The 144,179-nt window shown below is 46.4% G+C and overlaps 2 protein-coding genes across 11 annotated transcripts; one reads left to right on the forward strand and one right to left on the reverse strand.

Moving 5' to 3' along the window:
• The first annotated feature begins 26,921 nt into the window (after positions 1–26,921).
• Positions 26,922–51,211, forward strand: TUB (TUB bipartite transcription factor). Of its 5 annotated transcripts, none has more exons than XM_061201405.1 (12): positions 26,922–27,058; positions 36,100–36,151; positions 36,637–36,799; positions 39,620–39,769; positions 40,944–41,111; positions 42,075–42,196; positions 42,638–42,835; positions 43,107–43,219; positions 44,094–44,211; positions 45,713–45,811; positions 46,035–46,206; positions 47,449–51,211. In XM_061201405.1, exons 1-12 carry the CDS (start codon positions 27,021–27,023, stop codon positions 47,742–47,744), a joined length of 1,689 nt encoding a protein of 562 aa, XP_061057388.1. In that variant the 5' UTR covers positions 26,922–27,020; the 3' UTR covers positions 47,745–51,211. The 5 variants fall into 5 exon arrangements, with proteins under 5 accessions (XP_061057388.1, XP_061057391.1, XP_061057390.1 ...); XM_061201408.1 differs by having other exon boundaries at positions 46,666–47,542; XM_061201406.1 differs by lacking the exon at positions 26,922–27,058 and adding an exon at positions 35,291–35,377.
• A 3,063-nt stretch (positions 51,212–54,274) lies between these two features.
• On the reverse strand, positions 54,275–100,405 carry RIC3 (RIC3 acetylcholine receptor chaperone). Of its 6 annotated transcripts, XM_061201412.1 has the most exons (7): positions 100,259–100,405; positions 73,820–74,046; positions 72,738–72,813; positions 70,722–70,815; positions 61,893–62,041; positions 58,290–58,354; positions 56,306–56,338 (listed from the first exon to the last, which is right to left on the reverse strand). In XM_061201412.1, exons 1-6 carry the CDS (start codon positions 100,380–100,382, stop codon positions 58,314–58,316), a joined length of 711 nt encoding a protein of 236 aa, XP_061057395.1. In that variant the 5' UTR covers positions 100,383–100,405; the 3' UTR covers positions 56,306–56,338; positions 58,290–58,313. The 6 variants fall into 6 exon arrangements, with proteins under 6 accessions (XP_061057394.1, XP_061057393.1, XP_061057396.1 ...); XM_061201411.1 differs by lacking the exon at positions 58,290–58,354 and having other exon boundaries at positions 54,275–56,338; positions 61,893–62,038; XM_061201410.1 differs by lacking the exon at positions 58,290–58,354 and having other exon boundaries at positions 54,275–56,338.
• Between the last annotated feature and the right edge of the window lie 43,774 nt (positions 100,406–144,179).

Genomic DNA, 144,179 nt, shown 5'->3' on the forward strand with positions numbered 1-144,179 from the left:
ATTGCACGTTTGCCAACTTTGCACTCACTTCAATTACAGTGTCTACTGCCATATAGAAGACTGTCGTTTTGAACCTAATAAAATCTGTAGCCTTCTGGATTCAGGAACATGCTTAGAAAAGCTCCCCTACTCCCTATGCATGATTAGAACAGTATTGTCTAATATTTTCTCCTTGTAGAAATGTTTTCTTTTTTACAATAAATCTTAATCCATCTGTTACTTGTTTTTGTGTCTGATATGAAGTAGGGATATAACTTTTTTCCGCCAAATGGATAGCAAGTTGATCTGTAAACCATTTCGTAAATAGTACAACATTTCTTCAGTCTTTTGAAAGGCCATCTTTATCATAAGCCAATTTCCTCTATAGACATGAGTCGCTTTCCACACTACATTGGTCTGTTTGGGCATTCTCGAGCCAGTTGCACTGTTTTGGTTATTTCAGTCTTAGTACAGTTTGAGAGCTGATGTGGCAAGTGCCTCCTTATTCTTTCTCTTTTATAAAATTTTCTTGGCTGTCTTGGAAAATTGGCTTATTTTTCCAGATGAATTTTGGAATAAATTTATCCAGTTAAAAAAATCCTACTGCACTTTTGATTAGAATGGCATCAAATCTATAAATTCATTTGTAGAAATGAATACCAAAATTATAATACCAGACAGGAACAGAGGATGCATCTCCTTAAATCAGGGGTGTTTGTATAGGTAAGATTTCTTGGTTTTTTTTTAGAATTTTAGTATGTTTTCATGTATGTCTGAGACATTTCTTGTAAAGTTTTTCGGGATATGTTATTTCTTCTATTGCTTTTGTGAAAAGGATAGGATCTCTTGTTTTATATTTTTAACTAGATATTTCTGATATGTAAGAAAATTATTAATTGTAGTGTCACCAGCTCATCCTCACTGAGCCCCTGGGACACTGAGGCCTGAGGGTTAGGGACTTGCCTCTGGCCACAAGGTGAGTCTGGAGCCCAGGCCTAGATGCCCAGCCTGGGTCCCCTGGAAGCCTCCTAAGTTAGGCAGAGAGAAGGGCTTGTTGTAACTCAGTAGTCAGGGAGCCCAACTACTGTTTCCATGGAAACCTGTAGGCAGCATCTTCTGGGAAGACCAGGATGTGGAGTCCAGAGAGAACAGGCTACACTAGGGTAGGGCCAGTCTAGGGTGTATGTGTGTGTGAGAGAGACAGATGGGGGCGGGGGAGGGAGGGAGAGAGAGAGACAGGGAAACAGTTTCTAAAGAGAGAGATGGGTACCTCACCATCGTCCACTAAGGCCTGGTGCAATATTCTGGATTGATGCTGGGTGGTGGCTGTAAGGAGGGGTGATGTGCCATTGAGATGACTTTCCTGTGTCCATCAGACCCAGTCCGAGGCTGCTCTTAAGAGTGAGCTCGAGGTGCTCTAGGCAGAAGTGCTGGCCTCTGCCCATCATGGGACCTGGAGCCCAGCTGGTATCTGCTGGACACTGGTTCCTCCTCCTTCAAGGCCCAGGAGGGAGGCCCTCACCCAGGCCACACAAATGCTGGGGTGAAGGAAGCAGAGATAGTCCTCTCACCCGAGGACCCACCTCCGCCCATAATGGGCCGGGTGGCCAGGACAGTAAAGGAGTGCAGGGTGGTGGTCGGGGGGACTGGGCAGGGCCTGGCCTTTAGGTGGGTCTGAGGGTCGGGACCGCCAAGGACAGGGTGTGCCTCTGCCACAGCCTCAGTCTGGCAAGACAGGAAGGGGACGCCCCCTGCGTCCTGCGAGCATCTGTGGAGCTTGTAGCTGGGGGCCCTGACTTCCCTGCTCACCTTCCCGCCAGCCCAGGAGAGCCTGAGCTCAGCGCTCACTGCGCCTGAGCGAGGCCCGCAGGCCCCAGGGAGACCTGCTCTGGCCAGGCGTGGGAGGAGCTTCTGGAAGCAGGTGGGGCATCTTTGTTTGGGGGGTGGGGTGCTGGGGAGGGCAGGAAGGAGGTGGGCTGCTGGAGCCACCCAAGGTGCCTGAGGCTGGGTCTGAAGGACACAAAGGTATCGAGCCAGCAGTGTTTGTCCCATCCCTTGTCCCGTCCTGTGTCATCCTCCCTGGGCCTCATGCCGGGGCCTGACCTCCAGGAATCGAGCTGTGACCCCAGGGAAGCTCACTCCAGCTTTCTCACCTCTTGCTGCCAGGATCCCCCTCACATTCCTTGATCCAGGAGGTGGGCTTAGAGTTCTGGTAGAGGGGTGGGCAGAGTCTTCCGCCTTGGAATGGGGGGGGTGATATGAAGATGCCTGGAGCGTGAGCTCGCGTGTGGGGTGGCACGTGTGAACGCCTGTGCTAGGTGAGCGTGGAGAGGTGAGGCGGGTGATGGTATACATGCATGCACGGTGTGTGTGCGTACGTGCTGGAGGTGTGTGTGGTACGTCTGGAGTGGGGCAGGTGCGTGGTGGGCAGGGTACGGCACCCGTTGATGTGTGAGATGCCTTGAGTCGGGGGTAACAGGTATTTGGTGGGGGAGATGCGCATAAGTATGTGAAGGTGTTTCGGGTACATGTGCGTGTGTGTGTATATTGTGGTGTGGGGTATGTGGATAGTGGTGAGTATAAGATATAGCTGCAGGAAGAATATATTCGTGACGCATCTGAGGTGATGTCCGGGAGGCAGCTGTACACGTGCTTGCTCGTCTGCACCTGGAGGAGGGGCTGGCACGTTACTGTATGTGGTGTGGCCTGGGAGGGGGAGGGCTACATGAAGTTACATGCATGGTGTGTCCAAGGTCATGTGTGCGCACGCGCATGTGTGTGTGTGTGTGTGTTGGGGGAGGGATGGAAATGAACTAGCACGTGAGTGTGCAGAGTGTGTTTGGAGAAGGGACAGGCATTGGTGGCCGTAGTCTTTCCTCTCCAAGTTGAGGAACCTGAGGCTCATGTGGGGAAACGAGCGCGATCCCACCCCTGGCAGCTCACAACCTAGACTCTTGAGGGTTGGGGAGAGGACCGGCCCCTCTGGTGGCCTGGTGGGTTACAGCCGGTCATGTTCAGTCCTTTAGGATTACTGTCCTGGAGCTGGCTCCCATCTCCCCACGAGGATCAATTGTACAATAAAGGAAAAGTTTTGTAAGCCAGTTGCTAAATATAGCTGTTATTAATACTTAAACTATATAAATGTAAAATTAAATAATGTTAAAAACAAAGGTGATAAATACTCAGACTCCCCACTTGTTAATTTTTTCACTACATTGGACCGCATCTGTGCTCTTGAGGTGATGTGTGTCCCTTGTATCTGTGTGGCGGCTGGTCTGTTGTGAGGCACTCCTGTGCATCTATTCCCGACTCCGCATTCAGTCACGTCTCAAAATCGAAGTATTTCTTCCCTGGAAGTCAGCAGATGCTACAAGTTAAGACTTGATTTATTCTTTTGTTGATGGTCTAGACTTAAGAAAGGGATGGAAAACAATTTTAGGAGTGCAGATTAAACTTTCAAGTTTGTCATGTCTGTGGCTGCTTTTTTGTGAGTAGCACAAACTATTGAAGAATTATTTTTCCAGGGTTCAAAAACCGTTAACCGATTCAGCAAAGAAGTCACTCAAATCACTGATGAATGAGTGATGTTTTGACACATCTTTGTTGTTTCACCTTCATCTTACTTGTTAAATGAAAATATCAACCAACACGCAAGTTGGAACTACGTCCATTCGTCACTGCAGCCATAGGTTGGCTCCAGCTAGAGCATAAAGCAAAAATCAATGAACGCATTGATTTGGGGGACAATCAACTGGCTATATGGAATTTTTATTTGTAAATTATGTGCTATACATCCTTTACATCAGCAAAATTTGTAATAAACTTATGTATGTATGCATGCAAACGTTGTTTGGAGACCTGGGTATTAAGCATCGCTGTGTGAAGCTCTCAGTAGGTCCTAGTTACCTACCCCCCACCACACGTCTCCTTTATTGTGCATGGGGTGAGGGGAAGGGGGCAGGTGCAACCTCAGAGACACTGGGAGCCGCTTCTCAGATTTCCAGACAAGCGGCAGCGGGTCACCAGCTCAGCTGGGACCTCCTCCCGCTCCTGGGCTTTGGGGCTCACCTGGAGGCCCCATTCATTCAGCACTAGCTACCTAAGCCCCTTCTCTGTGCCAGGTGCTGGGGATTCCCAAGTAGGAGGAAGACATGGTCCCTGCCTGCATGGAGCTCACAGCCCAGAGGAGGAAGCACCCAGTCCCAGCCAGCCACTCCCTTGAGGGTGTGGGGCAGAAAGGAGACCCCCTCGCCCAGCTGGAGAAGGAGGGAGGCCAGGACAAGGGCAGCTGGCCTGATACAGTTGCTTCTCAGCACTGGGTGCGCAGCACCCATGGGCTCTCTGTTAAACACGCAGAGACTCTCTTTCGGTCGGTCTGGGCGGTGCGTTGCCCAGGAGTCTGCAGTGTGCTTGGGGATAGCGAAGCGGGCGACCCTCAGGCCACCCTTGGAGAAACCGTGATCTGGGGAGAGAAGAGGGTGTGTGCAGAGGCAGAGAGATGAGAAAGATGAAGTCGCTTGGGGAGATCTGGAAGGAGACTTGAAGGGGGACTGGAGCAAAGCAGAGGTGGGCCAGCCTGGAGGGGAGGGCAGGGAGAAGCCGGAGACAGAGGGCGGCAGCTCGCACAGCCTCACAAGGGGTTTGGATTCTGTCCTGTGGAATGAGCGGCTGTCGAAAAATCCTTGTTAGCAGAAAGGTGATGTGCTCAGATGGACTTTGGAAAGTGTGACGCTCTTGGAGCAGGCAGAACTGGAGGTCAGGAGACAGGAAGGAGGCTGGAGACACGTGAGGCCTAAACCCAGAGAGGGCCATGGGGGACAGAGGAGAGGGACTGATAGGAGGGCGCTGAAGGTCGAACCCACAGGGCGAGGTGAAGGACAGAGGAGTTAGGGTGGCATCTGGGTTTCTGGGGTGACTGGGTAGATGTTGCCAGAAAACACAGGAGGAAGAGCAGGTCTGCAGTGAGATGAGTTCAGTTTCGGACCTGGGGAGTCGGGGTTCTTCTGGAGGGACTCAGGCATTTGGAGCTCAGGGGAGCCATCAGGAAGTAGAGTTGGGAGTCCCAGCAGGTTGGCAGGGGGTTGGGGGGTGGGAGTGGAGAGGTTCCCCGGGAGAAAAGAATGAGAAGGTTTTCAGAACAGGTGTCCAGATCCAGTCCTGAAGGGCCAGGAACTCAGGTGCCTGACTTGGCCTCATTTCTGGAAGAGGTGGCCCAGATGCCAGGTCCCCGCATTCGCGAGAGCCAGATAGTGGGCGGGAGAAGGCTGGAGGAGTTCAGAACCATGGGCCGGGTGGCTGGCTGCCTTCGGTAGGAGCTGGAGGTCACAATGCTTAGGAGTCTTGGGGCCTCAGTTCTAGCTCCAGTCCTGGCTTTGCTACCAACTTGCTGTGTGACCTTTGGCAAATCACTACCCACTCTGGGCCTCAGCTTCTTTTTTTGAAAATGGGAAGGTTGGACCAGACCAGTGACTTTCCAATGACATTTGGAGCCCCAGGGTCACCCAGAACTAACTCCAGGGAATCATTGGAGGTGGAGGGAGAAGCTGAGGGTGTGGTACTCCAGTCCCCGCCCTCCCCCAGCTTCATCCAGAGCCACTTGCTTTTATGTTTTCTATGTTGGTTGCCAACTAGAACCACTGGGTCAGAGAATCCCAAGGCTGTGAAGCCTTGCCCACAAAGACACTATGGAGACTGAAGGGTAATAAAACACGATGAGAAAACTGAATATCCTCAGGCAGATACTGTGTGAGCCTCGATGCCCATTTCCCATGTAGCACAGTCACGGTCATGCCCTTGGTTACCCAGGATTTGGCTCTGCCTAGTTGTGGGCAATTTCAGCAGTTGATGCAGCTCAACTTGCTCCCTCCTCCTGGCTGGTGGGTCACCAGCCTCAGCCATCAGTGCACCCTCATGGGGGTCTGTGTGACACCGGCCCTTCCCCACGGCTCCCAGGGACAGCACAGTGTGAGGCTGGCTGTGAAGCAGCAAGGGGCCTCCCTGTCCCTTGATGTTCTCTGTCCACTGTTGCTGTAAAAGCAGAACAAAGATTCTCTGAACAGGATGCAAAACACTTGAGTTCTTCCTAAAGTCTGGCCTCTGTGACGACGCGCACCGAGTGCTGAGGCCTCAGTCGGTAACCCTGGCTTCCTCCTGCCCCACCGAGCTGCCCCCAAACACCCCTCATAGTTGGGCACTATCAGCAAACCGGAGGGAGCCTGGGCATAGACCAGGGTGCAGGAGGGTGATGAGAGGGGGGCCCAAGATGGGAGCGGAAATGTCCTTCCAGTGCCCCCAGGGAAAACTTGGACCCTTCAAGTCTGTATGACCTCACATCCCCGAGAAGCCCAGGCCTGGCTTCCCTCTGTCAGGGCAGGGCCCCTGAGCTAGGGAGGGGTGCTGCCCGCACCCTCGCTCCGGGATCCTGCCGTGAGGCGGTCAGCTCAGTGGGGCCAGCCATCATACCTGTTTGTCCCGCGCTCCTTCAGCCCAAGCTCATTCCCAGCGTGTACAGCCCTGCCATTGCTGGGAAGGTGGTGCTGCCCCTGCCCCTACCCCCGAAGGCATCCAGATCCCCCCAAGTCAGGCCACACAGGCTTGAGGACTGTGCCTTTGGGGAGCTCCGGGGTCCCCAGGTCTCTTGCTCCCTCGGGAACAGTTTGGAAGAAGATCTCAGCAGAAGTGGCCTCCTCCCTGTCACTCCTCAACATCCTAGATAGGGCTCAGAAACTTGCTCCAGCACCCCTGGGATGAGCCCCCCAATCCAGAGTCCCTCCCCATCCTTCCCCTTGCTCTCTCAGTTCCCCAGGACCACAGAGGCCACTGCAGCGGTTGTCAATTGGCAGGGTGGTTGGATGGGGGCAGGGGTGACGACTCTCGGTGTTTCCTGACAACAGGCTGGGGGACTCAAGCACCAATGTGAAGCTGAAGAGAGTCCTGGAGACAGGGGGCGGTGAGACCGAGTCTGCCCAGGCCACGCCCGTGGCTGGGGTGTGGCCCTGGGCCTGGGGAGGGTCGCTGTTTGAGAGGAGGACGCAGCTTTATAAGATGACTCCGTAAGTATGGCCTGGGCGGGAGGGGCCGCAGGCCCCGATGCCCCCCCTGGGATGTGGGCGTACACTAGGAGCAGCTGCAGCTGGTGACCCTGCAGCAGGCAGTGGGGCAACCGGACATCTGGGAGGCTGCCTGTGTCAGGGACACACAATGCTGGGGCCAAGGCAGGGGCTGGGAAGCTAGGTCTCTGGGGACCTAAGGAGGCTGGTTCCCATTTCAGGGGCCTGTGGAGGACCTTCCCCGATGTTCTAGGCTACTGGGCTGGGGCCTTCCCTTGAGGGTTATGTGTGTGTCTGCATGTGTGTGTGTGTGTGTGTGTGTGTGTGTGTGAGGGGCTATGGTCTCTGCCATGACTGCTGACTGCAAGCTGGCCTTTGGTCCAGATAAGAGCCCTCTAAACCCAGGAACCCAGGAAGACAGACCCATGGCTTCTTTCTTAGGCAAGAGAGGCTCTAGGACAGTGATTTGCCTCGTGCAAACCTCTGAAGATTTGAAGAATACATCTTCCCAGGCCCTACCCCCAAAGAGTTTAGGATGGGGCCCAATAATCTCTACTTTGCAAGCCGCTCAGGTGATTCCGATGGAGCGCTGTAGCTGGGAGAGGACTCATACCCCGGGCTAGTCCTACTGTAGGCATGTGGAAGCCCAGGCCTCTGCCTGCAATGCCACCAATAGACGCTCATGCTTTGACTCTTGGAGATGCTCTAGTCCCCCAGAATCTCATGTGAGGGGAAGGCCTCTTCAATAACCTCTTCCTGAGACACAGAGGAGAAAGAATGGTGCCCAGCGTGGTCCCTTGAGGGAGAAAGACTCAGGAAGAGAAGGACGAAGCCTGAAAGGGTGGGGTTCTTGCACCACCACAGTGTCTGGGGCCTCACGCACAGGCCTGCGGTCCTCACAGCCATCTCAGCTCCCAGGGCCCCCAGGTCCACACCAGCCCCTGCACCGCCCCCATCTGGTCCCGCGGGTGAGCCTGGCTCCTTCTGCACAGACACAAGAGAACAGAGGTTCAAGAGGGGACACCTTGGAAGGCAAGCGTGCCCAAGGATCCTTACGGAATTTTGTCGATGGAGTTCCTTTTTTTTTAACATTTTTAATGTCTTTTGAAAAACGACCTTTAAAGCTCTCCTAATTCACACGAAGTTTACTGACTTAACTGAATCAACATGAAGGTAACGTGAAGTAACTGACTGAACGTTTACACGGTGGAGCTGGAGTCTGTGGGGCTCTGAGCCGGGTCACTTCCTGTCTGGCCTGCCAGGGACGCATGTTCACTCCCCCGACCCTGCGCGCATCCACACCTCCTGGCTGCAGAGCATCTGAGGTGCTCACTCGACCCAGTTTGCTGAGTCAGTCCCCAAGTGCTGAACCTTTGGGCCCTTTCCAATTTCTTACCATTATAAATATCACTGCTATGAATATCTCTGTACAAATTACTTTCTTAACATTTTACTGGGAAGCAATCCCCGAGTGGAATCACTAGGTCAAAGGATGTGCACAGTTTTATATTGTCACATATTACTAGATAGTTCTCTGGAAATATTGAACCCATTTACCGTGGCACCAATTATGTATGGCCAGTCCACACAGCCCTCCAATAGTAAGGTTCATCGTTTTTATTTGTTTGGAACTGTTTTATTTTATTTTATTTAAAAAAATTATTTTATTGAAGTATAGTTGATTTACAATGTTGTGTTAATTTCTGCTATACAGCAAAGTGATTCAGTTTTATATATATATATATATATATATATGTTCTTTTTCTTATTCTTTTCCATTATGGTTGACTGCAGGATATTGAATATGGTTCCCTGTGCTCTACAGTAGGACCTTGTTGTTTATCCATCCTATATATAATAGTTTGCATCTGCTAATCCCAAACTCCCAAACCATCCCTCCCCCATCTCCCCCATCCCCATCCCCCTCCTCCTAAGCAACCACAAGTCCGTTTTATTTTGTTTTGATTTTTTTCCTGTCTTGCCATATTGGTCAGGAGCGGTGCTGTGAAGCTGTTTCAATATGGATTCCCATAATGACTGGTGGAGTTGGGCATTCTCTGAAGGACCCCGAGAACCTGATGGTCAGGGATTATGATGGGACCAGTCCTGAGTCAAAGGGCTAGACCAGGGCTGAGAAGGAAAATGTTGGTTTTCTAGACTTAGTCCTTCCGCCCCCAGCAGCAGGGCAGCGTGCACACCAGAACCGCAGTTCCACTTGCTCTGAGGCTGAGCCATGAGTGACTCACAGCCTCCTGTACCAGCTGTGGCCTCCTGGGTGCATATATTACCATGTTGTGCTTGTGGCTGTTGTCATGGGGATAAACCCTGTTTGGGCTTTGTAGTCTACCTGCCTGTTGTTTGATCCTGACCACCACTGGGGAGCTACACCAAGAGTCTGTCTACTGCCTGTCAAGCCAGGGCTTGGACGGTGGCCAGAGAGGCCATCTGGGTAAGGCCAGGAACATTTGTAAGGTCTGGGCTCTCATGTCTTGGCTGAGGTCCAAGCTTGAAGAGTCTGGGACAAGGAGGGCCTTAGGGAACATTGACCCACATCAGGGTCTAGAACAGTGGCCTGCAGATAATGAAGGGAGGGCTCACCAGTGATATGAGGGACTCAAGACAGAGACAGTGAGGTTCGGGGGCATGAAACCCGGTGATGGAAACTGGGTGCCTTGGTCATTGCAGGCAGGGCCACGGGGCACCCTGGGATCTCAGAGCGGACAGGCCATATGAAGGAGGAGAGTAAGTCCAGGCAGACATGGTTGGTGGGTAGAGGGAACTAAGGTGTGAGGTTGACAGTCACAGTTTCAAAGCAGTCAGAAAATTTGAAAACAAAGAGTCAGACATGGACATTCAAGGGTATTCTGGGTAGGATGGAGCCATAGAGCAGTATGTGAGCCAAAGGGGTCTGGGAGTCCCCATACCAAGGGCCTGTCCATGATGAAGCAGGACACTGGGGGAGGGGAGGACACAGGGCCAGTGTGTGATACAGAAAACAGGGAGCAGCCTCTTGGAGGGGAACTGACAGAAGCTGGCCGGGGATCGGCATTCCAGCCCAGCACCTGGATTTGGGTCTGCGGAGGGCAGGCCCAGATCATGGACATGGGGCTGAGGGGGCAGCCGGGAGCTGTCCTGAGCTCCAAGGTCCTCCAGCCTTTGGGCAGGAAGCGAATTCCCTTTCTCTCTCATCCCTGGCCTGCTGCTCATGGACCCAGGGCTTGGGTGGGGCGGGGGCAGGTGGTCATGGACAGAGGAGACGTGGCAGGTACGCCAGGACCCTCAAATGGCAGCTAGACAGAGCTGAGAAGTGGTTTGGTGCAGCAGAAGCGTGGATTTAGATTCAGATAACCTGGTCTAATCCTGGCACTGTACGTTACTGTGTGACCTCAGTTTACCATCTCCGAGCCTCCGCTTCCTCTTCTGTAAAATGGGGATATTCACTATAGGGTGGTTGAAGAGATTAAATTAGAAAAGAATATATGAAAGTGCTCAGGTTGTTGCTCAACAGATGCCAGTTTCCCTTCTTTTACCTCTTTTAGCTCCTAGAGCAGGGTCGCGTGTGTCTCAGGTGGGCTTCTGGGGAGTGGGAAGGCGGGTGGGGGGAGAGGTGGGTAGGGGTAGCATATGTGTTGGTAAAGGCCAGGAGCAGAGCTGGAATAGAACCTCAGCTTCTGGGTTAATCTGACTTGCACTTCATGGTGAATTTAGCCCAGTGGGTGCACAACGTGGGAAGTAGCAAGTGGGAGGGTTAAATCCCGGCAAGTTTCTGAGCCTCTGTTTCCTTGTCTGAAAAACGGGTTTATTAACACCTTACGTCCGGAGTTGTGTGAGGAGTAGCGATAATGCATGGAGAGCATCGCACCACTTGTGCACATAGTAGGTCCATTCATATACGACAGTATGGTTGCAGTGGCCGCTGACACCTCTTCTGACCTCAGAATCATATCACCGTAAGGGGTTTCTCTCTGTGACCCTGGGGTCACAGAGAGAACGGGGAATATGCATGGTAGTTAGTGCTCCAGCATCCTAGGGTTGGCTGAGGAGGGAGGACGCAGGGGGAAGCTGCCCTGAGGCCCCGGGACACTGCCAGGGGCAGAACAGGCACTCAGCAGTTCTCTCCCACACGTAGGGTGTTCCCAGGCAGGGGCCAGCCGGTTTGCTCAGGACTGGGCTGAGGTCTTGCTTGGCATGGGGTGGGCGGCCTTTTCCCTGCAGGAGCATTGCCAGAGGCAGGCAGCACAGAGGTGGAGGGAGTCAGGAGGGGCCCAGCATGGATCAGGAGTTGGGGGTGATGGGGTGCCAAGCAGCTCTGTGTAGTCCAGAGGGAGCTGGCCCTGGGTTCGGTCCTTGGACAGGTCAGCTGCCTGTGCCCTGGCCCTGATCCCACGCCTGGTCCATTACTGTGCACAGGGGACCAGGTGATGGACTGCACTCTTCTCTGGAGACAGGAGGACCATTCCGAGGATCCAGACATCTGGAGAGAGTCAGGCTGAAGCTGCTTCAGACTTGCCCCAGGGCCACCTTGCTCTGGGTACCACAGCTCTGGGGCAAGAGGATTCCAGAGTTCTGAATCCCAGTCTGTCACCTGCAAGCTAGAGACCTGGGGCAAGTCTAGCCTATCTGACTCTTTGTGTCCCTTTCTGGAAAATGCCCTCCTGCGTCAGGCCCCATGCAGCAGGGGGCAGAATCAGACCTGGTCCCTGGGCCTGGTGCTCTTGGTCTAGGAACTAGACTGTTTATTACTGCTGGTGTTTGGGGCCTTCGGCAGTGGTTACAAAAGCGCTCTGAAGGGGTGTGAAGCCACCACACAAGCTCCGCCCCTGTCAGGTGTGCAGCCCCTGTATTTGGCAAATGGCCCCCAGTCCCCTTCCCCCGGGACACCCCTGGATCTGTCTGGACCTGCCAGGATCCTCTGGGCAACCTGTATAGCCCACCACCTCTCTGCAACGCACACAACATACACACACACACACACACACACACACACACACACACACACAGCCATCGCCGTGTAAAGATGGGTCCCTGCCCTCTCTCTGTTTCTTCCCCCCATCCTGAACCTCTCACTCCAGTGGCTCCACTCCTGCTTCCTGATCTGCTCTCCGTCCCCCACTGCCCCCCAGCATCTGGCTGCAAGAGATGTTGGTTTGTCAATGGCCTTACCCCATCAGTCTCACACTAACTAGGTCCTGCATCTCCAGATCATACTTCTACCTCCCCTTCCAGCAAAAAGATCTAGGAAATGTCACTCACTGTGTATTGGGCACTTGGGAGCTAGCACAATGGGCTGGTTGATGGGCTGTTTTTTCCCAGTTTCCCATCCTGTTCAGCCAGTGTCAAGGAGTCATACAACCCTGGGTTTGGACCCTGGCTCTGCTCCTTCCTAGCTGTGTGAACTCAGGTGAGTTGCTTTACCTTTGAAACCTGTTTCCTCGTCTGTAAAATGGGAACACTAATAGTACCTTCTGTGTAGGGCTGTCATAAATATTCAGTGAGACACTGTAGATGCAGCTTTTAGCACAGTGCCTAGCACGTAGTAGGTGCTTACTAAATGTTAGCTTCTGTTTTTTCGTGCCTAAGAAGATATTTGGAGTAGTCAGGAAGGATTATCTTCATTTATATACCCACCAAATAAATATTGATCTCCTTTGTTCCAGGCACTGCCCTAGGTACTGGGGATACAGCAGGGAGCAAAGCAGAGGAAATCCCTGCCCTGAGGAGTTTATATTCTGTTTGTTTCCACCCCGACAAACTCACCCTCTGCTGTCAGCCCACCTTTCCTCTCTGCATCCTCCCCTGAGGCAGTCTCTCCACCTTTTCTCCCCCAGCCTCAGCCTCCTCCCTCCGGACTCCCTGAATCTCATCTCCTGGCCCATCCTCTCGCTAAGCTCTGTATATGCTCCTCGTTTACCTGGAATGTGTCCTCTAGACATGCAAACCTAGCATATCCGAACTGGAACTCACACATCCAACCCCCCTCTCAAACCTCTTCTCCCACTGTGTTTCCTGAGGGGGGGGGGTCCCCGTCCCACCTCTAGCTATTCCTCCATCATCGTCATCTTCATCGTCATCATCACCTCTTATGGAGCACTTACTATGTCAGGCACTATTCCAAAGGCTTTTATTTATTAAATCATTTAATCTCTTGAAATCCCTAAGAAGTAGTTCTGATTGTTTGCAGATGAGAAGACTGAGGCCAGAGTGGTTAAATGAAGAGACCAAGGTCCCACAACTCATAAATGGCAGAGCCAGGATTATTAGCAAAAAATAAACAACCTAAAACATAAAATCTCAAGGCAGCCTGGCCTCAGAAGCTGTCTCCAAAGGCTGTGCTTTTCCTAAGGCTGTGCACCCTGCCCCGGGCCCTGTGGCCTCACCTCAGCCGTGCCACTCACCCGGGTCCCCTTCTCGTCCACAGGCCAAGCCCCTCTGGTCTGGGCTGTTGAAGAGCCCACTCATCTGTATCTCTGCTTCCCTCTCGCTTCACCCCAGACTCTGTTCCAAGGGCTGCCTGTGATCTTCTCCCTCACAAGGCGGGACCATGCATTTCCCCAATTTCCTGTTGTTGCTAAGAGATTCAAGACCAAACACCAAACCATTCGGAGCCTGGCCCTGAATAACCTCCCCACTGATTCCGTATTCCACTCCACCCACCCCAACGCTCTCCTGTCTCCCGTGTCTCCCTCACCCCCTCTTCATTAAATCTTCATCCAGCCTCGAGTGCTGCCTCTACTGCAAAGCCCTGCCTGACTCTCAGCCAGACTCCACTGCTCTCCCCTGTGCTCTCACAGCGCTGGACCCCACTGGTCCAGACCATCGCTGGCTGACTTCACTCTGCTTGGGACTATCGTTTGCTGTTTGTGTCCACCCATGTCCTCCACTGACCTGTGACCCTCACAGGCCGGCACCATGTCGTACTCCTCTCTGGGTCTCAGGGACTAACAGGGCCAGGTGCAGAGGAAACCTCAATGCTGAGATGAACAGAGCTGGCTTACACTGTCACTCGGTGATTCAGGGCAGGAAAGGTCCAAGTGTCTTTCTGTTTTCCCATCAAGTCCTGCTGTAGAAACCAGAAATGGGGGATGATTTCCCGATTGTCAAATCCCAGAAGGATGGCTGAGCTGGATGGGCCAGTAGAGGTCATCTGTGTTAATCCTTTATCTTTGAATTGTTGGACTGAGGCCTGAAAGGGGAAGACCTAGCCCAAGATCACTCAGCAGGGAGAAGTTGTGACTAGAATTCAGATGCCAGCATACTTTCTGCTTTGCTGAACTGTTCAATCTTTTCTTTGCTCTTTCTGTACATAAACTGCCTACTATAGTAATCCCAATTACTTCCACTGAAAATCAGCCCAAATCTCAAGGCTCTGGAACGTTCCCCTCTCCCCTTCCAGATAACCACATGAACGCTTCATTTTACACTGTTGTCATCACAATTTTGCATTCCCATTTTCTTTCTTTTTTTTTTTTTAATAAATTTATTTATTTATTTATTTTTGGCTGTGTTGGGTCTTTGTTTCTGTGCGAGGGCTTTCTCCAGCTGTGGCCAGCGGGAGCCACTCTTCATCGCGGTGTGCGGACCTCTCACTATCGTGGCCTCTCTTGTTGCGGAGCACAGGCTCCAGACGCGCAGGCTCAGTAGTTGTGGCTCACAGGCTTAGTTGCTCCGCGGCATGTGGGATCTTCCCAGACCAGGGCTCGAACCCGTGTCCTCTGCATTGGCAGGCAGATTCTTAACCACTGCGCCACCAGGGAAGCCCCCATTTTCTTATTTGGTACTTTTTTGTAATACTTAAGTTCTTATAGAGAATGGGGTATATTTCTGGGTTGTTTATTTTTTTCCATTGAAGTTTCACGTGAGATTCATATCCATCAACACACCGTTTTAGTTGTTGTCGCTTTATATTTTAATATCTAGTGGGACTAGTCCTCCTCTCATTAGCCATCATTATCAGAATTTTCTTTGCTTTTCTTAGTTTTCTTTTCCTCCAGATAATTTTTACCTGGGTTATCTAGAGGAATCAAGGGCAGGGAAATAGTTTATCCCAGGCTGCCCTAATCTTGGGCATCGATACAGGTCAATTGAATTGGGTACTCTTAACTCGTGGTTCTGAAAATGGAAAAGTGGCCCACTGATTGGGTGAAACAGGAGAAGGAAGTGGTGGCCCCAACTCCCTGACCACGCCCTGCCTTGCCACTGCGCCCTAACCTGCCATCCCGGGAGGCAGGGCAGGATGACTGCACAGTGGTAGGCGTGCTCCCTCGGGATGGATGTCGTTGGTGCTGGTGATCACTCAGTGACTGTGAGTTTGCCTGAAACTGGGAGCCTCTCTGCAGCTGCCTATGTGGGGTGGGGAGCCTGGGGAGCAGGCCTGGCCCACGCATCCTTTGACATGCACCACCAGCCCTGTAGCCTTCCCACCTCCCCGGCAAGGGCGCAAGCTTCCCGCAGAGTCTGTCTCCACCCTTAGGTCTTTTTGCTTTGGTGCAAGAGTTTGCCTCTCACTGCCCACTCTCCCAAAGTTGTTACCTCAAAAACAACACCTCACCTCTTATTAGCCCATTTACCCCTAAAAACACTCACCTGAGGTACAGAATGGACACCTAATTATATCAGTAACCCAACTGCTTTGTGAGACAAAATTTAGGAACACTCTTTTTTTTTTTTTTTATGTTGGAGTATAGTTGATTTACAATGTTGTGTTAATTTCAGATGTACAGCAAAGTGATTCAGTTATACATATACATATATCTATTCTTTTTCAGATTCTCTTCCCATATAGCTTATTACAGAGTACTGAGTAGAGTTCCCTGTGCTGTACCGTAGGTCCTTGTTGATTATCTATTTTTAGGAACACTGCTGATTGACACTAGTCAGCAAGGCAAAGCGAACACTTTGCCTTTCTTGTCATAGAACCCTGGTCCACAAACCATCTTGGCCTATGCCCTCCTGTCCTCGGGTCATCACCTAAGGGATCCTTAAGAAATCCCTGTACATTATCAAGTTTCAGAATCCCCTTCAAATTTTTCTTTGAACTAAGTGAAGTCTAATTTAGGAAAAATTACTATCTTTAAAATAGTCTTCTTATCATGTAGGAATATATTAGGAATCTCCATTCAAGTTCTTTTTATAAATCTCAATGATATTTTATAATTTTCTTCATGTGGATCACAAATAAGTTTCACTAATATTATTTTAAAACATTTCACACATGATCTTGCCATTGTAAATGAGATCTTTTTTTTCAATCTGTAAACGATGATTATTTTATAATAATAATAGAAGTGTTATTGACTATTTTCTTTTTCTCTTTTTATCTGGTGACTTTATTGAGCTTTCTGATTCTAGAGGTTTTCTCATTGATCCACTTAAGTTTTCTCAGGATCCCAGTACAGTGTGCCTTTTGCAATAATATAAATTATGACTCCGCTTCCTAATACAGTAGACTAATGAGTGTGCATCAATGTCACCCTCAGGAACTTTTAAAAAATTGGGGTAGTTTGTTTGGCTCCATCCCCACTGAACCGCCACCCTGGGGCTCAGCAGTGGGGCCTGGGACTGGAAGGGGTGAGGGTGGGAGGTAAATTCCAGACCAAGGAGACAGCCTCTGCTGAGGTTGGGAGAACATGAGCCTGACTTGTCTGAAAGCAGACCAGTATGGCTGGAGAATGGAAATTTGATCGGTTTCGTGGATACTTAAAATTTTTTTTGGTCTGTGAGCAAGGGAAGTCAGTGAAGGATTTAAAGCAGCAGGTGCAATGGTAGATTTGCATTATGAAAAGATCACTCTCACTGCCATGTGAGAATAGACTGCAGGGGAGCCGGAGGGAAAGCGGGTGCAGCTCATTATGTAACAGCAGTTCATACATCTCCTTACGATGTGTCAGGCGCTGTTTGAAGTGGTTTCTGTATATTAACTCTTAAGTCTCCAGGTGCACAGGGAGTTTGTGGCAGAGCTTACTTGAAGCCAGCAGGTCTGGCTCCAGAGTGGACACCTGAAGCACACAGGTGATCCCACAGATGAAGTAGTATGGACGAGGGTGGTGGCATTGGAAATGGTGAGAAGATTGTAGAAGGGGACCAACTGAAGAGATATTTAGGGTTTAATATAAGCAGGACCTGGTGATGGGTTGGATATGGGGTGGTAGGGGGAGGAAATATCAAGGTACCAGTTTTTCCACATATTTGTGACCATTTGGAGTTTTTCTAGGACTTGTCTATTTACTTTTCCATTGGGTTGTTCTTGTGTGCTTATCACCTCTACTCTTTTTCCTGGGGAAGGAAGGAATTCAGACCCGTTGCCAGGGTGTGTTCTGCATCTCCCATGTGTCTTCTGGGTGTATGGCTGGGTGAGGGATGGTCTCTGCTCACCATACTTTCGCTTAGGGGTATGAGAGCAAGGTGGGCCTAGTCTGAGTGTTCCCTACTCAGCTCTCCCAGGGCCTCTGGAGTGGGAGGTGGGAAATGTGCGTCCTTTTAATGTAAATTGTCAGATGGGACCCTGGATACTGGAACTCTAGTGATATTGGAGGCCTTAGACACTATCTAATCCAACCCCATCATCTTATAGATGGGTACACCAAGGCCAAGAGAACTGGGAAGAGATTTGTCGATGGTCATGTAGGAGGCCAGGGACTTAGTCAGACCTGGAATTTAGGTCTCCCAACATCCAAGACACTAAAGGCATGTTTGGACATGTTAGGACATTGGCCAACAGTATTAGCAAGTGTCTGGTCACCTGCCCTGGTCGGGGTCCAGGGACAGTGTATCAGAGCCAATAGGTGGGATGAGGCAAAGTAAAAAATAGGTTGGGTTGAGCCAGAGAAATGGGTTCTAATCACTCCTGAAAGCCAGATGGGCTGAGGTGTGAGTATGGGGAGCTGGGACCTAGCAGAGGGACGTGGGGAATTTTGGAGCAGATGTTTAGGAGGCTGGGGCAGAGCGGAGGGTGACATGAGCTAGAGGGACACACAGCACCTCCCAGGGCCCCGCCTGATGGGGAGGGGAGACCTTTGAAGTCCATTCTGAGGGCCAGCCCAGCCTGCCCACCTCCAGGGAGACCGCAGAAGTCTTGACGAGTGTGAGGGCCCGGACAGGGCCAAATGGCCTAAGAGGTTCCAGCCAAAATCCAGGGCCTCATCCCACTGAGCAGAGCCCTTCACTCCTGCCACCTGCCCCATGCCAGCCGCAGGGTGGTGGGATCAGGAAGGGGCAGGATCTGCGGCAGCAGGGAGGGTGGTGCCTGCAGGGGAAACGTGAGACAGGGTGGGCTGTGATGAGGACCAGGAATCAGGGAGAGAGATGCAGAAAGAGGTCCGAAGCAGCCTGGAGTTGGAGAAAGGCAGAGGTGGGTACCGCCCCACCCAGCCCCACCAGCCCTGGGCACTGTCTCACCTGAGGAAGTCTAGAAGGGGCTGCCCAGAGCTCAGAGATGCTGAGGCGGAGGGGCCCTCTCCTCGCCCCCAGAGCCCAGGTAGGGCAGCAGCCGCTGGCACTGCCTGTTCTCATCCTCCTCTGAGATGGGCCCAGGCCCTGAAGCACAGGCTTTGGCCAAGGCAGAGTAAATCCTTGCTGTTGTGACCACCCACAGCGCCTATGCTTCCTTTCGTATAATAGCTCCTCAGGGCTGCTGTGCGCAATCAGTGAGATGATACAGGTACCACTCAGCACAGTGCTGGCTCCACACCAGGGCTCAATAAGTGGAAGCTCTAATTACTACATGTTGTTACATCCCCGTGGTGCTTTGGACTTTCGACACAGCGATCACAGGTTCACGTTCCTTCTCTGCGTTCAGCCTCACACACCCTATGCAGTAGGCAAGATGTGCATTGTCCCCACTTAATAGATGAGGAAACTGAGGCGAGCCCAGGCAAGTGGTTCCCTGGCCACCCAATGAGTTAGCGGCACAGAGAGGACAAGAATTCAGTTCTAAGTCTAGTGTATTTTCACTGCTGTGTGTTTCTTCTATAAAATGCAAGACTTTCATCCTTATTTCAGAGTTGAGCAGACTCTAATCACCTTCCTTTGTCTCCTAACAGCCCTGCTGTAAAGAGTTAAAATATTAGAGAAATGTAGTGCTGGAAGGTAGCCTTCGAGAACATCCCACCCCCTGAATTTCATGAGGCACAGAGAGGCCACATACTCACTCAAGGTCATATAGCATAGCAGCAACAAAGCCAGGACTGGAATCTGGGTCTGGTGTTCTTTCATCTATACCTGCTGCCTCTGTAGGTCTTAGCGACTTTTCTCCCCATTTCAGAGATGAGAAAATCCAATCTAATCCCCTAGCTCTACCTTAGAGGACATCGCTTCTTCAGTGACCTTAGAATGGCTGGTGGCTTTAGAATCTGATTAGAATCTTATATTTATGAACCATTAGCAGCAAAAGGGAAGGGCCACGGAGCGAAAAGATGATGTGTTAGGGGTAATAAACTTTGCAAATAGTTTAAATTGCATTTCAGGGTCTGATTCCTCTTGCTAGAGAGATGGGTTTGCGAGTTCAGAGTAGGGTTGTTTAAAATGTATTTCACATTTTAAATAACCATGGTTTTCTTAGATGAGGGGGAAAAAAACTGGTCAAAACCGCAAACTCATAGGCTTTTCTGAAAGGTTACAAAATAAAATGTTCTTTGCTGGAGGATATAAAGGCAGTGGCTCTCTGTTTGACAAAGGAGAGGGCTCTGCTAGATAAATCTTGCATTATGAACAAATGAGAACTCCCTCCCTCCCTTCCTGATCAGCTTAATTCATTGTTGCTTATCTGCAAATCCAATAACGCTGGTAAAACAAACCCTTCCTGCAGGCTGAGGACAGGGGCCTGGGCACTTCTCCTCAGAAACCTTTTCCTATTTATAACCTCAGTGCCTGCTCCTTGGAAAGCTGGGCTTAGATGCCCTGGGGGGAAGCAGGCAGGGATGCTGTGCTTCAGCTCCGGGTCTCCCAGCCACACCCCACCCCGGTCTGGGTCCTCTGAGCAGAAGAAGCTCAGCAGATCCTCAAAGTGGAGCTGGTAAACTGGGCAAAGAGCAGGTATTAAGTATACTTCCCGCACTTCCCCATCCCCCTCCAAGATACTGATAAATTTCCCGGCTCAAAATTGCCGACGTTTTTAATGCCTGCGTGCATTGGAGTGTGGCCACCTGGGTGCCACCTCGGTAATATATCATACTACATGAGGTGACTAAGGATATTTCAATTGCACAGCTTTTAAAATATTATTTATTAATTTACCAAACCCCTTGTGCACTGAGTGTTTGTCTACTGTCTGTCTCCCCCTGGCCACGGTGGCAGGGCGTTGTCTGTGCTGTCGAGGGGTCCCCAGTAGGTCTAAGGAGCGGAAAGCTGGAGTTAAGAGGAAGCCAGCACCTGGAAGGAGGGACCACCTGAAAAGGAGGATGTGGTCCTAGGGTGGCCTCACTGATGGACTGGACTGCGTCTTTCTCACCCTGGGCAACTTTTCCTGAGACCATTTGTGCATGTGCCAGTGTATGGAGCTTCTTTATAGGACATTAGACTTTCCTACAGTATTGTATCTCGTAAACCTGTTCCTCTGTTATTAAATTCCTCGTAAAGGATGCTCAGTGGTCCATCCTGTGAATGTAGAATTATTTACTTAACCAAGTCCCAACTGATAGACGCTTTGTAAACCCCAGCTCCTGCCAATTTCCCCCATTAGAAATAAAGCTGGTACTTATTCTTCTTAAGTGATAGTCCCTTTTAGAAACTGACTATGGACTCATTTTACCTTTCTCTGATTAAAAAAAAAAAAAGCCAAAAAAAAAAAAAAAAGAAATAAAGCTGGGATGACTATCTCTGTACATAAACTTTTGACTCCAGTGCATGTTTCCCTTGGCTAGATTTCTAGGACAGGAATTAATGAGTCGAAGGTCTAAGGCCATCATCGTTGGGTTTTCTCTAGAGGATAGCCATTGTGCTGTGGGCTCTAGAATTCTCAGCTGCCTGAGTTTGATTTGAACTCTTTCACTTATTTCCTGTGGGACTTTGAGCAGGTTATGTAACCTCCTGTTTCTTCAGCTGCAAAATGGGGATAGTAACAGTACCTACCTCATAGTGTTGTTGTGAGGATTAGATGAGAGAAGCCATGTGTAGCTGTTGGGTTGAATAGGCATGACTCATGAGATGGAATCATAAAGTCAACCTTATTTTTGTGTCCTGTGGTCTCTTTAATTTTATTCTTTGAGGCTGTTTTTTCCCCCTAAGCCTAGATGAAAGTGAGGGTAAGTCCCATGACTTTTCTGGCCGTTTCCAGGTAACCAAAGGTTGTCCTGTCAGTAATTAATATGTCCTGTCTATTGTGATAAAAAAACAAACAAACTTTAAACTTCAGAGTTATACCAACTTCTCTTGCCCATCCCAGTCTACTGCAGGCCAGCTGCTTGTGGGAGAGGGTCCATCCTGCAGTTCTGACCCTCTCCAGGGTCCAAGGTGAAGGCACAAAGCAGGAGAGGAGAGGAGGGGCAGGAAAGTTCTTCCCTGACTGATACTCTGATGAGCTGGTGTCACACTCTCTGGGCCGTCTCTATTGTCGGGGTGTTTTGTGGGTTCTTAGGAACCATTCCACCGCTGGGATGTCTCCCCAAGCGAAGCTCCCTTGATGCGGGTGATGCTTTCTCACCATGGCTCATCCTATGGACCCATTCTCAGGCCCTGGGAAAGCTGAACTCATCCCCTCCCGCACTGTGACCTCCCCTGACAAGGGGGCCCTCTGGGCTGGGATCTAAGACAGTCACACCTGTTCTTCATGCTGGGGCCCACACTGGTCCACAGGAAATACTCCTGTATCCATCACCCCACAAACCTGAGAGCACAGGCTGACCCTGAAGCAGCAGCACCTTCTCAGCCATCAGGACGGGCGGGACTCAGATGCCCCAGCACTGTGGTCCCAAGACTACTGTGGCCACATACTGAGCTCTCCTCAAGCCCTCTCTCCGGATTGGAGGTGAAAGCCATAACCCCTCCACCCCTCCCACTCAGGGCTCACTGGACCCTGGTGGCTTTCTCTAAAACTCCTTTTCAACCTCCAACAACCCTTTTCTCAGCCTCCTATATTTTGTATGTACCAGAAATGTGCCAGCTAATGGTACGGCCTCTTCTCCATGTCACATTTGGTGGTATCCCACCTCACTCTGGAACGTGATACCTATTGCCTCGGAGCCTCAGTGAAGTTCCATTTCATCACCCTATTGCCCATATTGCTTTCATGAAACATGTAGAGGGTGCCCAGCATAGAGTATGTTCTCCACAAATGATGGTCACATCTGATCCAATCTCATAGGCTCTCCATTTACACTGACTTCATCACCATTACATTTGGTTTTCTTCCTATTACTTTGTTTTATGCTTTCTGAGTCTTATGTTTCCTTTAGACTATGATCATTTTTTTTCTTTTTTCCTTTTTTTTTTCTGGCTGCGCGCTGTGGCGTGTGAGATCCTAGTTCCCCGACCAGGGATCGAACCCGCATCCCCTGCATTGGCAGCATGGAGTCTCAACCACTGGACTGCCAGGGAAGTCCCTAGACTAGGGTCACTTTTGTTGTTGTTGTGGAGACTTTTATTTGCTATTCTCTTAGGCAGTGAGACAAAATAGACATATTGTTTTTAATTCTGCTAGTGGTTACCCTACATTTTCCCACAGATATCAGTAAGCCTATTTATCTCACTTTAATCATGTGTAATGGGGCATTGGTCTTTGTATATTCTGCGGTTTGAAGGGGAATCTCAGAGGGTGCTCTCTGGCTGTGCATGCATGAGCCACCATCTTGCCATGACATCTGCCCAACAGCTTTGCAAGGCACTGGGCTCTGGTGTAGGGGGTTTCATCTCTGCCCTGGACTTTCCCATTCACCATCTAACAGTTTTCAATACCTCTGGTCTTGTCTCCCTTTATCCTCCATTTTGCTCCCAATTCTCTCTTTCTAAAAGGTACATCTGGACAGGTTACCCTTGGCTTAAAACCCTTTAGTCGTTCCCCACTGGCTGCAGGATAAAATCCAAGCCCCCCAGCTGGGTGCTCAGGGGACCATGTGACCTGACCCTTGTGCCACACTGAACCGCCCACCTACATGCCACCACATTAGGTGATTTGTACCTAGGTTTTCACGTGCATTGGTCACAGACTCTCACATCCGCTGCCTTCGTTCATGTCATCCTCTTTGTCTAGAATGCCCTTTGGTAAAAGAGCCCAGGACCACGCCTGGCCAGCTGTAGAATCTCAGGAACTGTTAAACTTCCCCCCCACTTCCTTTCTTATGTGTCTATCAAAACCCTCCTCGGGACTTCCCTGGCGGTCCAGTGGTTAAGACTCTGTGCTTCCACTGTAGCGGGGGTGTGGGTTCGATCCCTGGTCAGGGAACTAAGATCCCGCATGCCTTGCAGTGCGGCCAAAAAACAAAACAAACCCTCCTCATCCTTCAAGGTCCAATTCAACTGGCATCCTTTCTTATTCTCAGGAAACGCTTGTCCTAACCTGACTCCCCTTCCTTCAGTACCATTGGCTGCTCCCAACACTTTGTACACCTGGATTGTGACTCCAGAACCTTGGTGCTTTCTGTCTCTCCTGCCAAACTGAAAGCTCCCTGAGAGCAGGGTTGAGCCTGACGCCTGCCAAAGTGCTGCATGGACCCTTGAGCCCGGTCGGGTTGAGCTGCTGTTTGGTTGATTGCATTGCCTTCCTCAGAATGCGAGGGTACGACGCCAAGCTACGAGGCAGGACACCTTGGGACCTGGTACCCAATCTGAATAGATATTCTTTTATTATTTATATCCTTTTGCTTCCAAAATTGATGAGAGGTGGCCCACACTCAATAAAACAGTTAAATTAGAAATAGAAAATTTACTACTTCCACATGGAAGTAGCAAGGTGCCAAAATGCTAACCTTCTTCCTTGGATGAACGAGCCTTGCTGAGGGGAGCTTGCACTGGGGTCCTCTCCCGCTGGGATGGCAGATGTGAGGGTCTCCTTCGGGTTGTTTCTGTTCCCATGCATTCTTTCACTCCACTCACAAACCATGCCTATGTTTGAAAATGCCTAAGATGCAACGAGGAGAATTTAAATTCACAGCAAATACCTCATCCTTGAGGAACTGGACAGGTGGTGAGGAGGCCGTGTGGGTTTGCTATGTTTCAGTAGAGATAACCTTGTTCCTGGGCTAAATTTAGAAAGCTTAGGTACTTCTTCAAGGGTCAGTGTACAGCTCAGCTGTATTTTAACCACAGCTTAGTATTCTTCACATTGCTTTCTGGAGTGGCTTTTTGGTAGAAGCCAAGGGCCTAGGCTTAAAATGTCAACCAGGGAAGTCATCTAAGCAGCAAAACCCACCACCAGTTCTGAGTTGAGTGTGAACACTCACACATCGCCGTAGAACTCACAGAAGCGCCCGCTTAGATCCTCCCCATGCACACACATCAACATACCAACTAACAAATGTTCCTGTGCAGACCCATTCTGACTGCAGGGACACCTTACACACACACACACACACACACACACACTCACACACACACGCATACATGGCACACAGCCCCACTGGCTCCCCCATATCCCGTGTGCACACACAGCCTCAGCAGGAAGAGACGCGGAGAGCCGTGTTATTTCTGCACCTCACTCTGACTCCAGATTTTGCTCCCTTAGGACAGAACTTAAAGTGTCTATTTAATAGATTCAATTACTCCAGGCTCCTGAGACCTTCCAACTTGATTCTGATTGCTTTAAGGTGTCAGATAATTTGGGAATAAAGGGGAAAAGCAGCCTCAGGTTCTTGAAGAGGAAGTCGTCTAAGCTCATCTCTGAAGTGGTAGCTGCTGATGGTCTGGAGGGTGGGGCTGACCTCTTGCTTCCGTGCAGGGTTCTGTCCATAGGTCCTGACAGACAGAGGCCCTCAGGTAGTGATTTGCTATGCTGCCTTGGTCTCCAAGGCAGGGACCAGTCCCTTTCTGCTGCCCCTCCTGGGAGCCCGACAGGGGTGAAAACGGAGGCCCAGGCCAAGTGTCCCAGCAGGCAAGGAAACAGCCCTACTTTTTGCCCCCCTGCATCCTACTCTGGGGTGAATTTTTTTGTCTGCTCTCTGTCCGCATTGACAGTGATAGCTCTTGGAGGTTGATAAATAATCAGAGGTCACAGCCTTTGGCAAGCATCGATGCTGTGCCAGACGGAGATGGATATGACCTGTCCACTCCAGAAGCCTGAAGAGGGAGGCTGGCTGTGTGTGCGTGCGTGCATGTGCCCTGCAAGAACTGTGATAGGCAGGAGGAAGCTAAGGACAAGGGCTGTGTGTGAATCCTGGCCTCACCATTGACCAGCTGTGTGACTTTGGGCAAGATCTTTGCCTTCTCTGTGCCTTAGTTTCTTCTGCTATAAAATGGGTATGATAATAGCACCTACCTCCTAGAGTGGTTGTGAGGATTACATGAGTTATAGTATATAGCTAGCACCTGATGCTCAGCAAATGCTCCAAATGTCCTGGTTATTGTTTTTATAGCAAATGGGTCAGGCTGCAAGGCTGGCAAAGTCCTGGGGTGGGGAGTCCCGGCTGTGGACCCAGGGCAGCAGGATGGGGCCCTCCCTCAGCCCATCTGGCTGTCCTTACACTCTCTCCCCACCAGTAAGGCAGTCAAAGGATCCCACATGGACACTCTTCTGGCATGGTTGGGGGGATGGCACTGCTGAATCCAGGGTAGACATGAGGACACCCACCTGCAGTGTGGAGACGGTGCCCCTCAGCAGACCCCTCCCAGATCACCTGGTCTCTCCTCCCTGCTTCTGCCAGCCCTGCTGTGGACTTGCTGTCCTTCACCTCAACATGCCACAGTTTGCTTTAAAGTTGGTGCTTGTCACAGCCAGGACCTCCTCAGTGCTCAGAGACTTTAAGATTATCTTTGTTGAGAGGTTTTTGGCTCCGTTTAAGTGTGGCCCTTAGAAAGGGCTTTGGAGGGCAGAGGCCCTGGTTCCTTTTCAGCTCCATGGCTGTCAAGCTTTATGTCCTTGGGCATCTTAGCCTTCCTGAGGCTTTATTCTCTGGGAAACAGGAACAACTACTTGCCTCTCAAGGCTGTTGTGGAGATTAAGTAATATAAATTTACAAGGGCTGGGGACGCAATAGACGGTAAATGTATCCTTGTCTTGACTCCTATAGCTTAGAGGGGAAGGACTCCTCCGGAATGAGGAAACACCTCCTTTACTAAAACCAAAGAAAGAAGGTTCCCCGGGCGGCATGTGAGAACTGGAGGCGGCAGGGAGCGGGGAAGGTCAGCCTCCATGCTTTGGACCTGAACGTTCCCCAGGACCTCTTTCGGTCTTTTTTGGCATCATTCCCTTCCTATACAACTGGGTCCCACCCCCTACTTCTCCCCTCCCCCTCCATTTGAGCATAGGTTTCCCATCCCTTAGTGGAGATAGGTAGGCCAGGTAGGCAGGTGTTAGAATTATCCCCGTTTCACAGAAGGAGAAACTCAGGCTTGAGGTCGGAGACCCGCCCAGTAACAGCGCCTGTTCACCCAAAGTGGGCTCAGGTGCGGTCACGTGTGCGGAGCCTGGGGACCCGGGCTTTCGGTGAGGGGGATGGGGGCGTTTGGGACGCCGGAGCCGGCCTGGGGGTGGGGTCTCCGCCGGGGGCGGGGCGAGGGAGGAGGGGCGGGCCGCCGCCGCCACCACGCAGAGCTCGGGCCCTGGGCGCGGAACCCAGCCCCTCTGGCGGCGTCGGGCGGTGCGGACGGCCTCTCCCGCCTTCACGCGCGCGCACGCCCGCCCGCGGCGGCCCCGCGCACTCCGCCGCTTCGCCCATCGCGCCGCGCAGGCAGTCGCTCGCCGAGCCCGCGGCCGGGGCCCTGGCGTGCAGCGCGGGCCTCGGCGGGGCCCAGCGCCCCGGCCCGGGAGGATGAGGCCCTGGGCGGCCCGGGAGCTGAGCAGGGACCCCGCGCCGGCCCCCGCGGGCCCCGGCCTCCGGAGCCGCAGCTGCCGCCCCGCCCCCGAGAGACATGACTTCCAAGCCGCATTCCGACTGGATTCCCTACAGGTACGCGGGCGCCGGCCCCCACCTTCTCTTCGACTTGGGGGCTCGGGCCTGGCCCACCACCCTCCAACGCTGAGGGCTTGGGGCAGGGTCGAGGGAGCCGGGCCAAGGTGCCCACCACCCCGAACTCGGAGCGCAGGGCTGGCTGGGGACACTGGACTGGGGCGCAGGGCAGCTGTACCCTCCTCATCTGGCCGAGCCCCGGGGGCGCGGGTTGGAGGCTCTGGGCCTTCCTGCCCCAACTTTGGGGGCCCCAGTGGACTGAACTAGCCTGCTCCGCTCCCCCACTTATCCGCCGGGGTTGCTGGAAGAGGCCAGTGCTCTGGGCCTGTGTGGGCCTTGTTGGGGCAGTCAGTGCCATGTGGCCGCCTGGGGAGGGAGTGAACGGTGCTGAGCCCCTTCCTAGGCCTAGCACACCGGTCTTACGCCAGTATAGCAGCGTACACACACCCATACATCTGCAGGCATGCATCCACAGGACCAAAGACTCTCCTGCTGGTCGGTTCACACACTCAGGGCATGAATTCCTGGAGACAGTCAATCCGAACCTAAAGCACACACACACACACACACTGATTCTCGGGCTCACACAGGTGTACTCCTGCCTATCCGTGCACATACACATCCTATATTTGGGGAATACCTGCCTCCCACTACCCACACACAAGACTACTCATATCTTTCAGAGAGTCAGAAATCCACTTGCTAACTGGTTTATACCTGGACACACACCAACTCACAATACATGAGAACTGCCTTCACGTGCACAAGAGCACCTAGGAACCCAGGCACACTCAGGGAAGTATGGCCACCTGATGTTCCCTGATGCTGTGGTCTGTCCCAAGGACAGCTGGGCTTTCCTGCCTGTGTGGAGGTCGGGGTGGGGGAGGGGTCCCTAGGGCTTGCACAGGTGCAGGCCTTTCTACATCCACTCTACTCCATTCTCTTCATTACCACTGGAAAAGAGCTCATTGCCATGGCAGCACCAGATCCTTGGCCACCCATTGGCTCCTTGGTTGCCATGGGCTACGGGGCTATCTCCAGGCCTCCCCTGAGAGGCATGTGTGTAAAAGGGGTGCCCGCTGCTAAGGTCCACTATGTTCTTGCTGGCCCAGGTGCACATGCTTGTGGCTGGTAGGCACAGACTCTCCAGACCTGCCTTGTAACGCAGCCTACCCTCAAAGGGAACTGATTCCAGTCACTGATAGAAAATAATTCTGACAGAGCTCTTCTATGAGTCTGTCCAGACAGCATCCAAAATGGAAACCAGCTGAAACCGCCTGAGGCTTGTTAAAAGCAGATCCTTCTACAAACAAGCACCTGTCACTGGCCTGGGGATTCAGAGTTTCTCTTGAGAATTGTTGTTGTCTCTAATCTCAGCACCTTTGGGGGTTTCAGGGCTTCCCAAATTAGAATTTGTGGGTGCCCCTCCCACCAACACACACACGTGTGTGCACACACACAGGTCAACCCAGGGTTTCCGGCAGATGTATACAATCACACCTCAGAGTCTCACATAGACCAGGAGATTCTCCCATCAGGGGACCGGGGCTGTGCTGACTCAGGAGGGCTGTCACCCTGCACAGGGCATCCCGGCTGGGGGCACAAGTCGTTTCCGGAGCGTCCTGGCCTTCTTGACACATGTGGGCTAAGGACCTTCTAGAAGACAGTGCCGCCACACAGAATATCATTAACCTTTTCTAATCACCCAGCAGAGGTGCCTGGACAGTGCCTGTGGACTCAGAGGCCTCTAGTGCTGTGGAAGTACCTGAACGGGGGTGCCGATGGCAAGGTGGTGGCCACAGACTAACTCAGGAGGCAGGGAGGACAGGGGAAGCACATGGGGCTGGGATATGACGGCGTGTTTAGGATATGGCAAGCTGGGGGCCAGGCCAGATCGTGGTTCAAGAAAGCCTCTCCCAGGAGCCAAGGACCAAAGCAACTTGTAGAGTGAGTACACAGGTCTTAGAGAAAGTCTGCCTCAAACTGGGGAGGCTTAAGCCTGCCTCTGGGAAAGAGGGCCCTAGGGAGGTCGGGTCGTCTCTGGAAAATGGCTCTGTCCTCTGGCGGCGAGTGCCCAGGCACTGGCATCCTGCAGAGAGTGATTTGGCACTTGCCCCAACCTAGGCCTAGCAATCCCATCCCCTCATTCCTTTCTTGAGCCTACACACTCCATCTGGAGCACAGAATCCTGCCACCCCGAAGCCCAGCCCCAACGAGCAGCTTGGCACCCTTGTGGCCCTGCCCTGTGCACTGTCCCAGGGCTCTGCCACCCTGCCTTCTTGCTCTGTGGCAGGGAGGGTAGGTGTCTAGCTGGGGGCGGGCTGTAGTCAGAAGTTGCCAGACTCTCTCCTGCCTTGCTGGGGTCTTTCTGAGCCTGCACTGTGCCTGGGAAAGCACTGGACTTGGGTGTAGACTTCCAGAATGGGCAGATCTGGCTGAGAGGAGATGCAAATTGCCTTTTGCACTAGCAGGGCTGCTGATTGCAGTCAAAGCCACATGCCTGCCTGATTACAGAGAAAACTGGGACAGAAGGCGGCAAGGCAGTGCACTTGCAGATGAGGGGGATGGGTACTTGTGCACGTGTTTTCGTGTGGGGTTTCCCTCATGTCAGAACTGGAATGTGCCATTTGGCTTGGGGACCAGAGGTCGGTCGATATCTCGTTAGCTCTCCTGGTGAGGGTTCTGCTGTCTCTGTGGTGGTTGCAGCTGCATCCCCTGGGCCCGGCTCCTTTTCTTTGAAGCAGTGACAGCTGGTGATAATCATCTTAAGGGTAATTGTGACTCAGTTTATAATGATCACGGATTAATCTCACATTCTGACTTAGAAGGGAGCCATTTAGTTTATAAAGTGTAACAATTGGAATAACTTTTTGCCTTTTTTTCTATTACTACTACTGGTTTCTATTTCTGCCATTGTCTTCACCTGTGTTCTTGAGGAGCATTAACTGTCCCTGGTTCATGATTTTACAACTTTTTATGGGTTGTAGGTGGAGCGCTGAGAGTCAGGAAAGCCTGCTGCCCACAGGTGTATTGGAGGGTGGGAGTGATGGCCAGCCCTGTCCTCAGTGCTCTGTCTGCACGGTCCTGCAGCCGTTGCCCGGTGTCTCCCTCACTGGGCCGTGAACTCCTGGAGACCAGGGACTGCACCTGGAGAGCAACCTGTTTGCCTGGCATGACCCAGCATGGACATGATGCCCACTACTTTGAATCAAAGTGGCATCCCCAGGTAGATTTTAGGACTTCCTGGCTTTCCTGGCGCCACACCTGTGTTCTCAGCACACCTGAGGGCTGCAGTACTCTCCCCTCACAGTGGGGCTTTCTCAGTGCTGCTGGAAAAGCACAGCTCTAGGTCAGAGAATGAGAACCTCAGGCAGGAGTGGCCCTCACAGGCTGTCCAGTCCTCTGTGTGAATGCTCCCTGTAGCATCCCTGCGAACAACCTCCATTCAGGTGGACGAGAACATTAGAAAATTCTATGTTGCGGTGGTGAGCCTAAGCCCGTCTCTGGGTTTCCCCTCCTCTTGGTCCTCGTTAAGATCCTCCTGGTACGTCTCACTCTGCTTACTGGGGAATGGAATGACTACCCATTAAACAAGACTCTGAGTCTTTCAGTTCTCCCTCTGGGAGGAGCCTCAGAGGTGCCCGGACTCTGGCCCACTGCTTCACTTCTGGCAACAGGAAGGAAGAGCAGAATCTCTGCTCCTAGTTCCACAGGGAGTCTCTCTCCTCTCCCACCCTGAGCGTCTTTGGGAAGTCTTCTTGCTGCTGCCTGGGGTGGAAGGAGCAGGACGCACAAGGTTGACAGATGATTCAGGGAGCAGCGATCCTGCAGATGCCCTCAGATTGGTCTCTGCCCTCCTCCAGCACGGATCCTGGAGCCGCAGGCAGGGTCCTGGGTGTGGCCTGTCCAGCTGTCCAGCACCGAGCAGAGTGAGGCTTTTATTTCCTCTCTCTGGACCCCTGCTCCTGTCGCTGCCCTCCAGGCCTCACCACCCCATGGGTTGGCTTTGATACTGATCCATCACCTCAAGGCCTCTGTAAACAAAACCGCAAAGTCTTTCATCAGGCTGATGTCAAGCCCTGTCTCCTCCATTCTGCCTGCGTGGGAAGACCTGGGTTTGGGGGCCCACCTGTAAGACTTGACCACTTCCTGTTAGGTTTCCAGGGTCTTCTGAATTCATACTCTCTTAGTGAACAGTTAGTATCTCTTCTACTTTGTGTCACCTGTAAGTCTGCTGAGAGGGCTGCGTTGTGTCAGGTCATCGATAAACTCGCTAACCAAGAGAAACATGATGCTAGAAACCTCCTTTGATGATGGCGTGACCCATTGTTGCCAGAACCTTTGTCCGTCTGACTGGCCTAGCACACCGCTTACATGGCTTTGTCTCGCCCGCATGGTATCGCTGCCGGTCCCTGCAGCTCCACGCGGAAGCTTGGCTGTACTGTCCTGTCTTTTCCGATAGGTCCGCGGACGTGTGCCCTGCCTTGCTGGCACACTTGGCCTTGCTCCTAATCCTAATGGTCATGTCCCTTGTAGCTATTCAGTCGACCCCTTCCACAGTCTTACCTGGGGCCACACTGATCTGCACACTATAATTTCTTCCCCCCTCTGAACAGAAGGCTGTGTTTGCATGCTTCCAGCCTTAGAGCAGCTCCGCAGTTTCTTTTTTGTTCTTTAGAGATCCCCAGCTCTGGCTCCTGGTCTCTATTTGCATGGCTGAGCATTAGAATCACCTGAGTCACTTGCTTTAAAAAAGGAAGTGTAAGGTGGAGGATTCATTCTGGGGCATCTTCCCCAGCAGGTCTGAATTATCAAGTGAGGCTGAGTGACCCCAGCAGTTTGGATTCACCTGGTAAGGTTGGGAGCCAGTGGCTGGAATGGAGACGCCTCATCCTGGGAGGCTGGAACTCTTGTGAGCAGCGTGGTCCTCTCCCTTCTGGAGCTGCCCCACCCCCATTCAGCCCCCACCGTGTGTCTTTCCTGCGATGTTCCAGTTAGCCACTCGGCAACAGAAGCCACAGATCTAGACATGCTGGGTGGGCGGATGGGGTCTGGCATTCGCCACAGACTTTGCAGCCAGGCACATTGGGTGGTCTTTCCTCCCCTGACAGCCCACTTCCCTGATTGCCTGAATCCAGCAGGGGCAGGTTCCACTGTGACTGAGGGGAAGGAGGGAGGGCAGAGGGCGGGGAGTGGGCATGGAGAGTGGGTCTGCCCTGAGGTTGGCCTGGCCGCCAGGCCTCTGGTCAGCTCTGGTGGATTAGCTGCAGCATGGAGGTGGGGTCTAAGAGAGGGGGCACCCGGCTTCCTAATTATGTTGGCCAAGTCTGGCTTTTCCAGCCATGGGAGAAATGTCCCTGACTCTTTTGTTGTCACACATGGTTCACTCTTCGGACACCTGTCTGGCGCCTCAGAAGAAGCAAGGGGATGTGGAGGGGCTGTCTCCTGGGAGGTGAGGGGGCCACTTGGTTGGCCTTGGGCAGAGCAAATGGACGGGTGGACACAGCAGACCAGGTTTCTCTGGCCTTCATGAGCCAGTGACCAGTGTTTCCCTGGGCCTCCCTGGTCCGCCCCTCAGCAAGAGGTGACCGTCGTGAAGGAGCCGCCAGGGTCAGCTGGGAGACCCATCCATCAGTGCCCTGTCTCCTGTCTGAGCCTCCTGGCGGGGCTGCAGCTGGCAGCCTGGGCTTGGCAGTGGTTCCATAATCGGAGGCCGAGTCATTAAAAAGCCTTTACTGTCTGCTCTCGGGGTTATCGTTTAGTGCTGTCTAGAACAGTGCCGTCAGAAAGAGGCAGGCCTGGGTGTGTCCTGAGGAAGGAAGATGCCTAGGAGAGATTCCGTCATAGGAGATGGGAAGGCAGGGACATCTGGTGCACGGGGAGGGGAGGGGGACTGGGCCTGCTGCGGAGGAGAGAGGAGCTTCGGTTCTGCTCTCCCTGGAGACGGCCATCATTGTTGTCGTTGTTCAGCTGTGTGCAGGGGATTCTTTGTCATTCATCAGGGACAGATGTTGTGCGCTCCGGATACATTGTTTCGGGCAGAAACACCACCCGGTACAAGCTTGCCTATGCTGGGTGAGTGTGGTCCACCTGGTGCCTTTGCGGCTCTCCTGGAAACGCCGTGCTGTACCAGGAGCCTGCTGTCCTGCACGTGGTGCTGCCCACTCTCGGAGCCGCCTCATTTAGCTGGGTTGTCGGCCCTCCTGGATGGGTCTTGCTCAGCCAGGCGTGTTCTTATTCACCAAGCACGTGTTGCTTCTCCCCAGCCCTGCATCCTCCACTCCTGCAGCGTGCCTGGTGGTGAGGGAAGAGGTGGGCGGCTCTCCAGGCACTTCTGGGGTATCTGAGTTTTTGGAATCTCTTCCGAAGCCTCACCCTTGTGTTCATCCATCTTTCTTTGAAGGCCAGTGACTAAGTCCATTCTACCTATAATCGTACCTGCTGACCAGTGTTACTAAAGCCTAAGGCTCTTTGTCATTCTCCCCCATCAGGGAATGGGGTGGGGACAGAGGAAGAGGAAGTGATGCTTTCATGGAACTGCGTGGCAAGTCCATGGCAGTGGGACAGTGGCCTGTGGTAGGAAGACGTCCTCCCCACATGGGTGAGGACATGAGGGGAGCACTGGCTGGAACCACCTTTTGTCAGTCGAGCAGCCACTGTGACCAGCAGTTTGGAGGTGGCATTGCTAATGTGAGCTTACCTCTCAGCGGGATGTCGCCCCTTCATATTAGGGGTCAGTGCCTTTCATGGTGTCGGCACCATGGAAATAATCGTCTGTGTCCTGCTCAGCCAAGCCCAGGGCTAGGGACGACCCAGATAACTGCCCCCGGCCCTGCCCTGTGAGAGTGCAGTGGCTCGTGTCATCCCAGTGAGCCAGGAAATGGCCTCTCCTGCTGGCAGGAAGGGGAGGAGCCAGCACTGCCTTGTGGAGGTGACATGGGCTCCTGTGGCCCAACCACCAGGACGTGCCTGAGATGGCAGGCCGCCCCGTGTGGGCCAGGCACAGAGCTTGGCAAGCAGGGCGCCGTTGGATTTCAGGCCCCATTGCTCCTCTCGGCCAGGTGGCACACAGAGCCAGACTGTAGTTGTCACCCATATCCTGGAAGCCACAGACCACAGTGCACAGTGGTGTTTGCACACTCACCCTTTGAAGATGTTTTGCCCGTGCATTCTCCAGTCAGGCCATCGACTGGAGGTGGAGAGACAGGAGGAGGAGTTGTAGCCTCTCGGACCTGACAGGGCTCCCAGGCATCCTGCTCACCCTGGTGCCCCCCTCCAGCCTGCGGTGCGGCCTTCTGTGATGGGATACTCACCACCCCAGCCAGCTGGGATTTTTCAGAGCTATTCCTGTCCTCTGGGCCTGGCATTGCCCTCAGGGAGGCCATGTGCCGCTGTGCGCTCTTAGGCAGGTGGGCTACTTTAAGTAGACTGAGGCCTTGACTAGAAGCATGTCTGTTGACTAGTGTGTTCTCCTGTGCTCTGGCAGCTGAGGGTTTGGCGAATGGGGCTGTTCTGTGCAGGGCCCCAGATCACAACTGGGGCTCCTCTTGCGTGTAGAGCAGCCCATGGGCATCAGGAAAGTCCTTCCCAGATGTCAAGTAGGTAGGACAGCTGCTAGTTCAAAGTATGCCGTCTTCACAGGTTGTGGCCAGGGAGGTGGTGAAGCCAGAGGTGGGTGGTGGGCTGTCTGCAATCCATGGACTTGCTGCCACCCTTTGGCTGGCTTCCCCAGCACAAGTAGTTTGCCTGAGCTGAGACGACGTTTCAGGTCGATTGTTCCAGTTGGAAAGGGCTACTGCTGTCAGAAGTAGGTGGAAATGCTTCACCTTGTCTTCAGGGTGATGTGACCTCATCTTTCCCCCTTACGTGTGTACTGTACTCAGCTACACAGAAGCACACCCACCTCTTAAACGGGCATCTGCATGCATATATGTTCAGGTATGTGCTTACACATGTAGATGCCCTCACACATTTGGACATCTCCCAGTGCACACGCATGAGATATTCCTACAGCCTCACAAACCCAACAACACACTTGGACATACCTGTGCAGGCATCCACACAAGGTCTGATTCAGGGGCAGGCTCTGGAATAACTGGGCCAGGGCAGGCTGGGGTTCCCAGAGCTCAGATCCTCAGGCTCCAACCCCACCCCATGCAGCTGTCCTGACCTTGGTGTTATAGGTTTGGGCCTAGGTCTCATGCATGTGTCTTAGACTAGAAACAAAGTTAAGTGGTTGGGGATCCCTACTTGTGCTCTGTCTTACTTGGCGGCAGAGCTGGTCTGTGTGAGATGACGCTGCCCGTCCCAACACCATAGGTAAGGACTCAAGGATTTGATGCCCTGCAGCCGCCCACACTGTGTCTGTGGCCAGGGAAAGGGCCTGGTGGCCGGCTGCTGGGCTGTGCGTTGTTGTGCTGTGTCTGCCCTGCGCACATCTGCACCCAGCCCTAGCCATGTCCCGAGGGACTGGTTGGTATCATAGTTTCACTCTCCCAAATGAGGGGACCTTCAGTCCTCTTTAAGTGGGGTGGGGGGGGGTTGGGCAGTGTCAGCATTTCCACTTTACCACCTGGAGAGCCAGGAGTTGGCCTTAAACAGGTGGGGAGAGAGTCTGCTTCAGAAGACCCAACCTCCACCAGAAAGGACGGAAAGATGGAGCTGGAGGGACAGGCCCTTGGGTCTGAAGCCCAGCCTCAGGCCTGGCTTGTGCCTGATGCCTCTGGATCTCAGTCAGGCCTGGCCCTGCTCATGGGCCCAAGGGGAATGTCTCCTCTATATTTACTGGGGCAGGGCGGACTGGGAAGTCCTTGGGGAGCAGGCATCCCAGCAGGAGATAAGTCCCCAAAGCGGCAGAAAGATGGCTCATGGCTTCATGTCTCAAGCTGGTTCCCAGATAGTAGCTTCACCCTTCCTCCCTCTCCCATGCCCAGCAGCCATGACGGGAGGGGTTTAAAGAGACCAGACGTTGCTGGGGGTGGCCTCTGGGCTGTCCTGGCTCCTTGTGGGCAGGCCCTGAATACTCGTCTCTCCGTCCGCAGTGTCTTAGATGATGAGGGCAGCAACCTGAGGCAGCAGAAGCTTGACCGGCAGGTGAGTGAGGCTGGAGCCGGGCGGAAGGGTGGTGAGCACTGGCTGTCCCGGACAGAGTCTGGGCTGGGGTCTCCGAGGGCCGGGGGGAGGGCTGTCCTCCTTCCTGGGGTGATCCTGTCTGGTGGGGAGAGGGGCCCCTCCCAGGAGAAGAGAGGCGAGCTCTCTCCTTTACCAGCTCGGCATTAGCACTGCCCCGGTATCTGGGGCTTCTGCCGGCAGGCAGCTTGGGTGACCGCAGTTGGACGTCTGTGCTGTGATCCTGCCAGGGCAGCTGCCTGGGCTGACACTTGGCGGCTTCCGCCGGACCCCACGTCTTGGGGCACCAAGAACATGAGGCCAGAATGGGCTGTGGACCGCACTGTGACCTCTAGAACTGAGCCGAGCGAGCAGGTCCTCTCCACTCCCAGTCTGGGCGCCTTCCCTTGGGTGAGGCGGTCGCCCTCTCAGGGCCCGCCAACCCCGGTGCTTGTCCGCTGCCTCTGTAGCGGGCCCTGCTGGAGCAGAAGCAGAGGAAGAAGCGCCAGGAGCCCCTGATGGTGCAGGCCAACGCCGACGGGCGGCCCCGGAGCCGGCGGGCCCGGCAGTCGGAGGAGCAGGCCCCCCTGGTGGAGTCCTACCTCAGCAGCAGCGGCAGCGCCAGCTACCAAGGTACCCCCACCCTCGGGACAGCCTGGGGAGGCCCCTGCGCTGCAGCTTTAGGCCCCAGCACTGCTTTGGGGAGCCCCTCCGGGACTTCCTGCTGACCTGGGTAGGTGGGGGGCTCATCCTGTCAGAGGTGCCCAGGCCGAGCATGGCTCCCGGCCCAGGTGGGCAGCTGAGCGGGGCAGGCGGAGGGAGGCTGGGACCTGGAGCCTTGGGCTCCTGAGTCAGGTGCTGGGGCCAGAAGGTACAGCTTTATGGACCTGGGAGTTCAAGAGTCCAGGTTTCTGACATTTCCCTGAGAGCAGGAGGCAGCTCCCAGGAGCAGAACGGTCTGCTCCCGCCAGCATTCTGCCTCCTGAGAGGAGTCCATCTCAGCTTCCTGCCTGCCCAGTGCCTCTTGTGACAGACACCTGTTGCCTCCCTGCCCTGGGCTCCCCACACCCTCAGTGCCCTGGCTTCTGGCCTGCAGGTGCCTGCGCGGAGCCGTGGTAGCCAGCAGCCTCCCATCTTTGTACACTCTGGTTCTCAGCAGAGTGCCCTGGGCAGGGGACTCTCTGCAGCTCATCCTGGGCGTGGGGACGGGGTGGCTCCATTGCATCCCAGTGCTCAGCACCCTCCGTCCTGCTCAGGACCCCAGGCTGAGCGGAGGGTTGGTCTCTCTGAGCCTGAAAGGAAGACTCAGACTCAGTCCCCACTGCCCCTGCTGGTGCCAGCAACCACGGTGGCTTCTCCATCAGCTAGTGACTCTAAGAAGGTTGCAGGCATCTGGCTTTTGCAGCTGGAAGGAGCCACGGAGTTCCCCTCCTTCTGCGGCTTCCTCAGGGCGTGCTGCCTCCAGCCACTTCAGTCAACTGGTCGTTGCCTCGCCTCGGGGCCCCTTCACAGCAACGCCCCTGTGTGCTTCAGTTCAGCAGCTGGGGCCACAGCTGGTGTGTCTGTGCTCCACCTGAGAGGCCCTTCAGTGGAGGGGCCAGTCTCTGGGAGGCAGTCCCAGCTCTGCTCCACATGGAACTGGCCTCCGGCCCCACCCTAACCTGGCAGCCTTCTCCGCATGCTTCGTCTGTGGGTGCCGCCCCAAGGGTGGCGGAAGCGCCTTGCAGAGAAGGCCCCCGCTGTTCTGCATCCAGTGGAGCCTGGCATCACTGCCCCGGCCCTGCCAAGCCTGGCACCTGGCCATCCAAGGCTACCCGTGGGAGGGGAGCCTGCTCCTGGGACTTTGGGCCCTGCCAGTTTGCGCCAGAGCCAACGTCTTGAGGCTTTGAGAGAGTCTGGCAGGTCACAGCTGTGTGGTCACTTTGGCAGGTGTTTCTTGAGCACCGACTGTGTGCTGCGTAGGGCCAGCCCCGCAGAAAGACTGCAGCCCCTCTGAGACAGAGCGAACGGTCCAGGTCAGAAGACAGCTTGCTCGCTTGTCATCTGCTCGCTGGTCCCCATGAGCGAGTCACTTACCTTCTCTGGGTCTGTTTCCTGCCCTGTAAAGTGAGGAAAATTGTGTCTCAGGGCTTTGAAAGTTGAAGCAGCCATGGTGTGTTCCAAGAGCCAGTCAGCTGAATGCTGTCCCCCGCTGAGACTCCAGACCGGGCTGGGTCTTCTCCACGGGACCGGGCTTCCCCAGCTTGCGGAGGCTGCTCACCCAGCTGGCTGACCTGGGATTCCGGTTTCCAGGAGCCCCGCCCGCCCTGCCCCCTGTGGCCTCCGCTGCCTCCTGCTCTGCCCTCTGCTGGCTCTTGGTGTTATATACAAGGGGATCATTCTCAGAGGAAGATGAGGGAGTTTGACATAAATCAGAACTGACAGTTTATCCCAGTGATGAGTTTCTGACCTACTGGCCATGCTCATTCATGTTGTATATTTACCCGTTGCTTAAATATTTATTGAGGGTCTATTCGTGTCGGGCTCTGGATTAGAGGCTGGGGGTCCAGGGTGAGCACACACGGACGTGGTCTCTGTTCTCTTATGGACCTTAAGGTCTAGGAGGAGAGAGAGAATGAAATAGATTGTTATAGGTGTGCTTTGCAGAAAGAAGCCGGGCCCAGTGAGTGAATGGCAGAGAGCCTGCTCCCAGGCTAGCGGCCAGAGAAGGGCTTCCCCGAGGAGATGATGTCTGAGCTGGAATCTGCGGGATGAATGGGAGTTAGTGGGAGCATGGGCGGCAGCAATGAGGGCGGTTCAGGCAGTGAGACAGCAAGAGCAAGGCCCCGTGGCAGGAGGGAGTCCAGGACGTACAAGGCATTGGAAGAGCCTGGCGTGCCTGGGACTTGGGGTGCCCGGGAGCTGAGGAGTGCGCAGTTAGGCCGAGGGGAAGGCCAGACTTGCAGGAGGATGTTGGTGGTCATCGTAAGAGCACTAAGAAACCACCCAAGGACCTTGAGCAGATTGGGGTTCTGATGTGTGGAGACACCCAGCAGTGGCCCTTCCGAGACCCCTCTGTTGGCGTGCGGCTCCTGGTGTCCGTTATTGCCCTGCCTCGGGCTCATCCCATGAGGCCAGTGCAGCTCCCTGGGGTGCTGGCCCTCGCTGTGGTCTCTCCCAGCGGCTGCAGCTTTTCTGTCTTTCACCCACCGTTTTCAATGGCCCACATTCTCCCAGACGCTCTCCCTCCCCCTCCCAGACTGCTCTGCTTCTGGGTTGGCCGTGGTGTTCACTTATCACCCTGCAGGGGTTGGGGTGGTGCCGCCTCCTTCCCGCTTGGCCTGCCTGGCAGAGACAGCGTGTGGAGGCCCTGGCAGGGCTTGGCCAGTGGTGGGGGAGCTGGGAAGTGTTGCGCTGGAGCTCTGGTCTCACCTTGCGTCCGTCTCTCTCTCTCTCTTGCTCTCTCCTGAGCAGTTCAGGAGGCCGACTCGCTTGCCAGTGTGCCACTGGGAGCTGCCTACCCCACAGCACCAGCCTCAGCCTCAGCCAAGAGAACCAAGGCAGCTGCCGCAGCGGGGGGCCAGGGCGCGGCCTCTGGGAAGGAGAAGAAGGGGAGGCACAAAGGTTGGCTTGCCCTCACTACCGGGCTCCTCAGGAGGCCCAGCCCCCTCTGTGGGGTTGGCGGGAGACTTATCCTCCAGACTAAGGGGTGAGGGACCGGGTGGGAGGCCTTGGCGAGGGCCCTACGTGGCACTCAGGGCTCCATTCCCCAGCTGGCTCACAGGCCTCCTCTCGCTCCTGCGGCACCGGGCTGGCCTGTGGGTGTGGGCAGGCCTCACGTGCTACCAGGAAGTGAAGTCCAGCTCCCCACCCGGGGGCCTGAGCGCCTCTACCTCCGCCCTGACCAGGACACTCCCTCCGGGGGGCTCACCGTCTCCCGGCAGCCCGTCCCCACCTTGGGCAGTGCTCAGGCATCTCATGGGCTTCCTCGACTCTTCACTACTCCCAGTTCCACCCTCTGGGCCCCACAGACCAGTCTGTTCCCTCTGCGCCTGCCTCTCCAGAGAAGATCCCTGGAGATCAAGGACAGTTACAGGGGCCCCTGCCCCGAGCCCTGTCTCTGCTGGCTAGACACCCTGCTCCTCAAGCCTTGTACACGGAGTGGCTTCCGGGCCTCTGGGTCGTGGTTGGACAGCGGTGTGTCGGGGTCCGTGGGCTTGTGGAGCTGACCGCAGCATTCTGGGTAGAGCCTTGCTTCTGGTCCTGAAGCTGTGGCAACTTGGGCAGGAAGGTTGACAGGGGATGGGAGCCCCTCCATTCGGGAAAGCAAGTGTATGCCGACCTGTCTTTTTTGAGGGGCCCTGTGTGTTTTAACAACGTACGTGAGTCTGCGTGTGTGAGATCAGCATTGACAACGTGGAGCTGGCCGCGTCCGTTCCTAGTGGTGGCCTTGCTGTGTCGGATCCAGCCTCGTTCTCCGTCTTGTCCTTTTCACCGTGCAGTTGGTTTTGGAGCTGGCTGCTGTCTGCCTGGGATGTGAGGCATTTCAGTCCTACCCTCAGCCACAGATGTGGGGGAACGGCAGAAGAAACGGAGCCCATGCCCCTTCCTAGCTCACTGATCATTAAGAGGCTGACAGAGAGCTGTCATTCATTTTTAAAAAATTGGTTTTGCCAATGAAGTTTTCAGAGGGTCCCCGCATTCTTCCCTCACCCTCTTCCTGGACATCTGAGAATCCAGGCTCTCCCCCTGCCCTCCCCACCCCTGGATGGGACTCAGGAGTGTCCATGGCCTGCAGGCACCGGCGGGCCAGCAGCACTGGCAGAAGACAAGTCCGAAGCCCGAGGCCCCATGCGGATCCTGACTGTGGGCCAGTCAGACCACGCCCGGGACGAGGAGGAGACAGCCGCTGGTGGGGGCACACGGCCCAGCGGGCAGGACATCCGTGCCACGATGCAGAGGAAGGGTGAGCCCCGTGGGGGTCCAGTGACGCCCCCAAGCCCAGCCCCAGATTCTCAGATGCACCCTTCTTGGGGAGCGTGACTCTCTTGTGTCTGTTCCAGCCCCTCCAGGCCCTGGTGTGGGGCACACTTGGAGAGCAATGAGAAACTTGGGCAGGGAGGGGCCCCTGATAAGGCTGAGTTAAGGGAAGAAGTGTGAACTAAGGTAACAGACCAGCCCACAGCCCAGCCCTGTCTCTCCCCATCCCCATCTGCCCCCAGGGAGGCCCAGGTTTGGGGACAGGTTTCCTTTCCCTTTGGTTCCTTTGAAAAAGCTCCTGCTTGTGAAACGTGCCCCCTCTCTGTCTGCTGAGCTAGGGGGAGCAGGGCCAGGAGGCTGAGAGCCAAGGCAGATCCTCTCAGGAAGCCTGCCCACATCGTTTCCCCACCATGGGATAGCTTCCTGGAGAAAGGGCTGTTGAGGCACCTTGAGGCTGGAGATGGCATCCCAGGTGTGGAGAAGCACGTAGCCAGGGGGCCCAGGCAGGCTTTGGAGAGGAGTTGCTGGGCCCCATGCATCAGGCTGAGTAAGGAGTCGGGCCTTTCCCGAGATTTCACGGCCTATGCTAGCCAAGGCCTCTAGTAGGCCTGAGGCCAGAAGTGGAGGCTCCCAGTGCAGGGTCAGCTCAACTCAGGCCTTGCTACACAGAGACAGGGCACCCTGACCGCTAGAGAGGGAGGGTCTGATGGCTGAAGCTGGGAGGGGGGCTGCACCTGGGGATAGGGACCAGCCCCAGCTCTCGTACGCACCAGAGAAAGTGTCCTTGTGTGCATCTGGATGTATGTGTGGGAGTGTGTGGATGCACGTGTGTACACGCAGCTCTGCATGTGTATGTCCGTGTGTGTATGGGTGACTCAGAGCCTGGGAACCGGTGACCGGGTGTGCCTGTGTGACCACCCGTCCCTTCCCGCCCCTCTGCCTGGCCCAGGCGTCTCCAGCAGCGTGAGCTTCGAAGAGGAAGAGGAGGATGAGGACGAGGACAGCTCCAGCTCCTCCCAGCTGAACAGCAGCCCCCGCCCCAGCTCTGCGACGAGCAGGAAGTCCCTCAGGGTGAGTGAGGAGGGCCCTGCTCAGCAGAGGGCAGACGGCAGTGTCTCCCAGGTGGGAGGAACATGAATGTGAAGGGACGGAGGGCTGGCTTTTCTGGGCCAGGGGCTGGGCCCAGGGGCCTATCAGGAGCTTCTCCGGCCTGGGCTCTTCTGTCCTCCCGGTCTCTTCAGCCCGGCTGGGGGGTGGGGGGAGCTGGCGTTGGACAGGATGGCCCCTGAGAAGCTGCCCATTTTCTCCTTCCCCACCCCCAGGGCTGCTGAGGTGAGGGAAGGGCTAGGAAGCTAGCTGCTGGTCCCAGGGCCAGGATAGCTGGGTCCACATCCCAGGGGGCCTGCCCTGTCTCCCACCACTACCACGTTGGGGGCAGCTTTGGATCTCAGACCACCAGTTTCAGCCGCTCAGGGTCCCTGGGGCTCAGGCTTACTCCTCTCTCCTCTGTAGGAGGCAGCCTCAGCCCCCAGCCCCCCAGCCCCCGAGCCGTCGGTGGATGTTGAGGTCCAGGATCTTGAGGAGTTCGCCCTGAGGCCGGCCCCGCAGGGGATCACCATCAAGTGCCGCATCACACGGGATAAGAAGGGCATGGACCGGGGCATGTACCCCACCTACTTTCTGCACCTGGACCGCGAGGATGGGAAGAAGGTGAGGTTGGCGTGGACACACAGTTTCACCCTGTGGGCTTGAAGTCCTGGGGGCTGGAATGGGACTGAAGCCTCAGCTCCGGCACTGACCTGCCAGTTCCCCCAAAGAGACAGAAGCCTCGGTGCCTGGTCAGTGTATCTGTGTGTGCGCACACATATGTTCAAGAGCTGAAGCAAGGGAGTCACTCGTGAGTGCAGGTGTGTGAGTGGCACCCGTGATTGTGTGTGGACCGGAGGCTGGGCCTGGAACATGACCCTGCTCCGCTCCCAAGGTGTTCCTCCTGGCGGGAAGGAAGAGAAAGAAGAGTAAAACTTCCAATTACCTCATCTCTGTGGACCCAACAGACTTGTCTCGAGGAGGGGACAGCTACATCGGGAAACTGCGGTACGAGCACTCCCCCAGGAGGCCGGCGGGGGTGGGGCAGGCAGGGGCAGGCTCTGTAGAGGGCATCTCCTGTCCCCGAGGGAGATCCAGGCCAGGGGTCGGATCCTCTCCCAAAGTCGTCTCTATCAGATCAACCATAGGCCCAGGCCTGTGCCAGCCTAGAGCCGATTTGAAGATGGGCCTCACACGCCCTACCCTAAGCTGCTCCCAGGCAGAGGGGACGCAGGCCCGCTAAGAGGGTTGGATCAAACCCTAGGATGTCAGTGATGACGTAGGCCACCGTGGAAGAGCCGCCTTAGCCCCATGGTCAGTGCCAAGGGGCATGGCTGAGAGTGAGCCCTTGAGGGAAGAGAAAGCAGCCTTAGGGTGGGGGAAAAGGCTCTGAGCTAGGCCTCAGGTGAGGGAAGGTGTGCTGAGGAAGAGTGCCCGATTTGGGAGCATAAATCAAGCTTAGCAGTCAGGAGCTAAAGCTGGAGATGGGGCTGGACCAAAGCTCACAGGCTGAATGGGACAGAGCAGAACATCTCCACCCTCCACGGGGTGCTGAGTCCCCTCTGCAGTCTTGTCAGATGCCACTCTGGTGGCTCACCTCCCGTGTGGGGAGCCACTCCCGTTCTTCCAGGGAGACTTTCTGTGGAACTCAGATTTCCCTGAACTGAACCGAGATGCTCTTTGATTAAACTCGGAGCAAGTCGAGGCCTTCTGTCCAAGAAGCGCCTTCAAAGATGGGGATTCCGTGAGCAGTGTGCCCCCAGGTCCACTCCTGGCCCAGCCCAGAATACTTTGCAGGCTCCTCACAGGACAGCCTCTGAACTGCTCCATGCTTTGGGGCACAGGGTGCATGACCCTGTACTGATGCGTGCCTGTCCTTCAGGTCCAACCTCATGGGCACAAAGTTCACCGTTTATGACAATGGAGTCAACCCTCAGAAGGCATCATCCTCTACTTTGGAAAGTGGAACCTTACGTCAGGAGCTGGCTGCTGTATGCTACGTGAGTCATGGGCTCCCGGGTCTCTGGTCTCCAAGTTAGACGTGACACTCAGGACTTGCTACCTGTCTGTGGCCTATCCCATCTACCTTTATGGGCAGACAAGGAGGCGCAGTGGAGTGGCCCCTGCCTGGGACAGGACACAGCTGGCCATCTGCCTGGCGAGTTCTGGGGACTAGGCCTGGCTCTCTGAAGCCCAGCCTGGATGCCTGCTGGAAAGGAGGAGGCAGAAGGCCTGGGTTCCTGTTGGTGCAACCTTCCAATCCTCCGTCCGGTGTTCAGGTCCTGAATGGACTGTAAGGCCCTTCGCATAATCATCTCACTGAATATTCAACCTAAGAACTCCATCCTATCTTCTTGATTGTATAGATGAGGAAACCGAAGATCAGAGGTTGAGTCACTTGCCAATGTCACACAGCTCATAGATGACCAAACTGGAATATAAACACAAAGGATTTCTCCATCTCATTTCAGAATGAGGGACTGGTACCATCAGCCTGGGAATGCATAGCTGTTTTGTATGGTCCAGTGGTGCCACCTGCTGGTCGGCTTTGGGGAGGCAGTCTGACTCTCTTCAGATACTGAGCCCCAGGTGCTGTTGGAGGCCCTGAAGAGATAGTAGTGAACAAAGAGACAAATATAGACCCTTATGGGATGTGAACCCCTAGTGGGGAGATAAGCTATAAATCAGTCATATAAGCAAAATAAATACATTCTGATAAATAGTAAGAAGGAAAAAATAAAGCAGGGAAGAGGGCTATGAACGTCCTTTTAGGAAGGATGGCAGGGAGGGCCCCACCAAGGTAGTGCTTAGGTAAAGGCCAGAAGGAAGTGAGAGCCAGCTGTGCAGGTGTCGGGGCGAACACAGCGAGTGCAAAAATCCTGGATGTCTGGCATGCAGGGGGAATGGCAAGGAGGGCAGAGAATGCAGGGGAGTGAAGAGAGGGGGTAATGGGGCCGTATCATGTGAGGCCTTGCAGGTCGAGGTAAGACCGTCAGCTTTTACTGAGTGAACTGAAGAGGAAAATGATCTGACTTACCAGGACCACTCACCGCTGTGTGGAGAACAGATGACGGGGAGGAGGGCGGGGCGGGTGAGGAAACAAGGAGTCCAGCTAAAGGCCAGTACTGTGATCTTGGTGAGAGATGGTGGTGGTGAAAAGTGGTTGAATTCTGAATATAATTTGAAGGAAGAGCTGACAGCATTTGCTGATGGATTAGAAGTGGGGTGTGAGGGAGAGGGGGGAGTCAAGTATGACTGCAAGTAGTTTGAGCAGATGGAAGAATTGAGATGCTCCTAACTGGAGCGAGGACTGTAAGAGCAGCTCACTTGGGCAGAGTGGAGATTCAGGAGCCCACTTCCGGACATGGTAAGTTTAGAGATGCCTATTAGACATGTGAGTGGTGAAAGCTAGCTCATCTTTATTCCCTCCCCCCAGTCTCTCCAGTAGGTAAGTTGAGTCCTCAGATGGCCAGTGTTGAGTTCTCTGTCTCTATTTCCTAGGAAACAAATGTTTTAGGTTTCAAGGGGCCGCGGAAGATGAGTGTGGTTGTCCCAGGCATGACCATGGTTCACGAGAGAGTCTCTATCCGGCCCCGCAACGTGAGTCTCTACCCCATCCCACCCGCCTTCCCCATTATCCCAGCGTCTGCATGAGCGTCTAAGGGCAGAACTCCAGCTGGTGTGTATGCGTGGCAGAGACACAGTGTGAGAAGCCCTGGAGGTCTAGGGAAATCTAAGGACTCCCACCCCTGGGGCAGATCCCTCTTTGGGGTGGTCACGGTGCCAAGGCCTGGGCCTGGCTCAGCTGAGGCTGCCCTCCCAGGAGCACGAGACGCTGCTAGCACGCTGGCAGAATAAGAACACGGAGAGTATCATTGAGCTGCAGAACAAGACGCCTGTCTGGAATGACGACACACAGTCCTACGTACTCAACTTCCACGGGCGCGTCACTCAGGCCTCCGTGAAGAACTTCCAGATCATCCACGGCAATGACCGTGAGTGTTTCTGCCCTGACTTATTACTGTCCACGTGATACCCGGGGCCCTCAGCTCACCTAGCCCTGCCCGTAGAGGTCAGAGTTTAAGGACATGGATTATACGGCTTAGATTAGATGTAAAGAACTTTCTAACCATAATGACTGGGAGGCCCTGGAGGAACCTTCTTTGGAGCCCTGACCCTAGATTCTGTGCACTCAGCAGAGTCTCAGGCGTGGGAACACCCTCTGAATGGACTTCCTCTCTTCTTCCCTGTCTCCTGGTGTTTGTATGTATCTTTCTCCTTTGCTACCTGTTCCATCCTCCCAATTGGTCTGTGTTTTACCTCCTTTGGGATTCTCTTGGCTTCTCTGCTTCTCGCTTTCTCTTCCCTCTTGTGATCTGGGTGTCTGTCCTTCCCCATCTCTGCCATCCCTGCTCTGCCCTTCTGTCTCTGTCCACGCTTGTGCCTGGCTCCAGCGGACTACATTGTGATGCAGTTTGGCCGTGTAGCGGAGGACGTGTTCACCATGGATTACAACTACCCACTGTGTGCGCTGCAGGCCTTTGCCATTGCCCTGTCCAGCTTCGACAGCAAGCTGGCCTGCGAGTAGAGGCCGCCTCGTGCCCTCTGGGGTTGCCCAGCCTGGAGTGGAGCTGCCTGCCTGCGGAGACAGCCCTGCCGACCCCCTGTACATAGGCCTCGTGCCAGATGACCCTTTGGCTCTCAGTGGGCTCCTGGGCCCAGCCATCCAGGAACTGGCTCCTGCGCCTCCACTGCTGAGGCAGAGGAGTGGGGGATATGAAGGGACCAGTGTGAATTCTTTCTGTGCCCCAAGATCAACACACACCCTCCCCACCCTTGGGTTAGTATCCTGCTGCAGTCATGTTTGCCAAGCTGAGCAGCCTCTTCAGCCGGGGAGGCAGGAAGAGGTGTAGAGGGAGAGGAAGCACAGTGCAGGGCTGCTGGGGCCCAGCCATGCACTCAGCCCAACTGTGAGGGGCACAGCGAGTGTGGTGTGTTAGTGTAAGTGTCAGGGCACACCTACTTTACAGAGCAGAGGGCTGGGTAGCCGAGCCTGGCCCTTACAACTACAGAAAGTCCTCCAGCTTCAGAAGGCCTCAGCTGGGCCTGGGAAGAGTTATGGACATGGGGAAAGGTGAGTGGCAGGACCTTGCCAGGGTTGCAGGGGCCCGGCTGTGGCTGTGGGAATTGGCTGGTGGCCTAGGGTTTGAGCTCATTTGATTTCTCTGTGTGCACAGAGGCGGCAGGCGGCCAGCCCGCAAGGTCAGATCTCTTAGAGGATGGGGCCTGCAGGACGCAGGCTCAGCATACAGGCGGCGCATGGGACAGGGCTGTCCTGGAGCTCCGTCAGCTGCCCCGGGAGCTCCCTGCTGAGCAGTCCCTGCACAAACCCCAGGACACCAGCCCCAGACTGCACACAGGTAGGCGTGCCTGGAGCTCCTGCCTGTGCTTCAGCTCCCACTGCAGTCAGCCTAGGCTGTGGTCGCTGAGGGCTTGTATGTGGTTCTTCTTAGCTGGGAATGGGACAGGGTAAGGAGAGCAGGAAATGTTTTAGAACCACAAGAGATCAGAGGTGGCAGGACCCTGAGAGATCATCTAGAAAATAGCACTTGCCCTGGGTCACCTGGCTGGTTAGGGGCGGAGTTCGGAATTTCAGCTCCCTTGATTTCCTTGTTTCCACCATCCCCCAAGAAACTGCTCTCTCTGACCTTCCTAGGGCATAGTCCGCATGCCCGTGCACCTGATTCCAGAGACTTAGAAATGTCAAGAGGTGGTGAAATTGAAACCATTTCAGTGGGAAATTGGGCAGTTCCCTGCTGAAAGCTGTCTGGATTTTTGCATGTCCGTCTGATAGGGACTGGCCTATGCCTGGCTCCTCCCCAAGGGCAGGCCTTAGCAAGGCTGCTGCCCATTTTGCTATCTAGGTGTGACAGGTGGGTTGTGAGTGTTCCAGGGCTGCGCCTGATCTCTCCCTCTACCGCCCTCCTCCTCGGATGGCACCATCTACTGTGAAGACTTAGAAAGTCTTGCATATTTGTCATTTACCCTGACAGAGGCTTCTCACCCAGATGGAGATCAGAAATCAGTGGGAAGCAAGCAAGAGTTGTTCCCCACTTCAGAGTAGATAGATCTGCTTGGAAAGACTACATAGAAGTTGGTTTTTTAAAAAGTAAAAATCATACTTTTAACATGTTAGCAAGGCTCTGAGGTAAAGTTGTTTTGACTTCAGTGGGAGTAGTATGCTCTCATTTCCTGGTAATCTGGGTTTTCCTACGTTGAGTGCTTAAAGCAAGGCATTCTTGTTCTAGCAGGGATCTGCCCACACCTGGGGCATATGTCTCTGTGAGAGGCCCCTCCAATGATCCAGGTTTTGTTAACATGGTCTAGTTTCTAGACAGCTCTTGACTTGAGGCCATCTTTAGGGCACTAGAACTTTCTATACTGGAGCTGTTCCACTTGCCAATGAAATACTGTCGTGCCGTCCACCTTTCCATAGTCCCAGTTTGGCTCTTCCTTTCTTGACTTCGAAAAGAGAGACCTGCTGACATTTAGAATGATGGAAAGTAGATGATCTCTGAAGTCTAGTCAAGCTGTTTCTCTGGGTCAATGATTTTAAGGTAGAACAGGTTGATTCTGGATCCTCATGAGAGAGGGGATCCTGGTGGCAGAGTGGAAAATTCATCAGAAGCACAATGGAAAACTAGTCCCCTGCTTTCTCCTCTAGTACACAGGGGAGGGGGTTGACAGATGTTTTGGTAGGGTCAGGAATGTGGCCTGAGAGTTCCAGCCTGGGTATGGAAAAGGGTAGTTCAGCAACAAAACCCTCTGTTGGCATTGAGTGACAAGCAAGAGCACTCGAGTCACCTGCTTAAGACCCCAGCCTCGCAAGGTCTGTTCTTAAGACCCCATCCTTGGTGATGCTGGTTTTCCTTGACCACTGGCCTCATAGCCATGGGCCCAAAGACTCATAAAGCTGCCAGTGCCCCTGGAGACCACTTGGGCTCAGCCTCTCCCACAGTAAGCGTTCTTGCCCTTCATACCCTCTAACCAGATGGTCCTTGGTTGGGCAGGGAACTTGGTGATGGAATGAGCAGTCCCTAAGGGTGTTGGGTAGCTGGGACCTTAGGCAGCTCCTCTGTAACTGCTCCTAGCTCTAACTCCTCCTGGGGCCACACCCCCAAGCTCTATGCCCTCTGCCCCCAAACAGTTCTACAGAGCAGTGAAGTTCACTTCCCTAACTCTTCCCCAATTCTGGCTTTTCTTTCCTTCTGGCTCCAAGGTGCTCTGTGTCTGTCTGTGTGTCTGTGTGTCTCTGTGTGTATTTGGGGCAAAGGGCAATCTGTGAACAATCAATTGAGGTTTCCTATTACAATCATATTTCTACAGATGAATAGGAAAGGAATAAGGATGTAGTTATGATCACCGGTGGATTTTGTTCATTGCATGCTCTTTGATCAGAAAGTATACTTGGGAAAGTACCAACTCTTTCTCCCAAGGTTCTGATTGGGAAGACACCATCCCAAAAAGTTTAGTTCTTCAGTTACCACTTTGCATTACCTGAAGAAATTGGTGTGTTGCATGTGTGCTTTTGGATGAATTTGAACTTATTCTAGTTGAATGTGCCTTAAAAATCATGACACTAATTCAGAACGAGCATGTAAGGTCCAGACCCCTGCTGAGGACAGGTGTTAAAAGCCAGGGAGTGTGATAATCACGGGCTAGAAGACAACATTTGGGGCCCACCTCCTTCAGTGACAAGGGCAACAAAATTGTAGAAGCAGACATCTTTCTTTGCTCTGGAAATAGTGGGGCATTTACGAATTTACCATATATTTAGAGGCAGTTCTGAATTTAACATGCCACAGCGATGACTTCAAACTAAGATGCTTGTGCCTTCCTTACAGTGAGGGGAGAGGCTGGGCTGGCTGTGTCCACGGCTTTGTTTTGCAAGCACAAATTCCATCTCCTAGATGGAGTCCCTGGCTTTGCCTTCCTGCGGTAACACTGGCCTGTCCCTCTCTACAATTCTTCACCCCAGCTGAGATACCCCTGTGACCTCAGGATGCCAGGTGGCCCTCAGAGCACATTTTTCCAGATAGCTGAATGAGTCTGCTTTCTTCTGGTGCCCAGCACTGAGGGGGGCCTGACTCCACTGCACTCAGGGCCCGGCGTTGGGACCCTACACTGCCCTGGGCCCTGGCTTGTAGAACTGTAGCAGCCCTGGGAACAGGCCAGAGGATGGGCTCTTGTTTGAGTTTAGTGGTCACCTGTCCTTCCATACCTCCTGTTTGTAATTTTCTGTCATCTCAGGATATGGGGGGAAAGGTACAGCAGAAGTATTTGGGACAGGTTTGGTTTTTGAATTTTCCAACCAAGTTGAGAGGCAAGTTGGTCTTACAGAATGCACTACTGCACTTAGTAACCATGTGATTTTGAGCAAACCACGTGATTTTTCTAGGTCTGTTTTCTCACCTACAAAATAAGGAGGTTGGACTGTCACAGCTTGCAGTAGGATTCAGGGTGAATGAAAGTTGATCCTTGCTTTCATCACTTTCTAGCTCATCACCGTGCCTTTTTTCTTTCCTAAGAAAGACGTCACACCCCTTTCCTCTTCTCTTCTGTTGTCCCTCCCTCCTTCCCTATCAAGGTCCAGGCAGAGCTGGAGATTAGGCCGAGATCCAGAATTTCCTAGAGAGTAACAGAGTGGCTTAGAAAGGGAAGCCCGACTCTGGCCTCTTTAATCCTGCATTTGGTGACTAAGGGGACTTAGGATGGTGACACTTCTCTTGTTGGGAGCATACATTTAGCCAGTTTTCATAATGCCTAGAATGTGTATGTCTATTTGCACAAGATTGTCTCTTCCTATTTTGGAGTGGTCAGACATTTTATTTTTGTTCAAAATCATCAAGTTTTAGACAAACTTGCAAAACTGTGCTTTTATTAAGTGACTTTTTGAATAAACTCTTTGGTATTCTGGAGCAAATGTATTTATTTATTGGTATGTGCAATGACAAAGTTGGTATTTTCCCATGTTGACATTATGTATGTTGTAGAACTTAGTGTTTGTCTAAGTACAGACCACAAACCATATATCAACAAATTAAACTTGAACTGTTTCAACACTGCTGTGCACTTTTTTCCCCCCTATAAAAGAAAAAACATGTTTCTTACCTAAAAGTTTTTTTCTACATCATTCATTCCTTCTGTCCTAAGAGCCTCAGGGGTGGGCAGGAGGGTGGTGGTAACAAGGGGATCATAGCTTGTTTAGAAACCATCACATATGGGTGGAAACTGTCTTCCCTCTGGCCGTGCTCGTCAAGTTTAAGGATGGTCAGAACCACACACGCAGAGGCTGGAGGGGCTAGAAGAAGGGTAAGGACAGAAGGTACTTAAGTTAGAGCATCCTCTGCAGGGGCAGCTGTGCCAGCTGGAAGAATGGGCTGCTGCTTCCTAATTACTTAGGCCCCTGTGGGCCTGGCCCGTACGAACAAAAACACGGCCACAGAGCTGAAAAAAGGTGAGAAAGGCCCAAGTGGTAGAAATAACATGAAGACCCAGCCACTGGGTTCCTGTAGCCCTATGCAGAGCAGCCTAACCTGTTTAAACAGGACTTGGACATACTACACACTTGGGAATTTTCTTTTCGGCCTGTGGCAGATCTGAAGCCAACAGCAAGGGAGGCTGCAGTTGTGGCTGGAAGCAGACATGAAGGCTATGGGTCTGATCCTGAGGGAGGAGGTCAAAACTGAAGTCACCCAGAGACTGCAGGACCTGTGCTCTGGGCCATTCCCAGCAGTCAAGGTAGCCTTGAAGGGTGTCAAGGGCGACAGCCCAGCAGCACAGGACTTGATGACAGAGTGTGATGCTGTTGGTGGCACTGGCATGAGCACCTAGCACAGGCGACACCCTGAACAGACACTGCGCACAGCATTGCGAGGGGGGTACTATTCCCGGTGCGTAAATGAGGAAATTGGTGCTTAGAAGAGTTAAGGAGTAATCAAGAAAAAGGAGAAATTTGGCCTATTTACTTTGTATAAGAAAATGGGAAAGGAAAACCATAAGGTTAGGTACATTTTAGACACGCTTGTGTGAAAATGGTCAAGGCAAAGTCTGTGATACTTCATGTTTTTCTCATTGCTGGGTAGCTGAAGTATTAGATTTTCCTTTGGTATATAAATAGTCTGGGTTGAGGGAATCTAAGAGTGTGGTAATAAGTAGGGTTTGTTTATTTATTACCCCAGATTTGGAGTTTTTAATGTGGTCAACAGCATTTCCTACCTGAACTGTGGCCTCTCTCCTTGGCTCTGCCTCTGGGAAATAACATTTGCAGGGCACTACTAAAAAGGAAAGAGATTTTTGTTGTTTAGTGGTCAGGTTAAAGACAAATCTCGTCAATAGCCCTGGACAGGGTCCATGGAGAGTCCTAGTTTACAGCTATTATCCTGGCATAATTAAAGCTCCCTTTTCCCAAGTCCTAGTTTACAGCTATTATCCTGGCATAATTAAAGCTCCCTTTTCCCAAAGTGTCCCAGACTGGACCATAAGTCATTGGATCATCCAGGCCATAGAGGGGGCAGAGAGTGGGGTCCTCATAAGCCATCTCTTCTAGAGGCCAAACGTGCCTGCACTCCTCTATGCAGCTCTCTGGGCCTGGCTCCTGAGCTCCCATAGCACTAGTCCTGGAACTAAGGAGGTACTCTCCTTGTGCTCTTATTCTGACCAGGAAAAGGGATCTCCTGGCCGGATCACCCACCTGATTTACCAAGCATGGTCCCAGGTGATGCAGTTGTTTCCTGGGCCAACTATCTGCCCCCAGAGGTATGAGTGTGCTCTGCCACGGTGCCTAAAAGTCACTGCAGACCTAGTGCCAGGGGACTCAGCCCAGATCAGTTCTGGAGAAATGAAGACCAGGAGGAAAGAGACAGCAGGCATGACAACAAAAACCAGTCCCATGCTTTTGGTCATCCTGGATTGTATATACAAATATAATTGTCATCCCTGAAGAATAACATAATTCTGAAAAATCCAAAAAGGATTGCCTACTCTGAAATTATTGAAAAGTACATTAAAAATTTTGAAATATAAATACATAAATATATTCCTGCTATATAAACCCACCAAGAACCAGGGCAGCAAGAGCTATCATGAAGTCTTAGTACTTCCAGCAGGAACTATTTCCATAAGCCAATTTCCCCCAAAGATTAACATTCCAAAAAAGAGTTGGTTATGTGACACCTTACATACCAGCCTCATCAAAATACCTGAACATCACCCTTTTACTTTCACACCCCACTGCTCTACCACCACTCTTTCTGCCAAGAATGTCTTCTCTTCCTTGCACAGCTGAGAAGTTCTTAGCATCCCTCAAGACCCACCTCCTCTGTGAAGTTTCTTGAAGTACTTTAGCAAAAATGATCTTTTTTTGTGCTCCTATAGATTTGGGTCCATATCTCAAATACGGCGTAAAACCTTGTACAATAAAAGTAAAGTAGCTACCGCTTATTGAGTGGTTATCCTGTATGAGATAGGATAGTGCTGTTTCATAGGCACTGATGATTTCATTTAATCCTCATAACTACCCTGTGAGACCTGGACTTTGACCCGTCAGCCTTAGAATGAGAAAGCCAAGGTTCTTGGGGTTAAGGAGCTGGCCAGATTCTGCAACTAGAATAGACAAGGATGGAACTGTGACCGACATTTCCCTGCCTGCAGAATTCACGATCTTGAGCCCTTTTATAGTTCACAGTTCATTTTTAAAAATAAATTGGATAAGGCTCCCACATTCAACTGAGTTTTTTAAAGGTAGGAATTGAGCCTTCTGTTCCCACTGCCTAGCTCTGAGCAGTGTCTGCTGAATGAATAAATGAGTGAATAAGCTAGAAGGAAACAAATACATACCTCTAATAAGGGAATCATATCCTAAGGCAAAAAAGAAACTCGAAACAGGGTCCCAGAACTCTTCTTATAAATCAACCCCTCATTGTGAATGAAGAGAAACAACACAAAAAATAATGTATCGAAACAGTAAAGAGCACCTACATTATTTTTTGCCTTCGGCATTACATTACATCTAGACTGTTTTCAGTACATTTTAAACTGTACTCTTTACAAGTGAATCAAATGTTCCACACAGAGACAATATGCTTTCTATAGACTCAGTCTTCAATGACTTTTCTCTGTAGTCATTAACTAACAAGAAATGCACAGCAGTAGCTGATACATTATCTTAATATGATCCTGTACCTGTGACAGCAGTGTTTATGCTTATGTGATTTAATAGTGATTAAACTATTTTCCTGGCCTCTTGCTCATGCCAGGCACAATGGAACTCTAAAAGCCAAGTCTACCTTTACATGATTTCTTAATTTTCAAGTCTTCTGCATTTCATGACTGGGAATATCCTCAGGAATGTGTCCTCTTTAAACTCTTAGGTCTTACCTGTAAACTGAATTCACTCATCCTTACTAGACAGAATACATCTTACCTCAAGGAGACACATGACAGATGGCAGCTCAGAGATTAGGCTTTTGGTTTGGTCACAATCCTCCCAGTCCTAACCTACCTCCTACTTTGCCCAGCTTTCTCAGTAGACTCAGATATCCAAATATGGAGCAAATGGTCTCTTCCCGGGCACTGCTACATTGGGTCCCTGCAACTTCCCTGCTGGGCTGGCACTTGGTCTATAAGCTCAGTCCTCCTCGTTTCTATTTCAATTGAATTTGTTGTGAGAACAAATTTCCCAGAGGGTACAACATTCAGAAACAGCAGCTAAGCAAGGAATAAGCGCATGGGTTCTCTCCCCATCACCGGCTCCCTGGCCTTCTGAGCATCTCATGGCAGGACCACCACCCTTTGGCAGGCTTTCCTGAAGCCTCAAACCTTGGCTCTGCAGGGCAAGGACTAAAGTCTCTAACTCAAGTTTCCTCCGGCCACTGAAGACCAGAGGTACAAAGGTACTTATGCATTTGGCAGTTCTGTTAAGCAGAACAGGGATAAAGGAAGCTAGAGATCCAGGCAATATTAGAGCAAAACCATCCCCCAACAAGCCTCTAGGTTCACTCTCAGGTCAGTGGGAGTCTTCTACTCTGGAGAAAAGTGGAGATCTGAGGCAGCCTGGGTGCTCCTAAAAAGGGCCTTGCTGTGAGCAAGGGGCTTCAGTTCAGACAGCAGAGTCTCACCCTGCTCTGGCCCCACCATCCCCACTAACAAAAAGGTTTTCTTCTTGAGCTCAGTGGACTACTAACCTGCTCAAGGCCCACAGAATAAGGCATTTTGGACTCTGAAATCTTCACTCTTACAACCTTAAGTCCTCATCATGTATAATCTGATGTTCGTTCACAGGTAAACCATCTGTTACTCCTAACACGAAGAGTCAGACCTCTGCCCTGAGTGGTCCCATCTGTAATTACAATAGATGGAAAATTACTCAGTGGATCAACTCTCTGATGGAGGAAAGGCAGGAAGAGAAAGAGGGAAGCTGTCTTGTGTTCATACTGATTACTGTGATGTTTTACAGGTGACAGGTGTGTAAGCACCAGGAAGGACACATGATATCCATGGCAGTGGCCCGATTGGCTATGATATTTAAACACAGAGAATGAAATACAGGGCACAGGGCCAAGGATGAAATCAGAGGAGAGAAAGGTCACCTTGGGACACTAGAGTAATGGGCACCTCACCAAACTGGCTGGCTGTACTCTAAACGGTGGGGGTCCCGCTTCCTCAGCATGCCCCCTGGATCTGCTTTATCAGCACTGACGCCTGGCCCTTCATCTCTCAAGTCACGGGGCCACATTTCTTCGGTGGTCTCCTCTTGCTCACGGTAACTATCTGCACCAAATCCAGCATTCTCTGCCAAGACAGCGGGATCCTCTTCTTCATGAAAACAGCAGGAACGTGTTTCTGCCTCTGGGTCACATGAGGTAACAGAATTATCTTCCTGAGCTCTGGGGTCAGTAGGTATTTCCCACCCCAAACGGCCTGATCCTTCTTCTATCACTCCCATTCTTTCAGCTATTTCCTCGGCAGAGGGCTCTTTTGGGTCAGGGTAATCCACCAGGATTGTTTCTTGCCTACGCTTGATGCAATCTGAAAGGTCATAAATTGGATAAGTCTCTTCAGGGTAACCTAGAGAAAAAAGCAGAACAAAGTCTTACAAAGAATGTCTCTTCCAAATGAAGTGTCAGGCTCAAAAAGGCTTCTCAAGCAGCAGCCATCCTATCCCAACAAATCCATTCAAGAAATCTCCAAGATGATTCTAATGGTTCTCAAGTTTCACTTGAGCAAATTCTTGGCGATCTGGCTAACTGTCCCCCAGCTCTTTGAAATACAAATCAATTCAGTTGAAAATCCCTTCTTAAGTGCAGGGTGCTTGGGGCAGAGTGTAAGTCTCACTCCTCAAGCTTCTGCAGTAGTGATGAAGATTAAACAAACAACATGAGCCTCAGTTTAAAAAAAATGTACCAAACACCAGATGGAGAGAGCATAGCTCAAGGCTAATGTTTATAATTTCTATTTGGAACCATTTCCAAATCTTCCTGGGGGGCGGAGGGGGGGGAGGAGGGAGGAGGAAAGGAATGCTGAGCTCTTTGAAAAATACACGACAAAGCCTTCTACTAATCAAAACAATTGAAATGGCTTGCAAGCCTCAGAAAGAGAGAGCATTTTAGCAATACATGCCCAAGATCCCGAAGGACAAGGACTGCATTTTCAGAAGACAGAATTTCCATTGTTGGCTTCTTCCTCTTCACAAAAGGGAACAAAAGAAAACAACAAACTGGTAAACAAAATGAATCCCAGCAATGATAATGAGAAAAGAGAAAATGTTGCCAAACTGAAGAACAAAATGAAATACATCTGTGTCAGCCAAGCCGAGCCTGAGCAGCAGATGGGCCGTGCTGGAGCTCATATGCCAGTGCTGGCAACAGCGGCCATGCTCACTGCACAATGTGAAAGCTGGAGAATTTGAAATCCATTTGCACATTATGATAATTGACAATTTGAACCCTAACATAAACCATTTTTTTGCCTACAAATTCTGAAAAGCAGGGGTCTTTTTTGGTGCCATGTAGAGTGTGGAGAGACATTTTTACAACATTTATAATTAGGGGAAAAAAACAGTCACACAGACTCATTTGTAGAAAATTTGAAAAACACAGACAAGTTTTAAAAAGACAACACAAATCACCTAGAATCCCACCACTGATAACAATGTGTTGTGTTACCTCTGGCCTTTTTATCACATATAAACATGTATCTTTCTCTTTTTTAACAAAGAGGGATCATACTGTATATAAAATGTTGTACCCAGATTTTTTTCATTCAACATTGTATCATGAGCCCTTCTCCATGTTTTTAGGCATTTTAAAGTTGGCTGCAAAGTATCCCATCATACAGCTACGCAACTGACATGATTTAACTATGCCTCTTCTATAAGACATCTAGATTCTTTCCAATTTTCCATTATAAGTTTCATATTAGTTAAGATCTCTGAATATAAATCTATGTCCACTTCCCTATTTCTTTAAGATAGACTTTTAGAAATATGAAAACCAGACCAAAGGGAATGGACATTTTAAAAGCCTTTTTTACACTCTGCCAAATTACTTTCCAGAAGAATGGTACAAATTTTTAGTCCTACCAGTGACATAAAAAACTGGCCATCTTATCACATCCTCACCAGCACTAACAGTAGTATGTCAAGAATCTTGCCAATGCAGTCTTAGTTCCCAGGCTTAACTTACTGTGGATGGAATGCTAGGTAAACTGGAGCTTCGCTACCCAAGGCCCTCACAGTCTCCTTGGTCAAGGGCAGAGGCTGGGGAAGTCCATTTGCTAGTTAGCTCCTAGCCACCGCATGCCTAAGAGAAGTCCATTCTCTGGCATGTTGCTGCCTTGTCCCCACCAGGAACAAAGCTTGCCGTTGGAATTCCATGACTATCTGCTTTGGTTTACGAGGGGGAAGCCTGCTGAGGAGAATCAAATAGTGACTCATATAACTACTTAGGTAGCCCGTATCAGCCAAGGCACTGGTTACCCAAAACTTCATTAGAAACATGAGCAAGCAACAAAAACTCACTGGTCCTACGAGGAAATCAGCAGCTCACAACAGGAACCAAACTAAGCAAACTATGTAAATAGCCCCTGAAAAAAGTCAATGCAGGAAACAAGAGTTAATGTCAATCAGCTTATAATTGATGTTCCCAGTAATATTCAACAGGTTATTGAACGTATAAAACCAACCAGGCTTCAATATAAAAAAGGGAGCAAACACAATGTAAGAGAGAGCTGTTAGAAACAGAAACTCATCATTACAAAAAAAATTTAAACTTAATAGAGGAGGAAAAGAGTAGGTTGAAATAGACATGACTGAGAACCAAATTAATATATTAGAAGTTCAAGGTGAGGAATTCTCCCAGGACAAAGATAAATATGGCAAAGAAATGGAAATTATGAGAAAAAAGATAAGCTGCATAGAAGACCCATCCAAGATCCAATCTCAGAATTACTAGAATTCTACAATGAGAGGGCAGAGTAGGTTAAATGGAAGCAATAATCAAAATTATAAGAAAATATTCTTTAGTTGAAAAAATAACTCAAGTCTTCAGATGGATAAATGCTAGGTAAAAATACCTTGAAAAATCCATACGGAGACATATGCTGATGAACCTGTACAAATTCAAATTTGGTGGGGGGGAGGGATGGGGGAGGGACTTAAGGAAGTATTCTGACAGATACAAATATTAATCAAAAATTTAAATTCAAGAAAGAAGATACTGCATACAAGAAAGTGGTAAAAAATGAAATCAATAAGAATTATCAATGTAAAATAATCATTGATAATGTGGTTAGAAATTTAATGCCATTGTTAAGAAATACTTAAAAGAAAAAAGGCTAATACCTGTAAAAGCTAACATCACTTGTAGCTAAAATTCTACATAATTTCAACAAAACCTAAGCAGTAGGTAGAAAATAAATATGATAAAAACTTTACCTTATTTGGGAACAAGATTATATAATGAAGATTTGCAATTTGGAAGAAAAAAAGGAATTCCAATTTTCATTTCATTGATTACTAGTGAGAATGGAATAATTTTTCTTCTGTTTTGTAGCCAGTTGCACTGTTTTCTTTTGTGCACTGCATATGTAGGTGGATATCAGTGTTTTCTAAATTAGTTGTAGAACTTTTTATATGTTAAAGATATCGGCTTCTTTGCTGATATCAGTCATATTTGTTACAAATCTTTTTGCAGTTTAGTGTTGGCTTTGAAAACTTTTTGACATTCTCTGATCTACAGAAAAGTTTTATGTACACTATGTAAAACACTATCCTTCCCCTTATAATTTCTTGCATTGCTTTTTTAAACTAATTTTTTATTTTGTGTTAATTGTAGATTCACATCTGGTTATAAGAAATAATACAGAAATCCCATGTACCCTTTACCTAGTTTCTTCTAATGATAACACCTTGCAAAACTATATGCTACAATATCACAACAAGGATATTAATACTGATACAGTCAATATACAGAGCTTTTCTATCACCACAAGGATCCCTTATGTTGCCCTTTTCTGGCCACACCCATTCCCTCCTGCTCCCACTCCCTCCTTAACCTCTGGCAACTACTAGTTTGTTCTCCATTTCTATAATTTTGCCATTTCAAGAATGTTATATAAATAGAAACACATTATATAACCTTTTGGAATTAGTTTTTCATTCAGCATAATCATCTGGAAATTCATGCAAGTTGCTGCATGTATCAACAGTCCATTCCTTTTTATTGCCGAGTAGTACTTCACAGTATGTACGTACCAACACAGTGTTTAACCGTTCACCTGTTGAAGGATGTTTGGGTTGTTTCCAGTTTGGGGCTATGACAAATAAAGCTGCTATAAATATTCACGTATAAGTTTTAGCTGAACATAAAACTTTCCATTTCCCTAGGATAAATGTCCAGGAGTACAACTGCAAGGCTGTGTAGTAGCTACATATTTAGTTTTTTAAGAAACTGCCAAACTTTTTTCCAGTGTGGGTATATTTTACATCCCCACCAGCAACATAAGAGTGAATCCAACTTCTTGATCTAAAGATTCAATATAATGCCAATTAAAATCCCATCAGGCTTTTTTTTTGTAGAAAGTGACACAATGATTCTAAATTTATATGAAAATGTGAAGTGCCTAGAATTACCAAAATAATTTTGGAAAAAAACATAGTTGAAGAACTTGGACTACCTGACTTCAAGACAATATAAAGACACAGTGATAAAGACATTATGGCACTGGTGTAAGTATAGACACACAGATCAGTGAAACAGAATAGTAAGTCCAGAATATACCCACACATACATGGTCAAATGATTTTCCATCTTCCAAAAGGGGAAGGGTTGGTTGATTTCCGACCAACACACCAAGGTAATTAAATGTAACAAAATAAACTGGAACAATAGGATATCAATATGGAAAAATATTAACCTCAGTCCTGATACCTCACATCATAAATAACTAAAAATAGATCACAGGCCTAAATGTAAGAGCTAAAACCATACAATTTCTAGAAGAAAACAGAGGAGTTAGGCAAACTTTGAGTTAGGCAAAGACTTCTTAAACGCACACAAAGAAAGTGAGTCATAAAAGAGAAAATGATAAACTTGACTTCATCAAAATGAAAAAAACTTCTGTTCTTTGAAAGATGTCACTAAGAAAATAAAAAGGCAAGCCACAGATTAGGAGAAAATATTTGCAAAATTCATAACTGACAACTTATATCCAGACTATAGAAGGAACCCTTGCAACTAGAACACAACCAACTCAATAAAGAAAGTGGCAAACAATGTGAACAAACACTTCACCGAAGATATACAGATGGCAAATAAGTGTGTGAAAAAATGTTCAACATCATTAGTCATTGGGGAAATGCATACTAAAGTCACAAGCTAGATACCATTATACACTCACTTGAATAGCTAAAATTAAAAAGACTGACGATACCAAGTGTTACCAAGGATGTGGAGGACTGCAATTCTCATACATTTCAAGTGGGAAGGCAAAATGGCAGAGCCACTTTGGAAAGCAGGTTGACAGTTTCTAACAAAGTTGAACATACATGTATAAAGTGCCAAAACCTCATTCCTAGATATATACACAAATATATGTTCCAACAAAAACACGTACGTAAAAGTTCATAGTAGATTGCTTCATAATAGCTCAAAGCTGGCACCCAAATGTTCCTGAACTGGTGAATGGAGAAACAAACTATATCCAGACAAAAGAACACTACTCAGCAATTAAAAGAGAGAGAGAACTACTAATACACTCAACACATGAAGCTCAAAAGCGTTATACTAAATCCACAAAGCCAGAAACAAAAGAGCATGTGCAGTATGATCCATTTATATAGAAAAGGTAAAATTCCAGGGACAGAAAGCAGTTCAGCTGTTGCCAGAGCAGGAGGGAATTAGCAGCAAAGGGGTGGGAACTTTCTGAGATGATGGAAATATCATGACTAAATCATCGCTATGGTATGATTATATTTGTCAAAACTTATCCAACTACACACTTAAAATTGGTGAATTGTATTGTATCTACATTATACCTCAGTAATAAAGCTGACTTTTAAAAATTTTGTAAGATCTCTTTTCTGGGCTGATGGTTAACAAAGAGATAAGAAGACACTGTTTACCTTCCCAGTCCTCCATGTAAGGGGCCTCCTCAGCTTCTTTCTCTGGAGTGGGTCTGTCAATGAATTTTCCTTCTTTCATGACCCTGGTGATTTCTCGGAGCTGATGCAGCAATCGTTTTTCTTGGTCAGAAGTCACGGCCTGTGCTCTGCTTAGAAACAGCAGACAATCCGGCCAGTTAGTGGTAAATACTCCTAGGCAAGGAACATAAACATCACTGTGATCTGTCTGGACTCCAGGAAGTTCAACAGCAACAGATAATTACTCTGGGAACTGATCCTGGAACTGCATAGCTGGGAACTAGAGATGTTAGTTCCATGTTTTGATTTTATAAATGGGAAAACTAAGGCCCAGAATAGATCAAGTGACTGTCCAAGGTCCCAGAAAGATTTAATGTCAATACTGGGACAAGACCCCAGATGTCTTAGCCTTCAGTTCAGTGTTCTTTCAGTACACCTCACTGCCCTGATTCTCTAATCTCAAGCAATTTCACCATTACTTATATTATTCCATTTACAAACTAGCCACTTTTCTCTGAAGTAATGTCATCGAAAGAAAATGTGCTGGACCATTTGCCTCAACTAGGGAAAAATATGCTACTAGGCCAACCCTGGAATTACCAGGCTGAATCTGCTTGTGCAGAAATAAAGATATATCCTAAAATTTCAGAGCTGGATCATTCTGACAAATCACCTAAACCAGAGAAATTGGGGAAACTGAGGCCCATGGAGGGGAAACTATACATTATCACACTGTTAGTTAATGTCAGATCTAAAACTAAAGTCTCCTGACTTCTGACAGCATTCTGGTGCAATTCTTGAAGCATAGTGCTCAAGCTGCACAGTTCAGAAAACCTGGGTGTGACCCCTAACTTAGCTGTGTGGCTCTGGGGAAATGTCTACACAAGTAAGATGAGGCGCAAGGATAATGGTGCGACTCTTTGAGAGGGCAGCGCTGCATGGAACTGACAGGCAGGCAAGGCCCTACTCAGAAGACTGAGAACTGTCTGCTTTGGGACCAGTTTTATCTAGTGGCAGGACTTAACAGAGGCTACTCATGCTCCTCTTAAAAACCCAAAGCACCCGACGTCAGTACAACACTCATGAAGAAGAAATGATACACTCTGTACCAGCCTCATGGAGGTGCCATCAATCTTTCTAATAGTCCAGCCCCGAGCCTACGTTTCTTTTTACATTTAACCTACATTACGTTACCCTTAGTGACTAATAGGGAAGAAGAAAAAACTGCTTCTCCCGCCAACATTAAGATGGCAACTGAGGAAAATGGAGATGCAACATTTCTACAGACCTCAGTGGGAGGAAAACAAAAGCCCCATGAGCTCCACTTTTTCTACAATAAATGGCCTCAAAGCCATGAACTGAAGAAGCCTGTCTGTTCTACATGCAGCTGAACACCTGATTTACTCTTTCCCATCAGTACAGGAGTGCTGACTCACCCTAGCTACTCATGTATTCTATAATCCCTAATTCTTACTGTTACAACAACTCACTTTGTGGGAGGCTTCTGGGGCAGCTAGGTCACCCCTAGCTAAAAGAGCCTATGTGATTATCACAACATGCTGCACACGTTACTTCTCTGGACTGTATTTAGTACATTCTGATTTTTACTGAACGAAACAGTCTTAACTTTGTTTCCTAACTCATGGAAAATTGGAACCTTTAAATAAAAGGGGGATGGGTAGGCTAAGAGAAGCAGAAACAGACAAGAGAAGCTTTCTTAGAGAATTCCAAACTAAAGTGTCCTCAGGTGTACTCAGTGTCCATATCATACGTTAGGCAATTAATCGTGGTCCACCTTACATCTCCTGAATTTATTGACATGCAGACGTTCATGGATTTCTCATTGTCTCAACTTGGTTTGATACCCCTGGAGGGCAGTGATAAGTTCACAACAGGCACAGTGTACAGGCACAGTGCCATGAGCATTTTAAGTGCTCAATAAATATGTGTTAGTTTGATTGGTCCCCATTTCCTCACTGTACCTTTTCTTCTACCTCCCTGAAATCTGGCTTCCACTCCATCATTTTACCAAAACTTGTGAAAATCAATGATCAGTGACCACTTTACTTTTTTTTTTTTTTTTTTTTTTTTGCTGTGCAGCATGTGGGATCTTAGTTCCCTGACCAGGGATCGAACCCATACCCCCTGCAGTGGAAGCATAGAGTCGTAACCACTGGTCTGCCCAGGGAATTCCCCAATGACCAATTTAAAGTCCAAAAGTCTTTTTTCTCACATTTCATGCTTCTTGACTTTTCTGTACTATGGACCATCCTCTCCTTGAAATGTCCTCCTCCCTTGGCATTTGTATTCCTCCCACTTATTTAACCATTCCTTGTATCTTTGATCCTGGCTCACTTTCCTACTCCCACATCCTAAAACATGGTTTTCCTGAAGGCTCAATCCTAGGACTCTTGTTTCTCCACTCCTACAGGCATGCCCTCAGGAAGCTGACCCAATTACACAGATTAAACCATCACCTCTACACAGACGATGCCCAATCTCTACCTCTAATCTTGACTTTTCACACAAAGGCCAGTCTCATAACTCCAGTTACCTCCTGGGCATTTCTACTTGGAGGCCTTGTCACTATAATAAAGTTAAACTTAAATTCACCCTTCAAAACCCTGTCCTAGTTGGCCCAGGATCATGAGCAGCTGCATGAACAGGTAAGCTAGGTGAGGTTGGCTATGGCCGATTCCAAGATGTTAGAAAAATAAAACGTCAAGTTGGGAGATAACTCAGACTTCTGAATGCTATTGCTGTAAATCCAGAGGAATCATCAAGTTCTGAGTCCAGGAGTTAAACACAGAGAGAAGAATGAAACAGTTTCTTCCAACACCATTCATGAGAACAGAAACCAGACCAGCAAAAGAATGCTGGCGACTGCCACACAGTAATTATATGCCTCAAGGATTTGGTGATCTCATCTTTCCCGCATGGCCCTTACCTCTTACTCCGAGCCAAATGACTTCCGAACTTGTGTCCTCTGTTCTGACCTCAATGCCCAAATTTCCTATTGTTGTTGTATATCATACATAGATGTTCTGATGGCACTTCAACCATACTCAAAGCTGAACTTATGATCCCTATTCCAAAGCCTTATCTTCATTCTTCTGTGTTTTTATTTTGGTTGATGCCATAATCTTCCTCCCAGTTTGGGCTGTAAGTCTCCAAATCACCCATCTCGTCCCCTTCACTTCTCTTATCTAGTTTGTTCTCCTTTGGAAAACCAATCCCTCTTCTGCTCACAGTGCAGAGGTTGAAGCCATCCATCCCCTCGCTTCTCCTTCTAGAGTGGCCACGTGGCCCATGGCCTATCATCACACTCCATCCCCTTGGCTGCAGTGACTGATTCAGTGATATATACAGTTGGGCCAACTATACTTTCTCCTAAAACTGGATCTTGAACACAGTGAAGCCTGAACTGAAAATTTTTCATGTTAATTCATCCTGGCAGCAGTCCTTGAAGAGACTGTCTATTTGCTCCTGCTCCTAAATCCCTAGAGCTGCTCTGGTTCCCACTCTTCCTAAAACTTAGATCTTCAGCTATTCTTTTAATACTGTAAGCTACCCCCTACTCTTCCAATAAATTCGGCCGCACCCCCCAAAAAACAAATTTTTGCTACCCAGAGTTGTCTGCTTGCAACCAAGGAATCCTGATACAGCCTGTGATTCTTTTTTCCTCCTTGAAGTCCCCTTAATTTGCCCCCCACCTCTTTTCTACTCTCACTGGCCTATTTATCACTTTTGCTAGAACTTTTTCAATATCCTAGCATATAGCCACCCTAAACATGAGTTATTTTTCTCAAGCACAGCAGATTATGCCATTTCTTTTCAAAAGCCTTCAGAGGCACTCCACTGTAAAGACAATAAATTCCAACTTCTCAGCCTACCATTCAGGGCCTTCCAGTCTGCCCCCAGTTTACTTTTCTAGTTTTTTCTCCCATTAGTTACCTCCCTAACCATTTACCACAGCCCTGGTGTACCCTACTCCCGTTACTTCGAACTACTTGCTATTCCAAAAAACATGCCTGACTTCTCACCTTGTTTGCTGCTTGTGCCACCCTCTCCCTCTGGAACATTTTTCCCCCAACTCTGCCAGAGGGAATCCTTCCATCCTGTAAGGCTTATTTAAATTCTCTCTTTTTCTTGAGACCTTCTGTGGTAGGCAGAATAATGTCTCCTCACCACCCCCCAAATATGTCCACATCCTAGTCCCTGGAACCTATAATGATGTTACCTTATACATAAGGGGACTTCAGGTTGCAAATGGAATAAAGGTTGCAAATCAGCTGGCCTTAAAATAGATTATCCTGGATTATCTGGGAGGACACAATGTATTTACGAGGGTCCTTAAAAGTAGAAGGGGGAGGCAGAAGAGGCCAAAGTAATAATGTAATGTACGAAAGTCTTAACCCACTGTTGCTGGCTTTGAAAGTGGAGGAAAGGGTCCATGAGCCAAGGAATGTGGGCAGCTTCTAAAATCTGAAAAAGGCAAGGAAACAGATTTTACCCCAGAGCCTCCAGAAGGGAATGCAGTCTGGCAAACACCTTGATTTTAGCTCAGTGTAGGACTTCTAACATACAGACCTATAAGAAACAACATGTATTGTTTTAAGACATTAAGTTTGGGATAATTTGTTATAGCAGCCACAGAAAACTAATACACGTTCCCAGAGCACACTTTTTCTCTCTGAGACGCAGTTCCTTAAAGAGAAAATAATACCTGCTATTGACAACCATAGAGGGCTGTGCAGAATGAATCAAAATAGGTACCAAAGATATTCTTATTATTGCTGAAAATGCCTGCTTTAAACTACTTTCTTTACATCTACCTCATTCATTCTTTCAACATGTATAGACACTGTCAATGTGCCAGCACTAGGAACAAAATTTGAACAATGAGCCAGCTCTAGGAATGCAACTTTGAACAATGAAAATTCCCTATCCTCAATAAGGTTACAGGGCATTAGGGAAGACAGAAAAGTTAACAGAAGATAAGGAATATGATGCTTACATTATCCAGCAAACAGAGGTGGCCAAGGGAGGATATGGGAGGAACACCTAACCAAGTTGTGGGTTCAGGGAAAGACTCTCAGAGGAAATGATGTCTAAGTTGAGACCTCTAAGACAAGAGTTAAAACAAGTGTGTGTGGGGAGGCAGTCAGGGGCAACATCCAAGCAAAGGAAAAAAGTATATGCAAAATCCTAGAAGCGAAAGTGCCCAGGTTATTTCAGAGGAACAGCAAGCAGTCAGTGTGGCTGGACCACAGACACAGAGAGAGTAACGGAGAAAGATAAAGCAATTGAGGTATGCAGAGCCACGTCACCTAGGACCATGTAAGTCATGTTAAAGATTCTACTCTTTATCAAGAGCAACAGGGACCTATTGAAGGGTTAAAACAAAAGACGTAATCCACTGGTTTGGAAAGCAGAAAGTGAATTGAAAGGAGGCAAATTAGAGGAAAAGAAACCACATGAGATAGTTCTAACCTATGTCAAAAATAAAGGCATTCTCTACTCACTCACTTACTCATTCTTCCATTTCAATTAATACTCTTCTAAAGCCTACTACTGGCTTGTGCTAGGCTCTGGGAATAAGAAGGATAATCCCTGTCCTAGTAGAGTTTAGAGTGTTTTACAGGGAGACAGACTTATTAATTAGGAAGAAATGACAAGACATGGTGATTAATGAGATATGGGAAGTGAAGGAAAAGGTGAATCAAAGATGACATCTAATTTCTGCTTTGGGCAACTAAGTAGATGGAGGAGCCATTTGCTGAGATGGGGAACATTAAAGGTAGAATAGGTTCATCTAGGGGTAGATGATGAGTTCCATTTTGGATGTTCATTCACTCAGGGGACATTTACTGTTTGATGAGGATAAGAGTAGCTATGTATGAGACATGTCCAGTAGGACCCTGAATATAGAGGTCAGCAAATGAAGAGAAGGATCTCAACAGGGAATGGCCATGATTTACTCTTCTATCATGGTAATAAGTACAGATGCTTGCATCAAAAGTGAATATCTACTCTTTTTCAATGGTATTTACTTAGTACCTACTATGTGAACACACTGAACAAGAGAGACTAAGCCTGTCCTCAGAGTTTACACCCCCACAACGCCTGCCAGAAATCTGTGGTCCCACATACATGCTCAACATGCCTGCCAAGGTGTTTGCTGCCAGAGGCTGCACCCTCATTTCTCCTCTTGGGCCACTCCATGCTTCTAGGTAAATAATTACAGTGGGACATGCTGCTCCAGGAAGCAACTTTCACTGACCACAAGGACAAAAATGAGGACACCTTGATTCTGATTCCTAGATCCTTTCCTTAGTCTTTGTGTCCTTGGGCTAGAGAGTCTGCTTAATATCAGACATAACATGGCACAATACCAACCTTCCAGGAGGCTTAATTATTTAAAAATGTGTGCAGACTTATATCGCTTACAGGTGAAAGCTGTCTGAAAAGTTTTGTTCGATAGTATTAAAAACCTTTCCCGTATTTTGATTCTTACATAAGCATTAAGATGAAGTATCAGAAAGAGCATATTTTGGGAATTTTAAGCAAAATCTTACAGTTATGGAGTGATATTACATAAAAGGACTTGGAAGGCTGCAAATGAACATGTCTTCTTTGTCTTAAATCCTCTCCTTGACCTCCAGAAGCCTGGCAATGTGATAAAATCTTACCTGACAGAAAAAATACTGGGGTATTTTGGGCTCTTCTAATAATCCTAGAAGCACAGACTTGTAAAAGAACAAATGCCACAGAAACTAAGGTTAAAGGCTTTAAGTATAAAAAGGAAAAGAATGTAAAACATGCAGCTACCTAGCCCTTGCAGTTTTGAAGGTGGAAGTCCCATAGGGCCTACCTGTAAGGATAAAAGGTTTTAGATTAAGGAGTTTCAGAGAGAAGGTCACCTCCTTATAGACTGGAAAATGAGACATCTGGGAAAGAGAGACACAAGCTATGCTCTCCTGAGTGGAAGGAGAGCTGCTCCCTGGTTGCTGAGAGGTACTGTGGAAAATGTTTTACACAATCATTGCCATGTGGCAGGGGCCTCAGCATGTTCGCAAAGAGCCCGCACTCCAGCAACTTACTAGGAGTACATAACCTGCGCTAGGACCCGCTGCCCCAGAAACAATGACTTGGCGCAGCTCCAGGGGCGGTGGCGGTGGTGACACACAACTCGTCTGCCTTCGCACATAAAACGTGGAGCAGCAACCCTGGCTGGCACAAGGAGGACAGACTGTAGTTAGGGGTCACAGTACTGCACCCCAGCAATGGACAAATGGTATGCGTGGTGGGGTTATTTGGTTTGAGCTAAGGGAGTCTGAATAGCAGTGAAGAATAGTGAGAAAATATCTTCACACGGTTTCTTAGCCCAAAGCCCAGGGGTTGGATCTCCCAGGTGGGAGGCCCTGCCCACAGATACTCACCTATAGTTTTCCTGACACTTAGGTGTGGCCTAGGGCTTCAAATAGACCAGGGTCAGGGTACAGATATTTTCTGAGGCACAAGGGTCTATAGAAGTCTGGTACTTCTTATCCTGTACCCACCCAGACTGTGAATGGTACAGGATAAGGGGAGAAAATGCCAGAAAAGTATAGCTGCACAAATTGGTTTAGTCACACTCATACGAAACAGTCAAACATTAGATAATGTATATAAAGCATTAGCTTAGAGCTTTGTTCTTAGTAAGTGCTCAATAATGCCAAATAGTATTATCCACTCACAGAGATATACTCATGTATAGATATGTACACCTATCTCTACCACTCTGGAGAAGTCCAGATAGTCACTCTGCTTTCTGGACCAAAAGAAGGTCAAGGGTCATGGGCCCAGATAGGCAAGGTTCACCCTCATAAATGTCATTTCAGCAGCCATGCAGACTTTGCAGGGAAAAGCCAAGCCAAGGGACTTCAATTCGAGGATGCTTACTCCTCTCCTATCTGGCCAAAGATGGGCAAGGCGGGAGCCAGGAAGCAGGGAAAACAGTATGGGGCACTAGTAGCACAAGGACGGCAAACAGAAGAGGCTAAGGTAGAGCAGTTTTTTGGGGCAAAGACTCCACCCTGAGCCCACGGGGCTATAGGAGGGACCTTTCAGTACACCCTCGTGCATGGGATTTTGCCGCTCACCCCCAGTGCTTCCTCCATTCTTGTCAGAAGGCCTAGCGCAAACCGAATCCCTCTTTGTTCTCAATCTCACATTCTGGTTTCTCCTCCCTGGCCTTCCTACACCCACGTTTTCTTAGTTGATGCCCACTTCCATCAACCCCCTGAAGCCACCTTTTCAGATCCTCAGCCAGCCCTGTAGCAAGAGGAGTGTATTTTCGCTGCAGAGCATCCTAAAGGGCTAGTTTGGCTCCTGACACCTACTTCACATGTCTAGTTCTGTTCTGGAACAGTCAACACAAAACAAATGCGTACTCTGATCGTACTTGCTCTCTTCTCTCATTCTGCCTCAAACAGAAACCACAATACTTAATAATCTGGTTTTACTTAAAATTCTGCCTTTTTTCAGACAGCTAGGATATTGTCTTCCTTAAAACCCAGTTATTTTAGCCTGTAGTAACTGCTCACAAATTTACTCACTCTCACAATAATGCTGCACAATATGGAACATATACTCTTGAAAATGAAACTGCTTGAAAGTGTGAAAATGGAAATGTTCAGTGAAAAGTAATATGTTAGTGACAAATATGATAACAATGAAAGCAAGTGGGCCAGAAATCAAAGAAAAACAAAATTTTGAATTGACTCTCTAAATGGGAAACAGTCTGATCTCTGTTATGCGAAAACGTACCTCTCACCATTAGGCCCCACTCTGTTGATTAGTTTTTCCATGGCTTCCTCTGTCTCCTTCAGTTTTTCTTGTAGTTGAACAAGCTCAAAATTGGCTGAAAAATAAGCATCAATCTAAGAACCATCATGTACAACTCTCTAAGCCCTTTTCTGAAACATGGCTGGCTGTGACGCTCTACAATAATCCAGGCTGGTCCTGAGAGTCAGGCTGGTCCTGAGATTCAGCTAATCCAATCAGGACACAAAGGGTACTGAGGTCTAGACACCAAGATCTAAAGGATACATGTGTAGAAAGTGATGAATAAATCACTCTCTCACACACAGAAATATAGCAGGACCAACCAAAGAAAATACCTAGGAGTGAAAAACATAGCCCTGCACAGTCAGCCAAGAAGGAATGAAGATAACTCCTTTCTAATTCAAATGATACTTGAGGATAAAGTACCAAATCTGGTAAAGGACTTCAGAAAAGGTGTTAAGACCCTAAAATGAATGATATTTCACCTGTCCCTAGGATCTGAAAACTTATATGGAAGATAACAGTATAAAAGTTACTCTTCTTCAATAGAAGAAGTCTTGAACTAGGGCTGAGACCTTCCTGCCCAAGGTTTTCTACTTCAGTCATCTGGGGTGAGTGGTATAATCCTGTCTCCCAGAAGCAGCTTTCTCAACAAGGGTCAGAAAGGACCACAACTACTGAAAGTAATGTTAAGACCCTAAAAGTAGAACATAAAAAATCAATCACTCAATCAGTACATGAAATGAACTTTAAGGTAATAGGAAAATAAAATGTTGCTCATTATGTAGATAATCTAGTTATTCTGTTTCACACCCAAGTATCATTCTACACAGATATATTTAGAGGGTCACTATAAAATGTAATATTTCAAAGGCTTTTTAGTACTTGTACAACAAATTCTTATGCATGCAATTAACATCTGTGCCACATAAATGCTTAGGTTATTTTTATTTTCTGTATGATTCAAAATTGAAGCATAAGAAGTTGATATAATTGCTACTACATTATAAAACAGCTGCTCTTAGGAATTCATTTTATTTATTCCTTTCTTTTTTAAATGCATTATGTGACAGGATACAGAATTTGCTACTCTTTAGTTCACAAGTCTTTAAAAACAATTTCATGATGCATTTACAATCACTTTTGGTAAGACGCTATTTCAATTAAGAATACAAAAATTCAAAAAAAGAAAAGAATACAGCAGGGATCACAGTCATTTTGCTGATGTCTTTCTTTTAAAAACCTCCGATGAGGCTTCAGTATCCACAGGATAGTTTGGCCTTCAACAACACAGCTTATCCTACCTACTCTTCATGCCTTCTTTCCCGCAGCTGCCCTCTGTCAGACTGCGTCTTACTCAAGCACCCTATCTAATAGGCCCTCCTTCATACACAGCTAGGTGCGATTTCCCAGAAGGCTTTTGCCAAGTCCCTTCCTTCTAGGTAGTAAACTTTTCACAAGTTATTTTTCCCTGACATTCATCCTAGACTATAAATTCTCAGAGGGAAGAGCCATGCCATATATATTTCATTTTTCCAGAGAGCACAGAATATTCTCATTGGTCGGTAAATATTTGATGATCATGTTTCAAGAGTAAGAAGTGTTAAAGAGACAGATCTCTAGATCTAATAACTGACTTTGACAATGACTTGATCTCACTGCCTCAGTTTTCCTCTATGTGAAATAAAGAAATTTGCTACCAATATTCTGAAGTCTAGAAATGAGAAGTAACCCATTCCGAGCGTAAAATATTAATCTCCTAATATATAAAAAAGTGAACTGGTGGTTGTGTACTTTTTATAACTATCTTTCCCTCAAAAGCCCAACATCAATATGGAAACTTGAGAATTCCCAGAGCTAAGGTAAAAATCGGCATCAGATTAATCTGGGACAACTTTTGAGAAATGCTTTTAAGACATATCCACAGATTGTCCCTCTGGCTGTATTACAGCTGTCTGACTCAATGAAACTTATAAATATACTGAAAGGGGCACTTACTAATTTTCCTGTGGGTGCTTCCAGGTGTGGCAGTAGAGCACTTCCGATCCTCTGCAGTACTTTTCCCCTTTGAGAGCTGAGAATTGAAGGAGGTACAGTACATCAACAGCAGCTCAGAACCTCAAAGTCATGGAACCCCTCATATTAAATGGAAAAAAAAAAAGGTTGGGAGAAAATCAAATCAAATAGCAACATTAGAGAAACATCTCAAAAAAAAAAAAAAAGCCAACAGAAGGTTTCCAAGTAAAAAATTATCAAGGTCAAGGCACAAGAAAAAAAATCTCTTCACAAGCCATCTGCCTTGCCCATGCTCATCCAAGACTCAACCTGGGCTGCCTGCAGAATTCCTAGGCAAGAACGAAGTCACCTCTTACTCTAGCTAGGAGGGCAGCCTCCTGCCTCTACTTACAGTGCCCAGGCCCAGGCCCATGGCTGGCCAAAGCCTGCCTGGAGGCAGAACTTAACTGACAGTCTACTTTTAAAAGGACCCAAATCATATCTCCCCAGAGCTGGGAAATGTCAGGCTTAGTTTCAGGACGCAGCAGTTCTGTTTCAGGAGAATTACTACAACCGATGTTAAAAACAGCACCTCATACTCCTGGGGGTAAAAGGAGGAAAAAGTGGTGTTGGTACAGTCATTATTTGGCCTCACAGTGGCCACCTGGAAATCATTATGCCAATCCTCGTGATAAAGTTCTTCTTAGAACATCTTTATGCCTTTACAGTTTGCAAAGATGCCCAATCAAGAAAAAACTGGGGCAGGGTCGGGGGAGGGTAGGCTTTGAACTTTACTGCTCAGTGGATTAGGAACTAGAAGATTCAGGTTCAAGTCCTGGTTCTGCATTTTTAGTTGTGAATTCTGGGGCAAATTGTTTAGGTTCTGAGTGAAGATTTTCTCATCTGTAAAACTGAGATACGTGACAGCTATCCTAGGTACCTCATAAAGAGGAGGCAAGATTTAAAGAGATGATAGATTTGAAAAAGGGTTATGAACTATAAAGGGTTTTAATGCTGACAATGATTTTTATTATGATGATACTGGATTTTCATTGATGTAATATGATCAGGATGACTCCACTTACCTTAAATAAAATGTATAGTATATATAAAAAAATCCCCAAACCGTAGATTGGAATAATCTGCCCCATCAGGCCTCTTCCACTACCTCCTCCTCCAGTGCCTCCACCTGGTCCTTTAGCCTTTGCAAAGGCCTCTGCAAGGTGAGACCTCTGGAAGCGAGCCCCAGAGGTCTGGCCATCTGAGGGTGCCTGGTGATGATGCATCATAGGTGGAAATCGACCCAACTTCCCTGAGAAAAGAAATTAATCAGTCTTTATTACTTCTACTATTTTAAATATGGCTATTAGGAAAACACCTCACGCACTGAGATACATAACAGAAGTCAACTCAAACAAGTTTAAGAAAAAACGGGAACTTGATTATAAGGATATAGAGGCATCACGAGAGTATCACACATATAATAAATATGATGTGGCAATCTCTAGCTGTTCACCAAACCCATTTTCTCTTCCTTTTGGGTCCACAGGTGGATAACATTTTTCAGCTTCCCATACACTTAAATGTGGCCGTGTGACTGAGTTCCAGACAAAGCAATGTGAATGACAGGTGCTAGTTCAAGGCCTGGCCTATACAACATCCCATGTATTGAACTCCATGTTCATTTCCTTTCTGCAGGCTGGATGCTAACACCTAGGGAGACATTGGAAGTCATGTGTTGAAAATGGCAGAGCCTCCATCAACCCGAGTTCCTGAGTAACTGTGTGGCACAGAGCCCTCCACTGCCACCACCTCACCAACTTAGAACCATCTGGACCTGTTTATGTGAGTGAGAAATAAACTTCTATTGTGTTAGGGCCATTATACACTTTGGAGTCTATCTGTTAGAGTAGTTAGCCATCCCTAACTAATACACATAAGGAAATGCAATCTGATCTCAGAAGAGAACACAATCAGAAACTGGAAAGCCATCAGGATACAAGACAGCTACTCTCACATTCTACTTCAATCGTTCTCCCTCTCTGTGGGGCCAGAGGGCTTTTTTCTCTGTTCCTCTGTGCATATCTTCCTCATTCTCATTTCTCCGCCAGCATTTCTCTAGCTTCTCTGTGAACATAAAGGAAGATGTTCACCCCCAAACCCCTCAAACTGCATGTCCTTCAAGGGGCCAGCAGAGACTGGTCATAATTCCAAATTCCCTGCATACCTACTCAGCTTGGGTAGGTAGGCAGCACTTTCCAATCAGCTGTAGCTGAGCAGACAGGATTCATGTAGTACAAACAGGGTCACAGGGGCTCAGTCCTGTGAGTGGAAGTGCAGGGCTTAGAGAAAGGAGCGTGCATCAGTTTTCTCACATTTTTTTCCTCCATCAGGGGCAGCCAAACATTAACAGCGTCAAGCCTCCTCCAAGTCACAGGTGAGAAAGAAAGGAAAGACATCTCTTCAAAAGGCCATGTAAACAGGCTTGTGTGGATAATCCATTGACAGAAAACACTAAGGAGCAGAAAGACTTCCCGACTCAGGCTCTAAAAATACAAACTACACAGTAAAAACTGTTGGATTTGACTTCAATAAAATTATGGATTTCTGTTCAATAAAGAATACCATGAACAGGGTTAAGATAGATGACAGACAAGGAAAAGCTTCTGCAACGTCTAAAATTGACAACAGATTAAATCTCTAGCATAGACAAGGAATTCCTACAATTTGATATGAACATCAGAGGAAACCCAACAGAAAAACGGCCAAAAGATATGAGTAGGAAACTCACAGAAAGAGAAGTTCAAATGGTTAACAAGTACATAAAGAGATGATCAAAATAAAACCAACGAGAAAAATACTAATTAAAACAATGAGCTAGCACTTATACCTATCAGAAGGGCAAAAATTAGAATGGTGGGTAATAGCAGGTACTTTCAAAGATGTGGGGAGGCAAGAACTCTCATGCATTATGGGTAAGAGTGTAAACGGATACAGCCATTCTGCTAAGTGATCTGGCTGCACTTAGTGACATTAAAGCTACGTCCTATTATCCAGTGATCCTATACTGGTGGATAAATTCCAGAGAAGTTCTCAAATAAGGCTGTCTGTATCCGAATTTAAACTATAGACTCTATAGACCTGTGTGAGAATGTTCACTGTGATGATGTTGTAGCAGGGAGCCTGAAGTAACTTCGATCTCTGTAACTGTTAGAATGTAGAATCAAAATGGAGTAGATACAAATATGAAATTCCACATAGCTTTTAGAAAACATTTTAGATATACCTACAGCAATATGAACATATCTTAAAAACACAGCATTGAAAAAAATAAGCAAATACCATATGTAAGCTAAAGACACACTATAATTATACTACATATCTTTCAAGCAAATATGTAGGTATAAGGACATAAAACAAACACATTAGAGTGGGTGCACATGAACGGAGAAAGGAATGGGCATGTGGAGTGAAGGTAAAGGGTTAAAAAGAAAGTAACGAAATAAGAAAGCAACCTTGCACTGGTGATGTTAATCAGGGGCTATGAACTGAGGACTATCTTCAAGTCAACTTTCTGCTCCTGAGGTGAGAGAGATGGTGGGTGGGTGGGCAGGCAAGGAGTGAGACAGCCAGCCTCTGGGCCTGGGAGCTGCCCTCTGCCTGTATCCTCTCTCAGCCAAGCTCCACCCCACCAATCCTTTTTTCCCTCTTGATACTGACTTCGGGTGACATGGAAGTTAGAAGAAATGCTTCTTTTTAAGAGGAGGTCAGCAACAGAAGCACAACTTCAGACAGTAGAAGAAAGTAAGCAGGTCACTACTCCTTATTCCAGGTGCTGGTGACTATTTTGCTACTAAACTGTCAAGGATCTTAATATCTTAAATGGTCCTAGCTTTAAGGCTATAATGCACTTTGAACAAATGCCTAGCCAGCATCTAAGAAGCTAACCTTTCCCTTGATATATCGGGTGGTTACTGCTGAATAAACTAGATTTAATATCTGTAGTAATATGTTGTTGAACTTCATTTAACTGAACTGAGAAGACTGTTCTCAAAACTTGGCATAAAACAAAATATAAAAAATTAAAACCAAATAATGGCACAAAAGGCATTATTTTGCATTTCTAAAATTGAAAAATGATGATGATGCTAAACATCACACATCTGCCCCCAAAACTTTTATAGATCTGTCAGCCAAGAAGATTTATTGGACCACTATTATGCTCAGGACTCTGTGCTGTAGGTAGGAAAGGAGGAGAACCATAAATGAAACGGAAACAATGGTTCCCACATGAAACAATGCTTTTAAAAAGTAGTATATCCAAAACAAACAGCAAAAAAGGAACAGGGTACTATGGATCTTATTACTAGACAAACTAAATGTCTAAGTATTGAAAGAATGCAAAAAAAAAAAGGAAGAGGAATCAGATGGGATCAATCATTGAAGGGAGTGAGATTCAGAATAGAAGAGAAGCAAAGGCACACTAGGAGAAAAGAGGACTGTGTGCAATGAGAAAAAGATGAGAACAAAGAAATAAGAACAAAGAATAAATAAGGTTAACTACCAAATCCATTAAGGGAAGTAACAAGAGATAAGGAGAGGAAAGTAGCGGTGGGTTAAATGTTAACTTGTGTCATATAAATTTAATACTGTGGGTCTAGGATCAGGGAAATGATTCAATCAGAAGGGTGTCTGAGGAGGATTATTCCAGCAGTTGAGTAAGGACCTAACAGAGAGAAACTAGGGTCTGGGAAATCAGCTAGAAGACAGCTATAGCCATAGGAAGGAAAGGATGGGTTCAAGGGCTTTTACCATGTAATGATCAGCAACATTTAATAATGAATGGGGAGTGGGGGGTTGGAAAACTCGAAGGTTGGTTTAAGATACTAAGAGAAGACAATGAGGAAAACTGGGAGGGCTTATGGTTAGGGGAAGACTGAACACCTATTTTTCACATGTTAAATTCTAGGTGTTGTTGGCATATTCAGAGGAAATTTTTATTAGACTGTAGTTAGGCTTGAGAAGACACGCTGAGCTACCTAAATGACAAAGCTAATTAAAATTGCATGAACAGTTCCCATACCAAAAAAACTGGAGGGGTATGTATACTTATGTGCAAAAATAGGAAGAAAAGAAAACTGCGCTGGTCAAAGAAGACCAGAAGCAAACCAGTATCATAAAAGTCAAAGGAGGATAGACTTTAAAGCAACTGAGAAATCTAGAACAAATTGATAAAAGACTAATGGCTATCCCTGTTTTTAGACACAATGTATTCTTGGGAAAAGGATGGCCATCATATGTAATCTTGACTGTCCACCTATTTGGACAGTAACAGAAACCAATGTACTACAAAGCATCATAGAATCTTCAGAGTCAGAAGGAGCCTTAAAAGTCATCCAGCCTCTCAACAAATGCTATGGGGACAAGACATTCACATGCAAAAGAATGAAGTTAGACCCCTACCTCACACCATATTAAATTTCTAAAAATTAACTGAAAATAGATTAGAGACCTAAATATAAGAGCCAAAACCATAAAAGTCTTAGAAAAAAAATAAACATAAATCCTTGTGACCTTAGATTAGGCACTGTTTTCTTAGATATGACACCAAAAGCACAAGTAACCAAAGGAAAAATAAGTGGACTTCATCAAATTTTAAAACTTTTGTGTTGCAAAGACACCATCAAGAAAGTGAAGACAACCCACTGAATGAAAGAAAATATTATATATCTGATAAAGATTGAGTATCCAAAATATATAAAGAACTCTTACCACTCAACAAAAAGACAACCCAATTAAAAATGAACAAAATATCTTAATAGACATTTTTCCAAAGAAGATATATAATGGCCAACATGCACATGAAAAGATGTTCAACATCACTAGCGATCAAAGAAATGTAAATTAAACCCACAATGAGATAGAACTTTATACCCATAGGATGCTATAATCAAAAAGACATAATCGATGGGACTTCCCTGGTGGTGCAGTGGTTAAGAATCTGCCTGCCAATGCAGGGGACAAAAGTTCATGCCCTTGCCCGGGAAGATCCCACATGCTGCGGAGCAACTAAGCCCGTGTGCCACAACTACTGAGCCTGCGCTCTAGAGCCCGAGCTCTAGAGCCCACGAGCCACAACTACTGAGCCCGCGTGCCACAACTACTGAAGCCCATGTGCCTAGAGACCGTGCTCCGCAACAAGAGAAGCCACCAAAAAGCGAAGCCTGCACACTGCAATGAAGAGTAGCCCCCGCTTGCCACAACTAGAGAAAGCCCGTGTGCAGCAATGAAGACCCAACACAGCCAAAAAATAAATTAATTAAAAAAAAAAGACATAATCAAAAGTGTTGGCGAGGATGTGGAGAAAATGGAACTACTGTACTCTGCTGGATGGGAATGTAAAATAGTGCAGCTGCTTTGAAAAAGAGTCTGGCAGTTCCTCAAAAAGGTAAACAAAGTTTCCATATGACCCAGCAATTCTGCCCTTAGGTATATACCCAAGAAGAATACGCTCACACAAAAACTTATGTACAAAAAAGATCTTGCTGTGATTTATGTCAAAGAGTGTTCTTCCTATGTTTTCCTGTAAGAGTTTTATAGTGTTCGGTCTTACATTTAGGTCTTTAATCCATTTTAAGTTTGTTTTTGTGTATGGTGTTATATATGTATATATATATATATACGCACGTATGTGGAATCTAGAAAAATGGTACAGATGAACCTATTTACAGGGCAGGAATAGAGATGCAGACATAGGGAACAGACGTGTGGACATGGTGGGGGTTGGGGAGGGAGGGTGGGATGAACTGGGAGACTGGGATTGACGTCTGTGCATTGCCATGTGTAAAACATAGCTAGTGGGAACCTGCGGTATAGCGCAGGGAGCTCAGCTCGGTGCTCTGTGGTGATCTAGATGGATGCGATGGGGGGTGGGGTGGGAGAGAGGTCCAAGAGGGAGGGGATATATGTATACATATAGCTGATTCACTTCATTGTACAGCAGAAACTAACACAACATTGTAAAGCAACTATACCCCAATTAAAAAAAAAAAACTTGTACAAATGTTTAAAGCAGCATTATTCATAATGGCCAGATGTTCATCAGCTAACAAATAAAAATGTGCTATATCCATACAATGGAACAGTATTTGGCCATAAGAGGAAGGAAGTGCAGACACATGCTACAGTATGGATGAACTTCGAAATCATAATCCTAAGTGAAGAAAAGCCAGTCATGCAAGACTACATATTATATGATTCCATTAATATGAAGTGTTCAGAATAGGCAGATCCATAGAGACAGAGAGTAGATTTGTGGTTGCTTGCTGGGGGGAGGTAGGGAGGGTGGAGAGGGGGCAGAGGAGAGTGACTGCTAATGGGTATGGGTTTTTTTTTCTTGAGGTGTGATGATTCTGATGATGGTTGTACAACTTCGTGACTATATTAAAAGCCACTAACTGTGCACTTTAAACAGGTAAATTGCATGGTGTGTTATTTATCTCTCAATAAATCGGAAATTTTTTAAAAGAGTCATCTAGTGGTGGTCTTGACTCTGCTGAATACCATCAAACAGGAAACTCAGTACTTCCCCCCACAGGAAGCCCATGCCACCTCTGTACAGCTCTGATTGTTAGAACTGTCTTCTTTATATTGAGTTAATGGGTGAGCAATGGGAGTAAGAAAGGAAGTGTGATATAGGGTTTCAAAAAGCAATACTAAATGAATGGTGATGTGGCAAGAAGTAGAGAAACATTAAAATTGATTTTAAAAGAGATTATTGATAAAGAGATTGTAGACTAGAATCAAAGAAGCATTGAAAAAGTAGAGAATACTATTTTCAAAGGTAGGAGGGGGAACTGAGAGCAATGGAAGAGACAGGATAGATGGTAAAAATATGTTTTATATCCTAGGAGAAATCTGTGCATTTTATATTCAATGTAATAGTTCACATATTTACTACTGAACACTTAACAACATGCCAGGTACTGTGCCAGACACTGAGATTAAAATGATAAATAAAACAATTCCTGTATTTAAAGAGTTTATGGATAAGAAGTATAGTTACAACATGGTAACTGTACTGTAACCATCAAATCCAATGGCTTTTACTCAGCTCTCACTCTTAAGACCCCTCTGCTACACAAGAAAGTGATTACCACAAGTCATTCAATAAATATTGGATTAATCTGAACAAATTCTTGTCAAACTTTCCTGCCTTAATATCTGTGGCAAATCACTCTCCTGATTTCTTCTTTCCCCACTGACTAGTCCTTCAACCTATTTCTTCCCATCTCTTTTACTGGTTCTTTAATCCTCTCTCCCCGAGGTTTTGTTTCAACCTTTGTTCTTTCCTTCTTCTTCCTTTGGTAAACTCATTCATTCTCAAGGCATACACTGTAATGTCCAAAATACATAGCTCTAGTTCTGACCTTTCCTCCAAGCTCTTATCTCTTATCTCTAAATCCCATTAATATATATGTCCTTTTGTGTGTCTATCAACTCAAACGTAAAAACGAAACTAATTCTCACCTTCCAAAACCTGCTCTCCTCCTGTATTTCTTTTCTTTGTAGAGTCACTCTCTCACACCTTTAGGCTTCAGACCTATAACCTCTGCCACCTGTGACCAAGGGTACACTTGAGATGGCAGGCTAGGGTCAGAATGCTGAATTTGGAACAGATTTTTCTCTTCATAAATTAACTGTTCTCAATAGGGAGCAACCTCACCTCTTGGATCTTGGTATCACCATGTTTCTTAGAACTGAACTGCCGAGAATGCCTAAAAAGTCAATGGCTAGCAAACACTTGGAGATGTCTAGCTGAAATGATTTTTTAAGAAAAAAATTTTAAAGAAAATACTCCAAGTGTACAAAAAACTACAGATGATAATACACGAGCACCTGTATACCTACCTACCACACAGATATAACTGGAGCCCCTTATGTCTCTTCCTCCCTCCCTCACTGAAATAGCCACAACTCTGAATTTGGTTGTTATTAGAATATGTGCTTTTAGACTTTACTATGTAAGTATACATCCATGAACAATATACAATATTGACTGAGTATTTTAAAACTTTATATTATGAATGGATGGTGGTGATGGTTATATACCAGTGTGAATGTACTTAATGCCTCTGAACTGTATATCTAATGGTTGAAATGATCAATGTTATGTATATTTTAACCACAATTAAAAAAAAACCTTTATATTACAGTATCACACTGTACTGATGTTTCTGCAACTTCCTTTTTGCCTTTTTCTGGCAAAATGTATCCAGTTAATACATGCAACTAGTTCATTCACTCAAACTGCTATATAACATCTCCTTGTATATCATCTATATCACAATTTTTCACTATTACAAATGTTCTACTTTATAGCTACATTACAAAAAGGATTCGTGGGGTTTTAATTGAAGTATAGTTGGTTTACAATGTCATGTTAGTTTCAGGTGTACAGCACAGTGACTCAGTGTTTTTTTATTTTGGCTGCGTTGGGTCTTTGTTGCTGCGTGCAGCAGCTACTCTTTGTTGTGGTGCACAGGCTTCTCACTGCGGTGGCTTCTCTTGTTGCAGAGTATGGGCTCTAGGCACACAGGTTTCAGTAGTTGTGGCTCGCGAGCTCAGTAGTTGTGGCTTGCGGGCTCTAGAGCACAGGCTCAGTAGTTGTGGCACACAGGCTTAGTTGCTTTGCAGTATGTGGGATCTTCCCGGACCAGGGCTCAAACCTGTGTCCCCTGCATTGGCAGGCAGATTCTTAACCACTGCGCCACGAGGTGAAGTCCCAAGTGATTCAGTTTTATATGTATACATACATACATACACACACACACTTTTTCAGATTCTTTGCCCTTAGGTTATTACAAAATATTGAGTATAGGTCTCTGTGCTACAGAGTAGGTCCTTGTTGGTTAATCTGTTTTCTATATAGTAGTGTGTATATGTTAATCCCATACATATGGTAATATATACACAATGAAATACTACTCAGCCATAAAAAAGAATGAAATAATGCCATCTGCAGCAACATGGACAGCCCTAGAGATTATCATACTAAGTGAAGTAAGCTAGACAGAGAAAGACAAATATCATAGGATATCACTTATATGTAGAATTTTAAAAAAAGATACAAATGAACTTATTTACAAAACAGAAACTCACAGACATAGAAAAATTTATGGTTACCAAAGGGGAAAGCGGGGAGGGGTGGGATAAATTAGGAGGTTGGGATTTGTGATTTTGTTTTTTAATTGCTTTAAAACAAACAACTAAAGAGATCAGAACATTAAAGATATTAGAACATTAAAATTGCAGACCTTCCAAAATAGAAAACAGCTGTGTTCCCTATCTCTATATGTACTTAAGTATTCTATTAAATGGACTTGACTAAATCCCAATTGTTTATTGAAAGCTTTCCCCATATTTAGGTTTATTTAATTATTAAAATTTCACTTAGCAAATCATTTAAGCTTGACTAAAAACTTAATGGATTTTACAGACTGCAGCTCTACTTTCCCTTGTTAATAACCATCCCTATTGCTAAAAACAAAAACAGAAACTCTAGCACTGTTAACAAAAGAGCTTTCTGAAAGCAACATTAAACCATTTGCAGCATTTCATTCTTAGGGCAAATAAATCAATAAAGAACTGGATGTGTTTATATTTCTGATTACCACAGAACAAGAAAGGTCTTAATGTAGCCAGTCCTTTAAGATACAAAAGCTTCTCCCTAAATACTGAGGAAGTTCTTGAGGTCATATTTAATTCAGCATTACTTAAAGTGGAGGCTCCAACAACAGCTGACTGTTTCTTCCTCACCAGTCTCCTCCAAGGGCCCATCTTATCGCATTCCCCCTCCTACCTAACTCTACTTTGCTGACCACTGCTTTAATGTTTTCTGCTTGTCTAATCAGATTTTTTTCTTCATCTTTTACCAACCTCCCCACTCCCAATTCATCCTACATATTATTAAAAGAGAGATTTGTCTAAGTTGCTTAGCACAGGGCCTAGTCCATATATTCAACACATGTTAACTATTACTGTTTGTTACCAGAGTAATCTTCCTAAAGCATAATTCTAACTGGTCTTGCCATTCCTTTGAGCAACAGCTTTCAACGGTTCCCATAATGACAAGAGACTGCATCACACAGGAGACAGCAGAGGGAAGTATCAATAAAGTGAGTACCACCTTTTCAGTCAGAGTTATTAAGATCCTCGCTGTGTGTCCAACTATTTAAGTGGAGGGTAAATTAACCTTACTAGAGCTCATTTTCATCATCTATAAAATGGCTATCATGAGACCTACTTCTCAGGGTTGTTACAAGGGTTACAAATTAAATAAGATAACATATACAAAGCTCCCAGAACACACAGTAGGTATTTAGCAAATTCTGATTTTTCCCTCCCTACAAAGTGAACTCCTAAACAACTGAATTCCATAATCTAGCCCAAAAGTACCTCTTCACGCTTCTTTCCCATTACATACTCCTGATTCAGCCAAACTAGACTTCTCACCACGCTTTGAGCCTGCCTTGTGATTTCTTACCTCTCAGCCTTTGCTTACTCCAATGTTTTGCTTTTCCCTCCAACTCCACATATCTAAATCCAGCCTATCCTAAGCCCAGGCCAAATACTGCCGTTGTCCCTGAAGCATTTTCTCTTATCATTCCCATTGCTTAGAATACACTGTCTGAACCTCTTTAATTGCACTTATCACACCTGGCCTTATTCAAGAGTTCTATTTATGTGTCTTACATCCTCTATTTGAATGGATTGGAACAGAAATGGGTAACATCTTCCACTAAGTACCATTTCTACCCAATTTTAGCTAGTGCTGATTAAAACCTACAAATCGTACCTGAGAATAAGAAAAGCAGCCTCTGATACCCAGGAGCTGGCCTGGTGTTGCTATGAGCTGGCCTGGCACTCACAGTTAGGTCTTGGGTGTTCTCCTCTTACACATAAGCAATTTCAGACATGAACATCAGACAAGACCATTCTGTGACCATGATGGATCAGACAAAAAAAATAAGAACACTGTGTAATCTCTCTGAACACACACAAAACATGAACACCGCCCAAACCAAAAAAATATCAAATAGCCCCTATTGCTGGATGATGAGTGACTGCTGCTTCTTTGCCAATTATAGCTATAGCTTTTCTTTAGACTGCTCTCTCTTTACATAAACTCTACTAAGATACCCAGTCATAGAATTTGCCCCACTTTCTGACAGCACCCGATCCACAGCAAAGCCTGACGTCCTTAAACCTCCCTCACAATCACCTAACACAAGCCTAAATCCTATAGTAAGACTTTTCTAACACTCTTACTGAGATGCTGCGTGCTTACTCATGGTGTGCATCCTCCTTTGCTGCAACAAGCAATAAACCCAATTTATTCAACTGCAGGTGCATTCCTGGTGCTCTGTGGCTGAAGGACAAACTATGAACTTCTTTAATAGAAGTCTAGTATTTTCTTTATGCTTACAGGGCATGCTCTGGGTCTTGCATGCTATACACTTTGTTGAACTGATCTGAATGACTTACACTAGGCCTGCTGGCCTTGCTGTAATCTCAAGATCCAGCCCAGTCACTCTCAGAGCTAAAAATAGTTTTTTACTTCATTATCCTGAGTGTTTTCAATTTCACAGTTTTGAGAATAGAAAATGGCAGTCAGACTGATCGAGGTGCCCCACACTCAACCACCTCTGAGTTTCTGAAATTGAAAAAGTGTCTAATTTACATGCATTCACAGACTCTCAAATTGTCTCTGCTCCTCTTTGCACACTTTCAGAGTAGATGTCTGATGTTTCATTAAGAGAAAAGGTAAAGGACCAAAATAATCCATTTGTCTCAGGCACCTACATACCAACACATAAAGAGCTAATTTAAGATAACAAAGAATTACATATATATGTGTGTTTACATATGTATGTATAAATATGTATACACACATATACATATATGTGTGTATGTATTTTCACATCTTGGAGAGCTTCAGACTCAGTGAGCAGGACTCACTTGAGGAGAACATGGTGACAAAAAGAGTCTGAACTATTCCAGAGGAACAGGGTTACTGGGGAGGGGCTGGTAAGGAACCGTGTTTACAGGCATTCAAAGTGAGACGCTCAATGGAAAACACAGGTGGGCAGGGTCAGCAGGAGAGATGCCAAACGTAACATTACTGTAGGAGCCCCCCCAGGCCCCAGCCAATGGAGGTGGAAGGTAGGACTCTCTTGAAGCCAATTCTAGCATAGAAGCAGCACACTGTCACCTTGGAGGGCTACAACTACTCTGGAACCTGTTCAAAGTCCCAGTCAGCTAACCAGGAACAACTGACAAGTTCCTGACCTAGTATGCTGACATCTTCATGTTTCAAAGGTACATAAAATGAGTCAGGGAATGGTTACTCTGGCTAAAGAAGAAACCTGTTGGTGAAATGAAAGGAGAACCATAGGAGAAAGAGATCATGCCATCTTAGAATTTGTGGCAAAAAGGTAGGGGTTGTGTGGCACAGGCTCTAGGAAGGCAGAATTAAGAAGTCCTGAGAACAGAGACATGTGGTTCCATTGCATGAGACTCTAAGAAGAAAGCTCTTAAAATGCATTTTTGCTTGGGCATTTAAAAAATTCTTAAGCAGGTGGGGAAGGCAGAGGAAAACAGTAGATGTACTGGTAGCTATTCTAAAAGAACAAAAAATGAACAGAAGAACACATCAGCAATCAGCATGAAAGGGTAGCAAGACTTGGAAGAACCACATGAGGAGGCCAAGGTCCAAAACAAATTAAGGTTTACAAAAAGGCTAGCAAAAGCAAAAAGGGTACTTTTAGAGTGAAAAGGCAATCTGCTTGATGATAAAATGTAACGCTGAGAAAGCAGAATTTCTCAACCTCTATTTTGCTTCCATATTCTCTATCAAAGGGTATGAATTTGGGGTTAAATGGGAGAGAATTAACAATCCTAGAGGGAAAAAAAGTCCCAGATGGGTGAGGAGGATAAGATCAAGTCTGTTCACTAAATAATTTCTACCAGGAAGACTGGTAAAACTTGCACATAAGGTCACTGAACTAAAGAAAATTTTAAGAAATTATATTGATAAAAAGAGAAATCTTGAACGAATGGAGATAGATAACTATTGTTCCAGTTTGCAAAAAGCAGAAGGTGGATAGTGGACTTTTCAACTATAGAGAAGTGAACACTTCTTGGGCTCAATTCTAAAAAGGATTCTTCCTTTTTTTTTTTTTGATGGAGTGGACATGGAAGGGAAGAAACTTTTTTTCTGGTTATAAAAGAAAAAAAAAACGCATACCTATAGAAAATTGAGAAAGTAGAGAAAAGTATAAATAACAACCACCCATGTTTCCATGACCCAGAAATAACCACTGTTAAGATGTTGACCTACTTCTTCCTAGTGAATACATACAGTGAAAATATCTTTACTCTTCATTTATAGTATACAATTTTCCCATATTATTTAGAACTCTTCATGAGGAGAAGAAACAGAAAAGGAGATCCACAATGTATTAAAAGAGATTATGGCTGAAAAATTCCCAAACCTAAAGAAGGAAACAGATATCAGATACAGAAAGCACAGAGGGTCCCAAACAGGTAAACCCAAACAGACCTACACCAAGACATATTATAATAAAAATGGCAAAAGTTAAAGAGAGGATTCTAAAGGCAGCAAGAGAAAAACAAAGAGTTAATTACATAGGTTCCCCCATAAGGCTATCAGCTGATTTCTCTACAGAAACGTTGCAGGCCAGAAGGGAGTGGCAAGATATAGTCAAAGTCCTGAAAGGGAAAAATCTGCAACCTAAGGTACTCTACCAAGCAGGATTATCATTTAGAATAGAAGGAGAGACAAAGAATTTTTCAGACAAGCAAAAACTAAAAGAATACAGCAATACTAAAACTATCCCCTAAAAGGAAATATTGAAAGATCTCTACATAGAAGAATATATAGAAAAGAGAAAATCACAATTGGAAAGCAAATCACCTAAATAAGCCAGTACACAGATTAAAAAAAAAAATCAAAAAATTTCTGTGAAAGTAATGATAACCACAATGAACAGCAAAACGATGAACATGAAGATATAAAAGAGGACACCAAAATCATAAAATGTGATGGAGGAGAGTAAAAAAATGTAGATTTAAAAAAATTTCCTTGAATGTGTTTGAGCCTATATGACTACCAGTCTAAGGCAAGTAGATATACAATGGGGTTAACATACTTGAAAAACAGGATTACCACAAATCAAAAACATAAAATATATTCACAAAAACCAAAAAGAAGAGAACATAAGTATAATACAAAAGAAAATTATCAAACCACAAAAGGAAAAACAACAAGAAAAAGAAAGGGACAAAGAAGAAATATAAAATCAACAGGAAAACAATGTTTAAAATGGCAATAAATACATATCTATCAATAATTACCTTAAATGTCAATGGACTAAATGCTCCAATAAAAAGACACAGAGTGGCAGATTAGATTAAGAAACAAAAGCCTACAAGATGCTGCCTACAAGAGACCCACTTGAGGGCAAAGGACACACAGAGACTGAAAGTGAGGGGACAGAAAAAGATATTTCACGCAAATGGAAATGACAAGAAAGCGGGGGTCACAATACTCATATCAGACAAAATAGACTTAAAACAAATGCCATAAAGAAAGATAAAGGACACTATATAATGATAAAAGGATCAATACAAGAAGAGGATTTTACGCTCATCAACATACTTGCACCTAATATAGGACCATCCAAATACATAAAACAAATACTAACAGACATAAAGAAAGAAAATGACAAGAATACAATAATAGTAGGAGACTTTAACACCCCACTCACATCAATGGACAGATCTTCTCTGGACAGATCTTCTAGACAGAAAATCAATAAGGCAACAGAGATCCTAGATGATACAATAGAACAGTTGACATTTTCAGGAAATTACATCCAAAAAACCAGAATACACATTCTTTTCAAGTGAACATGGAACATTCTTTAGGACTGACCACATACTAGGACACAAAACAAGCCTCAACAAATTTAAGAGTATAGAAATTATCACAAGCATCTTTTCTGACCACAATGGCATGAAACTAGAAATCAACCATAGAAAAAAGAAATGAGAAAAAAGCAATTACATGGAGACTAAACAACATGCTACTAAAAAAAAACCCAACCAAACAAACAATGGGTCAATGATGAAATCAAACAGGAAATTTAAAAATACCTTGAGACAAGTGACAAGGAAAACACAACCATACAAAATTTATGCGATGCAGCAAAAGCAATTCTTAGAGGGAAGTTCATAGTGATACAGGGCTTCCTCGAAAAGCAAGAAAAACTTCAAATAAACAACCTAACCTACCACTTAAGAGAATTAGAAAAAGAACAAAAACCTAGAGTCAGCAGAAGGAAGGAAATAATAAAGATCAGAGAAGAAATAAATAAAATAGAGACTAAAAAACAATAGAGGGCTTCCCTGGTGGCAAGGTGGTTAAGAATCTGCCTGCCAATGCAGGGGACACGGGTTCGAGCCCTGGTCTGGGAAGATCCCACATGCCACAGAACAACTAAGTCTGTGTGCCACAACTACTGAGCCTGCACTCTAGAGCCCACAAGCCACAACTGAGCTCACAAGCCACAACTACTGAAGTCCGTGCGCCTAGAGCCCGTGATCCACAACAAGAGAAGCCACCACAATGAGAGGGCCGTGCACTGCAACAAAGAGTAGCCCCCACTCGCTGCAACTAGAGAAAGCCCACGTGCAGCATGAAGACCCAATGCAGCTGAAAATAAATTAAAAAAAAAAATAGAAAGAAAAATCAGTAAAACCAAGAGCTGGTTCTTTGAAAGGGTAAACAAGATTGACAAACCTCTGGCCAGGCTCACCAAGAACAAAATAAACAAAATAAGAATTGAAAAAGGAGACATAACAACCAATACCTGCAGAAATACAAGAGATCATAGGGAATACTATGAACAGTTATATGCCAACAAATTTGATAACCTAGAAGAAATGGACAAGTTTCTAGAAACATATAGCCCACCAAAACTGAATCAAGAAGAAATAGCTAATTTGAACAGACCAATCACTAGACGTGAAATAGAATCTGTAATCTTAAAACTCCCTACAAACAAAATTATAGGACCAGATGGCTTCACAGGCGAATTTTACCAAACATGCAAAGAGGAACTTATACTGATCCTTCTCAAACTCTTCCAAAAAACTGAAGAGGAAGGAATATTCCCAAAGACATTCTATGAAGCCACCATCACCCTGATACCCAAACCAGACAAAGACACCACCAAAAAAGAAAATTACAGGCCAATATCTTTGATGAATATAGATGCAAAAATTCTCAACAAAATATTAGCAAACCAAATTCAACAACACATAAAAAAAATCATATGCCACGACCAAGTGGGATACATCCCAAGTTCACAAGGATTGTTCAACACACGCAAATCAATCAATGTGATACACCACATAAACAAAAGACAAAAACCACATGGTCATCTCAGTAGATGCAAAAGAAGCATTTCACAAAATGTAACATCCATTCATGATAAAAACTCTTACCAAAGTGGGTACAGAGAGAACATATCTCAACACAATAAAAGCTATTTATGACAAACCCAAAGCCAATGTAATACTCAATGGTGAAAAGCTGAAAGCCTTCCCACTAAATTCTGGAACAAGACAAGGATGCCCACTCTTACCACTTCTATTCAACATGATACTGGAAGTTCTATCCACAGCAATCAGACAAGAAAAAGAAATAAAAGGTATCCAAATGAAGGGAAGAAGTAAAATTGTCATTATATGCACATGACATGATATTATACATAGAAAACCCTAAGGACTCCACACAAAAACTACTAGAACTGATAAATGAATTCATCAAGGTAGCAGGATACAAGATTAACATACAGAAATTGGTTTCATTTCTTTACACTAACAATGAAATATCAGAAAGGGAATGTAAAAAAACAATACCTTTCAAAATCACATGCCCCAAAATAAAATACTTAAGAACAAACTTGACCAATGAGGTGAGAGTTATATGCTAAAATTATAAAACATTAATAAAAGAAATTGAAGAAGACTCAAAGAAATAGAAAGATATCCCGTGCTCTTGGATTGGAAGAATTAATATTGTTAAAATGAGCACACTACCCAAAGCAATCTACAGATTTAATGCTATTCCTATCAAATTATTCATGACATTTTTCACAGAACTAGAACAAATAAATAATCCTAAAATTTATTTATTTATAAATAATCCTAAATTCTGGGTCCATAAAGGACCCAGAATTGCCAAAGCAATCCCAAAGAAAAAGAACAAAGAAGGAGGCATAAGCCTCCCAGACTTCAGACAATACTACAAAGCTAAAGTAATCAAAACAGCAGGGTACTGGCACAAAAACAGACATATGGATCAATGGAACAGAACAGAGAGCCCAGAAATAAACCCACACACCTATGGTCAATTAATCTTCGATAAAGGAGGCAAGAATATACAACGGGGAAAAGACAGTCTCTTCAGCAAGTGGTGTTGTGAAAGCTGTCCAACTTTCCCCATACACAAAAATAAACTCAAAATGATTAAAGACTTAAACATAAGACATGGCACCATAAAGCTCCTAAAAGAGATCACAGGCAAAACATTCTCTGACATAAATAGTACCATTATTTTCTTAGGTCAGTCTCCTAAGGCAATGGAAATAAAAACAAAAATAAACAAATGGAACCTAATCAAATTTACAAGCTTTTGCACATCAAAGGAAACCATAAACAAAAAGACAACCTACAGAATGGGAGAAAATATTTGCAAATGATGCTACTGACAAGGTCTTAATTTCCAAAATATATAAACAGCTCATACAACTTAAACAAAAAAAAAAACAACCCAACTGAAAAATGGGCAAAGACCTAGACATTTCTCCAAAGAAGACATACAAATGGCCAACAGGCATATGAAAAGATGCTTAACATCGCTAATTATTAGAGAAATGCAAATCAAAACTACAATGAGGTACCACCTCACACTGGTCAGAATGGCCGTCATTAAAAAGTACACAAATAACAAATACTGGAGAGGATGTGGAGAAAAGGGAACCCTCCTACACTGTTGGTGGGAATGTAAGTTGGTGTAGCCACTATGGAAAACAGTATGGAGGTTCCTCAGAAAACTAAAAATAGAATTACCATATGATCCAGAAATCCTACTCCTGGGCACATATCCAGATAAAATTATAATCCAAAAAAGAAACATGCACCCCTATGTTCATAGCAGCACTATTCACAATAGCCAAGACATGGAAACAACCTAAATGTCCATCAACAGATGAATGGATAAAGAAGATGTGCTACATTTAAGCAATGGAATACTACTCAGCCATAAAAAAAGAACGAAATAATGCCATATGCAGCAACATGGATGCAACTAGAGATTACCATACTAAGTGAAGTAAGTCAGAAAGAAAGACAAATACCGTATGATATCACTTATATGTGGAATCCAAAAAATAGGACACAAATAAACTTATCTACAAAACAGAAATAGACTCACAGATATAGAGAACAGACTTGTGGTTGCTGGGGGGGTATGTTGCAGGAGGGATGGAGTGGGAGTGTGGGGTTAGCAGATGCAAACTACTATATATAGAATGGATAAACAACAAGGTCCTACTGTATAGCACAGGGAACTATATTCAATCTCCTGTGATACACCATAATGGAAAAGAATATGAAAAAGAATGTATATGTATGTATAACTGAATCACTTTGCTATACAGCAGAAATTAACACAGCATTGTAAATCAACTATACTTCAATTAAAAAAAAGAAAGTCTCTCAAAAAAAATAGGTATGGTACACAGTATCAGATTTCAAGTTCAGGTATAATTAATTCTGTATTTGTACTGTCTACCCTGTTTATAAATCCACAGTGATCCCAGACAAACTGGTATTTTTTCCCCTTTGATTTCAAAGAAAAAGAAAACTGGCCACCAAAACAAACAAAAAACAAAAAAAACTCCAACTCCTCATGAATATAATTTACTAGATTCATAATAGTCTATCATATGGATACACAATAATTTATGTAACCATAAATAATAGTAATAATAATGTAATGGCTTATAAATGCTAATAGAGGAAACCATGATCCCTGGGAGCCAGCATTCATTAATTCACTCAATTCACTAATTCCTTTATTCATGAATATTGATTTTCTACAATGTGCAGGCCTGGTCTAAAGTTGGAGATATAGCAGTGAACAAAACAAACAAAAATCCTTACCCTCATGGAACCTCCTTTCTAAATGGGAAAAGAGATGATACACAAAATAATGATAAATACTAAAGAGAAAAAATGAAGCAGGCAAAGGGGATAGGATGTGTTGGGGGGAAATAAAGATTTTAGCGGGAGTATCCAGAGAAGGCTCAGGAGATGAAGACCTAAAGAAGATAAAGGAAAGGCACATGGCTATCCAAGGAAGAGCATTTCAGGCAGGGGAAACAACAAATGCAAAGGCCCTGAGGTGGGAGCACACCTGGCATGTTCAAGCAACAGTGAGAAGGCCAGCGTGGTCAAAGCAAAATGAGAAAGAGGGAAAAGGAGAAGGAAATGGGGACGAGGATTAAGTAGGGCCTTGTAGGTCATGTACAGACTTTGTCTTTTCATCTGAGTGAGTCAGGAAGCCACTGGAGGGTTTTATGGAGGGAGAAACTTATGCTTTAAAAGGATCAGTATGGATGCTATGTTGAGAACAGACTTAAGGGAGAAGGGAGGAAGAAGGTGGACCACAGCCTAAAACAGACAGAATAAGATGGAGTAAAGCAATCAAATGACCAACTAGTTTAATGACTCTACACAAAAGGTTTCAATGAATAGACTGGGGTGACCCTAAGAGCAGTTTCAAATGACTGATAGATTTTAAAAAATAATTTGAATGATCTACCAAGAAGACATGCTAATCAAAAGCAAGGGTGAAATTGTGAAAAAAAATTATGAGGCAGTCAGAGACATTTGAATGCCGACTGGATATTTAATGGCATTAAGGAATTATTGATTTTTTAGGTGTGGTAATGATATTGCGGCTATGTTTTAAGAAGAATTCTTATTTTTTAGAGATGTATACAAAATTATTTACGGATGAAATGACCCAATGTCTGGAATTTGCTTCAAAATAATTGAGTGTATGGGGGGAAAAGTAAGTGGGGATACACATGATACAAGATAATGGTTGTTGAAGCAGGGTGATGTGGATTCATCTTACTACTCTCTTGACTTCTGCTTATGTTTGAAAATGTCTAACAAAAAAGTTTTTTGAAAAATCAAGAATGGCATATAGCTGAGAGAGACAGTAAAACAAATACATTGAATGGAACAATAAATATTCTGAAAAAATGTCAAGAGGCTAGAATTCTGGACCAATAGATTAAATGCAACAGGGAAGGCTAGAAACTGCTATATTTGGTTCCAAAACATCAAGTGAATGTACAAAATGGACAAAACCTAGATGAGTAGCTCCTATTAAAAAAAAAAAAAAAAAAGTTTAAGATTCAAATATACAGCAAGGTCAGCAAGTAAAATGCCAAAAATCTAAAGCAATCCCCAAGATGCATTAATTAAAGTAAAGAATTTTAAAAATGGGGGTGGGGGGGTTGCTCATCCATGAGCTAACTGGCTTACACTTGCTATTGTTTGCCATCTAAGAGGGCTATGTTTAGATACTTGCAACTATGTCATATGAGGAGTGGATGAGGCAGCTAGGGATGTCAACTTAGGAAAAAAGATGGAAGAAGGGGACGTGATACTAGTCTACAAATTCCTGAACTCATCATCTTTCCCCTTTAATCTACTTTGCTTCATTACTATTTTGGTAAAGGGTGTTACCATCTATGTATTCACCTAAGCCAATAAACTGAGAATAATTCAAGATGCCTCCCTCTCTCTCACGCTCCACGTCTATTTAAAAATGTCTCTTAAAATTGTTCTCTTCCCTCCTATCCAACGTTGATGCCTCCCCTGCTCCATTTACTCCTTCTTCTTCCTGTACCCCTATTTCCCTTTGGGAATCACTCTCAACTCCACAGTGGTCAATCAGCATATTCTTTCTACCCACAGCACTGCAAATAGCTTAACTCAAGCTATTAAGATGGGAGGATGCGTTAGCTGGAACTACTGGGAAAGAATAGGTGGGGGGGAGGGGGAGGGGGAGGGGATAAGAGTAAGATGGGAGTGAAGGAAGAGTTCAAAAGAACAGAAACATTCTTTCTCTGGACAATTAAGTGTGAGGAGGTGATATCTGGAACTGTTGCAACTATTGTTGCTTACCCTGAGAGAGAAGTCAACAGACAGAGCCAACTTGAGAAGGAACCCAGAAGTGAAAAGGACATGGAAAATCAGACTGTGAATCTCTAGATCAAACCACACAGGAGGCCAATTCTAACACAGGGTCTTTTCATTTGCACTAGTCAATACATTCTCTTTTTGACTTAAGACAGTTCAGCTGAATTTCCTGTGACTTATCATGAGAATCCTAACTGATGAGCCCAAAGACACTGGCTTAATGATGTTCATGTCTCAACTGGACTACTGCAACAATATTCTCCCTGAAAAAATCCTCACGATACAGACTCTACACTGTCGCCAAGGTGTCCTTTCAGACTGTATGTTTCTCTTCTACTCATAAACTTACAGTGGCCTCCTCTATCTTTAGAATAATATCCAAACTCCTTAAGTATGGCAAAAAAAAAAAATCTTTACAATTTGGCCCCTAGTCTCATCTCTTACAACTCTAAAGCTATTTCAAGGCTCTGGGTGTTGTTTTTGCTCTGTGTTCCCTCTGCCTGGAATGTTCTTCTTAATCTGGCTAATAAAAACACTTTAGAATTACCTCCTCAATTTAGCCAAGGAATGCAAGGTTGGTTTAACACCCCAAAATCAATTATGTAACGCATCATATCCATAGAATGTAGGACAAAAACCCCATGATTGCTTCACTAGACACAGAAAAAGCATTTGACAAAATTCAACACCCCTTCATAATAAAAATACTCAACAAACTAGGAATAGAAGGGAACTCCCTCAAAGGGCATCTTTAAAAAAATCCACAGCTAGCATTACCCTTAATGGTATGAAAGCTTTCTTAAGATTAGGAACAATCAAGGATGTTCCCTCTTCACTACTTCTATTCAACATTGTACCAGAGGTTCTAGCCCAGGCAGTTAGGCAAAAAAAAAAAAAAGAAAGAAAGAAAGAAAGAAAAGGCATGTAGATTGGAAAGAAAGAAGTAAAACAATCTCTGTTTGCAGAGAACAAGATCATGTATTGGAGCTAATAAACAATTCAGTAAGTTTGCAGAATACAATATTAATACACAAAAACTGTGTTTCTAAAAAATAGTAGTGAACAATTTGAAAATAAAATTAATAAAATAATTCAATTTACAATAACATCAAAAAGAATAAAATACTTAGGAATATATTTAACAAAATAAGACTTGTATACTGAAAACTACAAAGTTCTTTGAAATCAATTAAAGACCTAAATAAATAAAAAGAAATCCTGTGTTCATAGATTGAAAGACTTAATATTGTTAAGATGGCAATACTCTCCAAATTGGTCTACAGATTCCACACAATCAAAATCCCAGCTGGCTTCTGCAGAAATTGATAAGCTGATCCTAAAATGTGTATGGAAATGCTGGGCCACAGGACTCAGAAATTAATCTTGAAAAAAGAACACAGTTGGAAGACTTAATGCTTCATGACCTCAAAACTTAACTACAAAGCTACAGTAATCAAGACAGTGTGGTACTGGCATAAGGACGGGTATATTTGATATTTATATCAATAGAACAGAATTGAGAGTCCAGAAATAAACTCTCACACTTACAGTCAATTGAATTTCAACAAGGGTGTCAAAACAATTCAATGTAAACAGAATAGTGTTTTCAAAAATAATGCTGGGATAAATGTATATCCACATGAAGTGGGGCTTCTACCTCACACCATATATAAATATTAACTCAAAATGGATCAAAGACTTAAATATAAGAGTAAATATTATAAAACTTGAAAACATGGGCATAAATCTTCATGACCTTGGATCTGGCAATTATTTTTTTAGATATGACACCAAAAGCAGAAGAGAAGAAAATAAATAAGTCAGACTTCATCAAAATTAAAACTTTTCTTAAAAGGACACCATCGAGAAAGTGAAGACAACTTACTAAGTGGAAGAAAACATTTGCAAATCATATATCTGATAATGAACTTGTACCTAAAATACATAAAGAACTCTTACAACAATAAGAAACCCATTTTAAAGATGCGCAAAAGTCTGAATAGACATTTCTCCAAAGAAGATACACAAATAGCCTATAAAAGATGTCAATGTTGTTAGTCATCACGGAAATACAAAAAAAAAAAAAATCACCATAAGATACCACTTCACACCCATTAGGATGGCTATAATCAAAAAGGCAAGCAATAACAAATGTTGGTGAGGATATGGGGAAAGTGGAACCCTCACACTAATGGTGGGAATGTAAAATGATGCAGCCACTTTGGAAAACAATCTAGCAGTTCCTCAAAACTGCTCATAGAGTAATCATATGAGCCAGAAATTCCACTCTTAGTTCCAGCCACACTAAAATGCTTACATTTCCCAAATGCATATACCCAAGAGAAACCAAAGCATGTATCCATACAAAAATCTGTACAGAGATGTTAATAGCAGTGTTATTCTTAATAATCAAAACCCAAAATGCCCTTCAACTGATGAATGAATAAAATGTGGATGGAATATTCCACACAATGGAATATTATTCAGCCATAAAAAGTAATAAAGTACTGATAAATGCTACAACATTGATGAACCCTGAAAACATGCTATGTGAAAGAAACCAGTCACAAAAGATCACATATTGTATGATTCCATTTATATGAAATGCCCATAAGAGGCAAATCTATAAAGACAGACAGTAGATTAATGGTTGCCTAGGGCTGAAGGGGTTGGGGGGTGTTGAAGGGTGATGGCTAAATAGTATGGGTTTTCGGGGGGGTGAAAATGATGAAATGTTCTAAAAATTGATTGTGCTAATGGTTGCACAACTCTGTGACCATGCTAAAAACCATTCAACCACACACTTTAAATGGATGAATTGCATAGTATGTGATTTATATCTCAAGAAAGCTATTACCAAAAAAAAAAAAGGCTCTCCTTCTCCATGACACCTTTCTTGAGCCACCAATAAAACTGACCATTCTAACATGTGTCTCCCCACTTCCGTGCAAGGACTTGAGTACCTGTAATTGACACTTTCTTGCACTTATTTAATGTTTGTTTCCCTCTACTAAACTGTGGATTCCTCAAGGCAGGGATTTGGCTCATTTTTTCATGGAATTAACAGTATTTATACGTTGTGTGTAAACTATGTAAAAGTGTACACCATAAATATTTGCTAAAAGACTATCCTAACAGTTGTTATGTGGAAAAGGGACTGTGCTTGTTTCACATATATGCCAATGGGCAGAAATGGAAGCTATTGATATAATGGCATGAATTTTAAGAATTTTCAAATAATCAGGGCTGTCCCTTTATTCAGAACAGGAGTTTCTGGGTTCTGTGGATTCTCTGAGTTGATTCTCAAATTCTGAATGTATGTATAAAAAGCATGTGCATTTTTCCTGGGAAAAAAATCCATAACTTTCATCAGATTCTCAAAGGGGTATATAACCCAATAATGGTTAGGATTCACTGTTTTTAAAATGTCAGTGTACCAGGGCAGGGATTTTAGTTAGCAAATTTCAGTTACTGGAATACATCATTCAAGGTAGGTTTCTGCCTAGATTATACTACTTTGGTAATTAATGCAAAAAGAACTCACAATATTAGTATCTTCATAATCTTATTCATTTAAAAGTATTTATTGACTGTCCATTATATGCCAACTGCTGAAGAAATAATAGTAAACAAGACAAAGTGCCTGCCCTCAGGAGCTTACATTCTAGAAGGTGGAGACAAAAAAAAGAGTAAATAAATAATAAAATGTCATATCATATAGTAATGCCTTCAACAGAGAAAATAAAACATGATGGAAAAGGGAATGATGGGAGTAAAGAGTTATTTTAGCTAGGGTCATCAGGGAAAGTCTCTCTGAGGAGATCACATTCGAGCTGAAACTTGAGCAATGAGAAGGAAGCTGAGGAAAGAACACTTCAGGAATGAAGAGAACAGAAAGTGCAAAGATTCTAAGATGAGAACATTGATTATTACCACCTGTGTTCTTAAGAGAAAAAGCCATGTCTAATCGCCTCTCTATACAACATTCAGAAGAATGTCTCCCACTCACAATGAATAGAACTTATTCAAGATAATTCAGCATAACGAAAATTCACTGTGATAAGAGACTATTCTAGACAAATCTTTACTGCTTAGGGTCATCGCAAGTTTACTCTTCTTCAATGCAGACAATATCATTAGACAAAGTGAGTAAAACCTTTGGGGTTTTGTAATAAAACAGAAAGAAAGAAAAAAAAAACTTTTTTTTTTTTTTTTTTTTTTTAAGAAGTCTCTCCCAGGTAGATAGTTTTACAAACAAAGATTATCAAGCAAACTCTATAAACAATTCTGGGTTCGATCTGCTCTCCATCCCTAGAGCTTGGTGCTTTGCATTTGTAGTATTTATAATCTGTGAGGTACAAGAGGGTGGAGTTACAGCCAGTGTGCACAAATTAGAGGGAAATGAGTTTCAGTTCAAAAGGAGCTGTCCAACAATCAACAGGTTGAATATTAGTGGAAGTGTGGAGACTGTAAAACCATGACTCAAGTTACGGCAACTTCATGACCTACAAAGAACTGTTCTAGTTCCTTCTCCCAGCCTTGGCATCCCTGCCGTGTTACACTCACCCATAAAACCCCAGAATGCAAACCAAAGGGTGGATTTTTAACCACCACATACATCATGCCAATAGCAAAACATTAACAAATACTTGTTCAGGTAAGGGGAACGCAGAGCCTTGTTCATCTCAGCAATTGAAATTCGTATTATTAAAATCTTCAAGTTATATTTACAAAGGCACAAAAAGAGCCTGAAGCAGTGAGCACCCAACACCAAACTAAAAGTACACAACGAATTAACGTTAACAGTACCAATTCCAACTATTTCATTCAAATGCACGACACAAAGCATACGGAAGCCCTGAAGAGGGGAAGCCAAGAGAGCCCTCCTGACTCAGAGCACCTGAGCAGACGGTGACTAGTTGCGTTAGGCCAGTGAGGGGAAGGGGCTGCCAGCAACCGGGGAGTGTGCCCAGGCTTGTCTGCGTACGCTCCTGGTCCTGCCTGCGGTGGAAGGTCAGGAGGGCCCCGCTCGGGCAGCTGCCCGCTGGTGTCAAAAGAACCCAGGGGCTTGGCACCTCCCACACGCCGCCGGGTCCGCTTTCTCTAGCGGGGACGGAGATTGCCGGAGCCGCCCTCCCTGGAGCACCGCTTACCTTCGGGAGCCGGCGGTGGCTCCTGCCGCTTTCCGCGGGACAAAAAGGCCTTGGGCAGAAGCAGCGACACAGCCAGGACGAGCCCCGAGGCCAGGGCCACCCTCTGCACGGTGGAGTACGCCATGGCCACCCGCCCTCGCCGCAGGTGAGCTCCAACCGGAACCGGAACTGGAACCGCAACGCCCGCGGCCTCCTTCGACCCCACCGAGGGCTGCGCGGACGGCGACGCGCGAGGGACAAGTGACCAAGCGCCTCCGGCTCCGCGGCGGGGGGCTGACCCGCTCCTCCCGCGCGGTCACCAGGTGCGATGAGTGGTACCCGCGCCCTCTCATTTGTACCGACTAGACACGCCTTCCACGCCCCACGCCCCACGCCCACCTGGGCGTTCTACCGCCGAAACAACTGATGGTCGTCCCTCCTCTCCATCCCGCTCACCACACTGCTCACTCCCCGCCCCAGACCGCCCATTAATTTCCTCGTTAAGGCCCCACCCAGGCCCCGCACCTCCATTGTCCATCTGCAGAGCAAGGTGATGATACTAAAACGCAGCTCTAATGCGTTTTAAGCTCTCCATAGCTTCAAATCTTTCAAAAACTCCTCTTTATCCTCATAGAAAGGTCAAACTGCTTTCTATGACTTCAAGGCCCTGCGTGATCCGGTCTTACCAACGCTCCGTCCAAACTAGATCATTTGCTATTTCCCCAGCATATTTCTTACCTTCAGGGAACCTTTGCTCATCGTGTTACCTCTGCCTGGAAAATCACTAACGCATCTCCACCTGTTAAAAACTTCTCTGAAGAACAGCTGAAAAGTACTACCCTCATGAAACTTTTTTAGTCAGCCTCTCTTTCCTCTGTATCCCTACAGTTCTTCGTTACTGTCTTTATGGGTTTATTTAACAAACATTCTTTTGGTTCTTATTATGTATCAGACCCTGAAATGGCACTACAGAATCTGATGAATAAGCTGGCTTCCGTATGGGGTAGATAGTTATAGAAACAAGAAAATGCAGGAAAAATTATGGACTCTGGAGCACTCAGCTCAACTGGAAGGAGGAGGAATGAGGAGAAAACTCCTGAGAGTAGGTGAAATCTGAGTATTTGAAGAATGAGTAAGTTACTAGGCAGGTGGGAAGAGTTAAAAGGGTATACCAGGGAAAGGATGCAAAGAAAGCAAAGGCGTAAACTCGAAGCTTCCTTACGTGTTCTGAAAACTATTAGTAATTCGTTTTGGCTGGGCCATGGGATTGGTGACAGGACATAAAGTGATAAGGCAATATAAGCAGGAACTAGGTTATGAGAAACTTGGATATCATTTCCAGTTAAGCATGGCAGATGGAGCACACCCACTTATCTTTGCTTTCCCCAGACACCTCACAATAATGAAAATAAAAAGATAGTGTATCAACTAAAAGACTAGAGAGAATGGGAGAAAACATGACAGCAGACAACAAATGTCAAAATTTTATAAGATGCAACATTATCCGATAGAAATATAAGGCCAGTCACATATGAATTTAAAATTTTCTAGTAGCCTCATTTAAAAAGTGAAAATAAACAGGTGAAGTTAATAATATATTTATTTAACCCAAAATACCCCAAATATTATCATTTCCACATGTGTAGCACTAGTCAGTCACATTTCAACAGCTTAATAACTATGTGCCTAGTGGCTACCATATTGGACAGTGCAGGTTTAGAGCATAAAAAGTGAAGTGCCTACAGAGAGAAAGACTCTAAGAAGCAAACAAATTTGGCCTTCAGAACCTATAAAGTATTAGGAATTGGAAGCACTGAGTTCCTTTAAAGGCAGAAATGTGGAGTGGGCCTGAATAAAGAAGGATTGGTTGAAAGTCTGTCAAGAAGCAGTTGATATCCTCCAAGTCTGGCTCCTCAATTATTGCAGCCAGGTGGTTGCCCCTACTGGCATCACTCAGGCATCATCATCATTGATATCATCAAAAGCACTGAAAGTTATTGAGCACTTCCTATGTTCCAGGTGTTTCCCATATCATAACAATTGATTCTCCTAACAACTTTATGAAGTAAGAAATATTATTATGTACCCACTTTACAAATGAGAAAACTAAGGAACAGAAAGCCTAAGTAACTTGACAACAACTACACAATATACATTGGAAGTTATTGTTTGAATCCAGGCATGCTTACTCCAAGACTTGCTCTCTTAACTACCAGTTTTACTTTCTGGAACCAGAGATGCTCTGGACTCACAGACAGCAGGTGCAGCTTAGGAAGGTGATGACTGATGGGATAGTCTAAGAGGTGCAGAGGAATCCCAGATCACCCCCCAAATTCTCACTTGGGTGACCGGATAGACATTGATTCCATATAACAAGATTTTGAGAACAGAAGAATCAGATCTGTGAGAAAGATGAGTTCAGATTTTGACGAGTTGAGTTTGAGGTTCCATGAAATGTCCATGCAGAGCTGTCCAGTTGGGTATATGGGTCCAAAGCTCAGAAGAGACGTTTGGGCTGGAAACAAATATGGAAGTGATCAGCCCACCAATAGTAAATGAAGTCTGGGAGAAGATAACATTAGCAAGAATGCTCATGTAAATGATAAGAGGCCACAGTGGAAACTTAGGTTACACCCTTATGTTGAAATTCCCAAGTATGAGGACAGAAATGCAGTGGAAAAGAAGATAGTGATCCAGGTGCTAAAATCTTGAATGAATGAGGAGTTACTGGAAGGATGAAAGGTGACAGGAACAGAGGGTGTAATAAGCAATCAGATGACACGCTCTTCTAAGAGTTGTAGTTTGTTTTTAGAGTAGTTGTAGCAGTGGCAGCAGCAGTCACTCGGAGGCATACTTCTAAGTGCTTTACATACATAAATCCTTTGATGATTATACAAAACTTCCTGAATAAATGCCAGCTCTTATTAGTAACTATTTGGTCTAATTCTATTTTTTACGGTTCTACACTCAGAACAAACCTCTTTTCCTTTCACTTGCAGTCCCACTGTCATGGAACTTGTAAATTACTCCCTAGCAGCTTCTCCTGTGTTGCTGGCGTTCTTTTCCCTGTGATAACGCCTTCCCAATTCTCCTGATTTACCTCCTTTCTGCTTTCTTAACACCCAATTTCAGCACAGAAACAAACTGCTCATGGGCCACAAGATCCAGGGAAGAGAACCTACCTTCCTCTGGTGTGCAGTAAGCTGTCGAGAGGGGCTCTCTCAGCCTTAGGCCCAAAGAGAGGGGACCTCTGTTTGCCTCCTTCTCCTTGGAATCTATTTCCATTCTGCCTTGTGATGACCAGCGGGGCTCCCTGATATGAGGCCCTCGAGGCACTGCAGCTAGAGCAACTTAACTGCAGCTGCTTCCAATTGAGACTGCCTACCTAGGGGCCCCGAACTGTTCCTCCATGAGAGACATTGGAAAGTCACTCAGTGTAAAGTTGTCATATTCATAGTCATGGATCATAGTCTAACCTTTAGCCCTCTGTCAAACAGGCCGTTGACTTACTTCTATGACTTGTATTAGTGATTTTCAAACTTGATATTTTTCTGATGACAGATCTTGAATCCAGAAAGCACGGTAAGCAGAAGGTTTGGGACGTCAAGGGGAGGAGATGGAGTCAGAGTAAAATATGTACTGAGCAGTATCCAATTGGTTCTGTTTCTCTGGGGAACTCTAATACAGTGACTTTAGCTATTTTCGAAAATGTAATTCCTCCTCTTATTGAGGCTTCTCCATCCCAGAGGAGATTCCAAGGATGTACCTTGGCCTCTGAAAACAATTTTAAAGAGCCTATAAGGAACCATAGCAGCTCCACTGTAGAGTCATGGACCCTTATTAAAGGCAGGAATCGGGGTGGTGAGCAGGGAAGTGAGACCCAAATATCCAGAACACTGAGCAGAAGGGAGCAAGGCCTGTAACTTCAAAGCCCAGAATGAAAAAGCTAAAGGAGGCAAGCAGGAGATGGGACAGGATACACACAAGAGGGTATGTTGGACCAGGGCCTTGAGAGAGGGATGGAATTTCTATCAAGGATAAGGGGAATGTGATAAACATCTGCCAGTTGTGGTTGTCCACAGTCTTTTAAATAGCCTTTCTTTGTCAGATGTTATACACATTGAGAACCTCACTTTCTCAATGTAGAATCCAACAAACTATATTTCCCCTGGCCACTGGGGTGCAGATACATAACTCTGTTTCCCCAGTCAGATGTACCCATGCCTGATTTCAGTTTGGAAGTTATCTATGAGAGGAAACATCAATGCCTGGGCTGCCTTTTTTGACGGCCATAGGTGGTAGCAGAAGTGGAAGTTCCCGCAGTTGGTGGCGGCCACAAGTAGCTTCCTAAAGGCAGAGCAGAGGCCACGCAGGTCTGGGGTCAGTGGCGGCAGAGCTCCCTTACTAGGCTAGTTCTGTGGAGTTTTCCCAAGCTAGTTCTGGGGGTTATTCCAAGCTCCAGAGCCCCAGTTTTCTCACCTGTGAAATGGAGACTATACCACCCCCTTCCCCTCCCTGCCTCCCATGAGCTAGCAAATGTGATGGAGCCTGGAAGGCAATTGTGTGTGAGACCAAAACAGCAGCAGGAGCTGCAGCTCAAAGCATGTCCAATGAAAGGAAATTGGAATCAGAAAAGGGAAGATGGTTTCGGAGGAAAACCTATAGGGAGGAAGCCTCTAGAAGGCCCATATTCCTCACCCTAAAGCTTTACCCAACTGGGACTGTGTGGGTAAAGGTCAACGGCATGAGGACCCAGATTTCCTGGTGGCAAGTGGTCGAGGTGAGAATACCCTTACTGCTTTGCTACCAACACTCCTCGCTGGCCCCTGCCCCTGGTGACACAGAACAGAGAGAAGTCACAGTTGGATACCTTGGGCCTTTCTGCCTTCAATGAGAAGAAATGGTCTTTGGCTCCAATTAATTAAGCAAACTGATAGAAATTCCCTGCTTAAGTCACACTTTGCATATCCATAATCTCTGCACTACATTTTCTGTATACTTTACCCCTGGGTAAAAATTGGTGAGCATTTAAATGCTTGCTCACATAATCTTGCTAAAGCACACTCTTGCCTATAAATATTCATGCCACTGCCAAAACATTTGCAAGCTTTCCCCAAAGGTGAAATTTGTGTAATGTACTTTGTCTTCTGGGTATAAATATTATCTAATACATTTTAGTTAATATGAATACACTAATTATTCCTGTAACCCTTTTAAAAAGGGTCATCTTCATGATGTGAATTTTTAAAAAATGTAATTACAGTAATTGGATACTTAATCTAATTAAAATTTGCTTTATCTTTAATGGGAATTTTTCTAAAGAGGCTGAATGACAATTGGCCTTTTGATAATGACTGTTTTCTTTCTGCAGGGAGATCAAGTTGGTGAAAACTGGAGGACCAGGCAGTTTTGTGTCTGTCAGTGCCTTTCTCCTTGCAACTCAGTCCTTCTGTAGTGAATGTGGGTTTTGGTAACTAAAGAGGGTAGAGGAAAGGACCAAGGGAATCTTTCCCATTCCAACAGTTGAAGCTACTCCCCTTCCTAGGAAGCAGCCCTCTGCTCCCCTGGACTAATGATTGGTCCACTCATGATTGGGCATGTGACCTAAGCCTGCTAGATCAGGGTTCCTCACAGGGCTTGCTGGAACTGGAGTTGGAAAAGCAGCAGCTCCACACTGCTTTGGGGGCCATGGGGCTGGACGGAGTTGTTGTGGATGTTATAGGTGCTTCAGTGTATCCCATTGGTCCACCCTTGAGGTCACCTGCTGACAGGTCCTACACAGAATTTGGGGTCCTGTGTCTCTCTGCATAAGGCCATTCTCTGGCTTGGGGAGCAAGCTAGGCCTGCTGGAGAGCTCCCATCCCCAGAGCAACTCTCAAACAATGAGAGAGGGGAGCTGGTAGATAAATACCTCGGCTTCCTTGCTCCAGGTGGACAACCTGAGGGATTCTCTGCACATTCCTTCTGAGGCATCCCAGTGGAATTGGGCTCTACTTGCTCCAGCTGTGACTGTTCATCCACACACCCATTTGGGGGCTTCTTCTCCTCCCTTCTCTCACTTCCCCACTCCCTCATCATGCTTCTTGAGATCGTCTCCCAAATAGAGCAGTGCACCCAAACTCTTGCCTTGGAGTCTGCTTTCAGGGAGCCCAAACTAAGACAGATACACAGTTGGGGATTCCAGATAACTGTTTTTTCTCCACCATGTGGAATAGGCCTGTCTGAAGGAGGAGAGCGAAGCCAGAAGAAACGAGCAGAAAAGAGGCGGATGGAGAGCGAGGCTGGTGGTGTTGAATCCTGGTTCCACCCCCAAGACTCTCCTTGCTCCTGATCCTCCCTTGATTCCTTGAGCTGCCCTGAATCTATCCCAGCTCTGTGAGCCAATGCATTCCTCCTATCTTTGGGGTGTGCATTAAGCTTACTTGAGTTGGACTTCTATCGCTTGCAACTGAAAGTATCATGACTCTTGCAACAAATAAGTGAATTTGCACACAAAGCATTTAGAATAGAGCTTGCCTCAGATTAAATGCTACTACCATCACTGCTACTATTATTAGTAAGTGCACATAGTTACTATTCAATGTCTAACCTGCTTCCAGAAAGGACTATGGATCAAGGACCTAGAGCCTAGAAAAGAGTCATAAAGAAGTCAGTTTAATTCTAGCTAACTTCCTCCCTTTTGTCTTTTTTTCATAACTTGATTGGATTGATGCCCACTTTCTCTCTCACTGGGAGATATTTATGCAATCAGTAACTATAGCTTTACTGTCTTCTTATTGATCACTAACAACGAGCAATTAAATATTATGCTATTTTGTTTAAGGGTCACATTGGTTTTGCTGTAATTTTGTTACCAAATCTGAGTGGCTTAGACAAACTGCTCAGCATGAATGCCCAGTCAGGTTCAAGTCATGGCAGCTCTGACTGGCTGCAGGGTCACAGTAGGAATGTCATGAGCCCCATCCTCCAAAAAACATATTTAAAATTATATTTTATGACTGTACTGCTATAAAGACATATATGTTAATATTATATATTAAGACACTTTCTACCTAAAAATCCTTCTTGCCTTCTGACTTTTAGAGAAATTAAAGCATTTTAGTAATGTGGCTGCTGCTTTCTGTTTTCCCTGACACATAACAGTTTTTACTTGTATCAAGCATCATGTAAGTAAAATGTTGCCATTTTTAGAAAAGTTGCCAGCAGACGTGTTTGCATTCTAGGCATGATGAAAGACTTGATCTTGGCAGAGGGAAAATGCATCCAGGAATCTTCTGGTTAGGCAAAGGCAAGGTCCAGAGGGTCATCTAGACTGAGTTGAGACAAGACAAAGGGGCTTCTCAGAATAAATTCAAGTGATGTTTTCCTTCAATGAGATATTGTTATATTGCAAAATCTGGGACTACTTCTGGTGACCCAGAGACAGGAATTTGACAGCCTAGGGTCTGGGGAAGAGAAGGCAGGGTTTGAAGGCTGGTGGTTTGTGGAGGAGCTTGGGCTAATAGAGAGTCAGCCAGGAAAGAGCTCCCTGGGATGGGCAATGCCTGGTGGCCTATGGATTTAATACAATGATATCCAGATTTTCCTCTTGCACTGATTCCTCTTATGATTTCTTCAAGCCTTTAGAAAAGTCTGTGACACAACATGTGCTGTGTCATTGGTGCTAGGGAATAAGGGAGGGGACTCTTCTCCACTCGGAGCAAGGAACTGTCATCTTGTAAGGCCAGGGTGGAGGCAGCAGCATTGAATCAGTAGAGAATGCTAATCCCAACAGCCAAGGTGACCTGAAACAATGTGAATGGAGGGCTGTGGGTTGGCCAGGTGAATGCAGAGAAGTAGGCTGCAGTGTATCCGGTCAAGAATGCACTTGAGGCAAAGGCTATTTCTCCCAAATGTACTGGAAGACTGTGATCCTTCAAGCAAAAAGGGCAGAGAGAGGGGTTGGATCCCGCTATGAAGTTAGGGGGTCCCAGGCAGCCAGGGTTCGTAAATATCCTCACCTCTCTGAGTACATCTCCCGGGATGTCTCTTCCAGCTCCAGCCACACTGGCCTCCTTGCTGTCACTCACACGTGCCTGGGCAGTGCCACCCTGAGCCCTTGCAATGTGCTCTCTGTTGGGATGGTCTGACCCCAACCATCTGCATGGCTTGACCCCTCACCTCCTTCAAGTCTTTGCTCAAATGTCACTTTTCTCAGTGAGATCTTCCTTGGCCAACGTTTTTAAGGTAAAACACCCCTTAGCCCCCTGTTCTGCTTTATTTTCTTCCATGGCACTTGTCTTAGTCTGTTCGGGCTGCTGTAAGAAAGTTCCACAGACTTAGAAACAGCAGATCTTTATTTCTCAGAGCTCTGGAGACTGTAAGTCTGAGATCAGGGTGTTGGCAGATTTGGTGTCTAGTGAGAACCTGCTTCCTGGTTCATGGATGACCGTCTTCTCTGTGTTCTCACAGGGCGGAAGAGGCAAGGGAGCTCTTTGGGGGTCTCTTTTATAAAGGCACTAATCTCACTAATGAGATTATGACTTAATCACCTCACAAAGTCTCCACCTCCAAGTACCATCACATTGGGGGTTAGGTTTCAACATACGAATTTCAGGGGGACGCAAACATTAAGTCTACAGCAGCAACTTATCACCTTCTGCTGCTTATTACTTTCATTTCTCTCCTGCCCCTCCCCTCTAGACTATAAGCTGCATGAGGGCAAGGAGTTTGCTTGTTTTTGCATACCCAGTGCCTAGAACAGTGCCTGGCACATGGTAAATTTCAATAATATTTGGATGAGTGAATGAAGATGATAATGTCTAGGTTCTACAGACAAAGTGCTTTGGAAAAACTAAACTGATTGGAAATCAGTTTACATGCCTATTATATAACAGCTGAAAACCACAATTGGGTAAATAAAGTGGGAACAGGTTGACATTGAATGATTGATCATCCACATTCTTTTTTTTTTTTTTTTAATTTTATTTATTCATTTATTTATGGCTGTGCTGGGTCCTCGCTTCTGTGCGAGGGCTCCCTCCAGTTGCGGCAAGCGGGGGGCCACTCTTCATCGCGGTGCGCGGGCCTCTCACTATCGCAGCCTCTCCCGTTGCAGAGCACAGGTTCCAGACGCGCAGGCTCAGCAATCGTGGCTCACGGGCCTAGTCGCTCCACGGCATGCGGGATCCTCCCAGACCAGGGCTTGAACCCGTGTTCCCTGCACTGGCAGGCAGACTCTCAACCACTGCGCCACCAGCGAAGCCCCATCCACATTCTTATGTTTGGCTTAGATGGTGTTTACCATGCTGTGGCTGGGTGGTTTTTAAATGGTGTTCTGTAGAAATTCAGGTGCTGCAGCGCTTCCTTCGATGTTTGTTCTTAATTTTATTTTCAAATATATTTTAAACTATTTTGAGAATAGAATACGTACTCGAATGCAGTATATATTAAATTTGAATATATTGACAATTTCTGTTGTATTAACGAGCACTGTCAGGTTAACTCATTTTAAAAAGTACAGCCTAAGGATAAAGATTCTTCATTCTTCTGCCATTTATATAAATATATTTGGATTTCTTATAAATGTGTTCATAAAAGGTGATAAGTTTGGAGTTCTTCATTTGTGACACTTTATTCAATAAGGAATGCAAACAGATAACTCTGGTGATTCTCTATTGGAAAATAAAAGTTTTCTACTGTTTACTTTCAAGCTTCTGAAACAGGTTAATTGAAGATTATCCTGAGGTTGCAAAGCAAACTTAACATTTGTTGCCGTTTTCACTACATTCCTCTGGCATCAGAATATTCTCACTACTATGTGATCAAAACAAAAGGCAGAAATAAATTGGGTGCCAAAACTGGTAAGGAGCAGAAACTCTCCTCAATAGCCCTTGCTTTCAATATTTTTTGAAATGGTAATTATTTGGGTGGTCTTCTTTTAGTTTTATTTTTCTTACAAAACTGATGCAGCTATGTGAATAAATAAATAGTGTCACCACAAGGATACAGTCGCATGTTTTCGTAAAGTTTTGGCACCTTATAGATCTTTACACTCTCCCTCAATTTCTGGGTTGATACAGCTGTTCATTCACATCAGTGTTTTGAATGTGGAAAGTTGAATCACTGGGGATTTTTTTTTTAAGTTTTAAAACTGACAAATGTAAAATTCACTTTTTTTCTTATGAGTTTTATAGGTATGTAGATTCTTATAACCACCACCTCAGGATACAGAACAATTCCAACATCCCAGAGAATTCCCATGTGCTGCATCTTTGTCTTCACATCCTCCCCCTACACCTTCTCCTGGCAACTACTTATCTGTTTTCTGTTTCTATGTTTTTGCCTTTTTCAGAATGTCTTATAAATGGAATAATATAGTATGTGATATTTTGAGACCAAGTTCTCTCACTTAGCAAAATGCATTTGAGATTCATCCAAGTTGGTGTGTGTATCAATAGTTCATGCTTTTTGTTGCTGAGTGGTATTCTATTGTGTGGATACAGCAGAGTTTATTCATCTGTTGAAGGACATTTGAGTTGTTTTCAGTTTTTACCAATTAAGAAATGTTGCTATAAACATTTGTGTACAGGTTTTTGTACACAAATGTTTTGTACGTAGAGAAATGGCTTTCACTTCTCTAAGATAAATACAAAGAAATGGGATTCCGGGGACGTAGGTAACTGTGTGTTTCACTTTTAAAGAAACTGCCACACTATGTTTTCCAGAGGCTGTATTATTTTGCTTTTCTACCAGGACTGTATGAGAGTTCCAGTTGCTCCACATCCTCATCAGCACTTGATATTGTCAGTTTTTGTTTTTTAATTTTATCCATTCTAATCTATGTATACCAGAATGTCACAATATTTTAAATTTATATTTATCTAATGACTAGTGTTGTTGAGCATTTTTCATGTGCTTATTCAGTGAAGTGTCTATTTAAAACTTTTGCCATTTAAACAATTGGGTTGTTTTCTTTTTGTTGAGTTTCAGAATTCTTTTCATATTCTGGGTACAAGCCATTTATCTGGTATATGATTTGCAAATATTTTCTGCCAATCTGTGGCTGATATTTTTCTTCTTTTAACAGTATCCTTCAAAGAGCAAAGGTTTCTATTTTGATAAGGTCCAATTTATCAATATTTTCTCTTTTGGATTGTGCTTTTGACATCATATCTAGGAACACTTTGCCTAACCCAAGGTCAAGAAGATTTTTTCCTACATTTTCTTCTGTGAGTTTTATATTTTTACATTTAGGTCTATTACCAATTTTGAGTTAATTTTTTATATGGTTGCTTTTAATTCTTGACATTTCAAAATAATTGGTTGTTTTAATTATTTGATTTCCTTTTTTAAAGATAGTGATTTTGTTTTTATAAAACTAATACATGTCTATTATAAGAAACAATACAGGATACAAACAAGAAAGCTAATATCCACTCTGCTACCTGGAAATAACCAGATTTTGTCAAAGAGGAGATTTTGCCTTGTTTATAGCCTGATTTATTAGCCTTTCCTGTAAGGCTTTGGGGTTGTATGCTTAAGAAAGCTTTCCTCACTTTAAGAATTTGAAAAGCATCCATCCATATATTCTCTTGGTACTTTTATGGTTCTGTTCTCCACATTTATATTAGATCCATCTGGAATTTACTTTGTTAAATGAGTGAGGCAGGAATCCAGCTTCTTCTTCCCATCCTCCTCCTCCCCCCAACTCCCAAAAAAGACTAGCTGTGAATGAGCACTATTTATTGAATAACACAACACTTTAATCATTGATTCAAAATGCTACCATTATAGTAAATTTATATATGTTTTGATTTCTGTCTGGACTCTCCATTCTGTGCCAATGATTGTCTATTATGCCAGTAGTATACTGTTTTATTTACCAAAGCTTTATAATATATTTTATTATCTAGAAGAGCTGATTATCATTTCTCTTCTTATCCAGAGTTTTACTGCCTATTCTTACAAATATATTTTTTCAGATTAACTTTAGAATCATTTTCTAAACTGATTGGTAGGATTGGTATCATAATTAATGTATCAATCCATTTATTGATGTTACCATCTTTATAAAATTGAGTTTTCCCAGCCAAACACTAGTTGTACCTTCATTTATTCTAGTCCTTGAATTCCTCAGGTGAAGTTTATAGTTTCTGAATATATTTCTCTTAAATATATTTCTGTTTTTGTTGCTATTTGAGTGTGAATCTTTTTCTTATATTATTCTTTAACTTGTTATTTTTCATATAGGAAAAATCTGATTTTATATATCAATTTTCTAATTGTCATTTACCATTTGTTGTTTTCATTGAATTGTTTGGATTTTTCATATCATTTAAAAATAATCATAATTTTACCTCTTCTTTCCAATTTCAACTTGTATTTATTTCTCTTGGCTATCTGTATTGGTTGATTCTGGCCCCAAAAGATGGTGGAGTAGAGGGAACTTGGGATCACCTCCTCTCACAAGCACACCAGGGACACAACTAACTGCTGAACAGCCATTGATGGAAAGGACTGGAGCCTACCAAAAAAGATGTTCTGCATCCAAGGATATAAAGAAGAAACCACAGTGGGACAGTAGAACGAGGACGCTTGCGATATGGTGAAATCCCATACCCCCCGGGTGGGCAATCCACAGGCTGGAGAATAATTATATTGCAGAAGTTCTCCCACAGGAGTGAGAGTTCTAAGCCCCACGTCAGGCTCCCTGGCCTGGGGGGTCTGGCATTGGGGAGGGGAGGAGCCCCCAGGGCATTTGGCTTTGAAGGTCAGCAGGGCTTGATTGCAGGAGCTCCAGGGGACTGGGAGAAGCAGAGACTCCACTCTTGGAAGGCACACACAGGGTCTTTCACGTGCTGGGACTCAGGGCAAACTCAGTGAATATATAGGAGCCTGAGCCGGACCTACCTGCTGGTCTTGGAGGGTCTCCTGGGGAGACGGGGTGTGGCTGTGGCTCTCCCTGGGAGCGTGGACACTGGTGGTGGAGATTTTTGGGAGTGTTCAGCTACATGAACTCTCAAGGTGGCAGACATCTGGCTTGGGTCATCAGCACCAAGACCTGGCCCCACCCAAAAGCCTGTAGGCTCCAGTGCTGGGACACCTCAGGCCAAACAACCAACAGGGTGGGAACATAGGCCCACCCATCAGCAGACAGGCTGCCTAAAGACTTCCTGAGCCATCTCTAGACACACCCCTTGACACGGCCCTGCCCACTAGAGGGCCAAGACCCAGCTCCACCCACCAGTGGACGGGCAGGCCCCTCCTGCCAGGAAGCTTGCACAAGCCTTTAAACCAGCCTCAACCACCAGGTGGCAGATACCAGAAGCAAGAAAACTACAGTTCCCCAATGCAGGCCAGACCCTACCCTGGAACCAGCTGGGCCCTGGCCTTTGCCCACTAGCAGGTCAACGCAACCTTCAGGACAACCCAGGCCCCATACCCAACAGTGTCAGGAACCACCCCCCACCCCTCATCAACAATCTGAAATGAACCCTGGGATCCTTGTGCCCTGTAGCCAGACTCCAGGAACCAGCTCTGCCTGCCAGTAGACCGGGGCTAACCCCAGGACCTGGCTTCACCTGCCAGTGGGTGGACAAAAGCCCCAGAGTCTTTGGGATCCTGACTCTGCCCACCAGTGAGCCAGCAAGCACTAGCCCCAGGGCCTCCTAGGGTTCTGCAACCAGCCACCTCGTGACCAGGCCCTGCTAAACAGCAGCCAGCGGCGTCCGCACAAGGCAGGGCCTGGCAACCAACCAGACTAGGGGCCAACCAAGCCCACCAGACCACCCACATAGCCCGCCACAACAGAAGGGCCCACACTGCCCTCTTAGGGGGAACCCTAGAGCATATAGCTTGGGTGATGAGAAGGGAGTGTGCTGCTGGGATGCAGAGGATGCCTCCTACAGAGGGCCACTTCTCCAAGGTTGAGAAACGTAACTAACCTACCACAGACATAAAAATACAAATAGCACTTTAGAATGAGGTGGAAGAGGAATATGTTCCAGAAGAAGGAATAAGATAAAACCCCAGAAGAACAATTAAGTGAAGTGGAGATAGGTAATCTATTTATATTGGTCAATAACTGCACAACAGTGTTAAAAAATAGTAGTGTTAGAGTATATTCTGACCTTATTTCTAATGTGATAGAAATTATCCTATTGTTGAGACAGTAAGCAACATTAAAAATGATGCTAACTTTTAGTTTGAGAACATACATCTGGATGTATTAATATGGTAAATTATATTTCCTAATTTAAAATCACCCTTGCATTTTTGGCATGAATTTCACTTGATAATCATGTAATATCTGCTAAGTTCTATTTGCTAATATTTTATTTAAGATTTTTGCTTTGTTATTCAAAAGTGAGATTAATCTATAGTTTTTTTTGCCATGTCCAGTTTTGCTATCAATAATTTACTAGCTTTGTTACAAATAACCTGGAGCTTTCCTTTCCTTTTTATGCACTGGAACAGTTCAACTCCAGATTATTTGCTCCTCAGAGGTCAGAAAAAATTCGCTTGTGAAACTCTGTGTGTGTATATGCATGTGTGTGTATACACACAGGAGAATCTTTTTTTGGGAATTTTCTCAATACCTTCCATGATTATTAACATATCTCTAGTCAATTTTTGTAGTAACAGTTTCTAGAAATAATTTCACACAGTTTAAAATATATATTAGCATATAATTGTGACATTTTAAAATTATATTTATTTTAATTATCTACATATTTGTGATTATTTCCCTGTTTTGTGTACTTGTGCTTCTTTGCTTCTTTTTAAATCTGATTAACTATTTTATTTTAGTCTTTTCATCAGTTGGGCAGTTAATTAATAAATTGTTCTTAATGAATTAATTTCTACTTTTATTATTAATTTCTTCTTGCTACTTTTCTTAGGATGATTTTTTTTCTAGTTTTTTTAGTTGGATGCTTAGTCATTTATTTTAATTGTTTCTTGTCTAATGTTTAATGTGTGGCTGAGACAGTGCTCACTGGATACATGTGTGCTATTCCCCTACATATCACAGGGTCCTGCGACATGGTTTCAGCCGTATGATTAGCAGCTCCAGCCAATGGACTGTGAGCAGAAGTGATGTATGTTTAGTCTGGACTGAGAGAGTTAAGAACCAATATGTTTTCTCCCTCATCTTCCTTACACTTCTACCACAGTCTTGTAGGCCTTGTATTTTAGATGGCCCAGCTATAAGGCAAAAGATCCTGTAAAAGCCTGCATCCCTAAGTGACTGAAACAGGCATGTAGCATGAATAAGAAATAACCTTTATTGTGTTAAGCCACTGCAATTTGGGGGTTTGCCTGTCATGCTAGGTATCAGTTACTTATCTTGTCTAACAATATATTTGAGGCTATGACTCTTCCTCTGAGTATAGCTTTAGACATATTCAAAGGTTTTGATATGCAATTAAAATAATGATTCTTGGAGTCAAGATGGTGTACTAGGAGGATGCAGAATGCATGTCTCCTCACAACTAGGGCACCTACCAGGCACCCGTGGGGAACCGTGGACATCTAAGGGGATGGCAGGAACTCCCAGCAACTGGGTACGATGTGGGGTGTGGGGGGAGTGAAGAGGGAGGAGATGTGGAGGCAGGACGGGACTGGCGCCCCTGAGGGGTGGCTGGGGGAGGGGAAGGGATCCCACGCCCAAAGGGGGAAATTGGGGGACCACTGGGAGGGCAGAGGATCAAAAGGGAGTGTGGCCAGGTTTCCCCTGACCACTTGGGCCCCCAGGAACATGCTGAGATCCTGGGCCTGATCCTCTGCCCACCTAGGCCCCCTCCAGCTGCATGGGTCCTGAGGGAGTGGGAGGGAGGGAAGGGGGAGCAAAAGTAAAGGCCAGACCTCCAGGACCGGCACCCCTGAGGGGCGGCTGGGGGAGAGGAGGAGTTCCTACACCCACTGGGACCCACCCATGGTTAGGGGTCCAGCAGGGACGGGGGAGACCCTGAGGGAGACGGTGAGGGGGGAACAAAGGAATGGAAGGGAACAGGGCCAGTGCTTTCCCTGTCCACTTAGGCACCGGGAAGCCTGTTGGGCTCCTAGGCCTAATCTTCTGCCCTCGGAGCCTCCCTCCTGCTGTGCAGAACCCAAACCCCACCCTTACACCCCCACCCAGGGCCCTAGCTCTACACTTGGAGACCCCCTCCAACAAGCTGGGCCTGAAACTCACCCACATGCCCTCACTCAGGGCCCTACCTCCAAACTCCAGAACTCCACATTCCAGAGGCCCTCCTTCTAACGTGCTGCCTCTCCCCTTCTACACAGGTCCTAAGCAGAGGCCCCGCCCCATGCTCAAACCTTACCCCCCCCACCCGTCTAGGTCCTGCTCCACCCTAAACCCCACCCCTGCCTAAGTTCCACCCCTGCCTAAACTCCGCCCCCATAGCCAAGGCTTTTTTTTTTTTCCTCTTTTAGATTGGTGTTCTGTTTTACCTGGTTGATCATTGTTGTTAATTCTTTTATATTTTTATTTTTCCTAATAAATCTTTTATTTTTCTAATTTTATTTTATTCTTTATACTTTGTTATTGTTCTCTCCTTTTGGCTTGTTTCCCCCCCCACCCTTTTTTTTCTTTTTTCTGTTGTGGTTTTATTTTACCTTGTTGCAGTTGTTTCAATTATAGTTTCATTTTTCCTAATATATTTTTTATCTTTCTAATTCTATTTTGCTTTTTATTCTTTGATATTGTACTGCTCCTTTTTTTCTTTCTTTCTTCCTTTTTTTTTTTTTTTTTACCACACCACGAAGCTTGCAGGATCTTGGTTCCCAGGCTGGAGGTTGGGCCCGAGCTCCTGTGGTGGAAGTTCTTAGTCCAAACCGCTGGACTAACAGAGAACCTCAGACCCCAGGGAATATCAATCGGAGTGAGGCCTCCTGGAGGTCCTCATCTCAGCACCAAGACCCAGCTCTATCCAACTGCCTGCAAATTCCAGTGCTGGACGTCTCAGGCCAAACAAGGAAGACAGGAATACAGCACCACCCATCAAAAAAATATATATATGAAATGACAAAAAAAATGTTACCGATGAAGGAGCAAGGTAAAAACCTACAAGACCAAATAAATGAAGATGAAATAGGCAACCTACCTGAAAAAGAATTCAGAACAATGATAGGGAAGATGATCCAAAATCTCGGAAACAGGTTGGAGAAAATACAAGAAACATTTAACAAGGATCTAGAAGAACTAAAGAGCAAACAAACAGTGATGGACAACACAATTACTGAAATTAAAAATACTCTAGAAGGAATCTATAACAGAATAACTGAGGCAGAAGAATGGATAAGTGAGCTGGAAGATAAAATGGTGGAAATAACTGCCAGGGAGCAGAATAAAGAAAAAAAGAATGAAAAGAATTGAGGACAGTCTCAGAGACCTCTGGGACAACATTAAATGCACCAGCATTTGACTCATAGGGGTCCCAGAAGAGGAATAGAAAAAGAAAGCATCTGAGAAAATATTTGAAGAGTTATAGTTGAAAACTCCCCTAACATGGGAAAGGAAATAGTCAATCAAGTCCAGGAAGCACAGAGAGTACCAAACAGGATAAACCCAAAGAGAAACACACCAAGACGCATACTAATCAAACTATCAAAAATTAAATACAAAGAAAAAATACTAAAACCAGCAAGGGAAGAGCAACAAATAACATACAAGGGAATCCCCATAAGGTTAACAGCTGATCTTTCAGCAGAAACTCTGCAAGCCAGAAGGGAGTGGCAGGACACATTTAAAGTGATGAAAGGGAAAAACCTACAACCAAGATTACTCTACCCAGCAAGGATCTCATTCAGATTCGATGGAGAAATTAAAATCTTTACAGATAAGCAAAAGTTAAGAGAATTCAGCACCACCAAACCAGTTTTACAACAAATGCTAAAGGAACTTCTCTAGGCAGGAAACATAAGAGAAGGAAAAGATCTACAAAAACAAACCCAAAACAATTAAGAAAACGGTAATAGGAACATACATATCGATAATTACCATAAATGTAAATGGATTAAATGCTCCAACCAAAAGACATAGACTGGCTGAATGGATACAAAAACAAGACCTGTACATATGCTGTCAACAAGAGACCCACTTCAGACCTAGGGACACATACAGACTGAAAGTGAGGGGATGGAAAAAGATATTCCATGCAAAAGGAAATCAAAAGAAAGCTGGAGTAGCAATTCTCATATTAGACAAAATAGACTTTAAAATAAAGACTATACAAGAGACAAAGAAGGGCACCACATAATGATCAAGGGATCAATCCAAGAAGAAGATATAACAATGGAAAATATTTAGGCACCCAACATAGGAGCACCTCAATACATAATAAGGCAAATGCTAACAGCCATAAAAGGGGAAATTGACAGTAACACAATCATAGTAGGGGACTTTAACACCTCACTTTCACCAATGGACAGATCATCCAAAATGAAAATAAATAAGGAAACACAAGCTTTAAATGACACATTAAACAAGATGGACTTAATTGATATTTATAGGACATTCTATCCAAAAACAACAGAATACACTTTCTTCTCAAGTGCTCATGGAACATTCTCCAGGATAGACCATATCTTGGGTCACAAATCAAGCCTTGGTAAATTTAAGAAAATTGAAAATGTATCAAGTATCTTTTCCGACCACAATGCTATGAGACTAGGTATCAATTACAGGAAAAAATCTGTAAAAAGTACGAACACATGGAGGCTAAACAATACACTACTAAATAACCAAGAGATCACTGAAGAGATCAAAGAGGAAATTTAAAAATACCTAGAAAAAAATGACAATGAAAACACAACGACCCAAAACCTATGGGATGCAGCAAAAGCAGTTCTAAGAGGGAAGTTTATAGCAATACAATCCTACCTCAAGAAACAAGAAACATCTCAAATAAACAACCTAACCTTACACTTAAAGCAATTAGAGAAAGAAAAACAACAAAAAAAAATCAAAGTTAGCAGCAGGAAAGAAATCATAAAGATCAGATCAGAAATAAATGAAAAAGAAATGAAGGAAACAATAGCAAAGATCAATAAAACTAAAAGCTGCTTCTTTGAGAAGATAAACAAAATTGATAAACCATTAGCCAGACTCATCAAGAAAAAAAGGAAGACTCAAATCAACAGAACTAGAAATGAAAAAGGAGAAGTAACAACTGACACTGCAGAAATACAAAGGATCATGAGAGTACTACAAGCAACTATATGCCAATAAAATGGACAACCTGGAAGAAATGGACAAATTCTTAGAAAAGCATAACCTTCCGAGACTGAACCAGGAAGAAATAGAAAATATAAACAGACCAATCACAAGCACTGAAATTGAAACTGTGATTAAAAATCTTCCAACAAACAAAAGCCCAGGACCAGATGGCTTCTCAGGCTAATTCTATCAAACATTTAGAGAAGAGCTAACACCTATCCTTCTCAAACTCTGCCAAAATATAGCAGAGGGAGGAACAATCCCAAACTCATTCTACGAGGCCACCATCACCCTGATACGAAAACGAAAGATGTCACGAAAAAAAGAAAACTACAGGCCAATATCTTTGATGAACATAGATGCAAAAATCCTCAACAATATACTAGCAAACAGAATCCAACAGCACATTAAAAGGATCATACATCATGATCAAGTGGGGTTTATCCCAGGAATGCAAGGATTCTTCAATATATGCAAATCAATCAATGTGATACACCATATTAATGAATTGAAGGATAAAAACCATATGATCATCTCAATAGATGCAGAAAAAGCTTTTGACAAAATTCAACACCCATTTATGATAAAAACTCTGCAGAAAGTAGGCATAGAGGGAACCTACCTCAGCATAATAAAGGCCATATATGACAAACCCACAGCCAACATCGTTCTCAATGGTGAAAAACTGAAACCATTTCCTCTAAGATCAGGAACAAGACAAGGTTGCCCCCTCTCAGTGCTATTATTCAACATAGTTTTGGAAGTTTTAGCCATAGCAATCAGAGAAGATAAAGAAATAAAAGGAATCCAATCTGGAAAAGAAAAAGTAGAACTGTCACTGTTTGCAGATGACATGATACTATACATAGAGAATCCTAAAGTTGCTACCAGAAAACTACTAGAGCTAATCAATGAATTTGGTAGAGTAGCAGGATGCAAAATTAATGCACAGAAATCTCTTGCATTCCTATACACTAATGATGAAAAATCTGAAAGAGAAATTAAGGAAACACTTCCATTTACCATTGCAACAAAAAGAATAACATACCTAGGAATAAACCTACCTAAGGAGACAAAAGACCTGTATGCAGAAAACTATAAGACACTGATGAAAGAAATTAAAGATGATACAAACAGATGGAGAGATATACCATTTCTCAGATTGGAAGAATCAACATTGTGAAAATGACTATACTACCCAAAGCAATCTACAGATTCAATGCAATCCCTATCAACCACCAATGGCATTTTTCACGGCACTAGAACAAAAAATTTCACAATTTGTATGGAAACACAAAAGACCCCGAATAGCCAAAGCAATCTTGAGAAAGAAAAACGGAGCTGGAGGAATCAGGCTCCCTGACTTCAGACTATACTACAAAGCTACAGTAATCAAGACAGTATTGCACTGGCACAAAAACAGAAATATAGATCAATGGAACAGGATAGAAAGCCCTGAGATAAACCCACGCACATATGGTCATCTTTGATAAAGGAGGCAAGAGTATACAATGGAGAAAAGACAGCCTCTTCAATAAGTGGCGCTGGGAAAACTGGACAGCTACATGTAAAAGAATGAAATTAGAACACACCCTAACACCATACACAAAAATAAACTCAAAATGGGTTAAAGACCTAAATGTAAGGCCAGACACTATAAAACTCTTAGAGGAAAACATAGGCAGAACACTCTATGACATAAATCACAGCAAGATCCTTTTTGACCCACCACCTAGAGAAATGGAAATAAAAACAAAAATAAGCAAATGAGACCTAATGAAACTTAAAAGCTTTTGCACAGCAAAGGAAACCATAAACAAGACAAAAAGACAACCCTTAGAATGGGAGAAAATATTTGCAAACGAAGCAACTGACAAAGGATTAATCTCCAAAATATACAAGTAGCTAATGAAGCTCAATATGAAAAAAACAAACAACCCAATCCAAAAATGGGCAGAAGACCTAAATAGACATTTCTACAAAGAAGATATGCAGATTGCCAACAAACACATGAAAAGATGCTCAACATCACTAATCATTAGAGAAATGCAAATCAAAACTACAATGAGGTATCACCTCACACACGTCAGAGTGGCCATCATCAAAAAATCTACAAACAATAAATGCTGGAGAGGGTGTGGAGAAAAGGGAACCCTCTTGCACTGTTGGTGGGAATGTAAATTGATACAGCCACTATGGGGAACAGTATGGAGGTTCCTTAAAAAACTAAAAATAGAACTACCATATGACCCAGCAATCCCACTACTGGGCATATACCCTGAGAAAACCATAATTCAAAAAGAGTCATGTACCACAGTGTTCATTGCAGCTCTATTTACAATAGCCAGGACATGGAAGCAACCTAAGTGTCCATCGACAGATGAATGGATAAAGAATATGTGGCACATATATACAATGGAGTATTAGCCATAAAAGGAAACAAAATTGAGTTATTTGTAGTGAGGTGGATGGACCTAGAGTCTGTCATACAGAGTGAAGTCAGCCAGAAAGAGAAAAACAAATACTGTATACTAACACATATATATGGAATAAAAAAAAAAAAGGTTCTGATGAACCTAGGGGCAGGACACAAATAAAGACACAGCCATAGAGAATGGACTTGAGGACACGGGGAGGGGGAAGGGTAAGCTGGGACCAAGTGAGAGAGTGGCATGGACATATATACACTACCAAATATAAAATAGATAGCTAGTGGGAAGCAGCTGCATAGCACAGGGAGATCAGCTCGGTGCTTTGCGACCACCTAGAGGGGTGGGATAAAGAGGGTAGGAGGGAGACGCAAGAGGGAGGGGAGATGGGGATATACATATGCATATAGCTGATTCACTTTGTTATACAGCAGAGACTAACACAACACTGTAAAGCAATTATACTACAATAAAGATGTTAAAAAAAATGATGATTCTTTTTTTTTTACTGCTCAGAAATATATGTAACAGTTTCCATTTGCTCAGTCTCACAGCTGCAGGATACATCTGCTCAGCCTATTTCTTCAAATCCCAGTCTGGCCAGAACTCTAGGCCCTCCTACTCCACTTCAGTCAGTTTATAAATGCAAACTGCGATTGCCCACCAAGCCCCTCCTGGGCTTGCTGCTTCTGTTCCTGATTTGCTTCTGCTCGAATGCCATGCCCTGGTAGGTTACCAATTCTTGGCTCCATCTCTTCTTCACAAATCTGCTTCTTCTCCTTTGGTTTTGGCATTTCCAATCCATCTCTATGTTGACTTGAGGCTTTCCTGTAGACTACGTTGGATTTGGCTCCCTCCTTCAGATGGCTTCAGGCAGCTGGTACCCCAATCCAGCCCTACCTGGTCAGCTCAGGAAGGAGGCGTGGGGAAAATGCCATCCTCAGGTTTCCCTGCAGACCCCCATCCACTCTCATTCCTCCTCCTTCTCATGCTCTCTCTATTGGGAGCATGCTGCACTGAGTGGGTGCTTGGGAAGCTCTAGGTGGTCTCAGCCCTCAGCTTGGTATAATGAGGACTTACTGCAGCCCCGCTGGGGAGCCCCCAAGGGGGATGCAGATGTGCTGCAGCTGCCACCTTTTTTACAGCTTTTCAACAATCTGTATTCTTGGGCCTTTTCGTTAAGAGGGAGTGTGGGAATACATATGATTTACAATGTAAACAATATACACTGACATGATGGGAATGAATAAAAGATGAATAAATAAAAGTGCAGGAAAAAATAAGCCTCCTACCTTGGCCTTGCTCTGAGCAGCAAGGGAAATGGTAAGAAGTCACAGCAGGACAGGGCAGTCGGTGACTGCTGCCTCAGCATTCTTCCTCACCGGAAGGCTAGGCGGCCTCCCTGCCCATCTCCTCTCCCAGAGCCCTCCTGTCTTCAAGCAGATCCTACATTAGGAGCTGACCTCTTCAAACTGGGGCAGGCTGGTGCCCAGAAAAAGCACAGGACAGATACTAAGTAGCATCGCCACCTGGAGCAGGTCAGCATCTCTCCCTCCTGCTACCCTCCAGGCCTTGCTTTCCCCATCCGTAAGCGAAAGGATTAGACTAGCTGTCCTCTGAGTCCTTCAAGAATGTGCTTTCATGGTTCCTCTTATCTGAAAGCTCAGTGTGATGCACCCTATTTCCGGGCCTCAGTTTTCCCATCCATAAAGTGGGGGTTGTGGTGGGAGGTCTCAGAGGTCTCTTCCCTCTCTTCCCTGCTCTGCTACGTGGCTCTGACTCCCCTGACTTCCTTGCAGAGTTCACAGGCAGGGGCACACCCCACCCTGCCCCTCCCCTCCCGGCTTCAGGTGCAGCTAGCTCTGGAATGGGCCTGGACCTGTGGGCTGGCAGCCCTTGGGCTGACTGGAAGCAGCACATCCATGTAGCCTCCCCTCCAGACCTATGACAGGTTGAGCCCTGTGGCCCTCTCTCCCTTGCCTGGCCTCGTCTGGCATAACAGAGGGGACAGGCATCATCTTCTGCTGGAGGGGCCACGTGCCCCAAATCTCCTGCTCTGTGCCTGTACCTCCATGCTCGGGACTGAATCCATCCTCAGGGAGCAACTATGTAAGGTAGGGAGTTGGAGGTGAGGAACCCAAGACAGAGAGGGATGGGTACCCAGAGGGGGTATGAGAGAGGGTTTGGGAGGTCAGAGGAAGAGAGGGAGACTGGGACCTTCTGGCTGGGACTAGCAGGAGAGAGGGGCTTTCCTTGGACGGGACTTCTGGCTTGGGCCCAAATGCAGGGCAGCCCCCGGATCACTCCTCCGTCCTCCCAGCAGATGGCACTGTGAGTATGGGAACCAAAGCAACAGTTTCTGGGATCACCAGCTGACAACTTTGCAGGCTAGAGAGCAGGAAGAGGGCCACTGTCCCTCTTGTCAAAGAGCTGGATGACCAGATAAGGAGTCCTCTATCTTGCTGAAGAGTCACCAGCCACCCTGGTGAGCTGCTAAGGGGAATCTTGTCCAGGGGTGCTGGACCCGATGATGGCATGTCCCTTCTCTCTTTCCCAGTGGTCAGACCTACCTGCCCCGCCAGGCGCTTAGGCTACTGTGGGCCTGGGTGGGGTCAGGATTTGCCACAGGCCCTCAGGAAACCCCCACTTGGGGGCAGCCCACCCCTGTGTAGCTAGCTCTGCGGCCGTAGCTCAGCCCCAGCTCTCAGGTTAAAGCTGCTTCTAGGCAGCTTTCCCCCGTTCATCCATTCCAGCCCAACTCCTAGCCCTGCAGCATGACTGGATCGTGGGCCCTGAGCCTGTTCTCAGGGGCCCCTTCCCTAGGCACAACTCTATATGTCCCCCATGGTGCCCTGAAGAATGGGGCCCAGAGAAGCAGATAACCGGCTCTTGTCATCCCACCCCTGGAACCCCACACTGGCTCCCAAGCCAGGACCAGAAAGAAGGTAATAGATGAATAGTGGTGGTGGCGGGTCCACTTGACTTTGGCTCTGAGGCCTCAGGTGGTGGAGGATAACCTTCTGTCTTACTCAGGGGTCTTTGGTGGGCAAGGAACAGAGCATCCCAAGGAAGGGAGGCAAAAAAACAGGGAATCTGCATCTTCCAGCAACTCAAGGACAGGACCCTAACGATGCAAGGTGTCATGAGCCTGGGCTGGAAGGTTCCAGATCTTTTGTGGCTGGTCTTCATATTCCTCACTGCCATGCTCTGTCACTAACCCTGCGAGTCTGCCCCTCCTCTCCCACACACCCTCTGTACGCCTGTTGAGTTTCCAGCTCCTTTTTACTCATACTTTGTCAATTTCCGCTTGCCTTAACCCTCAATGGCCCTTCAGGACTCCTGACCACACACTCAACTGCAAGTCCTTTCTGGATGCATCTTTTTACTTTCTTGCTCCTGCTACTAAGTGATTTTCTCCATATTTTATTATCCAGATTTCCAAACACAAGAATCTGATTTTCCAGCTCCCGGTCAGATACCAAAGTCTTGTCCAGTTGCCTGTGTTGGGGGATTTACATAGCACAACACTTGCTGCCTAGAGGGGGTGATATCAGACACTGGGATGGCATGCAAGGGGGCTGCTTACAGTTGGGTAAGGGGTGCCCTGTACAAGGGTGTCTGGCTGAGGGGGCAGGTGGGGTTTAACGTTCTATCCACACTCTTTAGCAAGCCACACAGCTTTGTGTGGGGCTGCACCAACCTGGAGGAAGAGAGAAGAGGGTACCTCTAGCTGAAGAGAAGTGGCCCTGTGATGAGTCAGATACTGTGATTATCACATAATCTTTTTATTACTTAGGACAATGCATCTCTTATCTATCCTCCATGCCACCCTGTATCAGCTAGCCTTTGCTGCATAACAAACCAACTCTCCCTGCAATGGACTGAATGTTTGTGTCTCCTCCAAATTCACATGTTGAAGCCCAATGTGCCCAATGTAATGGCATTTGGAGGTAACACCTTTGGGAGATAATGAGGTCATGAGAGTGGAGCCCTCATGAGAGATTAGTGCCCTAATAAGAAGAGGCACAAAAGAGATGATCTCTCTATCTCTCCCACATGTGAGGTTACAACAAGAAGGCAGCCACGTACAAACCAGAAAGAGATTTCTCATCAGGAACCAAATCAGCCAGCACTTTGATTTTGGACTTCCCAGCTTCCAGAACTGTGAGAAATAGGAGTTTGTGTTTGAGCCACCCAGTCTATGGTCTTTTGTTATAGCAGCTCAAGCTGACTAAGACACTCCTCCAAATTAGTGACTTAAAATAGCAACCACTTATTATTGCTCATGAGTCCCTGGACTGGCTGGGTGGTTCTGCTGATTTGCACCTGGTTTCACTGATACAGGCTAAGCTTCTTCATGTGTCTGCCTTCAGCTAGAGGCTTAGCTATGGGCTGGATGACCCAGGATTGCATCACTCATATGGCTGATAGTTCTGCTTCTGGACATTGGCTGACTGTCAGTTGGGGGAACAGTGGCAACTGGGCTATATGTCTCTCATCAACTAGCAAGGTAATCTGGACTTGTTAACGTGGCTGCTCAAGTTGGAAACAAGCATGCAAGGCCTCTTTTGTTCTAGGTTCAGAATTCATACAATGTCTCTTCTGCCATATCCTTTTGGCCAACAAGTCACAAAACCGTCCGAGATTCAAGGGTTAGGAAAAAGACTTTTGATGGGAGATGCTGCAAGTCACATTTCAAAATAGAGAAAATAGAAGAAGAATAATTTGCAGCCATTTTTGCAACCTACCACAGACCCCAACTCTGACCATGATGTTCCTTTGCAGGCTGAGAAATGGTGACCAGAGAAGGGACCTAAGCATAGCTCAAGGGAGCTCTTAAGAGCAGAGCATAAGAGACATAACAGTGGGACTCCTCCTAAGTCTTGTATATTGATCCAGTGTTTTTAGATGTAGGCTTAAATGGGTGTTGATGGCAGGGAAGGAAACCATGGAGATTTTTTTTCACTAAGTGCCTCAACTTTGCTCTCACAATTCTTATAAATGAAATTCTCATAGTTGTCAATGGCTCCCTGAAACTTATGCCCCTTAGAACACAGTCTTAGCCATCACGGGGGTGGGGTGAGAGGCTCTAATATCTATGGGGACCCACTCAATACCCTGGCCTTTCAGTGTTTCCACCTCCTTCTTCTATCTGCACATCACTCCATCCCTCACCTCCATGCTCCTTCTCTATAGGCGCACTCTTGACCTTGTCCATACCCAAATTGCTTTATCTGTTGAAGCCTTATTCTCTAGTATTCCCAAGTGACCACGACCTGATACTTTCGGGGTATTCACACTTCCTTGCCCCTGCTTCTACTCTTTTGGTCCTTACTGTGCCTGGCAGCTCTTCAAGTCCTTCTTTTCCTAGAAGTCTTTCAGCCTTCTCCTGGCTTTAGTTCCTCTCGATCTTTCCAGCAATCTATCACTTTTTTAAAAAAATTTTTTTCTATTTCTTTGTTTTATTTATTTTTGGCTGTGTTGGGTCTACGTTGCTGCACGCGGGCTTCCCCTAGTTGTGGCGAGTGGGGACTACTCTTCGTTGCGGTGCGCGGGCTTCTCATTGCGGTGGCTTCTCTTGTGGAGCACGGGCTCTAGGCGTGCATGCTTCAGTAGTTGCAGCACGCAGGCTCAGTAGTTGTGGCTTGCGGGCTCTAGAGCGCAGGCTCAATAGTTGTGACGCACGGGCTTAGTTGCTCCACCACATGTGGGATCTTCCCGGACCAGGGCATGAACCCATGTCCCTTGCCTTGGCAGGCAGATTCTTAACCACTGCACCACCTGGGAAGCCCGCGATCCATCACTTTAACCACTGTCTTGCCAACACACTCAACCCCATTGACCTCTGTTTTCCCACTGCCCTAATCTTGGGTCAATCCAAGCATTTATCATTCCTTCTCTGCATGCAAGGAGCTGAGTGCTACTGGGGACAATCACCCAAACACAAGGACCAGGATCCTATAAACTATAGGCTCTTTTCTGCCAGACCCTCAACACTACCCATCCATCCCTCTGTTGGTCCCCGGTACGTCTATCTCCGGCTTTCTGCAGAAACAATTTCAGAATTTATTCCCTCTCCTTTAACCTCCCTTCACTCATATCAGAAAACTCTAAAGAATAGAAAACTTCATATGGATACTCCTTTCATGCCCTTCTCTATCAATAACAAATTGCAACCTCTCCTGTCTATTGGCTTTCACTCTATTTGTAAACTCCAGCTTTTCCTTCCTCTCCTAGTGAGCCACTTTGAAGATATGCCCACACCGATTGTCTGTTTAGGTTTAGTCTAGAGGGGACACAGAATATGGCTAACTTGTGGGTCTGGGTGCCATGTGGGAGCTCCTATTCAAGGCAAGGCAGAGGAAAGCTAAATCAGATCCCATTTTAGGAAAAATCAAAGCTATGCACTAGAAACATCCAGAATAAACTTGAAGTCCAAAAGGATAGTGGCAGGATCAGAGTTTGGGTTGTGGAGCAAGAGTTCAGAGTCACATAAAATAGTGTCACAAAGAAAAGCAGATGAGGAAGGAATAAGGAATAAGAACAGATCTGGGTGATTTGTCTGAGCAGCCTTGGAACATCCAGATAATCTTTCTTGGCCTTTGGGTGCCGTATGCTAAAGGGATGGGGTATAGATTGACTTTAATGTGCGGGAGATGTAGGGTGAGGTCAGGTTTTCCCTGGATTCTCCCAGAGGAAGTGAGGATTTTCCTGAAAAGACAGGAGGTGGGTGGCACCTTCTGCCTTCCTTCCTGGCCTATCCCTCTCACTGAGCTGTCGTGGTACCAATGCCTGCTGGTTGTGACAGCCAGACTGAAAGTGGGAAGGAGGGAGAGGGCAGAGTCTGGGGATTGTGACAGATGTCTTCCATACCCCAAACGCCTTTCAGGACAGCATGTGGCACACAGTAGGCTCTCAGTTAATATTTGTTGAATGAATGATAAATGACTCAGGACACTCATACGTGTGTGAGAACGTCTGGAAGATGATTTGTCCATTTGTTGCTTTCTTCCACCCATATAAGGTTGTTTGCACCCTGGCTTCATGAAGACTCATGCTCTCTGTGTGGGTCCCAGAGGCCAGGTGAGTTCTACCCTGTTCATACCACACTGGATCAATCCTGGCATAGCAGAGTTCTCCTCTCTACCACCCCTTCCCAGGAGGCAGTGTACTTTTATGGGAGGAGTTCTGGACTCGGAACTAAACACTGGTATTGTGGTCCTTTCATTGTCACTGACTTGTTGAATAAGCTTGAAAAGGTCACCTACTCTTGGGGCCTCAGTTTCCCCTGGGAATAATTATTTCTCCCTTTATAGGGTCATTGCAAAATTAAACAAGCTAATAAATTAAAGAGCTTTATGGATCATAAAACATGGTGCATGGGGGCAGGAATGTGATGGTAATGATACTGAGTGTGACACCCAAGATAAGATAGGGTCTTAGCCAGGCAAACTATACAAGCTCTTTGAGGGCAGGGCATGTGGGTGATTCTCCTCTCGCATCTCCCAGGACCCAATAAGAGCAGTACATGGATGCCGAGTAAGTCACTGAATGGAACTGAATTTCTTTCTTCGGAAGACCCCTAGTAGTGACCTAGATCTAGAGGTTTTAGACCCAAAGAAGGCAAGGCTCTCCATCCTGCTATTCTCCAGGGATTAGCTGTTCCTGCTTTGGCACTCATCTACTCATCCGTCTGGGCCTCAAGGAAAACAGCCTAGAATCTGAAGCCTCCCTCTTCACCAGCTGCCTCCTCTGGACTCCTGTCATCATGGACTGCTACTGTCATCACTGTGTGCAATGTGCCTGGCAACACAAAGGGAAGGCGATGGGCGACACCAGCATCTGCTAATCAATCTCTCCCTTTTGAAACACTACTTAATGTGGAACCAAAAGCAACATATCTTGTTATTCAAAGCTATTCAGTTGCATATAATTATGTGTCATTTTACAGTTTGCAATTTCTTAGCTATGTTTGACCAAAAATTGATAAATACATAAATTACAGTCCAACCCCACTGATTCATACCATGCATGGGACTATTGGGCACCCTCTGGATCTGCTGTATCAATGCCCACATGGCTTTGCCTCCCTCCACAGCTGACCACTGAGGATGCTCAACCTCAGTCCCCTGGGCACTGTCACAGGGCAATGTGAAGAGAAGCAGCTGAGGTGTAGGTGGCTGTGAGAGGGCAGATTTAACCCAAGCCCAGAGAACAGACTTGGGGCTCAGAGAGAAAGGACTCCCAGTCCCCAGAGAGTGAAGGATGCAGCACAAGGACTCTCTAGTGTTCATGGACACTTTACAGCCTTTTGCAGATCGTCCGGAGAGGGAATCCAGATCCAGGGAGGCTCTACTTCTCCCAACTGAAGCACGTGTCTCATGGCATTATGGTTCTTCTCACCCTCTTCTCCCTTTCTCTGCTCCTCCAAAATGACCTCTAGCCCTAGTGCTCTGCCTTGATAGTCATGTAGCTTCTGGGTCTATCTGCCCCCCACCCCACCCCTCCAGCCATGTCTGGCCCATATTTGACTCTGGAAATGAACCTGGTGTGGGTGGTCAGATTCGGAGAAGAGAATGTGAGGAGCCTCAGCCAAGTGTTCGACGGCTTAGCAGTAACCAACTAGCCTGTTCCTGGGCACCATTCTGATACTGGAGCCTCAGACACCCCTGCAATCAGTTCTGGATTTATTCATCCATCTATTTAATAAGCATTACCTGAGCACACAATATGTACCAGGTTCATTTTGACCATTTTTGTTGATTGAAACATGAAATACTTGTGGGAACATTTTGATAAAAGGTACAGTATCAGAGTTGGATGCCTATGGAATCAGAGCTCTTGGTCTTCCAAAGATGGCACCTGGCCCCACTTACTTGCTCCGTAATTTGGGTGAATTATTTAATTTCTCTGTGCCTCATTTTCCTAATGTGTAATATGGAAAGAGTAACAATAATGGTAAGGGCATGGTAAGAGTTAAATGAGATCTGAGGTTGAACAATATGAAATTGCCACCAGCTGGCTGCTTCTGAACTACAAAAACACTAATGTCATATGGTTTTAACCTAAGTGCTTAGCACAAGACTTGGTACAGAGCAGCTGCTTAGGAAGTAGTACCTTTGCTTCTTCTTATCCAGACAGTACAAGCCTAACGGTGAGTTCCCTTACCTCGACTATTTGTCTAGTGCTGATATTTGGAGACGAAGCTCTTTCTAGCACCACCAGGAAGGTTTTGACTCAAGGTCTACACACTCAGTGGGTTAGTTTTACTTAAGACTAGGGACAATCATGTTAGAGCAGGCAGTGATTGCCACAGTTAAAAACTAGCCAAGGAGCTACCTAATTGTGCCTAGAAGTTGGCATTTCTTTAGGTCTTATTCAAAGTACACATCAGTTAAATATAAAGTTAACCACTAATGCTAATTAATACCCTCAATTTTTTTTTTAAGGTTTTTTTGGTTTTTTAAATTAATTAATTAATTTATTTATTTATGGCTGTGTTGGGTCTTCGTTTCTGTGCGAGGGCTTTCTCTAGTTGCGGCAAGTGGGGGCCACTCTTCATCGCGGTGCGCAGGCCTCTCATTATCGCGGCCTCTCTTGTTGCGGAGAACAGGCTCCAGACGCGCAGGCTCAGTAACTGGCTCATGGGCCTAGTTGCTCTGCGGCATGTGGGATCCTCCCAGACCAGGGCTCGAACCCGTGTCCCCTGCATTGGCAGGCAGATTCACAACCACTGCGCCACCAGGGAAGCCCCTACCCTCAATTATTTTAACAGAGTTGCCGTTCTAGGAAATCATAATGGAATGGGAATTGTCTCTATGCTTAACCACAGATAACATGTCCATTAATCACAAGTATATGTTTTCAAGAGCCAGGAAGAGGCAGAAGCAGAAGCAAGTTCACCACGAGCAGAGAAGAGTGCAGGCCTCAGTCCTAGCGGGGCGAAAAGGGGAGTGGGAGGTGGAATGAGCGTCGGCTTTCCAGAAAGCTTGAATCCAGGAGACACACAGAGCCCGGAAACCACGGCCATGGACAAAGCCCTCCTTTCTCTGCATCTTTTTCTCTTGAGTGAGCTACTCAGGCAACACTGTCACTGGAAACATCAAAGACCCTACCGTGCCAGAAACCAGCCCGCCTAACCTCGCGTCCGGGCCTCCTCCCACGGCCGTGCTGGTCTCCGCTCTGATGCAGAGGACCTTGTCTGCAAGGCAGCCTTCTCAGGGCGTCTTGGGTTTCCTCAATGCCCTAGGGCTCTCCCTGCATTTCCTCCAACCAGGGCCCAATTCCTAGTTGTCTCAGAAGCGAGGCAAGGCTGCTAGCTCTGTAGTCCCCTGGGGCTTTCCGGCTTGCAAGAGCAAAAACATACTGATACCTGCTGCAGCTGCAGGCCCCTTCCTATTTTTCCTCATCTTCCTCCTCCAGCATGTTTCCAGTCCTTAGAGTATGACCGGGACGCTGAATTCCCTTTGGCTTTTACCAAAGAGGCTATATTTTTATTTACAGAGTCAACAAGCTGAGTGGCAAACAGAAAGCAAAAATACACTGTGGTTTGCCAGTCATTGCCTTCGAGCTGGAAAGTCCCACCCCACATGTTGCACGTGAGGCAATGGAGGCTCAGAGAAGGGGAGGGGCTCATCCAAGGTCACACAGTGAGTCTCTTTTCCTTGCTCTAATAAGCTTTTCTTTCCACAGTTCTGTATTAAGTGCCAAACTGCAGGCCACCCCCAGAGAAGAAGAAGAACAAGAGAACCAATCTCAAAGCCTGCATCTCAGCCATAGAGTCCTCTGTGTTACGAGGCCCTAGGGAAACGCAACCCCCCAAGTTTGAAGTGAGGAGGCCCCCTCTTGAAAAATCAGTTAAAATGCCTTCCTTTATGCACATGCCAACTTTGACTTCAAAAAGACTTTATTCCCAGGGATAAACAACCCCATGTTTGTGTAATATAATTAAGTGAAGGCATCTTTAAATGTCATACTAGCTTGTGCCCATTTCAAATTGTTATGCATCAACAGAACTTAACGAGATAGCCAAGCCTTCTCCTTGCTGTGAGACCGAGATAAGCCACAGCACTGTGGGCCCTTTAATAGATTGCCAAAATAAAGCATTTTCTATGCAAATTATTCATGCAGTGGGACAGCTAATCGCTTGCCAAGAGCCCGCCCACGCCTCTCTGCAATTAGTCGCAAAGTTGAGGGAGCTCCAAACTCTGTAGGGGCACTCAGGGCTCCTGCTCCTCTGGCTTGTTTTCAGGTGAGCAGGACTTTCTTTTCGCTGGTGGTGGGGCCTGGACTCCCCCGCCATGGAGACTGGTGAGGGGTGTGAGAGGGTGGGCAGCAGGTAGATGGGTAAAGGTGAAAGAGAAAGGGAGTTCCTGGAGTGCCATCCCAGCCCAGCACCTGACTTCAGGTGTGTAGTGTGTACTTGGGCCGCCTCAGTTTCTTCATCTGTAACTTGGGGTGAACGCTGGTCTGATGTTCCCAATAGCCTAGTGTTTCAAGGAAAAGTGGCAAAGGGGATTGCGAGTAAGCTCAGCCTTTTTCCTGCTCAAGGAAGAACTCACTTTGGGCTTGCAGGAAGCCAGAGATTCAAGATCAGAATAGGGATTTGGAGTCAGGAAAACCTGCAGGGTCCCAGCCTGCTATAACTCACATCCTGGCAACTGTCATCGTAGACATAGGAAGTCTGTGTGGCAGCCAAAGGAGAGTCCGGATAATTCAACCAATGATTAGCACTCCCCCCAGCTCTCACACAAACCAACCAGCTGTCTCTGCCCCTCCCAAGTCTGTCTCTGAGTCTCTCACTCTCTCCCACCAACAACTGGCTATGGAGGGCTCTCCAAAGGGGGCCAGCGTTCAGTGACCTCTTGAAACCAGAGCAGATATGATCTAGGAAAGGAAGACTGGGGTATCTTGCTCTTGCACCAGCTTGTGCAGGGCAGCACCCCCGACCTGGGATCACATGTTCACTCCCCAAAAGGGGATGGGGCCAAGACTCCACCCCACCTTTGGCCTCCAATCCCAAGATCTGACGACATGGGTCAAACCTAAGTTGCCCAAAAGAGCAGACTTGCTCTGTGAGGGATCAAGGGGCACCGTGAGGGCAAAAGTCATGTGTGTGCACATATGTTCAGAGAAGGAAGGGACTGTTTTTGGTATTTGGGGCAGCTTCAGAAGCTAACTGCTCACTTGGTAGGTTAGGGCCTGGGTTAATCCGTAGGTTCTCAAGTTAGTGGTTTGCTTACTTAACAAAAAGTTATTTTTCTTATTAGGGTTTGTTCACACATCAAAATGGCAGTCATTTAACCTAGCAGAGTGATGGATGATGGGTACTTGCCTTTGATATTCTTCGACAGCCTTTCGATGCCACCAAGAGCCGCAGAGAAGTCACCGATGAAGGGATCATTTGGTTGAAAACTTGAGTATCAGCCGTGCTCCTTCCCTTGCTGCGTGCCGGTGACTCCCACACCGACGGAGCACGCGTCTGAGCCTCCCCAAGGCCTGGGGTGGCTCTGGAAATGCCTGTTGATCCTCCCACACAGAGGTCAAGGCCCAGAAGGCCCCGGGTTCTCAAGACGGAAATGACCCGGGAGGAGCAGCACATTGAGCCCTTGCTGCTGAGCCTCATTAAAGGCAAAGAAACGGCTCAGATTGGCTGCTTGCTGCTTCCCTCCCTCTCTCATCAGCCATTCGACCCCACCTGTGGCCTCAGTGGGGCCCAGGAGGCGTCACTCTGGTCTCACTTCGCATCGCACCTGGTCCCTGCCTCAGGCCCCAGGGCTGATCCCTTCACTCTAACTTATTATGAGGCTCGAGGCCCCACCGGGTCACCTGCTCATTGCTTAGAGCAGCTTCGCCCCACCAGCCCTGCCCACGGCCCCTGTGGCTGGGGCCCTGTTGCCTGCTGATGCTCAGCCCTCCTTGCACCTGGCCCTGGCTGTGAATACCTATCACCAAGCTCCGCGATCTGCAGATCACTTCTGCACTGTGTGGGATCAGGGCATTGAGCCAGAGCTGGGTTATGCCTGGTGATTGGCCCTCCCTGTGGCCTCCTGGTTCCTATTGCTTGGCTAATTCTCACTCAGCCCCGGAGAGAAGATGGGGTGTGATCAGGGCGGGGGGGGGGGCCCTCCCAAACTCCTCATCCTAGGAGGGCTCCAAGTCCAGGTCCCCCTAAAGCCCTTCTACCCCTGTGACTCAGACTCTTTCACACGTAGAGACATGAGCAAGCTGTCCCCTGAGTATTGTGACTCTGGACACGTGGGTCTGGGCTGGGAGAAGGCAGGGCTCAGAAGGCTGGGACTCTGAGCCCTACATGTGAGGGCAGGCTGGAGAGGGTGCAGTGATAGAGGATGGGGTGAAGAGAGAAGATGGGGCAGGATGGGAATGTAGGACACAGAGGCAACTGCCCACTCAGAGAGCAGCCAAGGCCTGACTGTGTTGTGAACCCTGGGAAGAGAATTGACAAGTTCCTTTTCCATACTTTTCTTCTCTTTCTCTACTTCCTTCTCTTCCTTTCCCCATCCCACGGCCCCGCCTGTTAAGGAGATGTGCTGAGACAGCTTCGCTATGGGTCTCATGGTGTCTGGGGACTAGCCTGGGGACCCATTCTCCCATGTGGAACATCATTTCTGTAGAGAGTGCATTCTGAATACCTAATGGCTCCCAGGTGGGTTCCTGGAGCCCAAATCCTGTATAGCCAGAGCTTGCCTACACTGTTGCAGCTTTGTTCCACACTAGACATATGCAGCCTTGTTCCACACTGGACAAGAACCCCACCCCTGCCCCCCGGAGGGCCGTGACCATGGCAGCCTGTTTCCCTGCCTCTTTGCTGGCCAGCCCTGGTGTTCTCAGAGTACCTTGTACCCACCAGTGTTCAAGGCACACACTTCAGTGGGAATTTGTGTATTTAATTCTCCCCCACCGCAGGTGATTCTGAGACAGCCAGCAGTGGGAACTCTGATCTTGTTAACTGCTTCTCAAACTTTAACAAGTATCAGAGACATCTAGAGAGCTTGATTAAAGCCTAGATTCCCGGGCCCCATCCCCTGATATTCAGATTCAGGAGATCTAAGGTGGCACCAAGAATTTGTGTTTCTAACAAGCTCCTGGATGATGGATGCTGCAGGTACATGGACCACACTTAAGAGTCGCAAGGGTCTGATCCAACCTCTGGCCAGCAAAACAGGGCAGGGGATGCTGGCCAGCCATTCAAACACCCGTCTGAGGGTTCGAGTTCCCATTTGAGGAGGGCAACAAAACTCAAGCCAGACCCAACTGGGCCACGTGTCAAGCCACTGGCCTGGCCCAGATGGCCGGGGCATCGAGTGTCAGCCGCTGCCATTGGCTGGTCCCTCATTGACGGGTTGTCATTGACGGCAGAAACTTGGCCAATGGCAATCAATCAGGCCCCCCCCCCCGCCCCCCCGCCCCCCGCCCCCCTCACTGCCTTAAATACCAGCAGAGCAAACAGCCTCAGACAAAGCTGCGCCATATATCAATTACCAAGAGGCTGTGTGCTCCTCTGGGCGGAGGGAGCCTGAGCGAGCGGCCAGGGCTGCTGCCCCAGCTGATAAGGGCCCGCATTGTTCAGGGACAGCTGGCGGCTCGATAAGGGCCTGCTCGTCTGAGATAATGCCAGTGGGCAGGCGCCTCGCGGCAGTTTAGAATTTCTTGGGTCTCCAAGAAAGGTTCTATTAAGCCCACTGACCCCAATTGAATATTAATTAGCTAATTAACGGATTTATTGTTCCACGCCATTTCTGGAGAGGCCATTTTTTTCGAGTGCCATTATTTTTGTAAATGATTTTTCACATTGTGCATAATTGAATCTTTGCAGCTGCCAGCATCTTCTGCATGATTTGGCAAAAAAAAGGAAGCAGAAGCACTTAGGGTCCCCCCCACCCCCCTCCCGCCTCTCTCTCTCTGAACAAATGTTTTCAGCCCCTCCTGCTAATGCTGGAGCGAGGGGGAAGGGGAAGGGGCGCTGGTTCTGTTTCACAGGTTTGTTTTTTAAGCTAAACTGCAACGTCCGCACTCCTTTCCTCCCTTTTATAGGCAGCTGAGGGCCGAGGCACTCTGCGCGGTCCCGCACCAGGCCTTTGTCTAGCTGTCTTCAGACTGGCCAGACTTCGCTTTTTGCAGCCCAGACTGCTTAAAGCATTGCGCTTTATATTAGGGGTAGGTAGAGGGGACAAGGTCCAAGCTTGTCCCACCCAGAACTCCCAGCAGGGAGGCCAGCTCTGACGAGCAGAGCAGCACCCCTTGTGGGCTCTACCTCGGCTCCCGCCTGCCCTTCCCGGCTGCAGCCCAGCCCTTCCCTAGCCGGAGCCTACCTGGGTCTGGTTGCTCTGAGGGAACAGAACCCCATCCCAGCATCTCTCTGCTGTTCTTTAATAAGCCTGCTCCAAATTCCATGCCAAGGCTGTCTGACTCCCTGGAGCCGGCATCTGCCCATAAGTTGACCCAGGCGGTCCCACAGGCAAATGGCTGATTGAATCAAACCCATTCCTCAGCAGAGGGTCTGGAATGGGGGGCGGGGTATGTGTGCTGGAGTGGGGCTTACGTGGAGGGCTCAGCAATATCGTCAGGCAGCACTGGGGAGCCCCGCTGGACATCTCAGCCCCCTTCAGAATCATTAATGAAGCTGGGGGCAGACAGAGGCTCCAGGAATATCAGTCAGGGCCCCCCGGTGGGTGGGTCTAAGGAAGGCTTATACCCAGGACCTGCCCCTGGCCACCAGGGGCTGCAGAGTTTTATTGGGATTTTTTATTAAGCCACCTCTTCCTGCCCTCGTCCCTGTCCCTATCCTGCTGCTTGTGTTCAGAAAGAGGAATTCTGAGGGCTTTCTGAGCATAGAGATGAGTCAGGAAGAAGGTCTTGCATCCCCCTGTGCAGACACTGGCTGGGATCATGCCATCTGCCCATTTCCTTTCCTCTGGGCCGGAATAAAGTCCCAGCAGACAGCCTGACAGATGTCATGGGCATCCCCACCAAGTGCAAAAGTTGTGGAAGGGACCCCAAAAGTCTGACTAAGAACTGGAGGTGGCTCTTAGAGTTGGGGGGGGGCTCATTCAGTCTCTGCTTGAAGACCTCCAGGGAAGGGTAGCTTTAATAATAAGAGTCATCCTTGTGTGGAGTCTGCATGCTCCTCCCTCTAACACCACACCCCGAATCTCCCTGTCCCCATGACAACCATACAGCTAATAACAGCAATAATCATAATCGTATCTAACGTTAATTGAGGAACTACTATGTGCCACACACAGTACTAGGGACCTATCATGCACCACCTCATTTAGTCTTCCTAATATCCCTGTGAGGTAAGTGAGATTTTGAGGCACAGACATGTGATGTAACCTAGGCAAGGTCACTGATGAAAGTAACAGCACCAGACACCAAACCCCACTTTGCCAGACACCACTTTTGACAACTCTACGCTCCAGACAGGAACACCATGGCCTGGAGGCTGTTCTTCTGTGGTTAACAAGCTCAGCTGCAGGGAATTCCCTGGCGGTCCAGTGGTTAGGACTCCGTGCTTCCACTGCAGGGGCTCAGGTTCGATACCTGGTCGGGGAACTGAGATCCTGCAAGCCGTTTGGTGTGGCCAAAAAAAACAAAAACAAAAAACAAACAAACAAAAAACCCCCACAAAAACAAAACAAACAAACAAGCTCAGTTGCTGCAGATGCTCCTCATCTAGCAAGGTCTCCCTTCTCCCTGCCATCCTGGACCTCCTTTCCGATGTCCAAACCACAGAGGTGGTCTGGCCAGGAGAGAGCAGAGTGAACCCATCACCTTCCACATTTTAGACACTACACTGTGTTAATGCAGCCTAGCTGGCAATAAGTTCTTAGCAAGGGGTCCCACTCCTCCCAACACCTCCTATCCTCCAAGGTTCAGATTCATTGTTTTGAAAAGGAGCCAAAAAGAATAAAGACACCAGAAATAGGGCGGGCCCCAAGTATGTACTTCCAGCAGCTTAATGAAGCCATCAAGGACATAGGGGTTTCCATTCCTCCATTCTGCCTTCCTGAGTGTCAGCTTCATTCTAAGGCTGGTTTCCTTTGCGGTCATAAGATGCTTCCAGTGGCAAACAGAGCTTCCTCAAGACAACTTGTATACCTACTCACTCTGGGCCAACAATAGGGGCCAGGTGTACTCTTTTGATTTAGACTGATCATCTGTGGGATGGAGGTTGGGAGTCAACCAAACGTCCACCATCTAGGGTGTCTCAGGGAGCTGCTCCCTTGTTCCTGTGGGAGAGAAAAAGATGTTCAAGCTTTGGCTCTACTTCAGTCTCTCAACCAGACATACACTGCTTCTTCCTGGATTTACCTAAGAGAAATTCACCACTGCAACAAAGCTGATTCTCACCAGAGGAATGCATATTCCTCCTAATAACTTGATTTTTATTTCTCTCCAATAATTACGACCTGGAATTATTGTACTAAGAAAGTGTTTGACTCATTTCTGATCCTGCTTTCACAGGTTCCTCCATTCACAGAAAATGCTCCCCCCTGAGTCATTTGGGATATTGGCACCATTCTCAATTCCTTTCTCTGTAAGCCCCAAATGTCTTCCCTGGTAATGGGGGGTTGTACTGAGGAGGTGGCCACAGTCCATCTCAACTCATAAAAAATTGTTTACCCAATATGAACACCGTTCCTTTGGCTGTTTTATTCTCTGTGCTTGCAGAAGCCCTAGGAGCAGAACATGGGTAAAAGTCCTTGGGAGGAGATACGGGAGGCTGGGTTTTCTGAAAAGGGAAAAAGCAGACCTGAGAGGCTATGGCAGGTAGAGTATTTCACCTCTGCATCCCCAGGAGGGTTCTAGTATATGGGTTTTGAATGGGTATAAAAATAAAAACTCCCAGCAGGGGCCCATGAGGAGCAAGTTATGCAAAACTCATTTCTCACCTGGGCAACTGAAACTGCAGGTGTCCCCACCCCTGGTGTCTGCTCCCTCTGATTCACCCTTTATATCACCCCAGAGTGATCTTTCAAAGAGTACAAATCTGATCATGTCCTTGTTCCATTTACAAAGCTGTGACATTTCCCTGTTGCTTCGAGGATAAAGGCCCAGCTCCCCTGCCTGGCATGAGGGCCCCTGCAAGCAGCCTGGCCACTCTGCCCTGGGGCCTCTGTGTTCTGTGTTGCAAGCACACCGAGCTCCCGGACACCCTCCACCCAAGCCCACTCTCTCCCACTCCTGGGCCTTTACCCACTGCCTGCCGTGCTCATCCTCCCTTGTTTGATGGTTCAAGTGTCCTTTCCTCAGAAACTCTCCTGTTTCCCAGGCTGAGTTAGTCACCTTCTCTCCCTTCTTTCTGAAGCTCTATCATGACACCGACAACTCTGAGTTATGACTTTTTCACTGGCTGGCTCCTGACTCCCCTCTTTTCTGTGAGAGTCTCTGAGGGCAGGGACTTTGCTCCATTTCTTTTGTATCTCTCTTGCCTTATCCTATGTTAGATGCTCAACATGCATTGGTTAGATAGAAAAGTGGATGGAAGGAGGAATGGAAAGAGGGAAGGATGGATGGAGGAATTAAACCAACCTCACTCTTTTCTGCCTGTGTCACTAGACAGCTATCAGGGATGATTTGCAATGTCTGTACTTCAGATAAATTCTTTCACAACCTCATCCGTGCCTGTGATGGAAAATTGTGTGACATGGTACTACTCAGCTCTTTGAGGAACTGCCCCCAAAGAGCACCAAATAATGGTAGCCTGATAGGAGGTGCCTAGTGACCAGCCACAGAACTCTGTCCTAGGCCACGTCATGCCCAATTTTTAGCCAAGAGAGTGATCATCTCTGCTTGCAATTAGCATTATTACCCCTCGGGAGAGGCAGCGTTTAAAAATATCACCTCATGGTGCTGAACTCTGCCACCTGTTGAACACTTCTGGTCTATCAGACCTCAGAGCCCTCTGCAGTAAAGGGCACCCCCTGACCCGAATCATGTGCCTTGTTCCCCAAGCCAGAGACCATCCAGTATCTCTGTGAACTGTAGCTCTCTACTTCTAGCCTACTTCCCTATGTGCCATGTGTCCTGCTCAGGAACGTATTATAGCTCTCTATTGCCTTGTACGTAAAGGCTTAAACTCTTCTTAATTTCTTGTCTCCCATGTCAACTCCAAACACATTCTACCTCCCCATGTCCCGGCTTCGGTCTCAACCAGTCAACTTCCCCCTGTACCTGTAAGGGCTTCCCTCATATTTCTAGCTATTCTTTCTGTAAGAAGCAACTCTGTATCCACCTCCTCTCAGATATTTTTTTACCACACCTCCTCTTCAGAGTTCTCACAACATGATACTCATTCATTCATCCTCACTGTGGATGGCTTATATTGATGATGTATGCCTGAGGAACCACAGAGCAGGCGTCCTGTCCCAAGATACAGAAGAGCTGACTTCTATTCCCTCCTCTGCACCACTTGGCCACATTACAATGTCTTTTATTTCCTCACCTGTAAAATGGGCATATGAACCTGTGCTCTCCCAGGGAGGTTGTGAGACAAATACAGCAATGGTGGGGACATGAATTTAATAAGCAGAGACATTTCCATTATGGGGGGTTGTCATTTGCGCTGTTGGGTGGATAAGTTCCCAGAGGGTACAGGCCTGTGACCTCAGGAATGTAGACGGTCCACAGGGAACAAGGGGCTCTTGATATCCTGCCTCTAAAGTCTCTTCAGGCCTAAGGGCATTATTTTACTGGACAAAGGGGCTACTGATGAGCAGTGGGGGTAGGTAGAAATGTGAGCATTCCTTTAGGGAACAAAAGCAACCAGAAGTGTAATGGGGATCTGCTCATCACCCAGGTGGGGTCAGGAGCCCGGAATTTACATGTATTATGGGACTCTGGGATCTGTGCCCCTTCCTCTGTGTGGAGCTTTGATCCTTGCCTGTTTTCCTGCAAAAATCAGAAGGTGAAGCTTGAAGGTGTACAGGACTGGTAGAGTAGAGGATGGGGGGTTAGGAATACGATGCTTCACTTTTCAAAGTGCTGCTGGTGGTGAGGGTCACAAGAGACAAAGCCAGTGGTGGAAGGTAGAGTCTGACCCCTGCTTGGCCTGAGGCAGGGCTTGCACTGTGGAGGCTTGGGGGTCCCCAGCAGGACAGGCCATGCCACTTTTTTTCTTATATTCCCACTTTAACAGGTTATGGGCTAAACATTGGTGGACATCTACTGCTGGTGGGGCTGGGAAGAAAGCATGCAGTAACAGCCTACCACCACATGTATTTTGACAGGGGACTCAAGGGCTCCCAGAATGTGGGAGGGGAGGGACCTCTAGGATTATGTAGCAAATCCCCCAGTGAACACAGGGGAGCAGAGCCAGATGGCGTTGGGAGCCCAAGTTAGAGGCCCTAAATTAAGGAAACAATGTTAGGGCATCCCCCTGTATGATTTAAAATAAATATAATATCTAAAGTGCAAAAGAAAATCGTATTTTTGAAATGAAACAAACTTACACATATGACAAAATTAAGATTGCCCCTTGGGAATTCCCTGGCAGTCCAGTGGTTAGGACTCTGTGCTTCCACTGCAGGGGGCCCGGGTTTAATCCCTGGTCGGGGAACTAATCCCACAAGCCACATGGCATGGCCAAAAAAAAAAAAAAGATTGCCCTTTTTTAGTTTGGTTTTTCCACCTTGCAGGTCCCAGACAGGAGGCAGAGGGGAAGAAGACAGGTCACAATGAAGGGCACTGTTGGCATCATTTCCCGGAGTTAGAGGGGCCTAAACAGGGGCATCCCTTAGAATCCAGCTGCTTCTGGAGGCAGTGAGCTCCCGTCTTCCAGGCGAAGCCCACATCATAATACTTGGAGGTGCTTTCCACCACGCCTTCCACTCTGCGGCCGATTGAGGACCAAAGGGCGCAGCCTCAAAAAGTTCAGGACCATGGAGAGCTCCAGGGAGCGCCACAGCCCTAATCCCATTCTCCCTTCTACAGGGCCTGTTCAAGCCTTGCCTTTAAGCAGGGAAATTTTGAAGCTCCAGAGGGGATGATGGCCACAATTCAGCACTGATTTTCCCTTTACCCCTCCTCCTCAACACTCTCTCTTCGTCCAACCCTACCAGTTCGGGCCCATCCTGCCCAGTCTCCTCCAAGCTCAGCCTTCCTGAACTCACTGGGGCATCTGCCTGGAGGGAGAGGAGCCTCTGATGATGCTTCCACTGCGTTCCTGCCCAACAGCCTGGAGGCTTCTGTAAAAAGCCACGGCCTGAGGCTGGGTGGGAGGACGAGGAGCAGGGTCCCTCTTCAGATGGGAAGTGGTAGTAATTAGCCTTAACAGGGAGGGAAGGATAGCCCGTTTCATTACAGGGAAATGAGATTTTTAAATCCCATTTTAAGGGCCACGTCAGCTCTAAAATGGCCTGTGGTGGGGCCTCAGATCGGTTAGTAATTAGCTCTCTTGTTTCTAATGAAAGCAGAGGGGCGGGAGGAGGGGTCACTTAATGAACACAGGGATTAGCTTGAAAACAGGCCCTAAACAAGAAGACAGGTGCAGGGGAGGGTGTGAAGGCCAGGCCAGGCCAGCTGGGCCCCAGGCTGAGGGGCGGCCAGCTTGTGGGAACTTGGAGAAGGGGGTCCAGGGTCTCCTGAGCCTCACGGAGCCAGTGTCCACTCCAGCCCTACTTTATGCCAAGTCTCCCGCAGTTCTTCACCGTGAGAGGGTAGGGGTGGATGGTCGCCTGGTGTCCCCAGCCTAGAAGCAAGGGGCTCTAGTGTTAGCTGGATTCTGGAAATCCGTGGCCCTGCATGAAAGGCCAGGATGAAGCAGGAGGGGTGTCCACAGGAGCCAGACAAAACAACCCTTCCTCCGGGGGGCACCTGATGGGGTGCATTGTTGGCAGCAGCAGGAGCCCCCAGCCTCAGCTCTGTGATGCACAGCTAAGAGAAACCCACCTCCCTTGGCCCCTCTCTGCACCAGGACAGTCCATTAGGAACCCTGAGGCTGAGACTCAACCTGGACCTCCTCCCCTCAGAACAGCCCAGCCAGGCTGAGGGTGGTGAGGTCTGGAGAAGAGGAAAGGGAGGATTGGTCATGCTGCTCCCATTGTCCTGTGGCCCTCTGTGCATTGCCAATTCCTGCTTTTACAGCAAATCTTCTTTTTCCCTGGAAAACTGGTCATGCAGAGTCTGCAGAGAAACCTACTTTCTTGATGCCTCCTCTGTGGAGGGCAGTAATTCCAAGTGTTCAGAACAAGCAGGCTAGAATTCCCCAGAAGACATGGATCCAGCCAACATGTCCCAAGTTAGTGGTATTATGGGGCAGGGAGACCTGTGATGGCAGCCAAGAACC

This window comes from Eubalaena glacialis, chromosome 10 (genome assembly GCF_028564815.1).
Source record: "Eubalaena glacialis isolate mEubGla1 chromosome 10, mEubGla1.1.hap2.+ XY, whole genome shotgun sequence".
In the NCBI taxonomy this organism is placed as follows: domain Eukaryota; kingdom Metazoa; phylum Chordata; class Mammalia; order Artiodactyla; family Balaenidae; genus Eubalaena; species Eubalaena glacialis.

What these genes read in the sequence shown, in the direction of transcription:
- TUB (XM_061201405.1), top strand. Translation starts at nt 27,021, where the DNA reads ATGACTTCCAAGCCGCATTCCGACTGGATTCCCTACAG. An exon ending in TCCGACTGGATTCCCTACAG is followed by an intron (nt 27,059 to 36,099) that starts GTACGCGGGCGC and finishes CTCCGTCCGCAG; the next exon opens with TGTCTTAGATGATGAGGGCA. An exon ending in ACCGCGAGGATGGGAAGAAG is followed by an intron (nt 42,836 to 43,106) that starts GTGAGGTTGGCG and finishes TCCGCTCCCAAG; the next exon opens with GTGTTCCTCCTGGCGGGAAG.
- RIC3 (XM_061201410.1), bottom strand. Translation starts at nt 100,382, where the DNA reads ATGGCGTACTCCACCGTGCAGAGGGTGGCCCTGGCCTCGGGGCTCGTC. An exon ending in GCCACCGCCGGCTCCCGAAG is followed by an intron (nt 74,047 to 100,258) that starts GTAAGCGGTGCT and finishes TTCTTTTCTCAG; the next exon opens with GGAAGTTGGGTCGATTTCCA. An exon ending in AAGCACCCACAGGAAAATTA is followed by an intron (nt 70,816 to 72,737) that starts GTAAGTGCCCCT and finishes CTTATTTTTCAG; the next exon opens with CCAATTTTGAGCTTGTTCAA.